Source organism: Leucopleurus acutus (assembly GCF_964270905.1).
Source record: "Leucopleurus acutus genome assembly, chromosome: 8".
Taxonomy (NCBI): domain Eukaryota; kingdom Metazoa; phylum Chordata; class Mammalia; order Artiodactyla; family Delphinidae; genus Leucopleurus; species Leucopleurus acutus.
This window is the reverse complement of record NC_139151.1, coordinates 5,185,409-5,329,587: the sequence shown is the minus strand read 5'-3', so window position 1 is coordinate 5,329,587 and position 144,179 is coordinate 5,185,409. Positions and strand designations below refer to the sequence as shown.

General features: G+C 44.2%; 1 protein-coding gene and 1 pseudogene across 6 annotated transcripts; one reads left to right on the top strand and one right to left on the bottom strand.

Moving 5' to 3' along the window:
* Positions 1-58,162: 58,162 nt before the first annotated feature.
* APLP2 (amyloid beta precursor like protein 2) lies at positions 58,163-130,548 on the top strand. 5 transcript variants are annotated; one of them, XM_082845524.1, is made up of 18 exons: positions 58,163-58,316; positions 94,284-94,457; positions 95,292-95,415; positions 107,219-107,331; positions 108,328-108,539; positions 108,917-109,107; positions 110,210-110,377; positions 113,745-113,875; positions 114,721-114,795; positions 116,126-116,284; positions 116,971-117,099; positions 120,279-120,378; positions 121,853-122,005; positions 123,852-123,887; positions 126,630-126,715; positions 127,451-127,525; positions 127,848-128,003; positions 129,025-130,546. In XM_082845524.1, the coding sequence occupies exons 1-18, from the start codon at positions 58,212-58,214 to the stop codon at positions 129,124-129,126; spliced, it is 2,289 nt and encodes a 762-aa protein (XP_082701650.1). In that variant the 5' UTR covers positions 58,163-58,211; the 3' UTR covers positions 129,127-130,546. The 5 variants fall into 5 exon arrangements, with proteins under 5 accessions (XP_082701650.1, XP_082701648.1, XP_082701651.1 ...); XM_082845522.1 differs by lacking the exon at positions 123,852-123,887 and having other exon boundaries at positions 129,025-129,130; positions 129,709-130,541; XM_082845525.1 differs by lacking the exon at positions 110,210-110,377 and having other exon boundaries at positions 129,025-130,548.
* On the bottom strand, positions 73,833-74,822 carry LOC309965310 (mitochondrial carrier homolog 2-like; annotated as a pseudogene). The gene has a single exon. The product of its transcript is annotated as a mitochondrial carrier homolog 2-like (transcript).
* Positions 130,549-144,179: the final 13,631 nt, after the last annotated feature.

The window sequence follows — 144,179 nt, the reverse complement described above, 5'->3', positions numbered from 1 at the left end:
AGGCCCGCGTACCGCAAAAAAAAAAAAAAAAAAGAAAGTTATTCATAGACCTTTATTGCTCAAAGTCACCTTCTAAAAAAGAGATTATTTTTTGTTACTAAGCAAAAATGTAGCAAGAATCCTTACACCTTTCTTCAAAATATGCAACTTACCAGCTTCTCTAATATGTTTGTGGTGTGAATGTCTTAGAATTCGGAAAAGGCTTTGTGGTTGTTAGTTCAGGTGGTCCTCCTTGCCAACCAGATTACTCTCATGCGCATTTGATTTTCCAGCTTCCCTTCACCACATGATAACAAGCAAATCCATTCCGTGCACTTACCAGGAATATTGGAAATAAGCTTTGTATGCAAATACGGATTAATGGGGAACATCTGAAGACTGAGAGATTAATACAAATGACTCATCAAATAATATGGAGCATCCATGTTTTCTGACTACGGATAATGGATGACATAGCTCTGAGCACAATCCTTCCAGCTCCCTTTCTCAACAGTAGCATTTATTCGCAAGAGAACTGGCAAGGGTACAAATACAATCTCTGGCCCGGGTGCACCTGTACACAGAAAGCTATCTGGTCCACATATCACAAGCTCTTTGTTGAATTAGCAATTGCAGTAACTAAATAGGAGACTTGCAGGTGGGTCTTCTGGGGCCCTGAAAGCCTTTCTTACAGAGGGTTCTGGGTGGTAACTATGACTCGACAATCACAAATCCAGGTTAGGATAAAATACTAGATAATGTTAAGAGGCATAATCTCAAGTACTAAGCTGTTTCCTCAACAAATTCAAGCGCTTTAAAATGTTTTAACTGGAAAAAAAAAGAATATTAAAATTGCTTAGAAGAAATTATTCTAGGGCACAATTTTTATAATTTAACATTTTGGATATAATACAAGAGAAGACAGTGTAACTACTCGTTCACGCTACCTCAACTCCTGAAATAGGCACAGCCTTTTGTTCAAACAGCCTGGACCATGGCTCTGCCCCAGGACTACGAAGCAAAGTGACACTGGTTTGAAGTAATTCCCTTTGTATCCAATTCAGTCCCCCTGTGAACAGGTAATATGGGCCTCATCTTCTGTTCATTTTCAAATTCTCATTCCTCAACCTCAGCCCCTTGTTTGCAAAGTTAAATATGAAACACAGAATGGTCAAAAATAAACATTTAATTAACAAGATGGTGAGCCCAGACAGATGACATAGTGAGGCAGTTACTGCCTTCATAAAAACTCTATATTAATGGCATATAATTAACATTATAATCTAATTTCAACCTCCTCCATCTTAATAAAACTACTATAAAAGGCCAGCATCCACCACTGGCCTGGTATTCAGAGGTGTCTTCTACAAGCCAGGGCGTTTCTTACAGTGTTTTCTCAGTACAGAGTAGTGGGAAAATTCTGGATGTGAGACAAGTAAAATTTCTTTATCTTGACAACTGGAATAATAACACCTGATTTACCTAACTCAGGCTCACTGTTAAGAGAGTGGGATGTTCGTTACAGTATACTACAATGGTATAGAGTGTATTCCAAATGTTAGTAACTATTTAACTCATGATGCTAAGTATTAGATCATGAAGGTATCTTATCCAGAAAAGTCTTCTTTCCAAGTAAAAGACAATTTAATATATTTTAATTGTTAAACATTCATTGGGGAATAAATATGTCTTAACTGTAGGCAAGAGTTCTCACAACTAATGTATTTCACTAGATAACATGTGTATTTCAACTTTAAACGGATAGAATTTTAAAACTATGTGATTAGCACTTTCTCCCATAAAGAGAGACATTCCATTCCTGTTTAGAAAGCTCAGCCGTATCTACGCTTTGCAAACACTTACCAGACCACTTCCTTCAGATATAGGCTACACATCAAATGAGTTAAGACCACAAAATCAGGGTTTTTTTGTTTATTTATTTATTTTTGGCAGCATTGGGTCTTCGTTGCTGTGCGGGCTTTCTCTAGTTGCGGCGAGCGGGGGCTGCTCTTCCTTGCGGTGCACGGGCTTCTCATTGCAGTGGCTTCTCTTGTTGCGGAGCACAGGCTCTAGGCGTGTGGGCTTCAACAGTTGTGGCACACGGGCTCAGTAGTTGTGGCTCGCGGGTTCTAGAGCGCAGGCTCAGTAGTTGTGGCGCATGGGCTTAGCTGCTCCGCGGCATGTGGGATCTTCCCGGACCAGGGATCAAACCCATGTCCCCTGCATTGGCAGGCGGATTCTTAACCACTGTGCCACCAGGGAAGTCCAAGACCACAGAATTAGAATCCCCTAACAGGTGCAGCTCTTTATTTTAAAAATCAGCATATTCATAGTTCAACTGATTGAAAACATACTGTGGAAATTCAATGTTACTTAAGCAAACAACTACTGGCATAGTAATAATTATGGTTATTGCCATTTACTGAGTTCCCATCATAAGCCAGGCATTGTGGCTTATTAAATACTCAATTCCACTTAATCCTCACAACAACCAAAAATTATTACTTGGGCTTCCCTGGTGGCGCAGTGGTTGAGAGTCCGCCTGCCGATGCAGGGGACGTGGGTTCGTGCCCCAGTCCGGGAAGATCCCACATGCCGCGGAGCGGGTGGGCCCGTGAGCCATGGCCGCTGAGCCTGCGCGTCCGGAGCCTGTGCTCCGCAACGGGAGAGGCCACAATAGCGTGAGGCCCGCGTACCGCAAAAAAAAATTATTACTTGTCCAAGGCCATAGCGCTGATAAGTGGCATTTGAACCCAGATCCCTTTCACTACAGAGCTTAGACATCTTTTCCCTTCTCTGCTGCACAGCTTTCCTCCCAGCAAAGCTGCCAGAACCCAAGCATGGCAGCACTGTGCTGTCTCCTCGGACTCCCACCAGATGATGCAATCAGTAGGCTAGGCTGAGATCTCAAAGGAACCAGGGGAGGTTGTAATTTACCAAACCCGCAGACAGTTTTAATTGAGCAAATTAGTCAACAGCCAGAGTTAAGGTAACTACAAAGCTATAGTGAAGGGCACCCACTATAAAAATTGAAATGATAATTTTTAAAAACACAACAGTATTTATTATATGCCTATTCTGTGCCCAGCATTGTTTTAGGAAATGAGGAACACACTAGATATTATTATTTTTTTCCCCAGCAGAGAGGGGAAAAAATATAAATAATTTATTTACCTTTGTGCCAAAATAAAGCTACCTGTGTATAGAACATAACAGCCCTCAAATATGAACTGAATCAACTCATATCAGGAAAATTAATTACCCCAAATATTCTTCCTGGTTCTCTCATGTGTATCAACTTCTCTAACAGTGGAGTCGCTGGGCTTTGGTGTCTGCTTGTCTTTGACTTTCTAGGTAATGCCAAACGGTTTTCCTAAGTAGTCATACCAGTTTCTATTCCTACCAGCCACGTATGACTGTTCTATTGCTCAAAAGCTTTGGGACTTGGTATTGCCAACTTTCAGTCAGGTACACGTTTGCCAACTTGAATTTAGGCTCAAAGTAACACGGCACTGTGGTTGTAATTTGCATTTCCTTGATTATTAACAAGGCTGAACACCTTCTCGTATGTTTATTAGACATCTGGATCTCTCTTTTTCTGAAGTGCCTGTTCTAGACTTTAGCCCATTTTTCCGTTAGTGCAGGTAACATCTTAAATAAAAAACATCTTAAAAGAAAAAAAACCCTTTCGAGACTGAGGTCATGAACATATTCTCCTATGTCAACTTCTAAAAGTTGTACTGTTTGGCCTTTTATTTGCCATGCTTCCTGGGTCATAAATCAAGTGTCTGAATGTGTGTGAGACTGTTTCCGGACTCCTCGGGGTGTTCAGTTGGTCTACTGCTCTAACCCGGTGCCAGGATCACACTGTCTTAATTATTTAGCTCTTGATCTCTGGAACAGAAGGGTTTCCAACTTCTTTTTCTTTTTCAGGAGTGTCTTGCCTTTTCTTGGCCCTTGGCAAAAATTTCATCAGCTTGTCCAGTTTTTATCAATTTGCTGGGATTACATTAAATCCATAAGTCAGTTTCCAAAGAATCAATGCCTTACAATATTGAATCTTCCAATACTCAAACCAGTGTCACTCCATTTATTTAGAGTTTATTTGGAGTCACTCAATAAAGTTTCAGAATTTTTTCTGTAAAGGTCTTATACATATTTTGTTAGAATTAAAATATTTCTCCTACAGTTTATAACTGTTGAAAAACCACAAATCAGAAAAAAATGTATGATTTTTAAATGATGTAGAAAAAGCTATGCGGGCCTCTCACTGTTGTGGCCTCTCCCGTTGCGGAGCAAGGCTCCGGACGCGCAGGCTCAGCGGCCATGGCTCACGGGCCCAGCCGCTCCGCGGTATGTGGGATCCTCCCGGACCGGGGCACGAACCCGCGTCCCCTGCACCGGCAGGCGGACTCTCAACCACTGCGCCACCAGGGAAGCCCAAAAGATATAATTTTTTGATGAGATTCCTAAGGTTTGGGAAAAGTATATATAAATATGAATATCAACTTTCTTAAAATTTTTAAATGAAACGAAGTTCATCAAAGCACAATTACTGGGCTTCCCTGGTGGCGCAGTGGTTAAGAATCCCCTGCCAACGCGGGAGACACGGGTTTGAGTCCTGGTCCGGGAAGATCCCACATGCCGCGGAGCAACTAAGCCCGTGCGCCACAACTACTGAGCCTGTGCCCTAGAGCCTTCGAGCCACAGCTACTGAAGCCCGCGCGCCTAGAGCCCGTGATCCGCAACAGTAGAAGCCACCGCAATGAGAAGCCCACGCACAGCAACGAAGACTCGACGCATCCATAAATAAATTAATTAATTTTTTAAAAAAGCACAATTACTGCTCCATAATTTAGTTTTAATTCTAGAACTATTGTTTTGTGGTTATGTCATATCTCACTTCAGAGGGTTTAACATACTTGAGAAAACTTGTATGTCACATAAACAAGTCCTAAACATCTATTAGTCCTTATATTTATCAAATTATGAAGTACTGGAAATCCAGAATACTTTTTTTTTTTTTTGGCCGTGCTACACGGCTTGTGGGATCTTAGCGCCCCGATCAGGGATTGAACCCAGGCCCTCGATAGTGAGAGCACCGAGTCCTAACCACTGGACCGCCAGGGAATTCCCCAGAATCCCAGAATATTTTCAGTTCATCAACTTCAAGAGAAAAAGAATAAAAGAGAAGATGAATAAATGATGAGTAAGAGGCTGAAATCTCATAAATATACATACCACTGCCTGGGACAGAGGACCCAGACACCCTGCTCCCGCCACCCACATCATTCACTAAACTGCCTCCTTTTTCTCATTTGTAAAGTAGTTAAAACACCGTCTGTCACTGTCGCACAGTAAGGATTAAATGTAAACAGGTGTCTTAGAAAGGACACTTCAAAGTCAGTGAAACACAAAGCAATAATTAGTCAAAGGATTATAGTCTTCCTCTATCAGAAGAACATGATGATAAGGTTGCCTATAATCATGGTTTGTGGCAAGACTGAAAATAACCCCTAGCGGATTGGCCTCAAAATCTTCAAGCAATGCCAACAAAATGGTGAGATTTGCATCCAAAAATAAGAATTTTGAAGAAAAGGGAGGAAAATTCCAGAGCTCACTTTAATGTCTTATGTTAATTGTATTCACTCCTTTATTCCTCCAAACATTTTAGAGCCCAGTAAGTAAAAGGCACTTTTGTACTGCCTTCTATATGAGGGGACTATAAAATATCCAAAGCTTCTAGGAATTTACAATATGTTTAGGAAGCAAGAAATAAGCACAAATAGTTGCTATGCGATACTAATTAAGCACTCAATAAATGTTACAATGATTACAAAGCAGTACAAAAGTCCTGTAGGGCACTCAGAGACAAGAGGGATCCCTTTCAGGTAAGATGTTCGCCTCCCTCCCCACCTCGGCTTTCACCTGGCTCCAGGGCAGGGCAGACCGACACCTGTTTGTCTGTATGGCCTGTGAACTAAGAATGGTTTTACATTTTTAAATGGTTGAAAAGACAAAAGAAGAATATTTTGTGACACATGGAAATTATATTACTTCAAATTTCAAGGTCCTTAAATAAAGTTTAATTGGAACATGGCCATGCTTTCACACCAGGGGTGGAGAGTAGTTGCTTCAGAGACCGTCTGGCCCACAAAGCTGAAAATGTTTACTATCTGGGTTTTGGTTTGTTTGTTTTTTGTTTGGGGTTTTTTTTGGGGGGGGCGGGCCTTGAAGTGCAGCATGCGGGATCTTAGTTCCCTGACCAGGGATCAAACCCGTGCCCCCTGCATTGGGAGTGCTGAGTCTTAACCACTGGACCGTCAGGGAAGTCCCTATTATCTGGTTCTTTACCAAAAAAAGTTTACTGACCACTGCTCTAGAAGGATGGATGGGATTTTCGTGGGCAGAACTGGGGAAGGAGGGAGAAGTGGGCAGAAAGGAACAAACATTCCATTTGAGAAATGAAGGTGTGAAAACATGAAGGAAAACCCCAGAATTGCAGGGACAGTGAGAAGACTAGTTTGGCTGAAGTAGAATATCCAAAATCAGTATACAGTTACTGAGCCATTTTTACCTCTGTGGACAGTGGTAACAGGCATTCTCACACGGAGTCTTTGAGGTTGGTACTATTATTATCCCCATTAATAATTAAGGAACTAGATTAATAATTTGATAAAGAAACTAAGGCTTACAGAAGTTAACTAATGGGCCCAAGATCACAGCCAGCCAATAAAGCTGGGCTCTAAATCTAGGTTCCTTTGCCCCCAGAGCCCATGCTGTTAAATTTGACACCGTATCAAACCCCCATACAGGGTAGTAAAAAGAGACACATCCACAAAGGTACGTAAGGGCAAAACAGTCAATGTTTTCAAATATAGGTATAAAAAGAATATGATTTTATCTGTAGGTTACGATTTTTTGTGCTTAAAAGGATAGCTGTCCCATGAGCTGGTCCAAAGTGTTCCACACTTAGAAGCAAACTATTGTGGCCTTTTTTTTAATCACAGGAGAAAAAAAAATTATGAGCTTGATTTTTTCAATTTCAAGTTTCTCCCAGAAATATTTCTTAAATCTCTGAAAAAACAGTATATTGTAAAAATCAGTGAGTAAGTAGCAGACCAAGCTGGGGAAAATTCAGCTGATTATACTTAGCCCAGCTTCTTTGTTTTTTGTCTGTTTGTTTTGTTTTGTTTTTTGTGGTACGCGGGCCTCTCACTGTTGCGGCCTCTCCCGTCGCGGAGCACAGGTTCTGGACGCGCAGGCTCAGCGGCCATGGCTCACGGGCCCAGCCGCTCCTCGGCATGTGGGATCTTCCCGGACCGGGGCACGAACCCGCGTCCCCTGCATCGGCAGGCGGACTCTCAACCACTGCGCCACCAGGGAAATCCTCAACTTTTTTTTTTTTTAATGGATTATGTGCTTAACAGATGGCATTTCATTATTTTAAGTTCAAATGATTAATTGAATATATTTATTCAGTAACAGTTAACTCAATTACCTGGAAATGGTTTTGAGATTAAGGTATTCTTCAAAAGAATAATAATGCTTCTGTGAGAGCTATCATAAGCACTAAAAGAAATCAGCCACATCTATTGGCTGAAACTATAGAAACAAAAAGATAAGACACTGTATGATGACTCACTGCCACTTGGGAGCACTCCCCCACCATGAGACTAAGCCTAAGGTGGCTGTTCAGTGAACAAATCAGGCAGCCACGCATGCAACCCATATACATAATTTCAAATCTTCTAGCAGCCACATTGTTAAAAGTAGAAACAGGCAAAATTAATTGCAGTAATGGATTTTATTTAACATGGGATATGCGACATATCATTTCAACATGTAATCAATATTTTAGATATAGAAATATTTCATTTTTTTTCATACCAAATCTCAAAATCTGGCATGCATTTCACACTCACAGCACTAGCCATTTTTCAAGTGCTTCACTGCCATATGTGGCTACTGGTAACCATACCGGACAGCACAGATCTGAGGGACAGCGGGAAACAGGCCAGACCGTGAGAGCCAGACCGTGAGAGTGAAGGATGTGGGTAAAAAAAGCGAGCATTTAGCTCCAATGTTCTGATGCTGAAATAAATGAGTTCAACTAATAAATGGATAACAAACAATAATAGACTATTTTCCCAATAGCAATCTGTATGTTTTGAGTTCTTAAAGCGTTGTACATTACTGATTTTATAATTTTATAATGAGTGTTTTCACCACATTTTTAACTAGTCTTGCTATAATTGTGACTTGGTATAATCTATAGCCTCCCACCTCCCTCTCCGTTTCCTCAACCCCAATTCTTTAAAATATTTCAAAATTATCCAAAAAGAACCTACTTTCAGCTGCTTTCCACAACCTGAACCTTGAAAATCTACACAGGTCTAGGCAACTGGAAGCCCAAAGCCCCTGACGGACTTTGGAAAGGGAGTGGAAGTAATGTTTCAGTCCTAATAGTTAAATATCAGTGTCACAGTAGGGCTGCAAGGAAATAAACTGGAAAGGCACCAGGTCCACATAAGTCCTGAACTAGGCTTATAACTTTGAGAATAAAAAAAGGAAGGAGGCCAGACACCTTTTAGCAGTAATTCATGTAAACAGTATAAGGCCAGAGAGGGAGAGAAAGGCTTCAACAGAGAATGACCAATATAATAAAGTCAGAAAAAGCTCCCCCCTCACCTTCCTGCCCCTACCCAGTACCCCTGGAGAATCCAGTGGGACCATTTTGCAAAGATTTGGTTATAGTAAAACACTTCCTTTTTCTTAACTCGCTGGCCCCTTCTAGACACGAGACCAAATGCTCATTTGCTAATCTATTAAAGCACCTATGATAAAGTTAAACAATACATTTATTGTTTAACCAATAAATTCTGCTTGTGAAAACCACACAAAAGGCTGGGCAGGGTGTGTCTACACTCTCTGGGACAGAGGTGGGTGGGGGAAGACTGTGTATTTTAGTGGCAATAGGTCAAAGTACATCAACATTCTATTTTAAAACAAACTCTGGCTAAACAATTCCAACATTGCAATGACAGGGTGTTTAACAGTTTATCATTTGCACCAAACGAAATTATGCAGTTACCATGTGTTCACCAGTGCTTAAAATTATTAAGGAAACCAAAATTACAGTTCAGTATTTCTCAACTCTTGGAACAGTTCTGCTTGTTACTCAGAAACCTACCCTATTAGGTTACCTATGATAAATTTAAACAGTAATCAATAAATTCTGCTTGTGAAAAACAGAATGAATCAAATTTCATAATTCCTTTAGTTCAGAGGATTTCATGATGCCCCCTTCAAGTAATGGGGAAAACTACTGAAAATGGAAAATCATCAGTGACGTCATTAGGTACCTATTTACATTAAAAAAACAAAAAAACAAAAAACCTAGATGTGAAAACCACATATCATGTGCCAAGTTTGTAAAAATGTTTATATGCACACACAAAAAAGATTTGAAGCATACCAAAATATCAGTAGAAATTATCTCTGGTAATTGTACTTCAGCTAATTTTTACTTTTTATACTGTTCTATATTTTCTACGTCTTCTACAATGATCATGTACTACTGTTAAAACTAGAAGAAAAAAATAAATTCAGACAAGTGGCAATTGAGGCAGTGCCAACCAATTTAGGATTACACTGGATTGATACACTATCCCTTATACCATGATAAACTCTTATTAAAAAGCACTGAGGGCCCTTGAAGACGTGGGCTTTGCCTTATCTATAATACATGCTCGATTATATTCACATATACAGTACACTATACAGTATCATATTCACATATACAGTACACTAACGCGTGGTGGAGCACGCCGCAAAACAGGAGAAAACTAAAAATGGCTTATTTAGAAAAAGACAGCGGTTTAGCGCCCTCGCAAAACAAAAGAGCAGAGCCAAGAGTGGGGCTTAAGGAATAAAGTGAGGAAGAGCCACAGGTGGGAAAAAAGTCTCGCTCCAAAATTTTTAAATACGCATCTATCACTAAATTGTTCTCTTTAAAACGGTTCACTTTGTCAATTTCACTTCATTTAAAAAGTAAACGCAGGGGGCTTCCCTGGTGGCGCAGTGGTTGAGAGTCCACCTGCCGATGCAGGGGACACGGGTTCGTGCCCCGGTGCGGGAGGATCCCACATGCAGCGGGGCGGCTGGGCCGGTGAGCCATGGCCGATGGTCCTGCGCGTCCGGAGCCTGTGCTCCGCAACGGGAGAGGCCACAACAGTGAGAGGCCCGCGTACCGCAAAAGTAAACCCAGAAGTCACTTTGTAAACATATCAGATTGCATCAGCACTGCTTGAAGCATGGCTTTGCCCCCACCAATTTTTCTTTTTTTTTTTTTTTAATTTTGCTTTTTCAATTCTAGAGCATCATATAAGTACGGTTCCTCAAGCTGCTGCGGTGCTGGGGGGTGGGGTGGATGGAAGGATACCAAAAGCACGCAATGTACCTTCCTGCCCTCAAAGAGCTTCCAGCAAAAGGTGGAGAGAAACAAAGGAGCGGGTCTGAGGCAGAGGCCGCAGAGCGTCACGAGTGATTTTGTTTTTAATGAACGTTAAGTGCTTTTGAGTTTAAAGAACTTTTGGGGACGATTAGCCAGGCAAGATTTGAACGGCCTTCGGCGCAGATGGCACAGGGCCGCGCTGGGCGCGACTCCTCACACGCCGAACCTCGACTGCAGACCCCAAACCAGCCCGCTTTGAGCTTAGACCTACACAAACACAGACTGAAAATGGATCGAAACCCAACCAATCCGCCAAGCAAGGCTAAGCACGTACGCACGCACTATTCCAAAGCGCTGCGTACACTTTACTTAGTGTAGGACCTAATACGTGGTCACGGGCTAAAGTGCTTAAGGAAAGCTGACCCTCGGCTGGCAACCGTGCACCACCAACCCGCTCCCCAAAGGCCTCGGGCTCGCGCCTCTGCACTCGACCCAGAGCGCAAGTGGACCTCGGCCTGCGCCCTGCCCACGGAGGACACCATGCACCACGACTGACCCAAACGGGCCACCCCCACGTCCTCCGAGCGGGGCCTCGCCGGGTCCCGGGACGCCAACTTGTGCGTAAGGGACAGGGAACCAGCAATCAATGGCAGGACAGTGGCGCGGCCTCCCAAAACAAAGCAGGGCGCCTAGTCCACGGAGCCCGGGGTCCCCGAGCTCCGGGCCCTGTCGCCGCCCCCGCGCCCGCCGGCCAACACGGCCCGCCGCACCCCGAGCGCCCGCCCAACAGCCGCCGCAGGAGCGCGCAGGGCGCCCAACTGCCGTCCCGGCCCAACCAACGCGGGCAGGGGAGGAGAGGTGCGCGCGGCCGGCGGAGCGTGCGAGCCGCTCGGGGGTCGCAGGGGGTAAGCTGCGCGCAGGGAAGGCAGGGCGAAGAGGCGCCGGAGCCATGGCTGAACGCAGCACCAGGAGGGGCTCCTTCAGGGATTTTGCCCCTTTCCCCTTGGAAGGTGCAGATGGTTTGACCCCCCACCCCGAGTGAGGTGCCTCGTCCCAGCCCCGACTGGACTGTACCATCGGGCGGTGCCGCCGGGATTTCTCCCCCACCACCACCATCAAGTCCTCCCCCCCACCCGGGTCCGCGGTCGGTTGGCCCCGGCCGGGCTCTGAGACGCGGAAAGAGCTTGGCGCCATTTTGGGTGGGACTAAGCAAAGACGAAACACCCTCCCAGTCGATGGGGTACTCTGGACGCTGGCTTATCCGGTTCCCTTAATCCTTTAGGTACTTACACGATGTTGGGTGAGGGGAGCTGGAAGATCAGCGGGTCCCCGATCCTCTCTCCCTAGGGGTGATGGAAATCAAACCCCCCCCGCCACCTCCAGGTGGTTCTTCCCGCCGCAGAGTGGGAGCTGCATAAAAGGCGGGGCCTCATTAGCATAACCTGCCTGGCAACCTGATCTCGGCGTTATGTGATTGGTTGAACTCTGTAAACTCCATGCCTCGCCTAAAGAGGAGTAACGCTGGGGCGAACTGACAGGCCCAGATTTAAGACTCATGACGAAGATCCTGAGACGCTTATTCAGTCAGCGGAGAAGCTAAAAGGAGATTTACACAGTGGCCCAATGACGGAAGGCCTCTTTATTTCGTGCTCTGCTGTTCGTTTCAAGTCCAATCAAAGAGCGGGTCTCAGGCACCGCTCGCCTGCGTTTGTGCTCTAAGCCAATCAGAGAAGCCGACTCTTCGGTTTCAGGGTCAAGACCTCTCGGAGGGACCGGCGGCGGCGGCGGCGGCGGCGGCGGCAGGTCGTGAGCCTTCCAGCCTCGGTGCCCGAGGTTGGGAGGAGGAGGTGCTCGTCGGGTGCTGCACGCCGCCCGAGGGCCCGCGTCCTGAGAGCTGCTCCCCAGGACGCGGCGGGCCGAGGGCGCGCGGGCTTGGAGGCGGCTCGGGCCCCGGCAGCGGGCCGGCTTGCGGAGCGCCCAGCCGAGCCCACGCCGCGCGCGGAAGCCCTGCGCCTCGGAGCCGACCCCGGCGTCTGACCTCAGCCCGGCAGAAGCCCGGAGTGCGGCGCTGCGTCTCTCCTCTCCCCTTTACCATGCTGAAAGGAAGTGATTTTCACAAACGTGAAGATGTTTTTCAACCCTGGTTAACCAAGGGCTTAACTCACTCTTTTCTTAACCTCAGGCTTCCACATCGTACCATCCCTTAAAATTGCCTTCGCAAAGCAGCCCAGTGCAGAGAGATGAGCTCGGGCTTTGCAGCAAGATGCCACCTGTAGTTCCCCGCCCCTAATATGAATGGCAACTAGATCTTGAAGAGACCTTGAGCCTTTGGACCTTCAGGGAGCCGTAATCCTGTCCATGACATCTAACTTGCTACGTTATTTTGAAGATAAAGTGGGATTTACGTGTAAAATACTTAGCATACTAGATCTTAAACGGATAAAAGTATCAATGACGATAAAATATACAAAATTGCTTAACTATTGGCTAACCAAGAAAGTACCACTAAGCAAAAGACCTAAGAATAGAAAACACGGGGCGGTGGGCGAGCGGAGGATGTAAAATTCATTCAACAATATCCTATTTACTGTTTATTTTTAAAACTGGAAACAAAATCTGGGAAATTTTGGGAAAACATTGTTTTTAGAATTTCAGGACTGTTGAGTACCTTATAAGCAACTTGATGACTAACCCATGTCTTGTTCCTCCACAGACTCCTGTGCAGGCTGTCAGTAAACACTTGCTGAATTTAATTGAAAAGAAAGCACATTTGGGGTCTGATGAGGCAGACCTTAACATTTATAGTGAGAGATGCTATTAACTCTTAGCTGGATATAAAGACACATGAAAGTCAGTTGCCTTAGGAAAGATGATATTGGTTAGGAGAGTCACTGGAATGTTCTCTTTTGGTGCTGTGAGTAGACAAACAATGCCAGAAGTGGACAGGTCCACGGCCCCTAGAGAGAATTTCCCCCATTTTGAGATTTAACATTATTACATCCTCTCTGAAGGATTGGGATCATCACAACTGAAGTCTGACCAGAAATGACCGCGAGGAACACAAAAGGGGAAATTGTCATGAGGCATGGGGCTGTCTGGACTGGAGGGCCCAAGTTGGCCTCACGGACTTGGAGAAATTGTCTAAAACTTTACTGGCCACGCAGCTATGCAGGATCTTAGTTCCCCCACCAGGGACTGAACCCGTGTGTCCCCTGCAGTGGAAGGGCTGAAAGCGCAGAGTCCTAACCACTGGACCGCCAGGGAATTCCGTAGACCTAAAACTTTAGAGTGCATAAATGTTACAGGTAGACACCACCTCAGAGATTTTGTTATTCAGAAGGTTTGGAATGAGCCTCAGTAATCTGCCTTTTATATAAATGTTTCAGTTAATTATTAAATTTGCACACAGTAGAATTCTCTCCAGTATACAAGTATTGAATATGTACTGTCTACCAGTCACTGTTCTAAACAATGAGGATGGAATGGGGAACCAAAACAAAAAAAGCCCCTGCTCTCATGGAGCTTAAGTTCTAGTGGAGGCAACAGAAGAAAATTGATAAATAAATGAGATGATTTCAGGTAATGATAAGTGCTATGAAGAAAATAAAGCAGAAAAATGCAAAGGGGAGGAGAATGCTGGCAATTTAAATAAAGGTGTCAAAGAAATCCTTTCTGAGATGCTAACATTTGAGCTGAGACTTGATTGATGAAAAAAGCCCACCGTGCTAAGATCTTGGAGAACATTCCAGTCTGAGACCAGCAGATGTAAAGGCATGAGGGGGAAAAAAAAAAAAGCATGCACCTATTCATTCATTCTTCCATAGAATAAATATTCATTGAATGCTTATGATACGCCAGGCACTGTCCTAGGTGCTTTGAGATTGGTCAATTAACATTATAGACAAAAGGAAAAACACAACACATAAAAATCCCTGCCTTTATGGAGAGCTTTCACTCTAACACACTGAAAAACCTAAGAAAGCCTGAGTTGCTAGGACACAGGGCAAGAAATACAGTGGTTCAAGAAAACTTGGGGAAACAGGCAAGAGTCAGATCATATATTGCTTTGAGGGCTAGAGAATGGGAGTTGTTATTGTATTTTAAGTACAACTTAAGGTAGAGGTTTTAAGCAAAGGTATGATACAGTGTTTTGTTTTGTTTTTAAAGATAACTCAGGCTGCCCTAGGAAGCTTATCATGTTGGCTGAGGGGATGAGAAACGGGAGACAAGGAGGATAGTAAGGGTCCGCTGCAATATGGTCTAAGCAAGAAATGATGGTGATCTTGACTAAAACAGGAGAAGTGTAAATGGGGGAAATGTATGGATACCAAATATATTTTTGAGGTAAAGCCAAAGAACTTGCAAATGAATAAGAGGATGGGTGAGAGTTGGCATTTCTAGTGATGACAAGAGAGTGATCAAGACCGATGCATAAAGTTGAGACTCGAGTGACCTAGTAAATGTGGATGGCTTACCTGAGGAGACCTGGTTAGAAAATTAAGAGTTCTATTATAGTCATGTCAATTTTGAAATATCTTTTAGAAATACACTTGGACATACTGCAGAAGCAGTTGGAATTCAAGGAGAGATCTGGGCTGCAATACAATTTTAGAATTCATCAGATTATACATTGTATTTCTTTTTTTTCTTTTTATTGGAGCATAGTTGATTTACAATGTTGTGTTAGTTTCAGGTGTACAGCAAAGTGACTCAGTTATACATATACATATATCCACTCTTTTAGATTCGATTCCCATATATGTCATTACAGAGTATTGAGTAGAGTTCCCTGTGCTGTACAGTAGGTTCCTATTAGTTATCTATTTTATATATAGTAGTGTATATATAAATCCCCCAATCTCCCAATGTATCCCTCCCCCCTATAAACTATATTTCTTTTTTTTTTAATTAATTTTTTTTTGACTGTGTTGGGTCTTCGTTGCTGCACGTGGGCTTTCTCTATTTGCAGCGAGCGGGGGCTACTCTTTGTTGCGGTGCGTGGGCTTCTTATTGCAGTGGCTTCTCTTTGTTGCAGAGCACAGGCTCTAGGCACGCAGCTGCAGTAGTTGTGGCACATGGGTTCAGTAGTTGTGGCTCGTGGGCTCTAGAGTGCAGCCTCAGTAGTTGTGACGCACGGGCTTAGTTGCTCCATGGCATGTGGGATCTTCCCGGACCAGGGCTCGAAACTGTGTCCCCTGCATTGGCAGGCAGATTCTTAACCACTGCACCACAAGGGAAGTCCCTGAATTGTATTTCAATACATAGGATTACATGAAGTCTAATTAGATGAGATCATCTAATGAGGATGAGATGAAGGAGAGAGTGTTTATAGAGAAGACAAGAGGGTCCCTCATTAAGCTCTTGGGAGCTGCTGAGTTTAGAGATGAGAGACAGGAGAGGAACCAACCAAAGAGACCATGAAGGCCAGTAAAACAGAACAGAGGAGGGTGGTGTCTGAGAAGCCAAGGGAAGAGAGTGCTTGAAGAAGGCTGCAGTCATCAGCTGCAGCTAATGATGTTGAGAGGTAAAGAAAGATAAAGACAGATAACCTGTGGGCCTGGAAAGATGGAGGGGGAAGTACCTGGTTATTTGTCAATAGCAGCTTCAGGAGAGAGTTAGGAAACTTAAGAATTGTCTGAAGAAAGAGTGGGAGGTGAAGAGTGATATCTGTTGCCAATAGTATAGCAGATAAGATAGGCCAATAAAAACAACTAAAATGTTGTACATGCTTTCCATAAAACACTTTTTTTTAATGCATCACAGAGCTGGCAACAGAGTGAGGACTCTACAAAGGTTAAAACCAAAGTCCATGAGTAAAAAGGGAAAAGCTCATCATTACAGAAGAAAACAAACTAAAAAGAGAAAAAGGAATGCTGGGAAAAGAAGAGAGATCATTTGGCAGGAACCATAACAACTATTAAATTTTTTCAAGCAAGAATGATCAATGGAGGATAAACCTTAATGGATGAAAATTTGATGGTTTGATATCAACGTGGTCTTGAAATAGCTCTACAAAAGATACTTATCAACTACAATGGAAAAAATAATAACTTTACAGTGGAGAAGGTTGGCAGATACCATCATTGTGATCAAAGTTACTGTACTCAGGGATAGGACCCCGAGACCGAGTGCCTCTGCATGTGATGCCCTGGGAAGGACACGACTTCTGCAATATGGCTACCAGAAGCTCTTAACTCTATGGGCAAACCCAAACTGAGGGATATTCTACAAAATAACTGGCCTATACTCACCTTTAAAATGTTAATGCCATGGGCTTTCCTGGTGCCACATCTGGCAGCTGTGACTGTGACCTTATTTAGAAATAGGGCCTTTGCAGATATGATGAGTTAAGATGAGGTCACACTAGATGGATATGTTGGGCCCTAACCCAATGACTGGTATCCTTAAAAGAAGAGAAAATATGGAATTCCCTGGTGGTCCAGTGGTTAGGACTCTGTGCTTTCACTGCTGAGGGCGTGGGTTCAGTCCCTCGTCGGGGAACTAAGATCCCGAAAGCCGCGTGGTGCGCGGCCAGAAAAAAAAAATGAAGAGAAAATAGAGATACAGACACACAGGGGAAGATATATGAAGATGGGGCAGAAATGGTGCATCTACAAGGCAAGGAAAACCAAAGATTGCCAGCAACCACCAAGGGCTCGAAGAGAAGGATTCTTCCCTAGAACCTTCAGAGGGACCATTGCCCCACCAACACCTTCATCTCAGACATCTAGCCTCCAGAACTGTGAGAGAATGAATTTCTATTATTTTAAGCCAGCTAGTTTGTGGTACTTTGTTATGACAGCCACAGGAAACTAAGACAACATTATAAAGTAAGGAAGAAACTATAAGGGCACAGGATCGTGTATGTGTAGGGCATCTCCATGTGGATGGCTGAGATTATGAGCATTTATGACATAGGAACAGTTTAAGGCTGTTTTTGTTTGTTTTTGCTGAGAAGGTTGGCTCTTTAAAATTTATCTTACGGAGCTGTAGTTGATTTATAATGTGTTGTACAGCAAAGTGATTCAGTTAGACGTATATATACATTCTTTAAAAAAAATTTATCTTCTTAATTGAAGTATAGTTGATTTATAATATTGTGTTAGTTTCAGGTGTACAGCACAGTGATTCAGATATATATATAGATACAGATATAGATATAGATATATAGATATATAGATATATATGTATAGTCCTTTTCAGATTCTTTTCCCTTATAGGTTATTACAAAATATTGAGGGACTTCCCTGGTGGTGCAGTGGTTGAGTCCGCCTGCCAGTGCAGGGGACACGGGTTCGAGCCCTGGTCCGGGAAGATCCCACATGCCATGGAGCAACTAAGCCCGTGCGCCACAACTACCGAAGCCTGCGCGCCTAGAGCCCGTGCTCTGCAACAAGAGAAGCCACCGCAATGAGAAGCCCGTTCACCACAACGAAGAGCATCCCCCCCTTACTGCTACTAGAGAAAGCCCATGGGCAGCAAAGAAGACCCAACGCAACCAAAAATATATATATATTGAGTATAGTTCCCTGTGCTATACAGTAGTTCCTTGTTGGTTGTATGTTTTTTAAGATGTAAAAGGAAAAAGCCAAGGAATTGAGCAGATAATTATATTAAAATATGATTTTATATAAAATCGGACACACTTAATTATGGAGTGGAAAATACAAGCAGGTTTTTATCCCTGGCATTCCAGTGGTTAGGACTCCGCGTTTCTACTGCAGGGGGCCGAGGTTCGATCCCTGGTCGGGGAACTAAGATCTCTCAAGCCGCGCGGTGCAGTCAAAAAAAAAAAATCAGCTTTTTAAGAAAAATAGATAAGATGGCTGCAGAAGGACTAGCTGTTATGGGGTATCTGCTTTTGTTTGTGTCCCAGACTCCCAGAGACCTTAAGTCACAAGAGTGGATATACCATCTTCAGTTCAAACAGCTAGAGCCACAGATGTTGGAGAAAGAACAGCAAAGGAGGTGATGTCCAGCGGAAGTTAATAAGCAGCGAGAAAAGCAGCAGGAAGACCCTGAGTCAAACTGCATCTTTCTCCGTGAAATACAGTCAAGGAAAAAGAAAATGTATGAAATTGAAAAGTACTTCCTTAAAGAAAAAAAAGGAAAAGAAAAGTACTTCCCATCAAACATTTTTCCTTCAAGAAAACATTTTTATGAATATGGCTCAGTCTGAAAAATTTGGACCATAACTTAGATTTCAGTATGAGGGAATCTGTGTAAGCAAGAACGATTATGAATATAACGAGTTTGCTATGGTTCCTCCTATGTGTAGCGATCTCATCTGGGGTAATCATTGTGAGAAGAGTCTTCTCTCAGAAATATGATGTCATCAGATACCTGAGAATTAATACTGAAGAGAAACTGTAGCATTTAAGGAATGTTGGAAAGCCTCTAGCCAAAGCAAATCTCCTTAAGCGTAAAAATATTCATACTGGAGGAAAAACTCATGAATATATTTAGTGTAGAAAAGCCTTTAGCCTGAAGCAATACCTCAGAGATCATGAGAATATGCGTCCTGGAGACTGTGCATTCAAGCATGTGCTGACTGGACTCAAGTGTTCTTTCTCTCTCTCTCTTTCAAGTGTTCTCTCTTTTTTTAAAAAATAGATTTATTTTATTTATTTAATTATTGGCTGCGTAGTGTCTTCCATGGCTGTGCGCGGGCTTTCTCTAGTTGCCGAGAGCTTCTCATTGCAGTGGCTTCTCTTGTTGCGGAGCACAGGCTCCAGGCATGCAGGCTTCAGTAGTTGTGGCACGCGGGCTTCAGCAGTTGTGGCGCACGGGCTTAGTTGCTCCGTAGCATGTGGGATCTTCCCGGACCAGGGCTGGAACCCGTGTCCCCTGCATTGGCAGGTGGATGCTTAACCAGTGCGCCACCAGGAGAGTCCCTCAAGTGTTCTCTTGAATCTCGTCCCTCACTCTACATTTCTGAATCCATACAAGGAGAAATCATATAAAAGTGATAAAGGTGGAAAAGACTTCAGCTGTCATAGAAAAAGCTCACACGCATCATTATAAGGAGAAGGAAAGCTTGTACTCACATGTCATTTCTCATTAGAAATCTAAGAAGGCATGCTGGAGGGACACCGTGCATCTAAAGAAAGAGGGCACCTCCCGCTCCAATAGCAAATCACACCTCACAGAGCATGAGAATATCCATACTGGAAAGAGCCTCCTGAGTATAATCAATGTGGAAATGTCTTTACCTAGAGGCAATGCCTCATTACGGATCAAAACATTCATACTAGAAAGAAACTCCCTGAATGTAATGAATGTGGGAAATCTGCAGACAAAGGGGAAAACCTCAGTATTCACCAAATCCATGCAAGAGAGAAATCTTATCAATGTAGTAGGTATGAGAAAAGTCATATTTAGAAGTCAAGCCTTATTAGATGCTAGCGAGGTCTTACTGGAGATAAACCCTATGCACGGGAGGAAGGTGAGAACGTATTCAATGGCAAGTGAAAATCCTCATTTGAGAGATGCCCTATAAATAGAGTAAATGGGCAAAGCCCTTCACGCAGAAACCACGCTTCATTAAATATTACAACATCCGTATAGATGAGACACACTATGAATGTATTAAGGGTGGAAAAGCCTCTGGAATCCCACTGCTTATTGTATGTGAAGAACCCATCCAGGTAATAAACATGAATGTAAAATGTGTGGAGAAGCCTCCTCTATGCATGAGAACCAATGCTGAATGGAATGTCCATTAACAGGTGAATGGGTAAATGTATTGTGGTATATCTGCACGATGGAGTGCTATCCAGCAATAAAAAGAAATAAACTATTGGGCTTCCCTGGTGGCGCAGTGGTCAAGACTCCATCTGCCAATGCAGGGGACACGGGTTCGAGCCCTGGTCCAGGAAGATCCCACATGCCACGGAACAACTAAACCCGTGCGCCACAACTAGCCACAACTACTGAGCCCACGTGCTACAACTACTGAAGCCCGTGCGCCTAGAGCTCGTGCTCCGCAACAAGAGAAGCCACCGCAATGAGAAGCCCGCACATGGCAACAAAGAATAGCCCCCACTCGCCTCAACTAGAGAAAGCCCGTGCACAGTGACCAAGACCCAACGCAACCAAAAATAAATAAATTTATATAAAAAAAGAAATAAACTATTGATACATACCATCATGTAAATTCATCTCAAAATAATTATGCTGAGTAAAATAAGCCAGACCAAAAAAAAGAGAGAGAGAGAGAGAGAGAGAACATACTTCATGATTCCATTTATATAAAATTCTAGACAAAGTCAGACTAACGTGTAGTGATAGGAAGCAGATCTGATTGCCTGTGCGGTTGGGAGGAGGGAGAGGGATCACAAAGGTTCAGAAGGAAACTTTTGAAGGTGAGTATGTTCACTTTCTTGACTATGGTGATGGCTTCTTGGATGTGTACATTTTTCAAAGCTGATTAAGGTGCTCACTTTAAACATGTGCAGTTTAATGTCACTTATACCTCAGTAAGGCTGTTCGGATTGTTTTGGGGATTTCTGACAGTTATAGTCAGTCAAGAAATTTTTTTTAATTGGTTATGAATTTGAAAAGGAGAATTTAATCTCCATTTGTTTATAATATGATTAGGATTTACCAAAGTCTCTTAGGTTTTTTGGGTAAACATAATATAAACAAAAAATACTAAAAGACTTAAATATAACAATGAAACAATAAAAATCTTCTAAGACAATCTAATTCATTAAATGTGCCATCTCTTCTAGGAACATTGGCAACCTTCTTCACCAAGACCGGAAACCAAGGAGCTGTAATGGGGGAAAACATCTATAATAGAGACAATAGGCATATTTTAGTTGCATGTAAATAAAAACTTTGGCTATATATACCACAAACAAAATCAATAAACAATATATTAAAATTTTTGCTATACAGAGCACAAAAAGAAATATCTTATAAATTTGTAAGAAAAGGCAAACAACCCAAAAGTAAAATAGACAAGGTGTACTAAAATTTCAAGGCAGACGAGCAAATCCAAATGTCCAAAACTATATAAAACATACTCAAACTTTAAGCATCAGGCAAATGGAAATTAATTATTAGATATTACTTTATTTTCTAAAATATTTATTTATTTGGCTGCGCAGGGTCTTAGTTGTGATGTGCGGGATCTTCGTTGCGGCATGTATGCGGGATCTAGTTCCCTGGGTTAGGGTAATGTGGGCAGGGCATGGGGGGGAGAAGGGGAGGAGAATACCAAGCAAAAAAAGCAAAAATACCAAAAAACAACAACAAAAAAACCCCTACAACATTAAAAACATAAAATCCAGGATATCATAGCATCATATTTGTGGATTTATATAAAATAATCTATGTGTATAAAAATATATAAAGACATAAACACCAAAATACAAATTTAGCAAGTATTCAATAGATAAAAGAGTACTCATTGCTAGTTTTTTAAAATATAATCAAAGAGAACTGCTCTCCTTAAATATCTGTTTTAAAACACAAACATGGGCTTCCCTGGTGGCGCAGTGGTTGAGAGTCCGCCTGCGATGCAGGGGACGCGGGTTCGTGCCCCGGCCCGGGAGGATCCCACATGCCTGGAGTGGCTGGGCCTGTGAGCCATGGCCACAGAGCCTGTGCGTCTGGAGCCTGTGCTCCGCAACGGGAGAGGCCACAACGGTGAGAGGCCCATGTACCGCAAAAAAAAAAAAACCCACAAACAGTATCTGTATTAGTTTTCTAGGAGCAAATTACCATAAACTGGATGGCTTGAAACAATAGACATCTATTCTCTCACAGTTCTGGAGGCTAGAGGTTCAAAGACAAGGTACTGGCAAGGTCATGTTCATTCTGAAGGGCCTGGGGAAGAATCCTTTCTTGCTCTATCCCAGCTTCTGCTGGTGGCTGACAATCCTTGGCTTTCCTTGGCCTGTAGTGTCATCACTCCAGTTTCTGCCTCTGCCATCACATGGCTGTCTTCCCTCTGTCTGCATGTGTGTGTCTCCAAATCTCCTTCGCCTGAGAGGATCACTGGATTTAGGGCTCACCTTAACTTGATTACATCAGCAAATAAGGTCAATATTCACAGGTACCAAAAGTTAGGACTTTAACATACCTTTTCGGGGGACACAATTCAACCCACTATAGTATACAACTTATGATAATCAACTAAAACATTTCTATTAAAAGGAGAGACCAACAATGCCACACTTATTGCAAGTATTTAACACTGCCCTGGAAGCTCAAACCACTGCAATAACACAGAAAACAAAAACGAGATAATTATTCGAAAGGAGGAAGAAAGTCATCATTATGGGCAGAAATCCAGAGCATATGTGTTGATATACAATTGGGTCTATAAGAGAGTTTGAAATGGTGACCACACACACAATAATTAAATACAAATGAGTAGTTTTCATTAACAGTAACAAGAATCATAGGAAGCACCACAGAAAAATACGTAGGTATGGAAAGCCTGCTACGCGCTTAGCTTTGTCCTTTAAGAAGTGAGAAGTGCGAGATGGCTCAGTTATTCAGCAGGATTTTCTGGATCCCAGGGCGAGGTTTCTGCTCCAGGCATGCTTGACCTGCTTTACCATGTTGCCTGTGCTCTGCCCCTTGCCAAGGTTACTTTTTTTTTTTTTTTTTTTTACGGTACGCGGGCCTCTCACCGCTGTGGCCTCTCCCGCCACGGAGCACAGGCTCCGGACGCGCAGGCTGAGCGGCCATGGCTCACGGGCCCAGCCGCTCCGCGGCATGTGGGATCCTCCCAGACCGGGGCACGAACCCATGTCCCCTGCACCGGCAGGCGGACCCCCAACCACTGCGCCACCAGGGAAGCCCTGTCAAGTTTACTTTTGATCCTCTCTGCACTTCTCCCTCACGACAGGAAATACAGCTGGGAGATCTACAGTTCTCCTTTCTCTGATCCCTCCTGTTTGGTTCCCAAGTGGTTTGTAGGTAGCAGCCCTGAAGCCCCCTCTGTGCTTTCACTTGTGGCTAAACCACTGGAGTTGCTGCCTTGCTGGTTGTTTATGAGAGAAGGTTACTTTCTAGGCAGAAGCCAAAGAGCTGTATTAAATGTAGACCGTTTTAAACAAAGCTGTGGTCTTTTGCCAACTTTTTCCTCCTGTTCATGATTTGGCTTCCCCTCTAGCTGAACGATCATGGGAGAAAATGACAGAAGGACATGACCGTGGATAGAAGAGAAAGACAACTGCAGATTCTGATGGGAAAAGTAGTATTGGGGAGCAAAATGAAAAAAGAAACAAACAAAAAAACCACCACCACCACCAAGTTCACTAGAGTAAGCTAAGAAGATGTGAATGACCAGTTTTCGAAAAGCTCCCAGAAAACACTGAAGAAAATACTTTCTAAGAATTTTCACAATGAAACATTCAGAGCAACCTTTTTGGTTTACTTAAAGCTTAATTTAAAAAAATAAATGCTGGGCAATTTCTATTTTGAGTTAAGCCCTTCTTTCTGTACCGCTTCAGCTGCTGTGCCTTTCATGTGGATAGCACCTTTTGATCTAAGTGAGATTGCAAATATATTGGCCAACCAAACAGTTAACTAGGGTTAGTCTTCTGCTGAGTGGGAGAAAGGAAATGGAAAATTTTTTAGAAAACAAAATCCTAAGCCAAATATAGCAAAGATTAAGATCCACAGAAACATTGTTCTGAATATTGATGGGTAATCCATGAATAATCCTCAGAAATAGATATTGCTGATGTAAATCAGATGAAAAACATTGGGGTGGATTTTTTCCAGCACATATGGCGACAAAGAAGAGTAGAGCAGCGTTACTGTTACCAGGGCCATGAATGCATAATTTTAAAGACTGAGAGGAAGCAAAGTGAGTCCCATTGGTTAGAGAAATAATCCTCTGTAAGTGAGGACAACGTTTCCCTATTAAAAATAGGAGACTGTAAGAAATGAGGGAAAAACTCCATTGTTTTTAATGCCAACCATGATGTGTGGATTTTAAGTTGTTTAAGCTTTTTGCTCCTTCTCAGTAAATATTAACAAGAGACAGGTCCTGCATAGATTTAAATTTAAGTAAGACCTTTCCTGCTCCTTCCCAGTGTTTTTTATTTACTCTACTCCTGTGGTCATGGAATGTAAATATTCTCTTAACTTCTCTTTCTTATCGTATTAAAATAACCACCCGAGAGCTTGAGAATTAAGCAGGATTCTTTCCCCTCAAGGCTGCTTTCAAATTCTAGGCTGGCATCAAATTTCTTTTCATTTCGGTCCAGACAAAATCAAGTTATTTTTTACGTTTAAAATTTTTGATTTCCTCACCAGGAAGAAACATGAATCACTAGTACCTACAAATGCAGTCACTGCTGGTGACTAGGTTTCTAGAAAAAATACTTTTTAGTTTTGTTTGTTTGTTCACACAAAAGTGACACACATGGAAGCGTCTCAACTATTCAGATTGTGTTCATGCCCTAGTTAATCAGCCCACTCACATGTCAGTTGTTGGAAAGTGTTCCTCCAGGTTAGAAAAGGAAAATAAGACCCTGGCTTTTAGCCTTGAGACTATGAATCCCTCTAAAAATTTTTAGACAAAGTACCGTGTTCAACTTCTTATGTGCATTTCTTCTGAGAGGAGATTTCATAGTTTCCAGCACATTCCAGGGAGTCCAGGATCCCACAAATACCAATAATCACTCCTTTATAACAGTTACTGAAAACCAAGGGGCTTTTATAGTGCATTCCATACACTTTCTTAATTGGTTACATCAGTGCTTTCCAAATTTTAATTCACATACAGATCGTGTAGGGATCCTGTATAAAATGCAGATTGTAATTCGGAAGTTCTGGGGTAGGCTCTGAGACTCTGCATTTCTAACAGATGCTGTTACCGCTGGTCCATGGACCACACTAAAAGTAACAGCAAAAAATACGACACACCCAAAGAGTACCCTATGGAGAGCTCAGAAAATTTCACCCATTAAGATGATTCTAATACTGTGTTTATCAATATACCCTAATGTCTGACGAAGACAGGAGAGTAAACACTTACAGCATTGACTTTTGCCATACTTGGAATAAAGAATATATTCACGAGATGATGAAAAGTAACACCCTCCCCACTATTGAGAGGTCTGAATCTGATTTCGTGGTGTCATACCGCATGGGAGCTCTCTGATTGAATTCCCTATTTTTGGGTTTCTTCCATCGCCCCAGTCCATAGAATTGGTTCACAGAGTTTCATAAGATGCTGTCAGCTCTCCCAGTGCAGACATAGATGTAAACTGATGGTGCTCCTTTTAAAAAAAAGTCATTGTTTTGTTACCTTCAAGACTGAAATATTACCCTCTCTTTTTTTTCATCCTCAGGCATATAAAGCCTTGTTACAAACAAGTTTAGAAATAAGCAAAACAAATACATTTTATTATTCCAGTGGGGACAGGATTAACGCTTTCTCATACATTCACCTTACTTTTCTTCTCCTCTGCGTCTTATGATTGACTCACCCAACGATTATCCAATTACCTATCTGGAAGTTTTACCAATGCCTGAAACTTAACACTGGAAATTTAACAAGTCCTCTATCTTATTCATATGTATCTTCCATGACCCAAACAACTTGTGATCAAAACCAAAAGATTTTGTTTGACTCTATGTCAAGCTCCATACTTAATCACTTACCAAATCCTATTAAAATCATCCTCTCTCTTGTTTCCTAAAACAATATCGAGGATTTCAAATGGGAAAGAAAATGAAGAAATATACCAGTTTTTTTCCCTCCAGCCCTAACTAAAAACTGCAGCCTCCTCTCTGAGATCTGAGGGGGAAAGACAGCAGCAAAGAGGAAGAGAAGGCGCCAGAGAAGGAAAAGGGGGCAAAAAGTGTGTTCCAATCTTTTACATACCATCTTAAGTGGAGAGCAGGACAAAAGCCATTTTAAAAATAGTGCTGTGGGGCTTCCCTGGTGGCGCAGTTGTTGGGAGTCCGCCTGCCGATGCAGGGGACGTGGGTTCGTGCCCTGGTCCGGGAGGATCCCACGTGCCGCGGAGCGGCTGGGCCCGCGAGCCGTGGCCACTGAGCCTGCGCGTCCGGAGCCTGTGCTCCGCAACGGGAGAGACCACAACAGAGAGAGGCCCGCGTACCGTAAAAAAAAAAAAAAAAAAAAAAAAAAGTGCTGTGTAATGTAAATGGTTAATAACTTGGGCTCTGCTGTCAGACCTACTTCCAACACTGTTTCTAAGCATTCTTACACCTCACTTTCCTCATCTATAATATGAGGATAACCTTGAGGGTTGTTTTCCAAATTATCCATCCTCCTTCTTCCTTATTAACAAAATTTTATTTAGTGATCTCACAGCCTCCTTTGCAGCTAGAGGTAACGATAAGACATAGTTCTGACCAAAAAGATGCTGATGGAGGTCCTTGAGAAGAGATAATCATTGTCCTTTCTCTCTGGGAGGCAGATGCAATGTCTGGAGAAGTGTCAGTGATCCTATGACCATGAAAATGAAAGACATATGCTGAGAAGAGTGAAGAAAGAAGATAGGCTTCTTAGTGATGTCATTGAGTAACACATAAAACTGGACTGGGCTCTTTATTAAATGGAAGAAAAAAAAGAGTGGGTATATGTATATGATTCACTTTGCCGTACACCTGAAACTAACACAACATTGTAAATCAACTATACGCCAATAAAATTTTTTTAAAATAAAACAAATTTTTTAAAATGGAAGAAGAAAAATAACCAACTTGACTTCTTAAACTCTTGTAAAAGTGTTCTCTATTATATGTAACACAATCCTAACTGATACACTATTTCACAGAGTTATTGAGAATATTATTAAGTGTGATAATGAATATAAAAATGGTTCACACAGGGTGTTGCACATAGTAAGCATACAATAAATGTTAGTAGCTATTTTTGGCATTCTATTTATTATTAGTATTATCGATATTATTATTATCCCCCATGGCTTCTTCATTCTTCCCCATCTCTAGCACAAATTTTTTTCCATTCTACTTTATTTCCACACCGTCAGCCAAATCAAGACACTCATTATGTTGCATCTGGATAATAACCAACCCACCAAGTGTTTTAGTTGTATCTTGAAAGATAAATTATTTTCAATAGGCAGAGAGAAGGGATGAGGGCCTTATTGGTGAGGGAGACAATGGTGTCAACACAGGTGGTGAGGTTGGGAAGCAGTGGATAGCAGAAACTCCATGCATTTCTGGAGGATTAATGTGGGATCAGGTAGAAAGAGAGGTTGGAGCCAGATTGTCAAGGGTTTTCTATGACTGGCAAAGAGCAGACCAAGGAATTTGTAGTATATTTTCCTGTGAAAATTTTAGGGCACTGTTTGGTTTGGTTTTGACATAGGAACTAATATAATTAAAGAAATGAGAAGAGTTCATTCTTTTGCTTACTTGGCTGGCGTTTAGTTTGCTCAATTATCACATGAGGAAGTTAAAACAGATGCTCTCAAAGACCTGTGAATATTCTAGAAGTCTGAGATTCATTGGAAACTTCGAGAATATTCTAATATCTAAGCTTGAGTTCAGAGCCTCCATTTCAATGTTAGCCCTGACTTATTCATTTATTCTTTCTTGCAACGAAGTTAATTTATGTTGCACATTGAGGCTGAGGACATTCGCTGCTACCTCAAATCTCACTGGAAGCCAACTTCAATTATCCATAACCATCAGAAAAATCTTCTTCATAAATTTCAAGAATCTCTAGCAGCAACCCTTGGTCCACCCAGCTTTCACACCCCTCTGTCAACTAACTTCAGTACCAGTGAACTCCATCTCTGCCCTCCCCATCCTTTTACAGTTCACATGTGATTCTAGATCCCAAGGTAAGTGGAATATTAACTTATAAATCAAATGCAATATAATAGTGCAAATGGTTTACTGCCTAATAAATATATTGTGCTTGTTTTTAAAAATAAGTTTACTATTTTTAAGTTATAGTACAATGCCAATCATAAAAGAAAATAGATGAAATATTTTTTAAAAGGAAGTAATAATACCACCATCCAAAGGAAAAGGTGTTAACTTTGGGGGGGGTCTTGCTTTGCCAGATTTTTTGTGGCTTTTACATAGTTGTCATTATTTTTAATTTATACATTGTGATTTTATAGCAATGTTTTCCATGTTATTATATTGGCTTTATATGTAACTTTTTGATAGTTACATAATATTTTAAATTGATCATGAAATATTTCATACCAAAAGATATAAGGAATAATAGAATGAAAATCCATGTAGCCTCACAGAGCGTAAGAAATAAACCATTGAGGATAAAGAAGATGTGGTATATACATATACAATGAAAAAGCCATGAAAAAGAATGAAGTAATGCCCTTTGCAGCAACATGGAGGCAACTAGAGATTATCATACTGAGTGAAGTAAGTCAGGGGCTTCCCTGGTGGTGCAGTGGTTAAGAAACCACCTGCCAATGCAGGGGACGTGGGTTCAAGCCCTGGTCCGGGAAGATCCCACATGCTGCAGAGCAACTAAGCCCGTGCACCACAACTACTGAGCCTGCACTCTAGAGCCTGCGAGCCACAACTACTGAGCCCACACGCCACAACTACTGAAGCCCACACACCTACAGCCCATGCTCCACAACAAGAGAAGCCACCTCAATGAGAAGCATGCGCACCGCAATGAAGGGTAGCCCCCACTCGTCACAACTAGAGAGAGCCTGCGCACAGCAACAAAGACCCATCGCAGCCAAAAATTTTAAAAAATAACAAAACTGGTGTGTTAATTAAAAAAAAAGTGAAGTAAGTCAGAAAGAGAAAGACAAATACCATATGATATCACTTATATGTGGAATCTAAAATATGACAAAAATGAACCTATCTGCAAAACAGAAACAGAATCAGGGACATAGAGAATAGACTCGTGTTTATCAAGGGGAGGAGGTTGGGGGAAGGATGGATTGGGAGTTTGGGATTAGCAGATGCAAACTTGTATATATAGAATGGATAAACAACAAGGTCCTACTGTATAGCACAGGGAACTACAGTCAATATCCCGTGATAAACCATAATGGAAAAGAGTATGAAAAAGAATGTATATATATGTATAACTGAGTCACTTTGCTGTACAGCAGTTAATTAACACAACATTAAATAAATCAACTGTACTTCAATAAATAAATAAATAGAAACAAACCATTGAACAACAATACAATATCTGATGACCTGTTATTGGAAAGAAAGGACAACATAAGGCAATGGACTATTACCATTAAAATGCTGAAACAAAACAAGTAGGAGGCAGTCATTTAAAAGTAAGTCTAAGAAACTGAGGACAAGATGCTTTTTTTTTTTTGTGGTACGCGGGGTCCTCACTGTTGTGGCCTCTCCCGTTGCAGAGCACAGGCTCCGGACGCGCAGGCTCAGCGGCCATGACTCACAGGCCTAACCGCTCCGCGACGTGTGGGATCCTCCCGGACCGGGGCACGAACCCGCGTGCCCTGTATCAGCACGCGGACTCTCAAGCACTAGCGCCACCAGGGAAGCCCCTCAAGATACTTTCTTGAGGATAAAATCTCTCCCACAACATGATAATAACATGGTAACAACAGTCACTTCTATCAAAGGCAGAATAAAAAACAACAGGGGACTCATTTTTCACTGAAGGCCCTTCTGTATCTTTCATACTGACTTCTGAATACCAGTCAGCTATTCAAAAACACTAAATAGGGCTTCCCTGGTGGCGCACTGGTTGAGAGTCCGCCTGTCGATGCAGGAGACACGGGTTCTGTGCCCCGGTCTGGAAAGATCCCACATGCCGCGGAGCGGCTGGGCCCGTGAGCCATGGCCGCTGAGCCTAAGCGTCCGGAGCCTGTGCTCCGCAACGGGAGAGGCCACAACAGTGAGAGGCCCGCGTACCACAAATAAAAACACTAAATGTTTTTAAAGCCTAAATAATAAAAAAATATTACCTCTTCTATCGGTTATAAAACCTATGTCCCGGGCTTCCCTGGTGGTGCAGTGGTTGAGAGTCCGCCTGCCGATGCGGGGAACGCGGATTCGTGCCCCGGTCCGGGAAGATCCCACATGCCGCGGAGCGGCTGGGCCCGTTAGCCATGGCCACTGGGCCTGCGCGTCCGGAGCCTGTGCTCCGCAACAGGAGAGGCCACAACAGTGAGAGGCCCGCATACCGCAAAACAAACAAACAAAAACAAAAAACAACAAAAAAACCCTACGTCCCTTTTAATTTGCTATTTCATGCCTAACGATATGGTCAAGAGTTATAAAAATATACATTCGTAAATCTAGAAGAAATGAACATGAGTACCCAAAAGAGAAGTCAACGAAGTCAGTAAAACTGAGGAGAAAAAACCAATACAAGAAAAAACAAGACTGAGCTTCAGAATAAGGAGTGCTTCCATCTGTTATATAAAACTGTTATATAAAAACTATGTTCCTTATGAATTTGCTTTTTCATTCCTAATGAAATGACCCCAAATTAAAATATATCTTGTTAAATCTAGAAGTAGTGAAAAGAAGCACCCCACAGATAAGTGGAGTCCGCAAAACGGAGGGGGTAACATATGGCTAAAAACCAGGTCAAGCTTCATGATAGTGAGAGGTGGTCCAGAAGTGGGGAGGAAAAAGCTCAATCTGTATTTAATTTTCACAAAGACTTCCATTTACAGGGTGCTTGACAGACTCAGAAAACACTTACGATTTCATATCTAAAAGCCACAGTTTAATTCCCTGTACAATTTTCCCAGAGAAGCAGCTTAGCATAATACTTGATAGCACAGCTTTGAGTTGGCCTAAATCACTTCGAATCCTGGTTCTGTCACTTATTAGCTACGCACACTTGGATAAATGCTTCAATTTCCTCATCCAGAAAATGGGAAAAATAATAGTACCTATCTGATATAGTTCTTGTAAAGATCAAATGAGGTAACACAGTACTAAATTGCTTAGGACAGTATATGACACGTAGTAAACAGTCAATAAATGTTTATGTGTGTTTATAAATGTGACAGAATTTTACTTAAGCCTTACCAGTGTTAATATAAACTTTGTTGCTTAGAAACTAATTTGTGAAAAGTATCTTCAATGATTTTTATTATTCATTTGCATTTGATTAAACTCGATAAGTATACGCTATTGGAATAATGTACAAAAGTTTTTTAGTTTTAGAATGACTACAACCTGCTGCTCTGGAAAAAGGAAGATCCCTTGTTACACAGTGCCATGTATACACTCCTCTAGGAATTTTCTCAAATGTAAATAAATGCAAAGTGTTTAAAGAAAGGAAAATTAAAAGTGGAGGGGACTCCCTGGCAGTCCAGTGGTTAGGACTCCACGTTTCCACTGCAGGGAGCACGAATTCGATCACTGGTTGGGGAACTAAGATCCCGCAGAGCTGCTAGGCACAGCCAAAAAAAAAAAAAAAAAGTGGAATTCTATGATTTGTGAATTATATTCCAATAAAGCTGTTGTCAAATTTGCTACACATTTTCCCTAGGTTTTTTGGAGTCCGTGGTTTAGTTTTTAAATAATGTCTATCAGTATAGAATTAAAGGGTTTAATACTTGATTCTATTATAATGTCAATTTGCTTATGTGAGTGGTCACACATAATAGATAGGATATTTTGATGGTAAAATCATTAATATATCATTAAATTTACAAATGTATATACTAATCTGAAATTGGCTAAATTTTAAGATTCTCTTGGTGGTCTTAAATTATCCATTTCCTAGAACAGCATTTAGGGTACTGCTGACCCCAATGTGGTTTGTAAAGCATGTACCATCTTTAGTATCTTATGGAGAACTTTCATTTATGTTTTCTTTCCCTTATTTACTTATTTTTGTTTTCCTAAGAAAATAATTAGCAGTTCAAGTTTAAATGACCATTAAATCCTTTCAAATTCCATTTCACTAAACCGTCTAATGTTAGGAAGCTTAGCACCCTTGCTATTTCTTTGCGAATTTCTTCCACTTTGAGAGGTGGGCACTTCTGCGATTTTAAAATAAAAATTTGGTCTTAAAAAATTTTAAGACACAGAGAAAGACTAATATTATATAATATCACTTATATGTGGAGTCTAAAAAATAATACAAAACAGAAACAGACTCACAAACATAGAAAACAAACTCAAGGTTACCAAAGGGAGGGATAAATTAGGAGTTTGGGATCAACAGATACATACGACTATATATAAAATAAACAACAAGGGTTTACTGTTGTATAGCACAGGGAACATACATTCAATATCTTGTAATAACCTATAATGGAAAAGAACTGGAAAAAATATGTATATATAAATATCACTGAATCACTTTTCTGTACACCTGAAACTAACACAATATTGTAAATCAACTAAACTTCAATTTAAAAAAGTTTAAGACACAGGTTGAAAGAATCAGTGGTTTCACTCTGAAGGGAAGAAGAAATAGTGACATTTATTTACCATTCTTATACCTCCTCTGTTATGAAGAAAGAATTCCTAGGAATTAATAGAAGTCTCCTTTGAAGGCTTACAGAATTAATAGAGCTCTTAACAGGCCAAAACAGCTATCATCTACTGCACAGTATTTATTGAGCACTGCTTTATGTCCAGGCCTACTGCAGGTGCTGGGAGATATAAGGAGAGTGACTAAGAGGTGCTTTCAGGTAAGGCAGAGAAGGAAAGAGAATAGTGAGAAGTCCACCTGCAGGTACCGGAGCCAGGATACAAATGGTCTTTTATAACCTCCTAAAGAATATGGATTTTTTTCCCGCAGCAGTTGACAACCTTACAATATATTTTTTTCTTTTCTTTTGGCCATACCAGGGGGCATCTTTAAATGCACTGCCATGCATGGTGCTACCTTTGCCATATTTGCAACTCCATGAATCTAATCAAATGAAAAAAGTCACTATTTCTCTTTGAATAAAAAGATGTGTTTTAAAAGATAATACAGGAGACAGCATGGAAAATGGGCTGCACAGAGGAGATATGGATGGGGGGTGACCATTGGGAGACAGATTGCAATAGTCCAGGTGAGATAAGATGAAAGTCTGATATTACAAGACATCCCGCTCAGCACTGCAGGGAACAGAAGCTGAGCAAGACACGGCCCTGCCTCGAAGGATGACTGAAGAAGAATGCCGAACTCCACGCTCATTTACCCCAACATGAGGCTCCTGGAGCCAGTGATGTAGAAAGCTATGAATGAGAGAAGATGGACTTTTACTAAAATCCTGCTGAAGGTAGAGATTATAGAAAGCAATAATTCTTGCTTGATCTGTTCATTTGGACTATGTTGTCTCCCTTGTCTTTAGGTAATCAATTTCTACACCCTGCTGTTTGTGTTTTGACCAACCATAGAAAACAAGGTACCTGGGAACAATGCAGTCAGCAGTTGCCTGGACTTGTTATCGGATGCGATTTCAGTAACTAACTACTTGCTGACTCAGAGACAAGAGGAAAGCAAAAATCTCTCCCAGTTCTGTGGACAGCCAAGTGATTACAAGACTGTCAAAGTTCACAGGGATGGACACCCAACTTGCTCATTTGCTGTGTCATCCGGTAAGCAGGACCGAAGTTCCATCCTAAATGGAAAGAACTACGCGAGCCATGTAAATCATTTTCAGGGCTAGGTGTCCAGGACCAGGTGGCAAAAAAACCAGACACCTTTCCTGCCCCGAGGCCCCATTACTCACCTGAGTAGCTCCATAGAGGGAGCCAAGAGCAAAGCTACTGCAGCACCTCCCCCATCTCTGTTGGAGAAAACAGACACCCAGCACAGAGCCTAGTCCCACAGTAGAAAAAGGATGGGATGTGGAATCAGATATGGCTGAATGCTGGCTTTGTCAAGGCTGTGTGACTTCCTGCAAGTCAGTTAAGCTCTTTCAGCCTCAGATTTCCCACCTATAAAATAGTGCTTACGATATGACCACACCTATCTCTGCAAAATAATATATTCACAACACCTGGCACTCTCCTACTTTGTTGGGAGGAATGTAAAATGGTGCCGCCTCTTTGGAAAACAGTGTAGCAGCTTCTTAAAAAGTTAAACATCAATTTACCATACAGCCCAGCGATCCTACTCCTAGGCATCTACCCAAGAGAAATGAAAACATATGTCCACACAAAGACTGATGTGTGAATGTTCATAGCAACATTATTCATGAGTGAACCACAAAAACATTATGCTAAGTGAAAGAAGCCAGATGAAACGGATCACATATATTATGAGTCCGTTTACATGAGGAAAGGCAAACCCAGAAAAGACAAATCTACAGAGACTTCCAGCAGGTTAGAGCTGCCAAGGGCTGAGGGAGCGGGGAGGGGAAGAGACTGCAAATGGGAAGGAGGGATCTTTCTGGGGTGATGGAAATGCTCTGAAATTGGATTGTGGGGATGCATGCACAACTCTGTAAATTTACTAAAAGTCACTGAACACACACTAAAAAATGGTGGAATTTTATGATATCGAAATATCTCAGTCAGACCTCAATAAAGCTGTTTTTAGAAACCCACCAGACATGTAGTAGATACTCAATACTATAGCAAATCACTAACATTTAATAAGCATTTACTGGTAAGCAACTTTAAACACATTATGTGCCATAGCTCAATTTAACTCATGTATTTCTAAGGCGTATTTCTTAGTTTCAGTCTTTCAAATACCACTTTCATTATTTTTTCCATATTCACTTCCCATCAACACCAATTATCAACCAAATATTGTTCTTTAAACAAAATTACTTACATAAAACTTAGAGAAATTCATTGAAAAATAAAACACTATATCCCTATGGTAAATGCAAAATCAGTATCATTTGTCCTAAATAAAAGGTACTGTGAAAATAAACACAAGGAAAGCCAAACGATCTTAGTTTGTAGACACATGTTGTTACCTAAGGAAGGCTTGCTCTCTCTGCTTGAAAAAGGAGACTGAAAAAGTTAGCCAGGTGATTCACACCAGCACAAACAGAGAATTTCGCTCTGATGTAATCAGAACCCGAGACTGGGATCCCAGGCTGAGAACAAAGAAGGTTTTCTTGTGTCCCCACCGTCAATAGAGTTGAAAACAATTGAGGCCAGATACCTTCTTAGGTTATCAGAGGCGGAGGTGGCTGAGTCTCAGAAAGAGCAGATGCCTGGATAGAGGGGCGGGGAGAGGTTGAGGACCTTCAGTCCTGACTCCTGACTTGGTCAGGAATTCTGCCTCCCCTGAGGCAGGAAGGGGCCTGAGAGAATCACTCTCAGGGACCACAGAATAGTAAGGAAGGAGGTGGCGTCCATCCACTGGAGGTCGGAACCGGTCTTGACCTGGAGCTGCGACCCCAGCAAGGAGTGTGGAGACAGAGGCTTCGGAGGAGCCTTGGTGCTCGCCTCCCAAGCCCCACGCCCACAGAGTGGAAAGGACATGGAATGGGAGCTGAGGGACAGTTGAGGCGGTCGAGCCAGAGTGACCCCGCGATGCCGGGGAGCTACGCAGGGCCTACTGAAGAATGCGTCCTCACACTAGTGGGAGAATCAGAATTTAAGACGCCCAGAACAAGGGGACCTCAACAGCCAACAATGTCAGCCAGAGAGGCAACTGAGCCAAAGAGGATCCCACATCGTTTAGGGAGGAGACTTTTTCCCCTCTTCCTTCTTTCCCAAAATCATGGGAGAAAGCGATTTCACTGAGCATGGCAGAAGGGAAAAAAGAAAACATTTCAGGTTTGTACCTCACTTGATTCAGATTGTTCAATAAACTGGGTAGAGGAGGATTAAAACAACTTAAAAAGATCTCACTTTCACACTCTGCCATCCAACTGCTGCCTAGACTGTGACATCTAAAATCATCTCTGGTTCCTCCTACCGTTTAGAAAACACTGCTCAAGGGAAGGTGAAGAGATGCCTTCAACCCCACCTGCAATCCAACTGGGAGGCTGAAAACGTGATAGAATGATACCTGAACAGCTTCTCCACCCACTCTTTATCAACCTTGGTCTGTCTTTTCCAAGCTATGGAGTCCATAAAATTTAGTAACATTACATCCTTGACCAAAGTGACTGTTTTTCTCTCAATTTCCTCCCCCTCTTTCTATTTCTCGCACTTGTTCTATTTTCCTTCCCTCTTACTGACTTCCAGTTCTTGAGTTTCCTTGGTCAGCAAGGGAGAATTACTCTCCACTGGTGGGTCTTATGGTCAAATGAGAACCAGGGCACCATGGGAGGCAAAACGTTGGGGAACAAAAACTCCTGCCTGCAGTGGGCAGGGTTTGAGTTCAGGTTCTGCCTTATTGTCTATATTAGTTCACATTCTGAGCATCAGTGCACAAGGGTTTTCTTTTCCCCACATCCTCACTAACATTTGTTATTTCTTGTGTTTTTGATGACTGCCATTCTGACAGGTTCACACCTGTATCTCATTGTGTTTTTTATTTGCATTTCCCTGTTAAGTGGTATTGAGCATCTTTTCATGTACCCGTTGGCCATTTGTATGTCTTCTTTGGAAAACACTGTGAGTTTTTTAAAAAGTAAAGTAGTGCTATGTGCTGTTCATGAATACATACATATGAAGGGAAAGAACTTCAAATGTGCGGGAAAACACATTAAACTCATGCTAATGGGGAGAAAGGGGCCATGAGACTGGGGAAGGGTACCCAGGGGCTGAAAGAAATAGTCAAGGCAAATATAACAAATTAGGAACAACCGTTCAATCTGGGTGGTAGGCACATGAATGTTTACTATACTGTATTACTCTCTGTGCTTTTGTCTTCTGAAAAAATATTTTTCTTAAAAAATGTTTCTGCTCAGTGTTGAAAATCTGGAGAAAACAGAAAAGGGTAAACCCAATAACAATAATAAAAACCCAACGTTCATGGGTATATGTACCTCCCATCTTTTTTATTCATTTATGCATACAAATGCACTTAAACACAATTGGGTCGTTCTGCTTTGTGGTACCTAAGTTGCATGCTGGCAGCTGGGTTGGATGGCCTAGTTGTCAAAGAGCAGGCCTTACGAAAATGAAACATTCCCTCCACCCTTTTATTATTGAAGCTTCAAACACCGGCCTGGTGTTTGTTTTTCATTTATATTTTACTGTGTTACATGATGCCAAATTCATCTGCCAATTCACTCCATTCAGTTTTTTCTAAAAAGTAAAATCGTTTTTGGTGTTGTATAGATACCAAATGTTCAGGTGATCAGCTAAAGTTCTTTATTATCTACTTGGTTTAGAACTGTTTATGTGTCTTCCTTCTACCCCGGTAATATCAGTAGATGAGGGTATGTTTTTTTCTCTTCACCCTTTCACTTTTCAACCACCTACTTCTTTGAGTTTGAACCAAACTCAGGAGTTGGTTAAGGTTTGAATACTCAACCAGTCAGGAAATCTGGATTTGGTCTCTAACAGCTAAAAAAGTCACCTCAAAGTCTAAAACTGCACTGTCCAGTATAAGTAGCCACTAGGCATATGTGGCTCTTTAAGTTTAAATTTATTAAAACCGAATAAAATTTAAAATTCAGTTCCTCCATTACAGGAGGCACATGTCCAAGTGCTCAGTATTCACATGTGGCTGGTGGCTTCCATGCTGGACAGCCCAGGTCTAGAACATGTCCGTACCTCAGAAAGAACTGTTGGACGGTGCTGGTCTAGATCATGTGCCAGCAATTATGTCATTTCCTGCACTTTCCAAATGCCCCATCTTCATCTTCCTAACTTTGAAAAGCTTCTGCAGGTGCAACTGGGGATGAGGAAACTGTGGGTAAGCCGTGAATGCTGAAGTCAAAACTAGCTAATTAGAGTCCTCTTCACTCTTCCCTAGGGACCACTATTTCTCGTAAGCTACTCGGGCTTCTGTCCTGCCCTCCATCTTTGAGTTGTTATAAGATTTTCAGATAAAGATCTTACCAAGAGACAGAGGTAGATCCACGCACCCAAGGCTCCTTATTATGTTTATTTATGAAAGAAAGTTTGAGGGTTTGAGGCAAATGTAATCGGTAATCCAGTTTTGTCCTTAGACAAACTTCTAGTCACTGCTTCCTTCTTGGAAGGTAGACTAACAGTCAACTAATGAAGTGTGGAGAGCAGGAAATTGGCTAATTTGCATCCAGTGACTCCATAAGGTCAATAAGTGGTCGCAGCTCAGAACGGCTCTTATTTTTGTAGAGGACATGCTCTACGGACAAATAAGGTGACAAGATAAAGTAGCACCTGTAAATCTTTGAACCGAGGAAAAATAGTTAGCAAATGAAATTTCTCGTGAATACACCTTTCCTAAACGTATGAGGTGAGTTTTTCTTCAAATTCTCTCCATTGTTTCTGTGTACCTAGTGCACCGTGATTTACCTTTCCTTTGTTTTTTCCTCCCTCTGTACTTTTCCATTTGGCTTTTACAGAAGTATGCTCTACTGCTATCCTAGAATGAGTCTATATACCACGTAACCCTTAAATCACCACATTTCATTAGAACACCTACAGAGTATTTATTATTTCAATTAATAAATGTATATCTTTTCCGATAATTGTCTTGGGGCATGAGTACCAAGTGAAAAACACTCAGAAAATTATGCAGAACTATAAAAGCCTTCAGCCAATGACAAATGTACTCTTTAGGCATTACGCCATTTAAAATGATTCCAAAGCAGCTTTCACAAAATACTGTCTTATGGAGAAGCCAGCTGAAAAAAGATAAATGTTGGTACAGAAACTCTGAAGGAAGCCAAACTAGGGGCTTCACCAGGGCTGGAGTGGGGAAGAACTTAGGTAAACAAGTGTCCTCCACCATGAGGCCTCTGTGGTTTCCAGGTCCCTCTTCTCTAGATGGAATTTGGGACCTGTGAGTAGGTGTACCCCACCAGATCACAAATTGCTCCAGCACTGCAGAGGGCAAGAGGCAGTCACTAGGAGACCAAATCTCAAACCACTTAGGTCTTTACAGACGTGGTCAACACTTACAATTCTCCTTAGAAGCAAACAGGCAACTTGTTCAGACTCTCCAAGGTGAGTTCAGTCTCATACTTGGAGAGTTTCAGAGGGAAAGGAATACGTCTGATGAGTTTTAAGTCTGTGAATCTTTTCCTGAATTGCTAGGCAAATATTAGCCCTGTGCGCTGTCGCCACTGTCTTCCCTTCAGCTCACTAGAGGCTAGTCATGACTCCCAGCTCCCTGCCTTTGCCTTTTCTGCAGCAATAATGAGCTTGGAAAGAGACTCTGAGAGGCCTCCTTGATTTTATTTATTTATTTCATTTAAAAAATTTTTTAACATCTTTATTGGAATATAATTGCTTTACAATGGTGTGTTAGTTTCTGCTTTATAACAAAGTGAATCAGCTATACATATATATATCTCTTCCCTCTTGCATCTCCCTTCCTCCCACCCTCCCTATCCTACCCGGCCTCCTTGATTTTAATCAGCCACACAGAGTAACTCATTACAAACAATCTCACTTCACGTTGTGCATATTTTTCAGGGCAATGCCCAGACCCCCAGTCTAAGTATAGTCACGTGCTTACGGAAAACACATATTCCCAGGCTCCACCCAAGACCCAATTGCTCAGAATCTTGGGAGAGGTGTCAGGAATGCGCATTCTAATCAGCTCTCTTCCATGATTCTTTCACTAAAAGGAAAGATTGAATGGATGGAAGATAAGAAGGGTTTCTATGCCTTTTTCTATAAAGAAACAAGATGAGTCAGAAATTCAGCTAAATCTCTGAACCAGAACACAGAAAAATTAATAATTGAGAAATAACTCTGGGCAAAAAGCAGAAGAATTTTAAAGCTGTAAGTACTTCCAAGGAGTCCAGGGACTTGGCAAGGCCTTGGCCATCGTCTTTCCCTCATTTCTCAAGCCAGTTCCAGTTTCAGATATCCTGTCATGTTGGTTGAGACCACCAGCAAGTGGTCACTTCTCTTTATTTCCATTTCTCATTTGTAAAATGAGAAATAGCAATTTCTGTCTTGTACACCACACAACGTTTTTGTAACGATGGATCCAATGAGATAACATAAGTGAAAGCAGTTTGCAAACTACAGAGTGCTTTACAAACGTTATGAGGTCCAGGGAATAGAGAACTGTATTATTCTTTCATTGACTAATTGTTCGTCATTTTGGAAAAAAATCAGTTACTGATTCAATCTTCTGTTCTGTGAATTAGGGTCATGCCTTTGCATCATGAGTGAACTGTATTATGGCACAATCAATTCATTCATTGTTTGTCTTTGCAATTAAGTTAACATGTGGTAATTTACACTGATTATGGAGATACTCAGATAAGGTGCGTTACTTAGGGCTCTTTGTAAATGTAGACAAAATTTAAATCCTCATCTCTCTCACCAATCTTCATTTTGTATCTTTTCTTCTTTGCCGTTCATTTAAAGTTATCTATTTAGTTTTAAAGTAAGTAATACATATGTAAAAATCAAAATTCAAAAGGTATAAAAGTCTCTTTACACGTACATCTCACATCCATCTAATTTTTGCTTACCCTTGGAAAGCAATTACTGTCATTGTTTTTTTTTTAAATTTTATTGAAGTATAGTTGATTTATAACGTGTTAATTTCTGCTGTACAGCAAAGTAACTCAGTTATACATATATATTTATTCTTTTTCATATTCTTTTCCATTATGGTTTATCATACCATATTGAATATAGTTCCCTGTGCTATACAGTAGGACCTTGTTGTTTATCCATCCTGTATATGATAGTTTGCATGTGCTAATCCCAAACTCCCTGTCACTGATTTCTTGTATACACTTCCAGAGATTATTTTTATGCATACACAAATAGATATAAATATATATCATCTCTCCTTTTACTTTTCAGCATGATGACAGCATACTCCACACACTGCTCTGTGCTTTGCTTGCTTCACTTAACAGTACATCTTGGAGATCTTTCCCTAACACAAAATAGTTTCCTCAATCTTTTTTTTTTTAAATAAATTTATTTATTTGTTTTTGGCTGTGTTGGGTCTTCATTGCTGCACACAGGCTTTCTCTAGTTGTGGCGAGCAGGGGGCTGCTCTTCGTTGCGGTGCGCGGGTTTCTCATTGCGGTGGCTTCTCTCGTTGTGGAGCACGGGCTCTAGGCGCCCGGGCTTCAGTAGTTGCGGCTCGTGGACTCAGCAGTTGTGGCTTACGGGCTCTAGAGCACAGGGTCAGTAGCTGCGGTGCACAGGCTCAGTTGCTCCACAGCATGTGGGATCCTCCCGGACCAGGGATCGAACCCGTGTCCCCTGCATTGGCAGGCGGACTCTCAACCACTGCGCCACAAGGGAAGCCCTCCTCAATCTTTTTTACATCTACAGTAAATTTCATTGTATAGCTGAGCTATAATTCATCTACCCAGTCTCATAATGATGAACTTTTAGGTAGATTCCAATCTTTTGTCATAAATAATGCTATAGTGAATACACTTGAACATTCATTATTTTCCATTTGTGTATTTCTGGAAGCTGAATTCCATATGCCTTCTTTTCTAGCCTCTGAATGTTTTGGTTGACTTTTTGGGACTCTTCCCAAGTTGTGCACAATCTTCTTCAATTAGGAAAACCAAAACTGAACACAATACTCTAAGAAGAATCTTCCTAGTGCTGAACATAGCAAGACTGCTTTTCTCTCTTTTGTTCTTGCAAATCAGATCTGCCACAATTGCAAGTCAGTTTTTAAAAATGGCCTAACAACTGTTTGAAAGAATCAAGTTTATTAAAATAATGACTAACATTGCTGAAGAATATTAAATATCTAAGCACCGTGATTTCCAGTTATTTGGCCATTTGTCCTTACACGTTTTCTTCCTCTCTAACACATCTTCTTTGTTTTGCTTTCTATCTTAATGGAAGGGTTTGTTAAGGTCAAGACTGCTCAATACACAGCAATGAAAGCAATTAAGAACAAGGTGTAGGATGGGAAAATAGTATTTTAACTGTCAAGTATGTATCGTGGTTAACTGCTCTGATTTCAAATGTTTCATCTCATCGGATCATATGCCTTAGCTTTAGAATATATAACCACCACACAAATATAGAACATCTTTGGACCAGGAATTTGGTAACTATAGCCTGTTAATGTTTCAGGTGTCAGCAACGCCTTAAGAAGTTCCAGTTTTCTGTATTGTCGCTTAATGTTCAATGGTTCAAAGTGGCTTATTAGCAGGCAGAAATAGCCACTAAGCCTGGAGGAGTGGGATAGGGAGGGTGGGAGGGAGGGAGACGCAAGAGGGAAGAGATTTGGGAACATATGTATATGTAAAACTGATTCACTTTGTTATAAAGCAGAAACTAACACACCATTGTAAAGCAATTATACCCCAATAAAGATGTTAAAAAAAAAACCCTCAAAAAAAAAAAAAAGAAATAGGCACTAACTAAGGAAGTTTTGAGGTATTTACTAAGCATACAGGAGCCAAATTGCACTGTATTCTTTTTTTCTTTTTTTAAAGAAGATGTTGGGGGTAGGAGTTTATTAATTAATTTATTTATTTTTTCTGTGTTGGGTCTTCGTTTCTGTGCGAGGGCTTTCTCTAGTTGTGGCAAGCGGGGGCCACCCTTCATCGCGGTGCGCAGGCCTGTCACTGTCGTGGCCTCTCTTGTTGCGGAGCACAGGCTCCAGACGCGCAGGCTCAGTAGTTGTGCCTCATGGGCCTAGTTGCTCCGCGGCATGTGGGATCCTCCCAGACCAGGGCTCGAACCTGTGTCCCCAGCATTAGCAGGCAGATTCTCAACCAGTGCGCCACGAGGGAAGCCCACTGTATTCATTTTTGATAAGAAGTGGAACTTAAATAATGGAAAGCCACAAACAATCCCCAAAGTTCACTTCAATTAATTGCCTCACCACGATTTTCTGCCTCGCTTTTTTTTCTTTTCTTTCCTCACTCCCTAATCTCCTTTTGCCAGAATTTCTCAAGAGCGGTTAAATTGACTTCAAAAAAATGTCCTTGCATTTCCTCAAAGGAATGGCACAAAAGGGGTTAGCAGGTTGAGGAGCTAAGAGGTCACAGATAACACAAAACGTAGATGATGGTTGAGAGTTGACTTTGGTTTTCGTCAATCACCTCTGAACTCAAATTAGAATTGACTTATAGCTGAGTGATAGAAAACAGCCGAACGCAGGATTGAACACCCCACATTTCTTTTTAAAGAACTAAGCAGGGCTTCCCTGGTGGCACAGTGTTAAAAGCATCCACCTGCCAATGCAGGGAACATGGTTTCAAGCCCTGGTCGGGGAAGATCCCACATGCCGTGGAGCAACTAAGCCCGTGTGCCACAACTGCTGAGCCTGCACTCTAGAGCCCATGAGCCACGACTACTGAGCCTGCGTGCTACAACTACTGAAGCCTGCGTGCCTAGAGCCCGTGCTCTGCAACAAGAGAAGCCACAGCAATGAGAAGCCCGCGCACCCCAACGAAGAGTAGCCCCCGCTCGTGGCAACTAGAGAAAGCCTGTGTGCAGCAACAAAGACCCAATGCAGCCAAAAATAAATAAATAAAATAATTAAAAAAAAATAGAACTAAGCAAAATGGCAGGATGAAGAATGAGAAAGCCATTCTTTCCCTTTTCTCAAAGGTAAGAATCCTGAGGCTGATTTGCACCCTTTGTCACTGTAAATTCAACCTCATAGATACTGAAAGCTTCAACATTAATCTATCTAGGGCAGCAACCAAGAGTAAAAGATATAATAAACAACCATTACAAGAATAACTTCTCTTTCAAGGATAGGTTATTGCCCCATACAACAGTCTTTACAACTTGAAACTGTTACAAACTTTCTCTTTGAGGATGTTAACTCAATCTTGTGATGTTCAAGTATCACTTATCCTCACCAAATATGTCAGTTGATACAGTTGCCTTATCGTTTATCTGGACTGTTCTCTGAGCACTTCAGTGTAAATAATTTCTATCAGATCTGAAAGGTTGCATCCATAGTCAGATCTCAACGATCTGAATAACAGTTATGCATTTTAAATTATTTATATCAAGTATTCAATTCCGTCTGCCTCTCACAGGCTCTTCATTTAGGGGCAACCTCTTATTCTTCAGTTTCACCCATATATATATATATATATATTTTTTTTTTTTTTTTTTTTTTTTTTTTTTTCCTGCGGTACGCGGGCCTCTCACTGCTGTGGCCTCTCCCGTTGCGGAGCACAGGCTCTGGACGCGCAGGCTCAGCGGCCATGGCTCATGGGCCCAGCCGCTCCGCGGCACGTGGGATCTTCCCGGACCGGGGCACGAACCCGTGTCCCCTGCATCGGCAGGCGGACTCTCAACCACTGCACCACCAGAGAAGCCCACCCTTAGATATATTTTTTTCGTATGCATCTCAAAGGAAAATCTTTTTTTCCTCACCTAACCACAATACCACTGTCACATCTAACAAATTTAACAAAACTTCTCAAAGTGAGTCTTGATTTCATAATATTTTACCGTGGCTATGTAATTTAGTGTGTGAATACCAGCCAAGTACAGGTGATACAACCCCGGTTTTCTCAAAAGAGCTGTAAAGCTGGGTGTTCCAAGATGAGCAACAGCTGAGGCCATGATGGTGGGTTAGTCACCTCACCGCACCTCATCTGGTCTGCAACCCATTCCCAAAAAAGGAGCGAGACCTAGAGAGACCTACTGGAGTATACCTGGAAACAATTCAAGTCTTCAGCGGCTCTACCTTGTAAAATGTAACGAGGGATTTAAAAGCTGATTTAGACTATGTTTTTGGACGGCTGGTTGCTGAACCCTTTTTATCTCAAAATAGTACAGAGATCATCAAAAGTCCCTGTAGGGCAGGCGTCCAGGAGCTGATTTGAATGCTGCTGACTGTGCTTTTAAGGAGGTGTGCCAGCAAATGCGATCAGGAACAACTTCTCATAAAAAGTCAGTAGAGGCAGAGCCACATGAAGACATGTCCAGAATTTGGATACCAGGTCACCTTTTGAGAATAAAACTACTGAGAGCACATACTTATTTCAAGTAGCCGTTTGCAGAAGGACTAGTGCTGTGGGTGAAAACATTGGAAGCAACTCATTTCCAACAAGCGGACAGTTAAATATTTGGTGGCATTTGAGCGGTATGAGTCTAGTCTAGTATTTAAGACAGACAGTTCTGGAAAGAGGCAGACATGAGTTGCAATCCTGCTGTTTCCATCTGTTTTCTATGTAACCCGGAACAAATTATCTAGTCTCTCTAAGCCTCGAGCTGTTGTGAGTACTAAACTAAAAATTAAATGCAGTAATTTTCAGTTTCTCATATACCTTGATATTGGAAAGGAGGTTCTCCAAGCAGTGAGCATGAGTGATCTGGTCCCCTGAAAACAGTAATGCCATTTGATGGCAAACAGTAATGTCAATTGATGTATTATCTTCTAGTTCTACATGGCAGTCTCTCTCTCTCTCTCTTTTTTTAAATTTTGGCCACACCGCATGGCATGTGGGATCCTAGTTCCCTCCCACCCAAGGATCCAGTCCATGCCCCCCACAGTGAAAGTGTGGAGTCTTAACCACTGGACCACCAGGGGAGTCCCTGGCAATCTCTTTTGAGTTTGGTTATCTAAGATAGTACTTGAAGGGTTCTGATAAAATTTCTGACCTGCAAAACAGTGGACTACCATATGGGCCAGAAATTCTACTTTTTTTTTTTAATAAACAAGTTTTTTTTTAAAATAAATTTATTTATTTATTTTTGGCTGTGTTGGGTCTTCGTTGCTGTGCGCAGGGGCTTTTTCTAGTTGCCGCGAGTGGGGGCTACTCTTTGTTGCGGTGCGTGGGCTTCTCATTGCGGTGGCTTCTCTTGATGCAGAGCACAGGCCCTAGGTGCACAGGCTTCAGTAGTTGTGGCACACGGGCTCAGTAGTTTTGGCTCATGGGCTTCGTTGCTCCGTGGCATGTGGGATCTTCCCGGACCAGGGCATGAACCTGTTTCCCCTTCATTGGCAGATGGATTCTTAACAACTACGCCACCAGGGAAACCCAGAAATTCTACTTTTAAGTATATACCCAAGAGAAATAAAAACATAGGTCCACACAAAAACTTGTGCACAAATATCCATAAAAGTATTATTCATAATAGTCTAAAAGTGGAAACAACTTAACTATCTATCAACTGAGGAATGAATAACTGAAATGTGGTCTATCCATATAATGGAATACTACATGGATAGTATAATATATATGGATAATATAATGGAACGTTATCTAGGAAGAAATGAAGCACTGATACATGCTGCAACATGGTTAGCTTAAGCTTGAAAACACGATGCTTAGAGAAAGAAGCCGGTCACAAAAGACCACATATTTTATTTTATTTTTAAAAAATTTTATTGAAATGTAGTTGATTTACAATGTTGTGTTAATTTCTGCTGTACAGCAAAGTGATTCAGATATATATATACATATATATATATATATATATATATACACACACATTCTTTTCCATATTCTTTTCCATTATAGTTTATCACAGGATATTGAATATAGTTCCCTGTGCTATACGGTAGGACCTTGTTGTTTATCCATCCTATAAATAATAGTTTGCATCTGCTAATCCCAAACTCCCAGTCCATCCCTCCCCTCCCCCCTCCCGCTTGGCAACCACAAGTCTGATCTCTATGTCTGTGAGTCTGTTTCTGTTTCATAGATATGTTCATTTGTGTCGTATTTTAGATTCCATATATAAGTGATATCACATGATATTTGTAAAAGACCACATATTTTATGATTCCACTTACATGAAATGTCTAGAAAAGGCAAATCTATAGATACAGAAAGTAAACCAATGGTTGCCTAAGGCTGGGAGGAGGAAGGGCGGGCAGGAAACAGGGAGTGACTACTAATAGGTACAGTGATCCTTCTGGGTATAATGAAAATGCTCTAAAATTGATTATGGTGATAAGTGCACAATTCTGTGAATTTCCTAAAAACTATTGAATTGTACACTTTAAATGGGCACATTGAATGGTATGTGAACTACAACTCAAAGCTTTTATATAAAAAACGGAACAAAACAACAACAAACATAAAACCAGAAATAGACCTTGGGGTCCCACCAAGGCCCTCTTACCCTGTGAGGCTCCGCCGATGAAGGTGACTGGCCTCACTCTCTGACATTTCTTAATTGAAACAACAAGCAAATATTGTCAATATAAGACAAAGAAAAAAACATGACATATAGCTTGTTCTACATATTACCTTCAATTCAGAGGGTTTTCAGGTGATTTAAAGCTGAGGGGTTTCATAGACTACATTATCAACATCTATTCAATGATGCACAGAATAACAAATAGGGAACCAAAATAAGGATCCCAGGAAGGACAGCTGGGAAGGAGGAAAGATGAAATTTGTAGCTAACTTGGCAGTAAGATCCAACCTAAACTGAATGTTGAGAAATAAAGTAATCGATATTGTCTATTTCCTACTCAGTATCCTTTCCCCTATTTCCCTTCCTATTTGATTTTCATTCTGTTAACACCCCTCCCCCATCTCCCCCCACTTCCAATTCCTTGGCCATCCTGGTTGACTTAAGACACTCAGCACATTTTAATTTTGCCCCTCTTCCCACCCCCCCACCCCCCCACCCCCCCAGTTATTGAGTCAGGAGTGGGTATGTGACCTAAGTTGTCCAACCAGAGAATCTCAGGACTCTCGTTTGGAAGCCTGAGGCAGAAGCTGTCTTTTCTCCTGGACAATTTCCTGAGCAGATGTAGGACAGGATCAAAAACTATCACAGACGCCTCACCGTTAGCCTGTGGATGAAGCTGACGGACTAGGAGGACCGGGAGAATCACAGAGACGTGAGCTGCAGTCCTGATTGGAACCATGCCCCATCTCTATGTTTTCACCTCTAAATTTTTCCAGTTACATAAGCCAATAAATACTATTTTTGTTTAAGCTGTATTAAGTAGACATTTCTATTATTTACAGCCAAAAACGTAAAAATGGGATAATTCTAATAAATTCTACACTCATGCCTAGACTTAATATTTATTAAGATGTTTGGAACAATGCCTGGCATGTAGTAAGTGCTATGTAAGTGTTAGTTATAGTTATTATTATTGACAGAAGTCTTAGTATTATAAAACAAAGGAAATAATAATGACTAACCTATCTACTTAACAAAACATTGTTAATAAGACAATGGAAAACAAAAGAAAAGGGCATCATTCCTCCCTCCATTGTAAAAGTAATACCTATCCATTATAGAACATTTGAAAAACACAGAAATATATTAAGAAGAATTTTAAAATCATTTATAATCCCACTCTCTAGAAAAAAGTAATATTTTGGTTCATTTTCTCCCAGTCTATTTTAAACATGTAATTGAAATTATTCTACATATACAACTTCGCATTCTCTTCTTTAAAAAATTGACCCTATCTCATAAGCATTTTTCCGTCATTTATTCTCATTTTGGATTATTTTCCTAGGATGGAGTCCTAGAAATGAATTGTCCTAGAAATGAAAGTGAGACTTGCAGGGTTCTTTTGAACATGAAATGAGATAATGGATACAAGAGGCATTTGAAAATTGAAAGCACTGTACAAGTATGAGCTGCTCTTGTAATATCATTAGCTCTTCCCCTAAACTTGCTCCTCCCCCTGAATTCTCTATCTTGCTGAATTGCAGTAGCATGATCACCACCACCATAAACAGCCAGCCACAGTTACCTGCTGTCTTGTATCAAGAACTTATCATGTGCTGTGCACTGAGCTAAACAGGTAAGCACTTTATCCATTATTCCATTTAATCTTTGTCGGATCCCTGCTAAAAAGGTGATAGTATCCTATTCTGCAAAGAGAATTCCGAGCTCTGATGGAATTAAATAATTTAAGGTCACACAACCGGAAACTGTAGAGCAGGGATTCGAACCCTAAAATTCATCTGTGTAAAGTCCCTGCTTTAACCACTTGCTATCTGCTATTAGGCCCTTTTCCCCAGTGTGCATTTCTTCTGTATCCCACAAGTCATTGAGTGGGGCACTTTCTGATCCCTGTGGCACTCTCCTCTGCATTTCTACTTCTTCTGCCCTAGTTTGGGCTCTCATTGTGTCTTCCCTGGATGATTTCAATAGTCTCCTGATGTGAGGAATCTGACAAAGTGATCTTCCTAAAATGCAAATCTCACCATCAGTTAGTGGTTCCCCAGATCTGTCAAGAGAGAGTTCAAAATCTTTAGTGAGTACCCTTATTTCTTGTGATCCCTCTTCTCCTGTTGCTCCCCTGTGGGGTCATGCCTCTTTATGCTTCCCTGTCCACACCCAGACCAATGCCTTGGCTAGCCATAGCTGCCTTCTTTGTCGAGATGACTCCTATCTTTTCAAACTCAGTTAAAGCATCGTCTTTGGGAAGTTTTCCCTGTTATCATCACACTCTTTGACATTGAACAGACAGCCTTTATTTATTAAGCAACTTGAGAACAAGAAGCCTATCTTGTTTCACCTTATATCCCAAGTAAAGTATTGATTGACACATGGTATGCTGTAGGTGCTGAATAAATATCCACCAAATGAATTTTTATGTGACTTTGGTATTGATATCTCATCAGGAAATGTTAGGGTGTATTAATGAAATGCATGTTGTCCAGAAAAACAACATTATGCTGTCTATAGGATGTGAAATATGGTCCTCAGTTTTGGAGTCTACATTTTTAGAGGCTGATTAGTAAATTGGAATTGATAGAGAGGTGTAAAGAAGGTACAAAGGTCTGGTAACAATGTTGCATGTAAAATGGTTACAGAAATGAGTCTGTTTACATTAAAGAAAAGACTTTGGAGTGGGGGGCAGAATGGGAGATAAGAGCCATCTTCACATACATGATGAAGATTAGCCGAATAAAGACAAATTTTTTTTTTTCTTTTCCTTTTTTTTTTTTTTGCGGTACGCGGGCCTCTCACCGCTGTGGCCTCTCCCGTTGCGGAGCACAGGCTACGGACGCACAGGCTCAGCGGCCATGGCTCACGGGCCCAGCCGCTCCACGGCATGTGGGATCTTCCCGGACCGGGACACGAACCCATGTCCCCTGCATCGGCAGGTGGACTCTCAACCACTGCGCCACCAGGGAAGCCCTCCTTTTTTTAAAAGTTAATTTTTATTGGAGTATTGTTTGCTTTACAATGTTGTGTTAGTTTCTGCTGTACGGCAGTGAATCAGCTATACGTATACATATATCCCCTCTTTTTTGGATTTCCTTCCCGTTTAGGTCATCACAGAGCACTGAGTAGAGTTCCCTGTGCTATACAGAAGGTTCTCATTAGTTATCTATTTTATACATAGTGGTGTATATATGTCAATCCCAATCTACCAATTTATCCCACCCTCCCTTCCCCGCTTGGTATCCATACGTTTGTTCTCTACATGTGTCTCTATTTCTGCTTTGCAAATAAGCTCATCTGTACCATTTTTCTAGATTCCGCATGTAAGCGATATTATATATTTGTTTTTCTCTTTCTGACTTACTCTGTATGAAAGTCTCTAGGTCCATCCACAAGACAAAATTTCTAATCATAGAACTATGAGTTTCTCCATCCTTCTGTTATAGCCATTATGAAAGGACTTCTGTACAGGGTAGAAAAATGCCCCAAATATGTTCAAACTCTTTGACTTGGGGCTTCCCAAGCTGAGTAATTTCACATCAGCTTGTCTGAAAAGCAAGTACCATGTAGAAATCACCAACAGTAAGAACTTAGAGTGCAAGCAGTTTCCAGCGCTGAGGTTTTTATCATCATTTTATATTTTCCACACCGAAGGCAGAGGAAATCATTCAAAGAAGCACCAAACAAGAACAGTAAAAAATGTGGCAACGTTATGGGCAGCTGAGAAAATAGCCATAGCATAGGGGCAGAACAGCCCAAATACAAGGAATGGGATGGCTCCTTTCAAATGAAGACTCAGGGACAACAAGAAATAAAGGAAGGTAAATAGGCAGGGCCACATGCAATAACAACTCCTCCAAAAGTGATTTGCAGCCAGAGGCAGCTTTTCTGCAGAGTTAATTAAGCTCTTCGGCCACTCCTTTGCCCTGGGCTCCCCTGAGGCCTCTGCAGGTACTCTGAAAATCTTAACGTTTGTCTTAACGAGGACACCCAAGACTGTATAAGTTTTAGACCTTACAGAACTTGTTTGCTTCAAACCTGTCAACCAGTTGACCAGCAAAACAAAGCGTAGCATATGTGTAGTGTGTTTAAAGTTATTTTTCAAGCATTGTATTTCAGCCACACCTACATACCCAGATTGTAATCAGTTACACCAATATTATCTTTGAAAACAAAAAATATTTACATGAAGACTCCAGTGCCAGATTCTTTCTTATGTCTAGACCCTGCTCTGGCATTATCGAATTTGGGTGCCCTGTACTGATTTTAAGTACTTGATATTTTTGTCTATTTGACTCGTTTGAAAACCAGATCCTGTTTTAATTTAGACCAGTAGGAGGTATAAGAAAGTCTTTATAAGTTAAAATATTTAAATCTTAATTACCTACTCATGTGGTGAAGGTGAAAATCATGCAAGGTTAAACCTGTTCTGCTTCTCATAGAGCGTCCCTCTGAGAAGTGACGCCACCTGTTCAACATCAGTGGCAGAGGGAACATGGAAGCCTTCTAAGCAGGAGAGAAATAGGAGACAGCTAGGGAACTTTCTAGTTCCTCTTGAGTTACATTCTGTAGAGTGGCTTCTCTGTTTACGAATAGAAGTGTGATTTTAGAGAATATCACAAAGCTACCTTAAAATGCAAGCAGAAAGAATGGCCAGCCATTGATACATTTTCCATGTATCCATGGAGGGACTTATGAGACGAATGTTTTCTGATACCTGCTAGGGAGTTGGTTAGCATGATGTGAGCAGACGACCTTAAGTTTCTGAGTCACACAAACCAAGATTCAATTTCCTTCTCTGCTGGTTACTGGTTTTGGTTGTGGGCAAGTTATTTCACCTCTCTGAGCCTTGGTTTCCTCATCTGCAAAATAAGGATGATACTCATCTTACAAATCTGAATGGTCTCTCTTGCACTGTCAATTTCTCCCCTTCCCCAGTGGCTTCTTGGGTTTTTTTTGTTTGTTTGTTTTTTATTTTGACTGCACTGCCTGGCTTGTGAGATCCCAGTTCCCCATCCAGGGATTGAACCCGGGCCACGGCAGTGAAAGTGCGGAATCTTAACTACTAGACCACCAGGCAACTCCTCTTCCCCCCCCCCGCCCCCCCGCACAGTGGCTTCTTATCAATGGCAAACAGCAACAAAAACAACAACAAGACTCTCTACCTGTACCCCACAAGAGCTGCTCCACTAGCTCGCTCTTTCAGCAGGAAACATCTTGGAGGATATGACTGTGCTTGTTAGCTCTGCCTTACCAGCCACTTAAACCTTTACTTCCTACAGGTAGCCTTACAACTTACAAAGAAATGACCAGTGACCAGGTTCTATTATCTCCAAGTTCAGTGATGCTTTCTTAGTCTTCATCTTACTTGGTCTTTTCTAGCTTTTGACTCTATGCTGTGATGATAAATATAGGTTAAACAGAAAAATAATATATCATTCTGGGTTTCTTTCTACCTCTCTTGTTGCTGTCCCCATTGGCTGTCTTATGGTCCTAACCACTTTGGGGTAGGTAAATTCCTGAATTCTAATTCTAGTTCCAAACTCTCTCTGAGCTCTTTCCCAAGTAATGACTGTGTATCTCATGCTGGAGAGGTTGTTGGCATTTCATCAACTCCACTCCCCTGTCCCCATTATCTTTTCCCTATTTCTGCCAATGGCATTGTCCTTACCCTATTCTCCCAGGCACCGTGTTTGGACACATGAAGTTCCTTTTATTCCTCCTCCTTTCCAGTCCCACTGCATCTCTCTTCGTTCTGCCCACAATCACTCTTCCCCTCATATCACAATAGGCTCCTACTTGGCCTCCTTGCCTCTAGACTCTGGTTCATACCTCGTATGGCTGTCACACTCAATTTGCCTAAAGCCAACTCTAATTATATCTTTTTTCCAAAGATTTCTATGGCTCCCCAGTATCTTTTAGGTAAACTGACCAACCATCTTACCTTTGCTATTTATTACAAACCCTGTCCTCCAAAGAAATGAAATACTCACATGTTCTCTTACATGCCTTGTGTTTTTCCAACGCCATGCCTTTGCTTGCATTGTTCCTTCCATGCTTTTTGTCCTCTCCTGGACATCCTTTGTATATTCACAGGAACTCTCAGATATAATCTCTTCTATGATCCTTGCCTGCTGTCCTCAGCCAGATGTAACCAACTTCTTCCCCCAATTTATTCCTTAAAAAGCACAGATATTTCTCTTGGGCCATTTATGACTTTCCACTTAGTAGTATACTTATGCATGCACAAGTTTTATCCTCTCTGCCAGAGTGTAAAGCTCATTTAGTTATGTGTTCCTTCAGCAAATATTTTTTTGAATGTCTATTAAGTGCAACCACTCTGTAAAGGTACAGAAGTGAACCAAACACGACTCCTCCCCTCAAGGGACTCATGATGTAATTAAGGAGACAATAAAGAAAATAGATCACTGGGCTTCCCTGGTGGCGCAGTGGTTGAGAGTCCGCCTGCCGATGCAGGGGACACGGGTTCGTGCCCCGGTCCGGGAAGATCCCACGTCCCGCGGAGCAGCTGGGCCCATGAGCCATGGCCGCTGAGCCTGCGCGTCCAGAGCCTGTGCTCCGCACACGGGAGAGGCCACAACAGTGAGAGGCCCGCGTTCCGGAAAAAAAAAAAAAAAGAAAGAAAGAAAATAAATCACTAACGTTTAGTTTACAAACAGTGTGTCAGAGTTATGTACAGAATGTTCTGGGGGAACACAAAGGAGGTGTATCAGCTCAGCCTTGGAGGAGAAGAGGGAGAGCAGAAAACTTCCATGAGCAGGTGATACTGGAACCAAGTCTTAAGTGCTGAGTCAGTCATGGATGATGTGGTGGGTTTGGCGGTGAGAGGATACATTCTGGGTATGGTATATTTAAAGGCTACCAGTTATAAGCCAAGGCCAAGCTTATAACCAGTTCATATTCATGTCCCATACTACATTGTTCCAACACCTGCATTAGAACAGGACCATTCCATTATAAAGTATTCACCATTCTGATTTGTGATGAGAAAAATGCAATGTAGTGAGTTGTCAAAAATTTACATTGTGTCTGTCTTTTAAATTGTAAAATGATGACCATTCTTACTTTTTGTTGTTGTTAAATGTTCTTTCTTTAATGAAACAGTGGTGACAACACACAGTTGTGTCAATGTTTTGTTTAGAAAACTAAAACACTGGTAATTTTTTTATTTTTTAATTGACGTATAGTTGATTTACAATGTTGTGTTAGTTTCTGCTGTACAGCAAAGTGATTCAGTTATACATATGTATACATTCATTTTATGGTTTGTCATAGGCTACTGAATATAGTTCCCTGTGCTGTACAGTAGGACCTTGTTGTTTATCCATTCTACATATAATAGTTTGCATCTGCTAATCCCAGATTCTTAATCCATCCTTCCCCCACCCTCCCTCCCCCTTGGCAACCATAAGTCTGTTGTCTATGTCTGGAAACACTGGTAACTTTAAATGCTGCTCCAGTTTTAAAAATTTTGTTTTACTGACCCATGATTTTCAAGAATCAAGCTCTCAGAAGTATTAGTGGATTAGAATTCCCTGGACAGCTTTAAAAAAAATGTATATTGAATTCCTTATGTCACCTTAGTCTTAGTGATTCAAAACTTCCAAGGTAGGAGCTTAAGAATTTGCCTTTTTATAAAACTTCTTAGTTGATTTTGAAAAGCATCCTGATTTGGGAGCAGCTGCTGTACCTGGATTTAACTCACCTGAATAAGTGTCAAATGGATGAGTGGGTGCTGCTCATATAAGGATACATTTAGGGACATAAACTACTTTTTTTCCCCAACAATGAAATGCACACATCTTAAGTGTACGTGAAAGATAACTCTTTTACGAGAAAGTCTGATTCTTAAGAAGAGAGGAGAAACAGGAGGTTATTTTAGGCCTTTTCCTTTTGTGAACAAAGGGTAATGAAGTGAAAGCATAGTACTCTTCAAATGACTTGGTCACTGACGTGAACATGTTTAGGATGAAAAATCATTGTCTGAGAACTGCAAGACTAAGTATGCTCCTGTGAGTGTCACTTAATAAAAAGAAAGTAACATTTTAAAGTCAAGAACATTGATGAATAGGGTAACAAACTTTTATTAATGATCCTTCAGTGACCTGAAAATGCAAATAAACGTCTTTCAGGACCTATTTTATTAAAACATATTAAGGTTTTAATTTAATTTAATTAATTTATTTATTTCATGTGGGATCTTAGTTTCCTGACCAGGATCAAACCCATGCTCCCTGCATTGAAAGCATGGAGTCTTAACCACTGAGCCACCAGGGAAGTCCCCAGGACATAAATAATTTTAGATAGAAAACCCCCAGGTCATTTTTCTACATTTCCTTGCCCTATTCCATGATATTAGAGTTCAGCCTTGCATACACAGTCCCAAAAGCATGAATATTGGGGCACTGCTCTGAACCTAGGGAATTTCACTTGCTTTTCTCTTAGCATTTAGATTCATAGAAATTTAGACGTCCCTGAGTTGAGTCCCTGATTTTGTGGGCAAGGAAACAGGTCCCAGAGGGTCTGTAGGACACATCCAAGGCTCCACAACAGAATTAGGACTTTCACAGTCACTTGGTACTGTTTCGTGCATATTTTCACAGAAAATTGCACTTCATGCTTTTCTCTATTGTACATTCATTTTTCATTGAATCACACAAATTGGTAAAGTAAGACAGGTTTTTAATATTTACATTTGTCAGGGGAGGAAAGATAGTCCACATGATGAAGGACTTGCCCATAGTTATACAGCTATGCCAGTCAGCTCCAGCTGCCATAACAAAATACCACAGACTGGGTGGTTTAAACAACAGGACTTTCTTTCTGACAATTCTGGAGGCTGAGAAGTCCAGGAGCACGGTGCTGGCCAGCTTGGTTTCCCAATGATGAGGGCTCTCTTCCTGGCCTTCTCTCTGCGTCCTCGTGTGGATGGGGGTGGGTGGATGGTGGAAACAAGCTCTCTGGTCTCTTCTTATAAGGGCACTAATTCCCTCTTGAGGGCCCCCACCCTCATGACCTCATCTAATCCTAATTACCTCCCAAAGGCCCCATCTCCAAATACCATCATATTGGGGGTCAGGGCTTCAACAGATGTGAATGTTGGAGAGGATACACTTCAGTCCACAGCAACCGCTGAACTAGGACCAGAACCCAGCAGAACTGGTTTCAGTGACGCTGCACAAACATGTGTTGGGGTGTCCGGGGTGAGGGGCCCTTCAGTATTACATACCCATGCCTTGTCAGTGGCAGGAGAGCTTTGGAAATAACTAGGGCAGCAAGCGCCAGAGTGGGGAATAGCGCTCCGGGTATTCAGAAGCAGATGATTTTACCTCCAAGCGAGCAGAGGAAAATGAAAAGGTTTTCAGCAGGTAAATATTGGAGCGAGGACAGTGCAGGCATCGGGAGAGCTCTGCAGTGGAAAGGTGCGGGCTGTCTCTGGGGAATGGGGTAGAGCCTGTTCAACCACAGGAATGGGCACGTCACGCAGTGGGGCTGGAAAAGCCAGCGTTCTCCTCGTTGCCGCACTCTGTGTGTACTCCGTGGACGCTGTGTCTCCGTTTTTACTGTCTGTTTCCTGGGGTAGAGACCCTGCTCTTTATTCATCTGGAAACTAGCAAGGACTATGGAGAGGGTGGTCCATAAATCTCAAGGCTATTGAAAGGAAACAAAGCCGGAGGCGCCCCAGCCGCGGCGAGGCCGTGCCAGCTGTGAACCAGGGCAGCAGAATGTTTCCCGACTGAAAGTGGAAACGCAGCAGAGCAAGAAGGCAGAGAGAAGCAGGTCTCTTGCTAGTGATCTTAAACTGGAGAAAAAAAGAAAAATGATCTTTTCCTAAAATACACGAGGAAGGGGACCTGGGCTTTGAGGTCAATGTTTTCCTTGCACTACTGGTCTCCAGTGGGAGGAAGCTATCCCGGGCTCTAGGGGCCACTGGTAAGGAACAGGACGGATGAGGCCTAAGAAACAGAGGTCAAAAGCGTGGAAACACGGCCGGGCGGAGCGGCGAGGAAAGGGCGAAGCCGGCTCCGGGCTGGCAGCGCGCTGGGAAGGGGCGCGCCCTGCGCGGGGTCGAAGCAGAGGAAAGCTGCCTCATGGCAGCCCTTCCTCTGCCCGGGGGGAGGGCCTTCTGCAAACCTGGCTGGACTCGGAACAATTCATCCTGTTTTTTTTTTTTATCCTGTTTTTAATAAAATCATTTTCAGAACCCCAAAGAGGGCGGTACCCAGAGGAATCTGGAAAATACCCCGCAGGGGCGGGGAGTGGGGCGTGTCCGTATCAGGCCGCTGCAGGCAAACAGACGGTCGCATTGCGGGCAGACAACCGTGCACGGTTCCAGAGGCCGAAGCGCGCCCCCGCCCGGGCCGAGCTGCGGGCCCCCACCCACCCTGCGCACACCCCCGCGTACACCCCCGCGTCTCTGGGCCTCGGGGTCCCGGCGGGGGCGGGGCGTCAGCGGCTGGGGGCGGGGCCTGGCGGGGGAGCACGGCTGCGGCGGCGGGAGGTGCGGGCCCTTCCGTCCCCTGGTTGGATCTGGGCTGAACAAGGGGAGGTGTCTTGCGGCGGTTCTGCGGGCCGGCATTGGGCGCTGGATATGGAGGGCGTGGTTTCGTGAAGTCAGTTCCGGTCTGTGTAAATCCCCCGGGGCGGCGGCGAACGGGCTTCAGATGCTTCTGGGTCGCGGTGGGGACAGCTGCCGAGTCCTAGTGTGTGAGCTTGAGCGCCGAGCGCTAGAGCGACCCGGCGAGGGATGGCGGCCACCGGGACCGCGGCCGCCGCGGCCACGGGCAAACTCCTGGTCCTGCTGCTGCTCGGGCTCACGGCACCCGCCGCGGCTCTGGCCGGCTACATTGAGGTGGGCACCGGGCGAGAGCCCGAGCCCTTTTTCCTGCGCCCGCGAGGGAGCGCGGCCTGCTGGCGGGCGGGCCGTGGGGTTCGGGCCGGGCGGGGAGCGCGTCGCGTGGGGGCGGTGGGGGTGGTCCGGCGCTGCAGCGGGTCTGGCGCGCCTCCCCCGCCCCCCCCCCCCGCTTGGCGCAGCGCTTAGCGCTGGAGGTCGGGCTGCCTCCGACGCCGCAGAGGCCAAATGAAAGGCATCGGGGTTGCGGGGGGCGGCGGGCAGCCTCGGCCGCCCCAGCCCCCATCCCGCCCGCGGCGGCGCCACATTCTCTGGGGACCCCGCGCGGCCCAGACGCCCACCCCGCCCTCCCCCGGGACCACGCGAGCCTCTGCCGTGCGCCCCGGGGCGGCCCGCAGCCCGAGACCCGGTGCGGCTGGGCTCGCTCCGGGGGCGGCTGTGCAGACCCTGGCCCCGGGCTGGGGCGGGCAGCGCGTTCCACGCGGGGGGCCGGAGCTTCCCACCGGGGAGCGGCGGATGCGGCCTTTGTTTTGTGAGGTGGGCCGAGCCGCGGGGATGCGGGCGTCCCGGCTCGGCGCCGGGGGATTGCTGCGGTGCGGGGCGAGCGCCTCTTGGGCTGCACCGGAGAAGCTCCGCACCCCGCAGCGGGTGTGCCCTCTCCTGCCTGTGTGCCTCCCGCTCCAGATCCTGCGCGCTGGCATCGGGCCTTCGGGAGGAATTGTTAAATATAGCCGTTTGCCTGAGTCCAATAAACAAGGGGAAACCCTTCTCTGCTGCCGGTGTTGCTCCCTTTTGTGGTGGGTTTCAGCGAGCAGGGACGCGGTACCCGTGAATACGTTGTAAAAACTCTTGTCTAATCGTACTTTTTTGGTGTAAGTAGTTTTTCTGCACCTGATAACCCCGTGCCATCTCTGTGCCGGGAGGATGTTCCAGCGCCTGGGCTCCTGGGTGATTCGCTGGGGTCGGGCCGCGGGGACAGGGGGTTTGCTGAGGTCCGTGGGTCCTGCAGGGTGGCCTGGACGTGGCCGCTTCCCAGAAACCTTTCTGTTCCTGAGGGAGACGTGGGACTTTAATTTTACTTGCCTTCTCGAAATAGTGCTTGAACTGTCGGACTGGAATGTTTCGGGTGTGTAGTTTATTTCCCCTCTTCGCTATTTTAAAAATTACAATGGATTTCTGCGTGGTTGGCTAATTTCAGAGAGAAGTGAGACTGGATTTGATTACCTAGGCATTGACTGAGAAGTTTCTAATAAAAACCCACAGTTAGAACGTGTTCTTCTGCAGAACGTGTAAATATTTCCACGATTGGAATAAATCTGATCAAGAACGAACCTCCGGTGGAACGGCTTAAAACGTTTGTATTCATCCTGCTTAAAGCTTTGATTCTTGGGGGGCCGGGGGGGGGGAGAAGTTTTAAGTAGAAATAGTTAATGTTTATAATACGCATGCTTTTAGATTAGGATTATTTTCGTTACCACACAGTGGTTAGTTGGATTTATATCTGTGGTCCCCAATATGGTGTCGCAGGGAAGCAAACTAGATCATTGGGATGGGAGGGGAAGGAAGAAGATTTTGTATGGAACATAGAATTTAACTCTTAGGTCAGGACGTCAAAAACCATTGTTCACACTTTTACCTCACTTCCCAGAGGTATGAGTAACTTCAGGCACTAGTGAATTCACAAAGAAGGGTCCATCAATTTTAAAGTACATCTTCCTTTCAGTTTAAATGGAATATTAATACTTGATGCCTGCAGAGAAAGAGAAATGAACAATATCAGAATTAGCTGTTGTGGATTAAATTTGATTATTACCCACATCATTGTTCAATCGGAAAGTCTGGCTAGACAGAAAGTAGGCATTAGACATTTCCCGAAAATGGTTTTTGAATGCTGTGTTATGAAACTTCTCTTCTTTGGAACTGTTTTCGCCCATACTTGCTAAGTTACCTTTCAGATGGTTTTTCCCTTTTGTCCAGAGAGGCAGCATTTCCTTCATATGTATATAATTTGATTTAGTTTATTTGCTTTCAGGCAAAGGACTGCCTAAGCCTTGATGTAGATGAGAATGGCCTAAATCAGGATTCGCTTTGGGATGGTCCTTATTGAGATGAGCCAAAAGGATTCTAGCCAAATCCCTGATCAAATTGCTTGGCACAGAATTATTGATTGGCCAGTCTTGAGTGTTGCTTGGTGTTGACTGAATTAATCTCTTACACCTGTTTAAAAGAAAAAAAGTCTCTGTACTCAGGGTCACTTCCTCTGTTAAATCTGAGACAAGTTCAGTCGTGGGCCTGCTCCCATGTGGGATTCTCAGATGGTATTTGTGCTGAAATTCTGCACTCTGTACAGTGGACCTTGAGGCTTCTGAGAGCCAGTTCATTCCACCACATTTTTAAAATGGGCCCTTTGATAGTCAATTTTCAGGAAACTCAATGTATGATGTCTGAGGCAGAGGACCAAGAAGCTTTGTGCTGATATTTCTGATTGGTGGTGGAGGGGATGTCACATAATGACCTGGACAGATACCAATGCCTCTGATAGGAACATCAGCCTGTTAACCTCATAACCATGTAAAAATCGTTTGATAAATGTGATGAGCTGAGTTTTGGCAAATCAGGCCCTCCTCTCGCAGGCTTTTGTTTCATCCTCTAAAGCTGGGCTGTCCCACAGTGTAGCCACTTGCAGTGTGGCTATTGTGATTGAGAAATGAACTTTCCATTTTATTTAATTTTAGCTAATTTATATTTAAAAACAAATACTCTATTCGGTGATTGGAAAACATTTATCTGTGTTTGAAACAACTTGGTATGAGTCTGCTTTTTAAACTATTTGATACATTTTATGAAATCTAAAGGCAGATCCAGTATTTCTTGTGAAAATTTAGCATCTGAATTGAGGTGTACTGTAGGTGTAAAATGCACACCAAATTTTGAAGACTTAGTATGAAAAAACTTGTAAAATAACTCATTTATAATTTTCATATTGATTGTATTGAAATGATAATATTTTACACATCGGCTAAGTAAAATATATTAAAATTCGTTTCACCTGTTTCTTCTAATTTTAATGTGTCTTCTAGAAAATACAACATATGTAACTCATATCTACTGGACAATACTAATTTAATTTCTTGCTTAAGGTTGGTGCTGCGTGAGTGTTTTTATGAGCACAATTTTTAAATACGTTGCTATTTTTTCCCCCAATAAAGTCTTGCTTAAAGTTGGTCCAGTATGATCTTAAGAACAATTTTGAATATTTTTCTGTTACTTTTTTCCATTAGAATTTTTATTTAGAAATAACTTCAAGCTTACAAAAAATTATAAAAATTGTACAAACAGCTCTTATACGCTTTACCCAGATTCATCAATTTAACATTTCTCCTATTCAGCATTTGCTTTTTCATTCATTTTGTTATTACGTATTTTTTGCTGAACCGTTTTGAGAGCAGGTTGCATACATCATGTCCATCTACCCCTTAAAACTTCAGTGAGTATTTCCTAAGAACCGAGGAAGTTGTCCTACATAAGCTTAGTACAGTTATCAGCTTAAAGAAATTTAACTTTGATACAATACTTTGATCAAGTCTGCTGTCTGTATTCCATTTTGCCAGTTGAACCAATAATGTCCTTCATAACATTTGAAAACATGTTTTTTGTTTGTTAAAGAGCTTTAGAATTCTTGCAATAATATGTGAAGGGTTAATTTTTTTCCAAATATAAAAATCATATTTTTAACTTATCTGATATTGTTTCAACTCTGGAAAATCAAAACTTAAAAACCTTTCAGGATTCCTTAATTATATTTCTCTTACTGAATTCTTGGGCTTTTGCATTTTTTTTTAAATAAGAAAAATTATATAGGGAGTGCATATTCATTGTAAAAATTTTAAATGCATTTGAACAATAAGAAATGAAAAATAATCTGAGATTGTGTTGTCCAGGGAAATCTCACTGTAAACGTTTTGGTGTGGTGTGTATCCTCCTAGAGCTCTCAGGTACATACATTTTATCAAAGTGACACATAAATTGCCTATTGAAGCTGGTACCTAACAATTAGTATTTTGAATTGTTCTAAAATGAACTACTGAAAGAAAATAGTTTTCTGTGTGATAAAAGTAGGGATAAGTTTTTGTACAGTAACTGTAAAGTCTGTGGAGGGAGGCCATTTGAGAATTCAAAATCACCCATAATCCAATTTTCATGAGTTGTTTTTTTAGTGAGATAAACTAGATTACCTTGACTCTTAATTAAATTTCATACAGTGTACCTTGATTTATGTCCTAGGATGGAAAGTGAACCATGTAGGCGCATTCAAATAGAAACAAGTTCCAGTCCTTTGTATCAAGTACAACTAATAACTACTTTATTGCTGAGAGAAATTTTCTTACATAAGCATCATAAGGCTTTTTTTAATGAAACTTTTTGAAACATAACTATAATCTATTTTTAAAATACAACTTTTCATTTGTTATTCATCCCACTAGTGTTTGTTGAACACTGCTACCAGGTTCTGTGTTAGATGCTGAACAGTGCAGTAATAAAAGCAACTGTGCGTGGGGCCTTTTCCTCTGCAGTGCACTTGCGTGATGTGATTTCCAGGCCCTATCCCCAGAGATTCTCATTGAGGATATCTGGGATTCTCATTGTCACAGGCTCCCCAGGGGATTTTTATGTGCAGGTAGAGAAAAACAAACTCCAGTAAACAAAAAGCCAACAGAACTCATTTGGGGACATTATCTTATGTAAGCCCCCAAAAGTCTGGTGAAGTAGGTATTCGTATCCATACCTAAAATGGGAGTCGGGTGAGGCGGAGGGTTCAAGGCGGTGCAGCAGGGCCAGGGTGAAAATTGGTCTGTCGTATTCTGAGTCTGTCGTGTGCTCTTCTATATCAGGGTGTTTTGGTTGCAGATTTCTTTTTACTCTGGTCTACCTGTTTTCTCCACTATCAAAAAACCTGATGTGAATATTTTCTTTAAAAGAAACTAATTTCATAGATGTTGTAATATTATCATGAATCAATATATGGCAAACTGCTAACAGTGGTTATCTTTGAAGGATGTAATTACAGGGGACTTGGCCTTTTTACATTTTCCATAGGTTTTAAAAAACGTCTAATGCTTTTTAATATAACATGCAAGTTCTCTCTTTTTTTTTTGGCTGCGTTGGGTCTTTGTTGCTGCGCGCGGGCTTCCTCTAGTTGCGGCGAGCGGGGGCTACTCTTCTTTGCGGTGCGCGGGCATCTCATTGCGGTGGCTTCTCTTGTTGTGGAGCACGGGCTCTAGGCACACGGGCTTCAATAGTTGTGGCAAGTGGACTCAGTAGTTGTGGCTTGCGGGCTCTAGAGCGCAGGCTCAGTAGTTGTGGCGCACGGGGCTTAGTTGCTCCGCGGCATGTGGGATCTTCCCGCACCAGGGCTGGAACCCGTGTCCCCTGCATTGGTAGGCGGATTCTTAACCACTGCGCCACTAGGGAAGTCCCTATCTTTGTATTCTGATAACAGATTTTAAGGAAAGAAACGGTGACCACTTGTGGGGAATCTTACCAAAATCAGTGTATGGGATTATTTGGAAGAGAAAAGGTTACTGGCACCAGATTTATTATCATTGGCCTAGTTGATAGACAAACTATTAGGCAGAGGCTGGCACAGTAACCAATATGACTGGAATAAGATTGTGGTCCAGAAAAAAGTCAATCAGCATTTGGAGTGGGGCACCTGTGGTGTGGGTTAATTGAACAGCTCAGCACAACCTTTCTACTCTGCCTTCCTCAGCCTCACGCCTCCTGTGGCTGCAGAATGGCTGTTGCAGTTTCAGAGCACGTGCTTTGATTTGATAACGTCCAGGGGATTGTGGGGCTTTCTCAGAGCACATCAGCACAAGACCCCTCAAGTCTTACTGTACAGAATTATATCAGGTGCTTCCAGCCACACCAGTCATGGGTGGGGAGGGGATGGTGGTGCTGTGATAGGCTTAGACTGCACACTGGGTTCTGTTGGAAAAGCGGGCTGTGGATGTTGGGTAGATAGCAACCCAACGTCTGCTACCAGGTCATTATCTGTTTGGGAGGTTATATAGCTAAGCTGGCTGGAAAGAAAAAGAATGAATCTATTCTTACCTAAATGATCTGTGAGTTAAAGGTTTGCCGGTGAAATCGAGACCTCAAGGGAACCTCTCAGGTGATTTATCAGGATCTCGGCACGTCCTTTTGCGGGATATCGCCGTCCAGAACAGAAAGGCAGGAATGGAGAAGTATGTGAAAATTTGTAAGGGAGGTAATTAGCCTAGAGAAGAAGAAGACATGGGATTTAGTGTTGGTGAAGAATGTAAGCATTGTCAGATTTTTATATATTGGCTCTGGAAGGCTAAATAGATGACTTACCTAGGCTGAAGCAGAATTTTTACCTGGAGAAATGAGCCAGTAAGAGTGTGAAGAGTATAGGACCCTTTAATTATGAATATGACCAACATAGTATAGTAAATATATAAAAGATACTCATATCCACCACCCAGTTTTGTTAAATTTTAGCACTTTCTGTATTTGCTCTACCCTGGTTTTTTTTTTTTTTTTTTTAAAAACTAAAACATCATCTGTAGAGAAATAAAACATTGTTAGGCCTCCTTTGAACTTTCCCCCATTCCATTAACCTTCCTTTCCAGAAGTAACTCTTACCTTGAGTTGGCAATTCAGCATTCCCACTCATGTTTTCGAGTTGAGAGAGACCCCTTTCATCTCTCTGGATTCCAAAGAAACTTACCCAGGCTCTTAGAGTTGTAATAAATATTTGTCAGTGCAGAGTGCTAGTTGTTCGAGCATATTAGGGTGATTTTAGAAGGTAACAATGCTAAGATATTTGAACTGAAAGTAAGGGTAGCCCTGTGCTCACGAAGGTGCCAAGCACTCAAGGCAACATTGCAGCCCGCTCCACCCACATCTCAAGCCTGGAATTTTTTGAGCTTTTAAACATTTAAATACACAAAGGAAAAAAAGTTATAGCTCAGTGTATTTTCGTAAAACATACTCGTGTGACCACTGCCAAGGTCAAGAAATAGAACATTCCCGTCCCCCACTTCCCCGTCCCCCTCCCTCTCCCCCAACTATTATCCCAACTTCTATGGTGATTATGTCTTGCTTTTCTTTTTTATAGTTTTACCACCCAAGCGTTCATCCCTAAACACTGTAGTTTAGTTTTTCCTGTTTTCTCGCTTTATAGAAATGGAATCTTTCAGTATATATTGAGTATCTGGCTTCTTTCACTGAGCATGATTTTGAGGGTCATTTGGATTGATGAGCATAGCTGTGGTTCGCTTGTTTCCACAGCTGTATAGTATTCCAACGTATGAAGAAACCACAATTTGTTCTACTGTTGATGGACATTTGGAATGTTTCTGGTTTGAGGCTATTGAGATAATACTGTCCTCTCTGCTGCTTGCCTTTTTACACTATTCCTAATGATGTCTTTAGAGGAAGTTCTTAAGTTTAATGTCTAATTTGTCAGTTTTATTTCTTTAAATTATGGTAGGGGCATTTTGTGTCCCACGTGAGACGTTTTCCCCACCCTGAGGACATAGTTATTCTCCTGTTGCCTACTAGGGGCCTTTTGTTTTGCCTGTAACATTTGGAGCTACAGTTTACCTGGAACTGATTGTTGTGTAGATATGAAGTATTGGTCTTTTTATTATTCTTTTTTTTTCCGTATGGCTATCCAACTTGCACCATTTATTGTAAAGGTCTCCTTTCCCTTCTGTTCTCCCATGCCACCTTTGTTGTTAATTAATATCTCTGTATGGGTGAGTCTATTTCTGGGCTCTCCTAATCCATTGATCTCTTCTCTATCCCTGTACCAAGTCCACTCTGTCTTAATGACTGTACTTTATAATAAGGTTTTTTTGTTTTTTAAATAATTTTATTTATTTATATTTTTTGGCTGCGTTGGGTCTTTGTTGTGTGCGGGCTTTCTCTAGTTGTGGCGAGCTGGGGCTACTCTTTGTTGCAGTGCGCAGGCTTCTCATTGCGGTGGCTTCTCTTGTGGAGCACAGGCTCTAGGAGCGCGGGCTTCAGTAGTTATGGCGCGCGGGCTCAGTAGTTGTGGCTCTCAGGCTCTAGAGTGCAGGCTCAGTAGTTGTGGTGCACGGGGTTAGTTGCTCCGTGGCATGTGGGATCTTCCCGGACCAGGGCTTGAACCCATGTCCTGGAATTGGCAGGCGAATTCTTAACCACTGTGCCATCAGGGAAGTCCCTAGAACAAGGTTTTATAACTACTAGAGCAAGCCCTTCTGCCTTGGTTGTCTTCGGTAATGTCTTGACTATTCTTTAACCCTTTTCTTTCCATTTACATTTGCCACATTTAGCCAAAAACACTTGTTGGAATTTAGATTCGATTGCATTGAGTCTGTAGTTGAATTGGGAAAAATAGACATTTTTCCAATACTGAGTCTTCCAACCCAGAAACATGGCATATACCTTTATTTAGGTCCTCTCTAATTACTCTCAGTGTTTATAGCTTTTTTCATAGAGATCTGGTACATCTTATGTTAGATTTATCTATATAGATATTTGATGTTTTTAAATGCTATTGTAAATGGCATCTTAAAGTTGTCATTTTGTTGTGGTTGTTGAAATGAAGTTGATATTTTCAAATTGATCATGTATTCAGCGGTCTTGCTAAGCTTGTGTACTAATTCTAATAATTTATCTGTAATTTTGAAAATTTCTGAGTATATTCTGTGAATTGTGACAGTTTTATTTCTTTCCTTTTATTTTAAAAAAACGAGGTATAATTGAATATAACATTGTGTAAGTTTACGGTGTACAGTGTTCTGATTTGATGCATTTTTATATTGCAGTATGTTTACCATTGTACCATTGCTGCTAATACCTCTATCAAACATAATTATAATTTCTTTTTGGTGGTGAGAGCTATTAAGATCTAGTCTTTTAGCAACTTTGAAGTTTATAAAACAGTATGTTGACTGTAATCACTGTGCTGAATGTTAGATCTCCAGAGTTTATCTCCTGTTTACAAATTTGTACCATTAAACGACATGCAAGTTTTGATATATAATATTTGCATTATCATTCAAGTAAAAAAATAGATTTTTCCGTTGTGATTTAATTTTTTTACCCAGGTAATTTAGAAGTACACTTCTTAATTTCCAAATATGTGGAGATTATCTGCTTGTCTTTTTGCTGTTTATTTCTGAGTTAACTGCATTGTGGTCAGAGAATTAGTCTGTATGATTTCAGGTTTTTGAAATTTATTGAGACTTGCTTTATGACCTAGTTTATGATAGAATTTTTGTTGTGTGCCTAGAGAAAATGTTTATTCTGTAGTTGTTACTTCCAGTGTTTTATATGTATTCTGATCATGCTGTTTTCATGTTGTTCAGATCTTTATTCTTATGATTTTTTAAATCTTCTTTTTTTCTTTTATTGAGAAAGGTATGTTAAAAATCTCCCACTGATTTTGGGAAAGTTGTTTTTCTCCTTGTTATTCTGACAAGTTTTGCCTTGCTTATTTTGAGGCTGTCATTAGGTGCATACAGATTTAAAATTGCTATCTATTCCTCAAGAATTGGACTTCTCAGAGTTATAGTTTCCCTTGTTATCTCCAGTAAGGTTTTTGCCTTTATCAGTACTTTGTCTACTGTTTCCATCTTTGTGTTTTAGATGTGTTTATGGTTGATTTTTCTTTTGTTTACTTAGGAGACAGTGTTTGTCTTTTACTGAAATATTTAGTCCATTTACATTTAATGTGATTGCTAAAGTATTTGGGTTTTCATCTACCTTCTTATTTAGTGTTTTTTGTTTGCTCTGCTGGTTCTTATGTTTCTTTTTTTCTTTTTTTTTTCAAATTGAAGTGTAATTGACACACAACATTATATTAGTTTCAGGTGCACAACATAATGATTTGATATTTGTATGTGTTGTGAAATGATCACCACAGTAAGACTAGTTAACATCCATCACCACAGATAGTTATATGTTTTCATGTGTGTGTGATGAGAACTTTTTTTTTTTTTGCGGTACACGGGCCTCTCACTGTTGTGGCCTCTCCCGTTGTGGGGCACAGGCTCTGGATGCGCAGGCTCAGTGGCTATGGCTCATGGGCCCAGCCGCTCTGCGGCATGTGGGATCTTCCTGGACCGGGGCACAAACCCGCGTCCCCTGCATCGGCAGGCGGACTCTCAACCACTGCGTCACCAGGGAAGCCCGAGAACTTTTAAGATTAACTCCCTTAGCAACTTTAAAATATACAATACAGTGTTATTAATTATAGTCACCATGCTGTACATTACATCCCCAGGACTTATTTATATTATAACTAGAAGTTTGTACCTTTTGACCATCTTCACATATTTTGCCCGCCCTCCACTCCTCAACCCCCACCTCCCACCTCTGACAATGAGTGATCTTTTCTCTATATCTACAAGTTCAGTGCTTTTAGAGTCCACATATAAGTGAGATTATACAGTATTTATCTTCCTCCATCTGACTTATTTCACTTAGTGTAATCCCCTCAAGGGGATTATGTTGTTGTTGCAAATGGTAGGATATCCTTTTTCATAGCTAAATAATATTTGTGTGTGTGTGTACACCATTTATTTTTATTCATTCACTTATCAATGAACATTTAGGTTGCTATGTTTATTCCCTTATTTAACTCCTTTGGAGGTGGTTATTATTTTACTTCTCTCTCCTATTACTTTGGAACATATTTGTATAATCTTTTGTTTTCCCTTTAGTGGTTACTTTAGACATTTCAATATCTTTCACGTAATCAGTGTCTTATATTAATTGGTATTTTTGCCCTCCTCCTGCTCAGTAGAAGGTTATTAGAACACTTTAACTCTACTTAATCCCTCTCAGCATTTTTGCCATTGTTGTTATGTATGTTAATTTCATTTAAACCCCAGAAGACCTCATACAAGCCATGTTTTATACAGTCAAATGAATTTAGATCAGTGATTATGAACTTTGGAGGCACACTGATATCATCTGGGGGAACATTTACAGAACACAGATTGTCTGCACTCCAATTCAGACAGATTTCATCAGGGTCTCTTGAGGGAGGGTGTCAAGCATTAGTGTTTCTTAAAAACTCCTCCGGTGCTCGCTTCGGCAGCACATATACTAAAATTGGAACGATACAGAGAAGATTAGCATGGCCCCTGCGCAAGGATGACACGCAAATTCGTGAAGCGTTCCATATTTTTGTACAGCTACTATGGAGAACAGTATGGAGGTTCCTTAAAAAACTAAAAATAGAACTACCATATGACCCAGCAATCCCACTACTGGGCATATACCCTGAGAAAACCATAATTCAAAAAGAGTCATGTACCAAAATATTCATTGCAGCTCTATTTACAATAGCCAGGAGATGGAAACAACCTAAGTGTCCATCATCAGATGAATGGATAAAGAAGATGTAGCACATATATACAATGGAATATTACTCAGCCATAAAAAGAAACGAAATTGAGTTATTTGTAGTGAGGTGGATGGACCTAGAGTCTGTCATACAGAGTGAAGTAAGTCAGAAGGAGAAAGACAAATACCGTATGCTAACACATATATATGGAATATAAGGAAAAAAATGTCATGAAGAACCTAGGGGTAAGACGGGAATAAAGACACAGAACTACTAGAGAATGGACTTGAGGATATGGGGAAGGGGATATGGGGAGGATATGTGACAAAGTGAGAGAGTGGCATGGACATATATACACTACCAAACATAAAATAGATAGCTAGTGGGAAGCAGCCGCATAGCACAGGGAGATCAGCTCAGTGCTTTGTGACCACCTAGAGGGGTGGGACAGGGAGGGTGGGAGGGAGGGAGACACAAGAGGGAGGAGATATGGGAACATATGTATATGTATAACTGATTCACTTTGTTATAAAGCAGAAACTAACACACCATTGTAAAGCAATTATACTCCAATAAAGATGTAAAAAAAAAAAACCAAAAAACTCCTCCGGTGATTCAAAGATGCAGTGAGTTTGAAAGCCTCTGATTTAGATTTACATATTCTCTTTGTTATTCTTCCTGCCTTTTGTATCTCTGACCTTCATTTTGGGATAATATTTTTTCTTCCAAAACACACTTTAGAATTTTCTTAAGGTTGGCTGGTGATATATATTCTTTCACCAAATACCTGTTTTAGTGTCTTTCTTCAAGATAGCTTCATCGGGAATAGAATTTCTTTCATCATTTTAAAGATCTTATTCTTAATTCTATTCCTGGTCAGTATCTTGGTGTTCAATATTATCAATAGCTTATTGGAATTAACTGTCAGATTGTTGTTCCTTTGAAGATAATGTGTCCCTTATCTCTGACTACTTAGTAGATTTTCTCTTTGAATCTGATTTTCAGCAATTTTACTATGTACCTAGGTTTGGATTTTTAAAAAATGTATAGTCCCTTGCCATCCTTGGGGGATTGGTTCCAGGACACCCCTACCCCCAATACCAAAATCTGTGATGCTTAAGTCTGTTATATGAAATGGTTCTAGTATTTGCATGTAACCGTCAAATATCCTCCTGTATACTTGCAGTCATCTCTAGATTACTTAAAATACCTAATGCAATGTAAATGCTATGTAAATAGTTATAAATATAATGTAAATGCTATGTAAATAGTTGTAAATATAATGTAAATGCTATGTAAATAGTTGGCCTGTAGCAAATTCGAGTTTTGCTATTATGAATTTTCTGAATTTTTTTTCCCCTGAGTAGTTTCAGTGCATGGATACACAATCTGAGGATATGGAAGGTTGACTGTCTTCGGCTTGTAGAGCTCCTTGAATCTGTGGTTTGATGTCTTTCATCAGTTTTAGACAGTTATCAGCCATTATCTAAGTATTTAAGTATTTAAATATTGCTTCTGCCTATTTCTCTTTTCTCTAGGACTCCAAAAACAAACATCGTAGACACTGTTACTCTTTCCTGTGTGTTTTTCCATGCCTCATTTGATCGCTTTTCTTTTGACCCATCTTTTGGCTTACTAATGATTTCTCCAGCTATATCTAGTCTACCATGAAGTCCCATCCATTGAGTTCTTAATTTTAGTTGTTATGGTTTTCAGTTTTATAATTTAAAATAGTTTTTTTTAATTGTTCCTAGATCAGAGATGAAATTCTCAGTTTTTGTCTTTTGTGTCTTTGAACATGAAAAGTATACTTGGAGTCTCTGTCTGGTAATTCCTATGTTTGGGGTCCCTGTGGATCTTTTCCTGTTGTCTGTTTCTGCTGGTTATTTATTCATTTTATTTTGTTTCCTTGTTTGTCAAGTTATTTTTGATTGTGAGCCATACGTTTTATTTTCACAAATGCTTATAGATTAATTTAAGGCCTAGGCTAATGTTATGCTCCAGAGAATGTTTGATTTGCTTCTACCTAGAGTTTGAACTAGAGATCCAGGATCTCTCATTTCACCGATTGAGAGGATTGGAAGTTGAGCTGCAGTCTCTGTGAAGTCCTGTCAATTCTGGATTACCCTTCTAGGTTCAGCCTGCCTTGGGGTATCAACTCCAAACCACTAGTGTATTTCCAAGTATGTTTCCTTTCTTCTCTCCCTCCTGCCCCTGGACTCCAGTCCCTTTCCCATTGGTCCTTACAGGCTGTTAAAAGCACTGCTCAGCTACTCCCTTTAGGATCTTTCATCATCCCCAGAGGAAAAAAGCCCTGTGAGCTATATTCATCTCCTTGGACTTTCATCCTCCTCTGGTTACTGACCTAGGAAATCTTCCCTGTCTTTTTAGGTCCCTACTGCCTTTAACTAAGTGCTTTTTAAAAAGTATTTACTTATGTGGCTGCGCTGAGTCTTAGTTGCCGCACGTGGGATCTTTGTTGCCGAGTGTGGGATCTTCATTGTGACACGTGGGATCTTTATTTGCAGCACGTGGGATCTAGTTCCCTGACCAGGGATCGAACCCAGGCCCCCTGCATTGGGAGCGCAGAGTCTTAACCACTGGACCACTAGGGAAGTCTCTAACTAAGTGCTTTTGAAAAATATTTTATGTTGCTTTTCTAGCTGTCCTCATCAGGAGGGTTGGTCTGAATTACCTAGTTGACCATAACTGGAAATTAATTCCCTTGAAATTAGATATCTACTGGGAGTTTATAGAGAGAACCTGTGTTATTTTAGGTAGTTGGGGAAGAAGAATAGACAAGCAGGAATAAAATGGCAGATTCTGGTGGTGGTTGGAGTGATAATAACAGTGATAGTTATATTTATGGTGCAATTAGTATGTATAATGTTTCACATGTACTCACTGAAACCTTTGAACTACCTTCTGAGACACATACTATGGTTATCCCTGTTTTACAGACATAGGAACCAAGGTGTGGACAGATAAAGTAACTTGACCTAGGTCACAATCAGTAAGTGATGAATTGGCTCTCAAGTTTGTGCTAACTGGTAGAACAGATGGCCTGGTCAGAGGCCTGGAGAAGCGATATCTCAGGTCAGCATGGGGCCACTAAAGGTTTATGGAGAAGTTACCAAACAGTCAACATTTAGGCAAAAATTTGCAGTACGTGATTCTTAGTAATCAGAAAGTAAAGAGAAAACTCTTCTGAGGTTGTTTTTCCATCTTTCTCCACTACCAAACCACTATCAGGTCATGGAACTTAGATTTACAGTCATTGTACGTTATGACTTGAGTGCGTATCATCTCAGGAACCTATTTGCTACTTCTTACAGCCTTTCATTAAAAAAGACAGATTCTAAATTGATTTTTTACAGATGATTATTATGGTGACTCTTAGCGTGTATCCTGTGTTAAGGAAAAAATATATGGTCATCGTGAAAAATCTAGAAAACACAGGTAAAGCTAAAAAACAAACAAAACAGAACAAAAAAACAAAGAAATTAACTGTAATTTACCATCCAGGTAAGTAACTTTAAAATTTTCCCAGTCTGTGTTCTGGACATCTTTGTTTTTTGAAAGAATGGATTCCCCCTTATATGTTTATAAGCTGTTTTCCTGCCTTTTGACATATTGAATAACTTTCCAAGCCGTTAAAATATTTTACAGCATCACTTTTAATTGAATCACCGTTCATGGTTTGGGGCATTTGAACTCCCTGCATTTTTTTTTTTTTTTTTTTTTTTTTTTTTTTACTATTTATTTGGTTGTGCCAGGTCTTAGTTGCAGCAGGTGGGCTCCGTAGATGCAGCTCACCAGCTCCTTAGTTGCAGTAAGCATGTGGCATCTAGTTCCCTGAACAGGGATCAAACCCAGGCCCCCTGCATTGGGAGTGCGGAGTCTTATCCACTGCGCCACCAGGGAAGTCCCAACTCCCTGCATTTTTAAATATGCAATTTCCACCACTTTTAGTTGCCTTTCATACTCTGAATTTGGAGTACTTAAGCTGATGCACAAATATTTTGAGTTATTGAATGAGAATGCTGCCTGCCAGCCAGTGGTTGGATGTTTGCAGCAGTATTGGAACCATAATTTGAATATTTTATTGCGTTTTGCCCTTATTTTATTGTTGAGAAGCACATCGTTTGATGGAGTTGGTGCTTATTTGGTGCTTTCTAGATCTAGAGTCTTTGAACTTAGGTGAACACACAGTGGGCTCAGTTATGTAGAAAGAACTAAGGAATATTTATAAAATGATAGAATTAAGGTTTTTTCCCCATTTTCCCAAGATTAAATGATTATTAAAAAAGTCCACCACACTGTATAGAAATCAACATTCTCTCCCATAATTTTGTGCATCTGGGACTGTAGATATGTCACTGTCCCTGCCCCACATCTTCAAATTAACATTCTTAAGTCACAACAATAAGTCTTCTCATAGGGGACCTTCTGGGAAAGCAAGCTGTTTCCTCCGCTCATATTTCCCTCTTTGGAGCATGCACCAGCAGTCTATCCAAGAAGAATATACTGGGGAGTAGGGAGGGCATCCACCAGCAAGCCCACGGTTGTTGACAGCCATAAGATTAGAGACAAGCACAAAGGGATATGTCAACATACTGGCAAAAAATCCTGTGACAGCTTGGGAATAACTCTTCATTTCATTCATGGTGGAAACCCCACCTTCCAGTGCATAAGTATTGACAAGGTAGGCCAGTGAGTTACAGAGCCACAAAGAAATGCTGTCACCTAGGAGGTGAGGAAAAAGACCAGCAAAAAATCCTAGGATGGCTTCTTCCCACTAGATAGTTGCTAGGAAGTCACAAAGTCCACAGTACTTGGATTCTCTGCCAATGAATTGTAGCACAGATCTCAGAGTGATCACGTGGAAGGGATGTATGATGAGAGTAGCAGCAGAATGAGCCATCACCTCTCAAGTTGTCTCCTTGATAACTCGGTCAAAGGAAGATGAAACTTCTTTCTGTACATTTCCAGATCCTGACTCCTCAGCCTTGTCACACTCCTGGTAATGCTGTAAAACTTTACCATGGACCACAGTTCCAAGGACCCCTGAACACAGTCTTGGAGTTAAGCCTGTGAACAACCCACGCTTCCCACTGATGCTCGCAATGTGCTGAGCATAATGGGAGGACCAGGAAGCTGATAAAATTGCTGCCCCAAAAATATTTCATTCTTTTGTTGGAGGAGGAGGCTCATATCCCACCTGGATGAGCACCTTCATGTACATGAGTGGCTGGGACAGGATGGTGAGACCAGAGCCCGGGAGCACCTGACTGGCTGCGTCCGCCATGATGGCACCCATGGACGGACAGACAGATGGAACCACCAAGTGACGAAGCTGGTCCCGGATCACGTGCCAGGGCCGCTGGCTTCACTGGCCCGCCCGCGGTGTGCCTAGAATTAAGTTTTTAAGGATAATTTTTTCCTAAAACACTGGAAGTAGTTGAGATTTGTATAAATTATTAGCTTTCTAGTGACAGAACCGCCCCCCCCCCCGCAAATAACATGCATATCTTTGAACTTGCCCATCTTTTCAGGGTTTTATGTAAAAATAAGAGTCTTCTAATTCTGTCATTTATTTGTTTATAATTTACATTTCTAATTTTTCTTTAATGCAAACAGTATGCAGTAGATATCTCTTTTTTATCCTTTTAGCTGTAGGATATCTCAGATTGACATTTAAAAGAACCTTTGGATATAACTTGTTCCAGAGTTGAAGACTTTCCCTGGTAACTGGTTCATTTGAAGTTCTTCATGGTCATCATTATTGGCAGACATTTATTAAATTACTGTATGCAGGGCACTGCACAGAACACATAGCACACAGCTGAGGGCAGCACATATTGGGTTGGCCAAAAAGTTCATTTGGTTTTTTCCGTAAGATGGCTCTAGTAGCACTTAGTTGTCTTTAACTTCATTTGAAACAGTTTTGTTAGATTGTATTGTAACAGCTGTCATATGAGTATGCCTTTTTTTTTTTTTTTTTTTTGCGCTACGCGGGCCTCTCACTGTTGTGGCCTCTCCCGTTGCAGAGCACAGGCTCTGGACGCGCAGGCTCAGCGGCCATGGCTCACGGGCCTAGCCACCATGCGGCATGTGGGATCCTCCCGGACCGGGGCACGAACCCATGTCCCTTGCATCGGCAGGTGGACTCTAAACCACTGCGCCACCAGGGAAGCCCATGAGTATGCATTTTTAAAAAATTATCAAAATTTGTGAATGTTTGTGTAGCCATTTTAATATAGAAGATGGAAGAAAAAACATTTTCAGCATATTATGCTTTATTATTTCAAGAAAAGTAAAAACAACTGAAATGCACAAAAAGATTTGTGCGGTGTATGGAGAAGGTGCTTTGACTGATGGAAGGTGTCAAAAGTGGTTTGTGAAGTTTCGTGCTGGAGATTTCTCGCTGGACGATTCTCCACGGTCGGGTAGACCAGTTGAAGTTGATAGCGATCAACTAGAGACATTAATTGAGAACAGTCAGTGTTATACCACTCGGGAGATAGCTGACATACTCAAAATATCCAAATCGAGCGTTGAAAATCATTTGCACCAGCTTGGTTATGTGCATCGCTTTGATGTTTGGGTTCCACGTAAGTTGAGAGAAAAAAGCCTCTTGACAGTATTTCCGCATACGATTCTGTACTTAAACATAATGAAAATGTTCGGTTTTTAAAACAAACTGTGATGGGTGATGAAAAGTGATACTGTACAATAACGTAGAACGGACGAGATCGTGGGGCAAGTGAAATGAGCCACCACCAAGCACACCAAAGGCCAGTCTTCAGCCAAAGAAGGTGATGTTATGTATATGTGGTGGGATTGGAAGGGAGTCCTCTATTATGAGCTCCTTCCGGAAAACCAAACGATTCATTCCAACCAGTACTGCTCCCAGTTAGACCCACTGAAAGTAGCACTCGACCAAAAGCATCCGGAATTAGTCAACAGAAAACACATAATCTTTCATCAGGATAACGCAAGACTGCATGTTTCTTTGATGACCAGGCAAAAACTATTACAGCTTCGCTGGGATGTTCTGATTCATCTGCCGTATTCACCGGACATTACACCTTTGGATTTCCATTTATTTCAGTCTTTACAAAATTCTCTTAATGGAAAACATTTCAATTCCCTGGAAGACTAAAAGGCATCTGGGACAGTTCTTTGCTCAAAAAGATAAAACGTTTTGCCGTATGGACACCAAGGGGGGAAAGCTGGCAGGGTGGGGGGGCTGGTGGTGGTGGTGTGATGAATTGGGAGATTGGGATGGACATATATACACTAATGTATAAAATAGGTAACTAATAACCTGCCGTGTAAAAAAAAATACATCAAAAAAAGATTAAAAGTTTTGGGAAGATGAAATTAGGAAGTTGCCTGAAAAATGGCAGAAGGTAGTGGAATAAAATGGTGAATATATGCCACGGAGCAACTAAGCCCGTGCGCCACAACTACTGAGCCCACGTGCTGCAACCACTGAAGCCCACGTGCCTAGATCCCATGCTCCGCAACAAGAGAAGCCACCACAATGAGAAGCCCACGCACTGCAACGAAGAGTAGCCCCCGCTCACCGCAACTAGAGAAAAGCCCATGCGGCAACGAAGACCCAATGCAGCCAAAAATAAATTTAAAAAAAAACTGGTGAATATGTTTTTCAGTAAAGTTCTTGGTGAAATGAGAAATGTCTTATTTTTACTTAAACACCCAAGGAACTTTTTGGCCAAGCCAACTTTTTGGCTTCTTTTGTTTATCATCCTAAGATGATAAACAAAAGAAGCATTTTAGGTGGTTGGAAAAATGACAATCAACACTTCTCCACTCTTTTAAAAATAGATTATTTTAATGTAGCTTATCTTTTTTAAAGAACCTATTTATAGGGTTTACTTCCAGGTATTTTTACATTGTCAGCCATTAAGTTCCTGCTTTCAGTTCTTTTGGGTATGTACTGGAAAGTGGAATCGCTGGATCATATGGTAATTCTATGTTTAACTTTTTGAGAACTGCCAACCTCTTTTCCACAGTGGCTGCACCATTTTACATTCCCACCGTCAGTGGCAAGGGTTCCAGTTTCCACACATCTTGGCCAACACTTGTTTCCTTTATTTTTATTTTTTTGGCTATGGCAGCAGCAGGCCCCCTTTATTTGTCAGATTCTTGTCTCCCCAAGGGAGGCTGAGTGTGGGTTTTCATTTTGTCTTATACCCCTGTCTGTTCTCTGTCATCTAGAGGCACAGAGTTTTCAATGCTTGTTGAAAAGCGGAGAAAGTTGGCTTGAAATCACCTCTTGCAGTAACAATTTATTACTCATTTTCAAGAGAATTGCAAACCACATTTCATAGCAGAACCTTCGCTGATTGGCTGGTTGACTAGCAGAGCCTTCGCTGATTGGCTGGTTCACTCTGCCACGCCACTCCCCCTTTTGAAGAGGATTTCTGCTTAATGCTGTATGAATGTTTTTCCTTATAGCAACTCTTTTTTCCTTCCCTCTCTGTCCCCCTCTCTCTCCCTCCCCCTCCGTGTCTCTCTCTCTCTCTGTCTCTCATAGCAACTCTTTAAGAAAAATGATTACTGGAGGCTTGATTAGCTGCCTCAGGATCTACATTAATAAAATATCCTGCTGGGCTGTTGTTTTGAAAGATTAATCTTGTGAATTGATACAAGTCATTGAGACTCAGTGTTGGTTCGTGTTGTTTTTAAACAATGGAAATAGTAGTCAGGACAGATTAAAATCAGATTAAAATGTTTTAAGTATTGATTTTGAAAGATTAAATACAAAGCACATCAAAGCTGATGAGCTCCCAGCCAAGCTGAGCCATTACGTGTGTGTGGGTGTGTGATGAGTGAAGAAGCAGACTTGTCACAGGATGGCGGGAGTTAAGGCAGATTATAAATCCAGCACCAGTCCCTGGACGATTGGATCCTCACTAAAATATCCCCATGGTGATCTGATACTAGGCGAGCAGCATCGATGCCTGTCTCTGAAAAGCTATAGAAAATAAAATAGAACATAGACTCTGAGTCAATTTGAGGTAATGATGTTTGTTTCAGTTAACATTAAGAAGGTAATGTTTTAGCTGTACCACTTCTAGCATCCTTTTTACTTGGTAATTTGTGAAGATAAATTTCTTTTGGATATCACATCAGTATTTGGAACATTTTGGAGTTTTATGGGAGAAAATGTTTAGAAGAGAGCAAAGAGACAAGTGATCAGAGAGGTAACATATCCTATACAAATATAGGGCCTCGATTACATCATTTTATACCAGCATAGGTAGGGTTCATTGTTGGCCAAGTAAAATATTATCATGTTAAATATTACTGAGACTAAGGTGTGGCTTTTGTGATGTTATGTGAGGGTTACTATTAGTCTTATGTACGTTTGGAAATATTTGAAACCCGTTTTTTCCATAGGGCCAAAGAATTCACTTTAACCTAATATGAACACTTGTTTTCATCCTGGTATCAGGCCAGGAGTTGCAAAAATTCTTCCATTGAGCTGCTTAATAGCTGTTCCCAAGGAAGGTGAAGGAGAATCATTCTAATAGGCCAGCACAGACTGCCCAAATTCGGCTTGGGTACTAAGTTACCGGATAGTATTATACTTAAATAGCTGCTTGGCCTGCCAGTTTTTGAAAGCTTCAAGGTGAGCTAGTTCTGATGACTTTGTAAGACTGCTACTGCTATAGAGTTTGGGAATATTTCCTTTTATATTAGGATTATTCTGTTCACGTGGTGTCTCCCTTACCAGCCCGAGCCTCCATGTGGGTGAGAACTTGTGACTCTTCAATTTGTTGTCTCTGGAGCCTGCTCTAATAAGGCCCTTGCAAATGTGTATTGACTCAAGGTCCTGTGTGATGTGAGTACCATATCATATATACTCTATCTGTTCTGGCCTTTTTTTTTTTTTTGGTCTTTGGAAGACCTTTGGGTTTTGTTCTGTGGTTGTCAGAAGCCTAAGAGAGTGTCTTTTTGTTTTTGTTTCTGTTTTGTCTGTTTGTTAATGTCTCAATCAGGCTTCTTTTACTATTTGTAGGCTCTAAAGAGTTGGGGGATGGAGGCGGGTTGTCATCCTCCCCCACCCTCCAGCAGTTGGATAAAATAAGAACTTGGGCTCTTGGCACTGTTTTACCCACTTACATAACCCATACCAAATCCTTTTTAAGAAGAAATGTCTCGAGGTCCTTTTTCCTGTCTAATTCCCGTTCATTATTTTACTTGTAACCACTTGCCTCTTTTGCACGAGCCTGGCCTCTTTAGAGAAGCTTTTTTCTCTTTAGAGAAGCTTACCCATTTAGCCATCCAAGGACCCCATTCCTGCAAATGCCAGAAACTCTTGCTAGCCTTCATAACGGAAGAAAGGGAACTGCAGTTAAACGGAATCTACAGGTAAATGAAAAAAAGTCGTTCGGTCGTGTCTTCCCCTAGCACAGTGTTAGCTGAACACTTAACACAGCGCTGTCCAATAGAAAAAGGCGAGCCACATATGAAATGTAACTTTTTCTAGTTGACATTTTTTTAAAAAGCAAAAATAGTGCTCATGGTGAAATGAGCTTTAACAATATAGTCTATTTAACTCAGTATATCTGAGATAATTATCATTTCAACACGTATAATTTCCTGGATGAATGCAGAGCCTTCCTAAGTGGCCTCCTTGTCTCCACCTAATCTTGCCGAATCACACCCTCTCACCTTCTAAAATATGCCTAGCAGGGTCATTCTGGTGCTGGCACTGGAGCAGAGCCCCAGCCCAGTTTCCTTGGGGAAGGGGTTCTGGAGACTTAGCCACCCACTCCCCGCAGCCCCGCGCCTACCCCTGCCGCAGCGCTTCTCAGATGCCAGCGCCGTCTCCACTTCCTTACGTCTTGTGCATAATGTAAGTGCTACACTGTAGGTCTGGGCTTCCCTGGGTCTGGATCCTGCCTCTAAGACGGTGAGCTCCGCAGATACTTAGACTGAGTCTTATTCGCTTACCCAGCGTATTCATTTGCTAGGCTGGCCGTGGCAAAGTACTACAGACTGCGTGGCTTAAGCAGTTGAAATTTATTGTCTCACTGTTCCTGGAGGCTGGAAGTTTAAGATCTACGTGCTGCTGGGTCACGCTCCCTCTGAAGGTCTGAGGGAGGATCTGTCCCAAGCTTCTCTTAGCTTCTGATAGTTCTTGGCTTTGGGCAGCATAACTCCCATCTTCACACGGCATTCTCCCTGTGTGTGTGTGTTGTCTCTTCACATTTTTCCTTCTTTCATAGGGGTGCCATTCAGGTGGGGTTAGGGGCCACCCCACTCTAGTGTGACCTGATCTTAATTACTGATATCTACAACAACCTTATTTCTAAATAAGGTCGCATTTGGAGGTGATAGAGGTTAGGACTTCAACATATGAATTTAAGGGGGGCATAGTTCAGCTCATAACACCCAGTGACTAGCATATTGACTGTAACGTAACTGTAAAATGATCAAATGAAATAATCTGAGGAAAGGATCAGAATTTTATTTTCTTAAAGGCATTGTGTTTAAATAATCAAGATAGAAGCTCTCAATTTTATTAATACTTCTCATCTCTAGTTTTCAAATATATTCATAATTAGTGGCTTTTGAATTGTTGCACCTCAAGAGATGCAGGTGGAGGGACTTCCATGACGGTTCAGTGGCCAGGACTCCACGCTCCCAATGCAGGGGGCCCAGGTTCCATCCCTGGTCGGGGAACTAGATCCCACGTGCCGCAACGAAGAGTTTGCCTGCTGCAACTAAGACCCGGTGCAGCCAAATAAATAAATATTTTTTAAAAAGAGAGAGATGCAGGTGCAGGGTTCTAGCTCTAACTCTGTCCTGGTGAGAGAATGAATAGACCAACAAGGACAGAGAACAGGAGAGAAGAAAAGTGCAGACTGTGCAGACTTGATGATGGACCTAGTGACTGAACCAGCAGACCAGAGAAGCTGGAACCTAAATGCAGGGACACCAGCTAAAAGCAAGCTGATTTGCAGAGCAGACCTTGAATGAGGGATGGAAGCATCAGGGTGAGGCTAATGGCAGGGAGGGGTTGAAACTAAACATGAGTAATCAGGCCCTGAATAACGCACCTCACCCCACCTCGCTGCACCTCAGGAGAAGACTTCAGGTTCCTCGGGACTCCAGGCCCAGCAGAACATGAGGCACTGAGAGGGGAAAGGCTCCCTTCCTAGGCCCCGCAGACCCGCAGCAGCCAGGCTGGGGGGCCGCAGTCAGGGAGGGAGCTGAAGGATTCCTCTCTGGACAAGTTCTGTCCATGTGCAGCAGGGTCCCTTTCCTAAACACTGAGTTAGATGACTTAGGGTCACCAGCCACTTCAGGAACACCTTGAACAAGAACAACACAGATGGGGGAACAGCAGCTTAAAGACCATGCAGGGAGCAGGCAGGTAACTTCAGTAGGCTCTTGATATTTACCTCAGAGAGGAGAGGTTGTTTCCTCTGTGAGGTAAGAGTTTGCAATAAAAAAGGCTTTCCAAGAACAAGGAAGAGTTCTTGGTGGTTAGAAATGTGATACCAGACATTTAAAAGTCTGGTTAGAAATCGTTCTGAAAGGGAACAAAAAGAATCTAGAAAGGAAGAGGTAAGAAAGGAAGAAGATCAATGTAGGAGGTAAGATGCGGCTGATAAGAATTTCAGAAAGAGGAGAGGAAACCCAGGACTGAGTGTTTCCGCGATGATGTGGCCCACTGAGCGCTCAGGCAAGTGAATGACAAAAACTCAGACCCAGGCCTATTAGAATTGAATCTCAGGATACCGAAGATTGGTAAGATTTTACTTCCATGTAGGAAAAAACCAGACCTGCACAAAGAACGAGGGATCAAATTGGCTTTAGAGGTACCAGCAGCAGTGCTGGAAGCTAGGTGGCCCTAGCTCCACATCTTAACCTGTGAGGGAAATTTGTGTCCAGGTTACAGTTTAGTGCTTGTCCAAATTGCCAACAAAGTGTGTGCGTAAGATAAAAAGTTTCATGTGTGAAAGTTTCCGGGAGGCTGTGGGAAGCGGTGAGCCACTGACACAGGCGGTTAAGTCAAGAAGGAGCAGAGGGCTTCCCTGGTGGCGCAGTAGTTGAGAGTTCGCCTGCCGATGCAGGGGACACGGGTTTGTGCCCCGGTCCGGGAAGATCCCGCATGCCACGGAGCGGCTGGGCCCGTGAGCCATGGCCGCTGAGCCTGTGCGTCTGGAGCCTGTGCTCCACAACGAAGGAGCAGAGTACTGAGTTGGGAACAGGAGAAAAGGGGGAAGCAGTTTTCAGAACGGTTGTGATCAGTCCCAGGAGTGGCAGCTGTGCTCAGGCCTGGAGAGTCATCAGCGCAGTTGAAGCAGGAAGACGGTGCCTTGTCTTCAAGAAAAGGGATCAGAGCCATCTCTGCAGATCTTCCTGGCAGGCTGACTGCCAGCGGTCAGTACAGGCAAGTAAAGGAAGAGATGGCCTTGCAGAGGCCGAGGGGGGAAAATAGATGCCTTTTAATGTCATAATCATGTAAATAGGAGTATTGATTTGACCAGCGGAGCAAGGAGAAGAAGGTGGGTGAACGTAGGGTCTGGTGGTTTAAGAGTTCAATCCTTTTGACTAGAAAGTCGATCGATGATGTCCGGACTGAAAAGGTATGGAAGTGGTGAGGCATAAATAGTGGGAGAAAAGGCTGGAAGGGCCGCCTTGGGGTGGAGGACTCCGCTAGGAGCCTGGTGTTGGGTGGCTTTTCAGGCTGGGCACGTGGACTCAAGTGGCAAAAGATAAAAAATGGAAACTTGCCATACTGCCTGAGTCGTTTTCATTTTACTTGTCATTCATTACAGATGTACTTACGCGAAGGCTAGCACAGCGTTGATCATTTAGAAATCGCTGCTGAGTGGTATCTGCTTAATTCTTACTAGTTTAACTAAATGTGTTGGAGAGAAAACAAGAGCACAGCCTTCAGTCAGACAGTCACTTCCTTGGGTGTGAATGATTACCTACTAGGTAGTTGGTGCTGTTTCCAGGTGCCGAGATTAGAAAACCCGGAGCCCCACCCCACCCCCGCCCCCAAGCACAGCCTCACCCCCTGCCAACCTGCATCCTGTTGGAGGGAGATGGACAGTGCAGGTGAATGAGCAGGTGAATTCCCATTGCTGGAGGGGAAAACAAAACACCGGCAGGGGGTGGCCTGTCCTTGGGAAGGGCCCCCAGAGATGCACATTCGAGCTGGGTCCTGAAAGGTGAGACGTGACAGTTCAGGGAAGAGCAGGGGCAGAAGTTCGAGGTGCAGAGCCTTGAGGTAGGAGAGACCCTGGCTTGTGCCCAGGAGGGTGGTGTCCATCGCCAGATGGGTTGATGGAGGGAGTGGGGAGGAAGCAGGGGTCGTCAGAAGTTGGAATCCCTTGGAACATGAGAGTGACTGATGTGTTCTGACTTGAGATGATTCAAAATGCTGTGGTCGGAGTGGGTCTCGGAGGGCAGGGTGGACATAGCTCCCCAGGGGCCCAGAGTTATGCAGTGCACACGTTCACATCCTTTTTATTCTTTTTACTTGGGCGTAGCTTTTCCTGCTCTCCTTTATGCATTTATTTAGTAGTTAGGTGGCTGGTACCCAGGAAGGCTAATTAATGGCAGAGACAGCAAGCAGTAAGCACGCTGACTAGCAGCTCATACTCGCTTTATTACTTTATTTTTTTAAATTGCTGTTAATGACAATAATGTGCATGGGCATGGTCCCAGACAGGAAGAATTGTTGTCTGCAGGCAGATCTGGTGCGAGCTGATAATACGGTATTTACTTTTACATTTAAATGCTGCGTAAATCATGGCAAAGATGCCTTTCTGACTTGATTTGAACTTGGAGAGGGTGGAGCTCTTTCATATTTGTGTTATTTTCATAGCGTTTTGATGGACATTAGAAGTTAAAGTGATTTGTTACATCAAGATTGATGTGTGAATATTGCTTGACCTAGTAAACAGTGAAATGTTTAGCAGAATAGCATATGGAAATTGCCGATTTTGTATTTTTAAATGTGCATTTCCTCTCCCTGCCCTGTGAATGTCATCCTGGCAAATTGTCTTATTTTCTGTTTATAAGGAAAGAAAGATATGGGTTATTCACGGAGGAATTTCTGCCCTTTCTTGCCATTCAGCGTCACAGAACCTTAGAAATAAAGTGCTAACTCTTTGGTTTTCATGGAATAGTAAAGCTAAGAAAAACATTTTAGATAGATAAAGTTGTCAGTTCTTAATATTATGGAAGGAGCATTTTTAAAAAACAGACTACCCATTTATTACTGCTGCCATCCTATGAAAAACATTTTAAAGCAAAGGTAAAAAAGAGAACCTTAGAATTCAGGACAGTCACTTCTCAAGAGAGGGCAGGGCTTCCCTGGTGGCGCAGTGGTTGAGAGTCCGCCTGCCAATGCAGGGGACGGGTTCGTGCACCGGTCTGGGAGGATCCCACATGACGCGGAGCGGGTGGGCCCGTGAACCATGACCACTGAGCCTGCGCGTCCAGAGCCTGTGCTCCGCAACAGGAGAGGCCACAGCAGTGAGAGGCCCACGTACCGCAAAAAAAAAAAAAAGGACAGTTTGCAGCTCAGCACCTTCGGCATTCGTGTGCGCACGTGCTCTCCAGACCTTTCTTACTTGCCTAAGGTCTGTTGTTACAGACCTTCCAGGCAAGTAAGGTGTCAGGGAACCCCTGCTTTAAATTTAAAACGCCAGTAAAAACTGTCCTAAATATTAAAACATGGATGTTTGCAGCTGCATGGATTTTTCTTATCTTTTCCCAGATAGTGTATTAAAGGAGAAAAGATCCAGTGAAATCAGTTCACATGTCTGACATTGGCTGTTGATGTTTGTGGTTGTAACATCTTGAAGTCAGAGCATTTCAGCCAAAGCTGACATGTTAGATAGTTTCCCAACTTAACCTTGGTAAAAATCACTAAGTTGAGTGTTTATTTTAGTGAAATATTTCTATCTGAAGAATAGAATTTTTTTAAAAGAGGTGTGATTTGTTGTTTCAAGTGCATGAAATATGCCCCCAAATTACCTAATTTTTAATGACTGACTTAATGCCTTTAAAATAAACGAAATATTATAGAGCATCAAATCAGCCAGAAGTAAGCTTATAACTTCTGAGAATATTGCCAGGTGTGTGCTTGGATATTCAACAGAAAATTCCCCGTCATTTGTAGTATTTCTGTCATCTGTGAGTCAACAAGAATGACTTAGAATGAACATATTTAATGACTAATATTTAATCATTTGTACTTCTGGGTGTTTGTGACTTGAAATCATTTCAGCCTTTTAAGGTTTAGGAAACATGCCTACACACCCCCCGCCAACCCTGCCTAGGCTGTTTGTTTGGCAGGCTCTTGGTTGCTGCCTGAGTAATACTGGCCAATGAGTGCCGAGGGGAAGACCAGGTTCACACCATGGAGATCCTCTGATGTTAATATTCATACTCCATCCTCCTGGCTTTCTGACCTTTGCAGGTAGCAGCCTTCAAAGCATGACCTATTACTGCTTTTGTTTGGAATCATGCAGATTTTTATTCAGTGAGGAAGCTGTCTTTGTTTGCAAACCACATTTCTTATGCATCAGGAGCTTTAGGAAAGTAGACTTCTGTCTGCCGTAGTGTGAGCCAAAGCTAATATTGTGGGGGTCATTTATTGTAATACCTAAGGGTAATGCCATATTTATGTTGCCCAAAAGTGAAAACTGGGATCAGGAGAGAAACTAAATAACCTCCATGAGGCTACTTAGCTTGTAAGTCAAGGGAATATCCCTCAAGAAAACAGATTTAGAGAAATAACATAGTGCTTTTTTTTTAATTTATTTTTTTAATTTATTTATTTTTGGCTGTGTTGGGTCTTCGTTGCTGCGCGCGGGCTTTCTCTAGTTGCAGCGAGCGGGGTCTACTCTTTGTTGCGATGCGCGGGCTTCTCATTGCAGTGGCTTCTCTCATTGTAGAGCACGGGCTCTAGGCGTGCGGGCTCAGTAGTTGTGGCTTACGGAGCTCTAGAGCACAGGTTCAGTAGTTGTGGCACACGAGCTTAGTTGCTCTGCGGCATGTGGGATCTTCCCGGACCAGGGATCGAACCCATGTCCCCTGCATTGGCAGGCGGATTCTCAACCACTGCGCCACAGGGGATGCCCACGTAGTGCTTTTTTGATCACAGCAGTGTCTCTATAGAAAACACAGGTTCATTTTGACCTCACTTGCATTTGGCTGGAAGCTGGACCAGGGCTAGGAAGCCAGCAACCCCCCAGTGATTTTCTTTTAAATGGTAAGGCAGTATTAAATTGTCATATAAACATTTGGTGACTGAATTCCCTCAAAATAAAATGTGGAGTGTGAATGCAGCCCTCTTCAGGTGTGTCCAGATTTCAGAGGTAGAGGAGGAATGTGCAGCCTTCACCCCATTTCACGGGTTTGGGGAGGATGACTGGTCACGTGGTGTGCCCATGGCTTAAGCCCTGGTTCTTGTAGCCAGAGAAAATGACATCATCAGGAGTCAGCCGATGCTAACGATGCCAACATTCAGATCGGGTGTTGTGCTTAGTGCTTACGTGCATTCTCTTAATTTAATCCCACAACAGGCCCGAGAGGAATAGTATGTCAGTAGCCCTGTTTTACAGATAAAGAAATTTAAAGCCTGATACTAATAGCTATCAACACTTGAAGAACTCCTATGTAACAAGCACTGTTTCAAGCACTTTTCATGTGTTAAACTCACTTAAACCTCAAAACAGCACTATAGTGTGTAGTTACTATTGTCCTTATTTTATAGACAGGAGACCGAGGTCCAGAGAGGTTAGGGAACCTGCCAAACGTGGCACAGCCTGTCAGTGGTGGGGCTGGAACACAGTCACGGTTTGCCATCTCGTACAGCCTGTGCCCTTCACCATCACATCACGTACTTCCTCCAGGGTCAGGAGTGGAGAGAGCAGAAGGTGATGGCTGGCCAAGCCATGTCCCTAGGACCTCTGTTCCTGAGGAGGTCAGTTTAGTGGAATTCCCATTACAGGCAATTGGAAAGAAACACAGGAACCTGTAAAGAACTTGTTCACTTGAGAATTTTAGATCCATAAACACTGTTCTGCCTTTTTTTTTTTATACTTGAAAGTGTTTTATGTATTTCAGTAACTTCCTTGATAAAAGACTCTTAGCTCTCATCTTAGAGACACGTACAGAAAGGCAGACCTCTCTTAAATCTTGGTGCTTGGATCCTTACCAGTATAATCCAGTTGGACAGATTACCACGTTCCTATAAAAAGCCTTGGAGACAGTCTAAACTATTTTCAGTCTTGGAAATGATACATCATTTATACTTTAATATTTACAGCTCTAATAAAAGCAGGGATTATTTGTATAAATTACTGCCTATGAAAATGATACCTAACAGCTGGCATACATCAGTGGAAGAATAATGACCTTTTACATTCAGAGTTTTTCCGCCTAACCCTAATTCACAAGCTTCTAATTAGAATTAAGTTCAAATGTTAACAACAACAACAAAAAAAAGCCAAGGATTTTCAGTTGGCGTAATGTAAACTGTCACTTTTAAGAACAGGTTTCTGAGTTTGCTGTTCAGGCTGGAAAATGCTTAACAAGAATCCTGATATTTTATTAAATAGTGTGTTGAAATGTTTGAAGTTTGGAGGTTTTTTTTTTTTTTTTTGGCTGCAGTGGGTCTTCGTTGCTGCGCGCGGGATTTCTCTGGTTGCGGTGAGCAGGGGCTACTCTTCGTGGCAGTGCGCGGGGCTTCTCATTGTGGTGGCTTCTTTTGTTACGGAGCATGGTCTCTAGGCGCACGGGCTTCAGTAGATGCAGCATGCGGGCTCAGTAGTTGCAGCTCACGGGCCCCCAAGCACGCAAGCTTCAGTAGTTGCGGTGCATGGACTCAATAGTTGTGGCTCACAGGCCCTAGAGCGCAGGCTCAGTAGTTGTGGTGCGTGGGCTTAGTTGCTTCGCGGCATGTGGGATCTTCCCGGACCAGGGCTCAAACCCGTGTTCCCTGCATCGGCGGGCGGATTCTTAACCACTGCGCCACCAGGGAAGTCCTTGGAGCTTTTTTAAATTGAAAGCTTCACGCTGTACTGCTGAGGAAGAGGCACTAGGGACCTCAAACTACAGTCACCCTTTGGACAGTAACAGAAGTGGAGTTTCTCATACGTGAGGTTCTGGGCAGAATTGTAATAGCCCTCCCATTGGAGAGAAATCAAATGTAATGTATATACGCATGGGGTTTTACTACCTTAGGGTATGTTCAGAATAAATAGTTACGTTTTTCAGGTATTGGGCCTGCTCTGATCATACTTGCTCGTTGCCCTACCAAAGAGCGTGTCTTCTCTTTGCAGATTGAAACCATGGAGTCACAGTCGAAATTCAGGCAAGCGATGAATAGGATTTAAAAAAATCAAAACTGTTTTATTTTGAACTAATTTTAGAGTTTTAAAAAGTTGCAAAAATAGTAGAGGGAGTTCCCCTGTATCCTTAGACTGCGCTTCTCTTAGTATTAACATCTGACATAACCCTTGTGCATTTATCAAAACTGGGAGGTTGACATTGGTACAGCAGTGTTAACTGATGCACAGGCCTTATTCAGATACTGCTCCAGTTTTCCCACCAGTGTCCTTTTCCTGTTCCAGGATCGTGTCTGGGCTCCCACGTTGCATCTTTTTTCCCCATAGCCTCCAGTCTGAGACAGTCCCTCGGTGTGTCTTTCCTCATCTGTCCTCTTACACGAATTATGGCTGGTGAGGTTGACGGCAGCGTCTCCACTGTGAAGTAGTTTGGCTTCCCTTTTGTAGTTAATATATTGGGGCGATAACCTTGAAACTGTGGATTTTTTCAACTTTGTTTGATTAAGTAAATCTTAGGTGCAGGTTTGTGGACACAGACCTAAGTCATTTTAATTTAGGAATCATGAAGTACCATTCAGAACTTAAACAAACAAATGAATACAGGATCTTCACATCCATGAATAGATTGTCATTTCACTGACATATTCATTTAAAAAAGGAGGGTCAGGGCTTCCCTGGTGGCGCAGTGGTTGAGAGTCCGCCTGCCGATGCAGGGGACACGGGTTCGTGCCCCGGTCCGGGAAGATCCCACATGCCGCGGAGCAGCTGGGCCCGTGAGCCATGGCCGCTGAGCCTGCGCGTCCGGAGCCTGTGCTCCGCAACGGAAGAGGCCACAGCAGTGAGCGGCCCGCGTACTGCAAAAATAAATAAATAAATAGATAGATAGATAGATAGATAGATAGATAGATAGATCTTTGAGAAGAGTCTGTGTCTTGATGTCACTCCTGTGCCGGTGGTTAGTAGGTGGTACACGTACAGTGCTCTAACGGGAGCTGGAGCTGTGCTGCCCTGCTTCTCGGGGGTACATGGACCACAGGAGCACTTCCTGTTGCAGGAAACAGACTCCCTCAGGAATAAAATAAAGCCCTCCTCTTTGGAGGACGCTCCCTCCATGGCAGGCACTTTCACAGAGCCTGGAGCCAAGTTGGAATCTGGGGCAGTAGCTGTAGTGAGGAAGGAAGTAATGGATTACCTGTTTGCTCTGGATTGGGAGGCTTTGTGAGGGGAGGTGGGGCTGAGGTGGGCCCAGGAGTTGCTTCTCTTGAGGTGATGATTAAAGGCCCTGTTTGAAGTTCCGTTCAGATTTATGTTTGTTTCTATTTATTTATTGCGTTAAAGCCATTTCAGGTTTTCAACCAAGTTACTAGAAGCACTTTTTACCAAGTTGAATTTCCATCCTTGAGTAGCTGAGTCAAATTAATAAAATGGAATTTCTTAATAAGAATGAATTATTAAGTTAAATGGAAGTGCTGAACTAGGAAAGCAGTTGATGCAATTTGTTTTCAAAGCCTTAAAAATGCTACAGTGTTCATAGATCAAGGGCTGGCCGCGGTGCCCAAGCGGGGGCGTTAATTTTCTTTCCTAGAGGATTTCAGGTTCACAGGATATCGGAAGTGCTGACTTGGCAACGAAATCCCATTTGTAACATGTTAGGTTAGGAAACAGATTGATTTATATGTTGATGTAATGGGTCAAGGCACAGTGTGTGCCTCCGAAAATGGAGAGCACGTTAAATAAGAGCATTTTCAAAGGAAAGAAGCACAAACATTACAGGAAAAAGCGATCCTGTTATACGCTGGGTAAGGTTGGGGTATGTTTGGTTAGTTGATCCCTAGATGTGGTCCGCAGAGGCTTTTTATATTCCAGATGATACCTTCCTGAGAGTCTCTGATGGCCACAAGGATTAATCTTTCTGAACTCAGAAATGAATCACGGCAGCATATGAGCTGTCTGGACTGATTCCAGTTACCCTCCTTTTCCTTGGTGGGAACTGATGTGAGGAGCTGTGGCTGCCAAGCTGCCTCTTCCTGCTGCTTTAACCTCTGGTATTTTAGATCCTCTTTAGGGAAGGCACTGTTGACCATCTCTGCAGAAAGATCAAATGCACTTACCACCGATGTATTGACCTCAGTGGTTGACCCGTAAACTGAGCATTCATACAGTTGGAACTCTTGTGGCCTTTCAGCAAACAGCCATAGCGAGCCACACGTGGACTGTCTTCTTCAATGTTTTTTTTTTTTTTTATTTTGCGGTACGCGGGCCTCTCCCTGCTGTGGCCTCTGCCGTTGCAGAGCATAGGCTCCGGACGCGCAGGCTCAGCGGTCATGGCTCACGGGCCCAGCCGCTCCACGGCATGTGGGATCTTCCCGGACTGGGGCACGAACCCGTGTCCCCTGCATCGGCAGGCGGACTCTCAACCACTGCGCCACCAGGAAAGCCCTGTCTTCTTCAATGTGATGAGCGACTGCTTGCACAGTTTTGACTGTGGCCTGGGTGAGCTCATGTAATTGACTGATGCTGTTTCTTACCTGTATTCATTTTTGGAACTAAAGAGGCAAATGCCTCCCTCCCCCGCCTCTGTACTTCTGAAAGATTAGATACCACCCTGACATCCTATTTAATGTTAAAATATACCAGTCCGTAGAGAGAATTTAGAAAGGATTGCTCAGCGTCTTTCACGTTTAACTGTGGTAGTTCATTTATAGCAGGTTTAGGAAATACTTTCCTTCTAACCTGTAGATTTGGCTTTCTTGCTTAACATATTTATCATGTCTTCCTGGATTTTCTTTGTTCGTTTCTGTCTGAGCTTTTGAAGAGTAGGAAGGAAGGAATTTGCTGGAACACTAGTTTCGGTGCACAGAGCATCCCTGGGGTTTGCTTGCCTTTATTTCTGTATGTACCACTTAATGTACTGTGTGCCCATTTCCCTCCGTATCATAACCCAAGTTTCTAGCCTTAATCCTTAGATATGCCTCCCAGAAGAAGAATGGCCAGTAGAAGAGGCATTTTTGTGCACACCTCCAGCTCAGTACGAATATTCATACACGATAGATAGTACCTAGCAATCATTTTCTTCCTTTTGCACTGAATTAAGTGCCTTTGTCATGTGCATCTTTATACCTTTTAACGATCTGTTTGAATTAAACGCCATTAAGGTACTACCTATACCTTCTTTCCACAGATACCTTTAAATGTTTTTTCTTTCTTTGGGGGAGACAGGACTTCACACCAGTCTATAGCTTCACGTGCAGTTATTGTGAACACACAGGATCTGTGTCTTCTACTTTAATAGATGATTATTCATCACAGTGGGATGACAGTCTATTATACTTAATAAAGTTGCTGACTGTTCTCCTCGTTGGATTTAACTGAGGTGTTTTTCAACCCTGATTGATCTTGGCGACATTTTAGATCCAGATTAGCTTTCTCCCAGCTATCCAGCAAGTGTTCGTGCTTCCTTCTCTTGCGCTACTGGAAAGCAGGCTAATTTTAATAAGCTCCTAAGCAAAACGTGTAGGTGGTAAATTTGTCCTAGAAGATCGGGATGTATTTCAGAATCAAACGTAGGCTCCTAATTGGAAGGACCATTCATGTCTGTGTAACCAGTCCATCAGCACAAATGCAGGAGCCTTGCCTGGAAAGCACACAGTTTTCCATATATTTTAAAAGTCAGGGAATTCCCTGGCGGTCCAGTGGTTAGGACTCTGTGCTTTCACTGCCAAAGGCATGGGTTTGATCCCCAGTCAGGGAACTAAGATCCCACAAGCTGCAGGGTGTGGCAAAAAAAAAAAAGCCATATCTACTTTTTCTTGTTAATAGGAAAACCATTTAATACCAATGCTCTTTGCTCTTTTTGAAAAGATCGTAATAGGCCAGATAGTCTAACCCGACCCCTCAAGTTTTAACGTTTTAAAAAGATGTTTAATTTTTGTTTTGAAAGAACTTACCCAGTAGGAGAGACCACAGAACTTTATTGTGAATGTAACCATCAATATTGGCATATCTTTAGATGCAGGGATGCCTGTGTTTTTTCTGGTGCACGAGACTTTGTAAGAGCCTCACTGTCATCGTACGTAAATGTTTTTTCTCACCTGTAATTTGTGAGCTATTGATGGCTACGGATAGTTGATTTTTTTCCTAACACGAGATAAAATTGTTCATGAAATCGCTTTTAGTGTTCTCTTTCCACGCACGACGCCATTGCTCACTGAGTTATGCAAGCCATGCTGCCTCTTGGTCACCCCCCAGCCATCGTCACCCAGTCTTGCCTGCACTGCTGTCTGCCGGTGCTGCCTTACCCAAGTACTGTCATCTCTCCAGCTCCCTGAGCCATCCCCCTGCCTACAGAGAACATCAGAGCTGCATTTGAAAAATATTAACTCTGTACTTAGAACCCTCAGCACTCCATCCTTTCTTGGTCTACAGACCACCCAGTCTTGACCATGTGTGCCACCCACCCTTCCCTTGGACCCTCCACAGACTCACAGTCTACATTCTCCCCCAACGGGGATGGCCAAAGCCACTCCAGTGTCACAGCCCTTGGACCCTCCACAGACTCACGGTCTGCATTCTCCCCCAATGGGGATGGCCAAAGCCACTCCAGTGTCACAGTTCAGGAGGCTTCCCCATCACCTCCTACCCAAGCCTAAGTCACATTCCCTTTTTGTTTTGTATGCTCCTTCAGCTCTATGTTCTTTTCCTTCGTAAGACATCTGGGAATCTTTCTGTGTGAGAATTGACTCTTGAACTAGACCATAAACCCCAAGAGGGCAGGGGCCGTAACCTTTTGCTCAGCCTTGTGTCCTGAGCATTTAGCACGTTGCTGTGCAAAAATAGTAGTTGCTCAGTAAAATGTTGTCATGTAAGTGAATTGAGTAAAATTGCTGGAACTTTCGCCATTCTATACTTTTGTGTTTTGGTGTATTAAGGAATGGAAAGTGGGTTTGCTTGTATTAGAGGGGACTGCAGGTGGATTATGGGTTCCCAAGTCAGAAGTATCTAGATGGGGAGTGGTGGTTACAGTTCCCATGCACATTTCTCTCTGATTATATATGTCCAAAGGTCATTTTTTATTCTGGCTTAGTTCCTGGGAAAAGGATTTGTTTATGAAGAAAAAACAGTAAGTAATGAAGATTTTTTAAAAGGTCAGTTCTACTGTCACAAACCGCTAAGTGACTCTCCCTCCGTGCCACCTCTTGGGAGTGAACCTGGAATTTATTTTCCCTTCGATAGGCCCTCGCAGCCAATGCTGGAACAGGGTTTGCTGTTGCTGAGCCTCAGATTGCAATGTTTTGTGGAAAGCTAAATATGCACGTGAACATTCAGACTGGGAAATGGGAACCTGACCCAACAGGCACTCAGAGCTGCTTCGGAACAAAGGAAGAAGTTCTCCGGTACTGTCAGGAGGTAAGCATGCTGCCAGAAACTTAAACGTTTCTGGGTCACGTTTGAACCTGTTTGCTTTAGAAATAGGTGCTCTGTCATTCTGCTGTTTTGACCTAAGACCGAGCTGGTAATGATGGGGGCAGCAGGCCTCTGTTCTGAGTGTGCCCTTGGCCTGGGTGTGCTGTGAGCTCTCTGTCCTTTCTGGACGGAATACTGCAGAAGCTTGGTGGGGCCTTAGAAGTGCAGCCTGGTTCCCTTGGCTTCCCACGTGTTATGGGAAGTTGTGAAACAAGCCCAGTGTCACGTGTGTGCTTGTGTTTTGCACTTGCTGGTAGAAGCCACCAGTATCATAAGGGATTATCTCATGTCTGATTCAACAGACTTGTTGGGTCAACGCTTGACGTAGAAAAGCGTATGAGATGTTTTAATTTCTTACCAAAACTAGCCTTTGGGGTCAGGGTTGGAATATTATTCTATAATTTCATTAATACACACTTCCATAGACTTGCCTCTTAAATGTTTTAGTTCTTGAACTCAGCTATTTGCACACACCCTACAAGTGGACTTGATACCTAATAGACTTGTTTGGGGCTGAACACTTGCTGCTTGTGTAGGTCTTTTTTCAAAGAGAATGTGTTAGAAGTGGTCCAAAATCTACCTGTCAAAAGAAAGCTAACAGTTGCAGTATCTCTTTGCTTGATTACTTCCGTTGGAACCAGGCAGCAGAGGGGACTTCAGATTTATGTAGGACGATGGGGAAGCTGAGCGCGCAGACACGCGTCCTGGCTCACCAGCGAGTGTTCGTCTTTTACGAACAAAGTCAGTCTACTGTGTGTGTCTCCTCTTCCCTTGCAGATGTATCCAGAACTACAGATCACAAATGTGATGGAGGCAAACCAGCCGGTCAGCGTGGACAACTGGTGCCGGAGGGACAAGAAGCAGTGCAAGACCCACATCGTGATCCCCTTCAAGTGTCTCGGTGAGCGTCCGGGAGCACCTCTGGGTTCCTTCTCAGGAATGCGGGTCCCCGGTGTTACATTTCATCTCCTCCTGGCTCACAGTGAGATGTCGCCATCTGTCAGGAAGCCAAGGGCTGCAGGAACTTATTGGGGGACGGTCTTTTGAATACTCACGGCTTTCTGGTGTCGATCAGTGACTTGTCTTTGATGGTCACTAACTCCACCTCTCCCATCATGGGCGTCCTCTGTTTTTTCAGGACGAGCCTCTTCCACACCCCTGAGTGAGCGTGCTGCGCTCAGAGTGGTCCAGCTTCGTTCACACCGAGAGTTTGAAATTACTGTTGATAGTCCTGGGATCAGTAGTACCGAAACAGCCGAGGGGTGGTCTTTCGTTCCCCTTTCTTTGCCCTACACACATTTTGCACGCACCGAAATCCTGTATTGTTAGCCAGACCAAACCTGTGGCAGTTTTCAGAAGCCGAGAAGTGAGTCGTAGCTGCCTGTAGACAGTCAGGGATGCGTCGGCCAGGCCCTGTGCCACCTGCCTTACTGAAGGGTCAGCTGATAAGGGTGTTTATGACTGTGTTTCTGTTAGCAGTCAGACCTAACTCAAGTGCAGCCATAACATTTTATTACCCAGAAGTAGAGTCGCTGCTCCAAATGCCCTTTTAGTGAATGTGCTCATCCTGACCACTGAGCACTGACACATCTGAGTTACGTTCGCGCGTCTGTTGCCTGGCTGACTCAGGAACAGATTTGGTCGTAGAAACTTAAAAGGGCGAAACAATCAATTTTAGATGATCCGCGATAGGACTGACATAGATAGAGCACTAACATAGCCTGGCTAGCTCTGCGGATGTATTTAATTTTAACCACTAACTTAACCTGTTCCCCTCCCTCCTTCATTAAAATCTTTCTGGGACTTCCCTGGTGGTGCAGTGGTTAAGAATCCGCCTGCCAATGCAGGGGACACGGGTTCGAGCCCTGGTCTGGGAAGATCCCACATGCCGCGGAGCAACTAAGTCCGTGCGCCACAACTGCTGAGTCTGTGCTCTAGAGCCCACGAGCCACAACTACTGAAGCCTGTGGGCCTGGAGCCCATGCTCCGCAACAAGAGAAGCCACTGCAATGAGAAGCCTGCGCACCACAACGAAGAGTAGCCCCCGCTCACCATAACTAGAGAAAGGCCGCGCGCAGCAACGAAGACCCAGTGCAGCCAAAAATAAACAAATAAATTTATTTAAAAACAAGAACAACAAAAAAAACCTTTCCTAACATGGAACTCATTGCTTTCTCATTCTCACAGGTAGCAAAGTAACAGGAAGAGGCAGCAGCTGAATAACAGTATTTACCGTAGCAGTTACTTTGTTTTAAAAGTATTGAGTACGGGGGAAAAGAGGACAAGTGTGTGCTTAACACCATTTACTTAAAACTGAGCCCCATGCAGTAGTGTGAGGCTTGTGAATGGCTTTGTGTGGTGTGGTTTAAAGATGTTCTTTCATTCCCTTTGGCTGTAAGAAGTCTCTGAGTATAAGGTTTCATTCATTCTCTGTAAAATTCTCAAACTTAAGAGAGTACCCTTGAATATTCGTACACGATAGATAGTACCTAGCAATCATTTTCTTCCTTTTGCACTGTCATTACCAGAGGCTTTGTGGCCTGATCTTCCCCATCCTGCATATTCTTTGTCACTTGTTGGCTCCACTACCCACCCAGGACTCTGAGCTGGAGATCTGGGAGACCTGTACCTCCCCATACCCAGCCAGCTCTCAAGGCAGCCTGATTTTTACCTCTTAAGAATGGCTTATAACCATGGTTCCCAAACTGTGCACAAAGGCACCCCAGGGCACTAGAGATATTTTTGATTTTCAGGGAAAGCATGTCAGACATTGTGAGCTAGCTGGAGGCGTTCACAGTTTCAGCATCAGCTCATCCCATTCCTTTCGATGACCTCATGTCTTTGTGGGGCTGCTTCTTAGTGGTTTCTGTGAGGAGAAGCCAGCATTGCACCAGAATTGCTGAAGAAATGGGGGTGGTGGTGCTGAGTTTACTGCCGTGCAGGAGAAGCTGTGCAGTGCCCAGCAGGCACAAGGTGTCAGACACAGGTGCTTTTCACTAAGTTGTCACCCTGACAACTTTTCGGCACGCTTTTGGCCTGGGGGGTGCTGTGAAAAAATTCTTGGGACACCCAGAGTACCGTGACTGGGGAAACTTTGGGAACCTCCGGCTGGTCCGTCCGAGTCCCCTGCTCTACCTCAGTCTTTTATCATTTGCTGCCTGGACTGTGAGAACCGCTTCTGCGCGTTTCTCAGTTCTGTTCAGTCCATTGCCCTCCCTGATCCAAAATGAAGACTGAACTGTCTCTCCTGCACATAAAACCCTTCAGTAGCTCTAGCTCTTCTTCACCTAAGACCAGGTGTAAGCGCCCTTAGCACAGTTTGGAAACTGCATGGTGTGGCCCTCGCTTAGCTCTGCTCTGTGCCCCCAACCCCTGCTTCGTCCTCCCCGCCCCTGCTCCGTCCTCCCCGCCCCTGCTCTGTCCTCCCCGCCCCTGCTCCGTCCTCCCCGCCCCTGCTCCATCCTCCCCAGCTCCGTCCTTCCCAGCTCCGTCCTCCCCGCCCCTTCTCTGTCCTCCCTGCCCCTGCTCCATCCTCCCCACCCCTGCTCCATGCTCCCACCACAACACGTCCACCTCGTGGCTCCTGCCACGTGCAGTCCAGCTCCCACTGGAGTGACTTTATGTACTCACTTTGCTTGGCGAGTTCTCCTTTTCACACTCATCTCAGGGACACCTCCTTTAAAGGAAGCCTTTCCTGCTGCTCTAATTTCTGTCTTGACGTCCAGGTTTCTCAGCTCCTCTTTGTTGCCGCCCGTGCCCCATCACCCTGCACGATGCCGGTCTGTTGATGTGTCTTTCTCCAGCTACACTCTGAGCACCTTGGGAGGAGGGTCACGGCTTTAGTCTTCTCTGTCCCTGCAGTCAAGACGGTGCCTGGAACTAGGATGCTGTCTGTTGATTACAAGACCACTACCATAGCTGGTGCACAGCAAAAATGTTCTTTTCTAAATGTTAGTTTGAGTTTTTCAGTGCCAGAGAACCAGACGATGCATGATATTGTCATTAACTAGATGCATAAAACAATTTGACCATAAACCATTCAATACCTTCTTTGCATTGTGGTCACTGAATAATGCATAATACAGTCTTCAGTGTTACTGAAGTTATTGTGTTTACACAATTCAGACAGTTATTGTGTTTACAGCAGCATCCATTTGGACAACTTCTTAACCAGGAAGGAGAGCTACCTGTTGGTATTTTTAAATAAATAAAACAGTTGCCTGAGCCTAAGCTAGTAGGGGACCAGGTGACTGGAGTTTAAGGGAGGTTAGGAAAAAAGTACTGCCAATTCCTTGTAATCATTTGAGAAGCAGAAGATTGTAATGTCTCTCTGTCCCCGTCCCCACCCCTTTAGAGTCCCCAGGCACTGGTTAATTATCAGCACCACTTTCTTTTTACCATAGGCTCCTTAGAAAGCCTTTTGGTTCTAGTCTTTCAGGGTTACTTTTGCCTTTTTAACTTAAAAATAATACGGGACTTCCCTGGCGGTCTGGTGGCTAAGATGCCGCGCTTCCATTGCAGGGGGCATGGGTTCGATCCCTGGTCAGGAAACTAAGATCCCGCATGCCATGCGGCATGGCCAAAAATAGGAAAAAAAAACTTAAAAATAATAACAGTTTTAAAATAATTTCAAGTTTACAGAATGGTTGCAAAAATAGTACAAAGAGCTTCCATTAAATCCTTTCCTCAGATTTTCCAACTGTTAACATTTGATTAATACGGTAAAATTAATCTTACCACTTGTATCTCCCCGCAGGTTTTGTTTTTGTTTTAAATCATTTAAGTTGTAGACATGGTATCCTTTTATCCCTTAATACTTCCATGTATATTTTTTATAAACAAGGACATTCTGCTGTGTAACTATAGCACAGCCGTCAGAATCAGGAAATTATCATTGATATAATATCTAATCTACAGACACTGTTCACGTTTCGCCTGTTGTTCCAACAACACCAGGATCTAGTTCATTGTTTCAGTGTTGGCATTTAGTTCTCTCTGTAGCCTTTCCTTGTCTTTCATTTTTTGTTTGTTTTTTGATTTTTGTTTTTGTTTTTTTTTTTTTTTTTGGCGGTACGCGGGCCTCTCACCGCTGTGGCCTCTCCCGTCGCGGAGCACAGGCTCCGGACGCGCAGGCGCAGCGGCCATGGCTCCCGGGCCCAGCCGCTCCGCGGCACGTGGGATCCTCCCGGACCGGGGCATGAGCCCGCGTCCCCTGCACCGGCAGGCGGACTCCCAGCCACCGCGCCACCAGGGAGGCCGCTCCTTGTCTTTCTTAACTTTGGTGTGCGGCGTGCAGGCCAGTGGCTTTGTAGAATGCGGTTTGGGTCTGTCTCGGGATCCTTTTGATTGGTGTGTTTTTGAGGGCACTGTCATAGAAGTTTTCTTCTCTCCGAATCCTCTTAGGAATTGCATGATGTCACTTTGTTTCATGACCGGTGATAAATTTTATCAGCTGGCTAAGATGGTGTCTGCATTCATTTATTCATTTCATTATGGACTCACCGTCCAGATTTGTCCCGTGGGTCCCCCTTCATGCTGACTCCTGTGTCTTTTCGCTATGTCCCTATTATTCTTTGAAAGCTTCCTTACTTTCTGGTACAAAAAGATGCTCCAGGCTCATCCTGTGTCCCTGCCCCACCCCTGGAGTCAGCCATTTCTCCAAGAAGAAGTGGTTTTCTTTAGTGGGGGATGGTGTTTAGGAACCAAAATCTGGGTATTAGGTGTACTTACTGCCATTATGTTATTGCTTCTAGGCCCACTCAGCAGACAGACCTGTGAAATACATTTATATACACATATTCATGCACATATAAATCTATATTTCTATACATGTGGATATTCAAAGCAGTGAGCTCATATCGATACCTCCAATCCCATTATCCTCAGTATATTTATTTATTTGCTCAGTATTCCCTGTAAATAATCAGTCTCTCTGCTCCTTAAAAACAGATTTGTTGAGCTATATTTCACATACTCTATAATTCACCCATTTTAAAGTGTACTGTTGAATGGTTTATAGTATATTCACTGAGTTACACAACCGTACACAATTTTTTTAACATACAAACTACTAAAAATTAATCCAGTAAAAAGCAAGCATCCTATATATTTGATTCACCAGAAATAACCACAGTGAGTCCTTTTATACATGTTAAGGTGAACACCACGTGTTGCAGTAAAGAGATGGCCATAGTGTGATTAGCTTCAGCCCTGAAACCCCCTTTAAGGTATTACTGCCCAGCAAACCCAAAGCACAGGCAGGACAAAGGGCAGGAGATGGGAAAACAGGCTCTATCTAATTGGTTGGGTACCCATATTAATTGATTTGGTTGTTCAGGGGCGTTATGGATGTTCTCAGACACTGTTTTGGTTTGCCATTGTTTTGCTAGCTTTAGGGGAAGGACTTGTCTTGATTAGCACTCTTGAAGGCTGTTTGAGAATGAATTTTGGTAACGGGTAGTGTTGGCATCAGGCCTGGTGTCTCGCTGTCTGTAGACATCTGTGCACCTGTCACTCAGTTCTGCCCTATTTTGAGAGCATGCTTGACCACCCACCAGTGTGACTCTTTTCACTGATATTCGGTATATTTGGTGAGAAGTCATACTTCAACCTTGCCTCTCAAAATGAATCTTACATCTTACGTTATTACGAATTGCCTGTTTATCCATAAGATTTTATCTAAATAATTAGGATGATCTGAGTGGGATAGAGTTGGTGAACTGTGAAGAAGCAAAGCTGCTGGTATTTGGGGGGAAGGAGTTAGTCATCTCTGACATTTATATATAGACTGGCTCCTGCATCAAAAGAAGAGAGCTTTGTGAGCCCATGACTGTTTCTGTTGTTGCTAATTTCTGGAAGGAGATTTGGATGGGAATATTACTGTGGTGAAGACTGACAGGAATGGTCTTGTTCTCAGAAGCTTTGAGGTGGGGCCCGGAGTGAGCTTGGAGCTTACTTGTCCACTGCAGGTGTCTGTCCGCAAGCCGTCTTCCGCCTTTGAATTCCTGACAGCCCGTCAGCAGTTCACCCTGTTGCCACTGTGGGCCCTTGTGCAAGGTGTATGTTTCTGTTCATGACAATCGTTCAGGCTCTTTAACTTCTCAGAGCCCTATTTGCCTCCAGGGCATCTGCTAAGGGTGGCTAGCAGACCTCTCAAAAACTCACGTTGGGTGGCCAGGTTAGTCCTCTTGGCTTTCTCCCATTACAGCAGGCCTCCGCCCCGCTGCTTACAGCTTCCAAGGGCCCCGTAGATGACATGGTCTTCCTGTTTGCAACCAGAGAGTACTTTGTTTTTTGGCTGCACTGTGTGGCTTGTGGGATTTTATTTCCCTGACCATGGATGGAACCTGGGCCCTCGGCAGTGAGAGCACAGAGTCCTAACCACTGGACCGCCAGGGAAGTCCCAACCGCAGAGTACTTTTGCAGTAGGTTTATTTATACATATGAGTGTTGGTATCGAGGGGCTTCCCCAAGTGGGTGAGCAGCCGTTGTTAACTTTGAAAGGAATTTTATCAACTCTGAAAAAGCTCTAAGACCTGATGGCTGCCATGACCCTGCTGGTGGGAGGTGGTAGGAAAGAAAAACAGTATCACAGGGAATGAGTGGAGACTGAAGATAAATCATAAATGCAGCTTAAATGAAAGCCTATAGTTCAGATTTTGCTAAATTGCCGTGTTCATTGACGAACTTATTGCCTTGAATAGCAAAAACAATATAGGTTTCCAGTGACTTAGGGAATTGTGGGCACTGTCTATTGTACTTCAGCGGGTTAAATTGAGAATTGTTACAACCTTAGATAAACTTTTAAAGTGAGACCAAACCATCTTCAGTGTTTTTCTGTAAAACAGAGTAATACTGATTTGCGTAGGTCAGTCTTTTTCCTAGAAGTTTCTGATAATTATTTGTATCAAAGGCAAAAAGTAGCAGTGAAATGACAGAACTGATGCTGGGATTGAAATGTGTTCCTCTTTTAATTTACATGTTTAAAAAGTTTTTGTTTTTGTTTTAAATAAAACAAATTGGGAAAAAGGAAAGCAAAAACAATCCTTTCCAGTTTCTGCACTCCATTAACCATATTAACATTTTGGTGTATAGACAAGACATTTTTCCTTTGGATACGCATGGAAATGTGTGTGCTTTTAAATGCTTTTTTTTTTTTTTTTCCTAATTGGATCATGCTAAATATGCTTTCCTGTTTAGTGCTTTTTTAAAAAGTTGACATTTATTGAACATCTATTATGTACCACTCTTAGGGCTGCATACATCTTTTGAGTCTGTCTTTTTAAACAGATTTAGCCTTAAGGAGTTAACCAGGCTTAAGGAGAGGTTAGGGATATCGGGTGTGTTTAGTCCTTTGCTTATTTGTTTAATGATTGTTAAAATTGTTAAACTGTCATGGAAATGGAAATGTTTCCATGTTATATACAGATATTTAACCATGTTTCTTATAACCCCATGGTATTCCATTAAGTATCATTATTTAACTAATTCCCTATTGAGGAACATTTAGGTTGGTTCCGTTTTTGGTTTTTTTTTAAAAATAAATTTATTTATTTTAATTTTGGCTGTGTTGAGTCTTCGTTGCTGCAAGCATCCTTTCTCTAGTTGTGGTGAGCGGGCTTCTCATTGTGGTGGCTTCTCTTGTTGCAGAGCATGGGCTCTAGACGCACAGGCTTCAGTAGTTGTGGTTCACGGGCTCTAGAGCGCAGACTCAGTAGTTGTAGCGCACGGGCTTAGTTGCTTCGCGGCATGTGGGATCTCCCCGGACCAGGGCTTGAATCCATGTCCCCTGCATTGGCAGACGGATTCTTAACCACTGCACCACCAGGGAAGCCCTAGTACTGGTTTTTTGATATTAACAATTCTGTAATGAATATCTTTGTTCACTTTCTTAATTACTTCCTAAGAGTACGGTTTTAGAATTGGAATTGTTGAATCAAGGAGTGCTATTCCGTTTTAAATCAGTGGCGTTAGTTCTTTTCTGGTTTTCAGAGGTCAGATCAATTTAATCATGATTCCATAGCAGAAGATTGATGGCGTTTAATCTTACAGTTTAGCATGGAGTTAATTATTAAATTTCTTGCATTAAAATTTTAAACTTAATTTCATTTTGAGATATTTCAAGCATACTGAAAAAATAAAACATAATATGATAGTCACTCATGTACGCACTGTCCTGATTTAAGTTCTTCCCCATTTTGCCATATTTGCTTTTTTGGGGGGCTGCGTTGGGTCTTTGTTGCTGCTGCGTGCGGGCTTGCCATATTTGCTTAATCTCCATCTTATTTTTTAATTAAGGGATTAAATGTCCCAGAGTCCCATCCTTACATCCCTTCCCTCCCTCCCTCCCTACCCTTGGAGGTCACTGCTACCCCACTGTCAGGGTGTATCATTCCCATGCCTGTTTTTATACTTTTGCTGCATACGAATGTGTCTATAAACAATTTGTTTTTGTGTTTTAAAACTGACATTAATGGTGTCATACTGCACTTGACCTTTTATAACTTGCTTTTTTTACTTTATATCATTTTGGGGTTTATCTAAGGTGTAATATAAGCAGATTTAGTTAATGCATTTTTAACTAAGATGAAACGATATGTCGTACTCCACTATATTTTTAAAACCCAGTTTGGTTATTGTTTCTATAGAATATATATAGTAGTGAAATTGCCGTCTAAACTTTTTCTCTGATGTTGCAGTTGTACATATAAAATTGAGGTTTTACAAATTAAAGGATATGAACTGTTGCCTAACTGTAGATTTCTTGATAACCGTGGTTGTATAGTTTGCTTTGTATAAAACTAGTTACTCGGGACTTGAAACTAACAGCATTAACATCAGTAATTAGAGCTAATACTTAAATAATTCTTAGTGTTTACTATGTACCAGATTCTGCTCTAAGCTTTTCGCGTGTTGTACATATTACATCTGGCCTCACAGCAGCAAGATAAAGAAACTGAGGCATAGAAAGTTTGAGTAACTCGCCCAAGACCTCTCTGCTAGCAGCAGTGGTGCTGAGATTAAACACTGGCATTTAGCCCTGTACACACCGCCTCTGAAGTGTACTTTTTGTTCCTTTTTTGTCATAAATTAACAAACATAGGGAGTTCCCTGGTGGCCTAGTGGTTAGGATTATGGGCTTTCACTGCCGAGGCCCGGGTTCAATCCCTGGTTGGGGAACTGAGATCCCTTAAGCCAGGAGGTGCGGACAAAACAAAAAGAAAAAAAATATATATATATATATAAAGATTGCTTAGTCCATACAGTCACCATCCACAGTGTGAGCTGGTGGTTGGATGCCAGAATTTCAGTGATTTGTACTTAGACTGAGTATCGGGGTGCTTCTCCTGATGGAGGCGAATCCTAGTTTACCCCTGGGCTTTGCTTTTTAAGCTTCGATTTTAAGACTGGTTGATGGGTAAAGCTTGTTTCTATCTCCCTTTGGGGCCCTCGAGGGCAGCACCGTGTCTAACTAACCATTGTGCTCCTGCATTAGTGTCAAATTGAGCTATCTGGTCCCCGAAGTCCCCGTGCTAATGGCAGAGTGAAACCTCACTGCCCCGCGGAAGGCTGTTTTGATGTGCGGTGGCTGCCTGTGATGGCGGGAGCACATCTCCCCCTCACAGCAGATCAGGGGCTGCCCTTTGCCTCCGCATGGGCAGCGGAAGGACAGACTTCTCAGGCCCAGAGACCGAGGCCTGAGCTGCAATGAGGCTGGGGAGCGGGTCTGCATATAGACTTGCCGCTAGTTCAAGTCTCAAGACCTTTTTTTTTTCTTTTTTTTTTTCCGCTGTGCCACTTGGCTTGGGGGATCTTAGTTCCCCGACCAGGGATTGAACCCAGGCCCCAGCAGTGAGAGCGCCGAGTCCTAACCACTGGACTGCCAGGGAATTCCCCCTAAGACCTTTCTTAGGCCAGATTACTTTCTTATTAGACTTTCCTTTTCCTTTTTTTTTTTTTTTAAACCTCAGAGGTTAGCCTGCCTGTTTCCTTTTCCTCCCCCTACCTATTGCATCTCTCCTGAGCTAAGTACCACCTTGGTTTTCTTGCACTCGGTAGAGCACGTTGGTGATGCATCAGAAGTGCCTGGGATGCTTGTTCAGTGCAGGTCACTGAGTCCCAAATTAGACCTACTGAACCAGGTTCTCTGGGTGATGAGCCAGTGATTACATTTTTAGCTTTTTATTGTGGAAGTTACAAACATATCCAAACACAGAGAAGATTATCGCATTAGCCCTCATGTGCTGTGTAACGTTCATGAACCACTCACCCTGTCTGTGGCCAATCCGACCTGCCCCTCGTTATTTGGAAACAAGTCACAGATACCGTTTTTATTTTCCTGTAAATACTTCAGCATGTATTTCTAAGACATAAGGACTCTATTTTCTAAGCAGCTATGTGTATTTTTCCCCCAGCTTTTTATTTTTGAAAGGTTTCAGACCTATAAAAAATGCAGTAGCCCTATACAGTACTCTATACCTGTTACCTGGGTTTCCCAGTTTTGCCTTATCCATCTCACTGTGTGTGTTGTGTGTGTCTTACTTACTTTTCATTGTTAGGCCATCTGACAGTGAGTTGGGACGTTAAGAGAGTTCACCTCCAAGTAGTTTTCAGCTTTTTTTCCTTAAGAGCGAGGGCATTCTCCTGTATGACTGTGATACAGCGATCACACATGGGACAATTGTCCTAAATGTTCAAATAACGTCCTTTACAGCTTCCTTTTAAAAAGGACCATACATTGTATTTAATCTAGGCAGTTCCTCAGCTTTTTCTTTTGAACCTTTTATTTATTTTATTTTATATTACTTTATTTTTTTGGCGGCATGCGGGATCTTAGGTCCCTGACTAGGGATTGAACCCGTGCCCCCTGCACTGGAAGTGCAGTCTTAACCACGGGACCACAGGGAGGTCCCTGAATATTTTATGACAATAATATCTTTTAAGAGTCTAGGTCATTTGTTTAGCACTATCTCTGAATTTGAGTCTGTCATATTGTTTTGTATGATTAGAGTCAAATGACATATTTTGGCAGAAAGACTGTGTAGGTGATCTGTTCTTAGAACATCACTTAAGTCAGCTTGTCCAGTTAAAGTAGTGTCCGCCAGCCCTTCCCACTGCAAAGACATGTGTTCCCCTTCGTAATTAACCCTCCACTGATGATTTGTACCTGCATCAGTTATCGCAGTGGTGGTTTGTCTTAGAGCTAGGTGTCTGTAGGTCCACAAAGGGCTAAAGTAAGATTCACCTGTTCTTTAGGAGAACACCCAGTCTTAGTTTCCTGGGCGTTTTGTTATTAGAACTGATGTGGGCAGAAATAGAAGTAAGAGGCTAGGAATGTTGTCCGTGTGAAGCCAGAGGTGGTGGGGAGTAGCTGTGTGTGTTTGAGGTCATGCACGGGAGTTCTCTTCCCGTTTCCCCCGTAGGGTGCCGTAGCCCTGCTCCAGAAGTTACGGGATTGAGGTCAGGAAGGCGTGAGGAAGTCCTGGGCTTTGCGGTTGTAACAGAGTGTTGAGCTCTTGTGGCTGCTGGCCTGGAGCTGAAACGTCCAGTTGGCTTTGGAAGATGAGGTATACATCAGCTTATATGCATTAGAGACTGCTCCTGTCTGCCCGTGACTGTGTGACCGTCACGGTAACCTGCAGTCAGGGTTGTTTTCACCTTGAATCATGATCAGAATTGCTTCTGACAAAGCTTCTCTTTTCCAGTGGGCGAGTTTGTAAGTGACGTTCTGCTAGTTCCAGAAAAGTGCCAGTTTTTCCACAAGGAGCGGATGGAAGTGTGCGAGAATCATCAGCACTGGCACACTGTGGTTAAAGAGGTAAAGGAGTGGGTGGGAAAAGTCGGGCGTTGTTTTTTAGGAAAGTAGTATTTTTTCTCGACACCTTACCATAATTTTTTTTTCTTTTGCGGTACGCGGGCCTCTCACTGCTGCGGCCTCTCCCGTTGCGGAGCACAGGCTCCGGGCGCGCAGGCCCAGCGGCCATGGCTCATGGGCCCAGCCGCTCCACAGCATGTGGAATCCTCCCGGACCGGGGCACGAACCCGTGTCCCCCGCATTGGCAGGCGGACTCCCAACCACTGCGCCACCAGGGAAGCCCCTTACCATAATTTAAATTAATTTTCTTTCCCTTTATCTCATCAAAGTTTACAATTACTTGTACCTTTTAAATTAAAACTATTTGGGAGAAGAACAGATATTTTTGTAAGGAAGTACAGTATTAACAGTTCAGCCCCTGAAGTCAGGGACAGGAAAAAGATGGTTAAGTAAGGATTCTGTCGGCAGGGCCCCCAGCAAGGCCACCCAAACCCTAAGGCGTGTGTGGAAATAGCCAGTTATAGGACATCTGTGTCTGGACATGCATGCTGTCAGGTTTAGATATCATTTCATTCTTCCTGTGGGGAGAATGACCCTTTCTTAGCTTGTCCTCTGAGTTAAGTTGGTTTTCCAGCCAGTTGCCTTTCTTTTGTCTAGTTCTGACGTAATTCTGAATTCCTCACCCATTAGGAAGGTATGTTACCATTGACCACCATTCACCCACGTCGATAATTACTAGAAGAAACTCCCTTTCCTTAATTTTATTCCAACTTTGGGCTTTCATTGGTTTTAGCCCAGATGATGTTTCCCCCTTGCAAATTAAGCAAAATTTGTAAATCTTAAAATAGTAGGGTGGCAACTTTTTGGCCAAAAATGGATGTGTCCGTGAGAAAGGCTCACGTTGTGATTCGGTAAGGGTTTCTTCTGGGTAAAGCTGGGGATCGGGGGTCTTTGGCCACACTTGCTGTGTTCTGATGTTGGTGTGTGGGTTTCCCTCAGGCCTGCCTGACTCAGGGAATGACCTTGTACAGCTATGGCATGCTGCTCCCCTGTGGGGTGGACCAGTTCCACGGCACCGAGTACGTGTGCTGCCCTCAGACAAAGGTTGTTGAATCTGCTGTGTCAAAAGAAGAGGAGGAGGGCGATGAAGAGGACGATGAAGAGGACGATGAAGAGGACGATGAAGAGGAAGACTACGATATTTATAAAAGGTAACCTCCTGCCCGGAGCCTGCAGATGTGGCCATGGCTGCTGGTCCCTGGCTTCCGGGCGAAGCGGGCATTGCCCGTTCCTGCCAGAGCTGGGCCGGCACATCTCACTTAGGCCGTGGCTGAGCCCAGGCACGCCAGTGGCCTTCAGCTGCGTGTCACCCCGGCCACATGCCTTTCTGCAGGTTAGCCCAGCCCCTGCTGCCTGGCGGTCCCCTTCCGCTGAGGCGGCCGGGCTGAGGGCTTTAGCGGCACGGCTCACCATGGGCTGAGCTTATTTCCTGCCTGTGTCTTTGTGTTTCAGAACAGGGAAGGGACTCATTGTTGCGCTCTGTGCATAGCAACTGGTATTAACCTTCCTTTTTTATTGTGACCTCTAGTGAATTTCCTACCGAAGCAGATTTGGAAGACTTCACAGAAGCAGCTGTGGACGAGGGTGAGGAGGAAGTGGTGGAAGATCGCAATTACTACTACGACGCCTTCAAGGGAGACGGCCGCCATGAGGAGAGCCCGACTCAGTCCAGCCGCCATGGGACCGCTGCAGAGAAGGAGATCTCTTACGGCGTCAGAGGTAACCCCACGGAGAGCCGTGGCTGTGAAGTCCACCTGGTGGTTATTTACTTAGAATTTGTTAATATTCTCTAATGTGCCTAGAAACTGCTTTCCTCACAGGTAAGTCAGGAGGGTGGCTTCGTGCCCCGAAGGTGAGGTCAGCTCTGGGCACTGCAGGTCTGGCGGTTGACAGATTTTAATCAGGAAACTAAGCTTCGCATTGTAAGGACTTAACTAGAGAGTCAGAGAGACCACGTGGTCTGCCCTCGGGCAGGATTCTTCCACATCCAGCGGGAAATGTTCTCTCCTGAGGGGGCTCCCCTTCCTCAGTAACTGCTGAAGCCCCAACCTTTTGGAGTGGAAGTCACTTCCTTGGTTCCCTTCCGGAGTGTGTTCCCATCTGTAGGCTGCCCTGTTTGTCCATCAGAAAGAGGTTTGCAGCTGGGAGGGTGGAATTTGATGACCTACCGGGTAAGGGATCAGGGCCAGCAGTGTTTTCATTTCACCATTAAAAAAAAAAAAAAAGTTGCGACAGTTCTAGACCATTTTATGTGCAGCCTCCTGCTGATAGTATATTCGAAACCAATTAAGATCTGAAGAATTATTCAGGATTCAACCAGGAGCAGATGACTTAATGAGTCCAGAAGTTTGTGATTCACCCTGGAGAACATAAAACGTACACTTGTCCTTTCCAGGGGCCTAAGTAGCGTTTACGATGGTTACCGCCACGGAAACAGCCTCTGCACCTGCACTCTCTCCTTCTGCCCTTGACACCCCCAAGACGGCCAAACCAGGCAGCTGTCCCCACTTCACAGATCAGAAACGTGAGGCTCCTCCATGTCAGCCCTGCCCCTCTCTAGACTCTAGACAGTGCAGAATGCACCAGTCCATACTCTCAGGGCCTAAGGGTCTCTCTTGCATCAGGAAGGAAAACGACCACATCCTCAGGGTTGGCTGCAGGAGTTGGCAACTTCGTTGGCCTGGGCGCCAGGTGCTGCCCCATCTTGGCCTTCGCTGATGTTAAGTGTCGCCTGGTCCTTCTCCCCTTGCTGGTCTGTAGCTCTGTGAACCCCTGGAGCTGCTGCCCGGCCCCTGCTGACATTCTGACCGTTTCCACACAGCTGTCTGCTCCCAGGAGGCGCTGACGGGGCCCTGCCGGGCCGTGATGCCCCGGTGGTACTTCGACCTCTCCAAGGGGAAGTGCGTGCGCTTTATATATGGCGGCTGCGGCGGCAACAGGAACAATTTTGAGTCTGAGGAGTATTGTATGGCTGTGTGTAAAGTGATGAGTAAGTCCCGCCGCCCTGGCTGTGCAGCTCCATCCCGTCCAGCGTTCTGTCCCCTGGTGTCCTCGTGACCGCGTCTGTGTGGTGCTCCCTGCCCACTCGGTGTTCGCTGTTGGTCGTCTGCTCTTCTCTCTGTGCTTTCTAGATCTAGCTTTGCTTTCCTGTCGGCAGTTGTCAGCTCAGTTTTCCGTGTCCTGTGCTCGCCGTGGGCCCGTGGAGGTGGAGGTGGTGGTGGTGGTGGTGGTGGAGGAGGTGATGGTGGAGGTGGTGGAGGTGATGGTGATGGTGGTGGTGGAGGTGATGATGGTGGAGGAGGTGATGTGATGGTGATGGTGGAAGTGATGGTGGTGGAGGTGATGGTGATGGTGGAGGTGGTGGAGGTGATGGTGATGGTGGAGGTGGTGGTGGAGGTGATGGTGATGGTGGAGGTGGTGGAGGAGGTGATGGTGATGGAGGTGATGGTGGTGGAGGAGGTGATGATGGTGATGGTGGAGGTGGTGGAGGAGGTGATGGTGGTGGAGGTGATGGTGGTGATGGTGGAGGTGATGGTGGTGTGGTGACAGCGGTGATAATGGCAGCAGTGATGGCGGAGGAGGTGGCGCTCCCTCCCTGCCACAGAGGGGAGCCAGGGGCCTGCCCTTTCTCATCCGGAGCCTCCGTGTTGGTTGGGTTGGAAAGGCGGCCCTGCCCTCCTCTGTCCGAGGCTGAAACGCACGAAGGACTAGCAGACGGGTCGTGAGTTCTGCACATCTTGTGTCCAGGCTTTTCTCTCTCACTCTTGTCTTGAGCGGCCCTGTGCCGACCCCCCATGATGCACACTAGCTAAGGGGGTCACCCGCTCTCCAAAGAAGTGACAACAAGGACACTTGAGGGAGCCGAGAACATTGGAACATCTTGCTGTATGCACTCCAGGGAGCGTGCTCTGCAGCCAATGGTGGTGACTCTGTTTCCCCAGTGTTCTGGCAGCGCTGGATCAGGGCTAGCTTTAGGAGTTTTAGTTTATGCGTTCTTTGGTCACAAAGAAATTCAGCGTTCAGCTGAGTCAGGTTTACTTCGCTGTCGGTAGGTTCCCTTTTCCTGTTTAAGACCCTCTTTCTCGTCTGGAGCACTTCTGACCCGTGTGTAGGAAAACCCTCTGGCTAGGCAGACCCTTCTTCATTCTGATTCTAGAGTAATGAGCTGTGCTGCCATTCCTGGTATTTGCCCTAAAGATTTGTGGCTGTAGCTTCTGACGGTTTTTTGTTCATATGCCATCTTGTTCCCTCTTTCCTTCCCCAACCAAAAGATTATTTAAATCTTAATAAATCATATTAAATCATATTAAATCTTAATATAATATGATATTTAAATCTTAATATGATACTTTTAGTGCTTCCACTCCAGCTGCTGCTTGGTGAACTTTTTATTTGAAATGATTGAAAAGATGAGAAGACAAATGAGCCCTTAGGGAACGTTGGTGGCAGAAACTTTTTTATTTAGGAAAGATGGAGACAGAAATTATTGTGATACTTCCTGCTTTGTAAAACTTCTTAAACTAAGGGGCAACAAAACGCTGATTGGGGTCAAAGCCTGAGGAATCTGGGTCGTTAAAGGTCTCGCTGCATATGGAGGTGCAGTCTTTACCCAGAGGATCAGGTGGACGGTGTCGTAAGATACTGGGGACTGGCAGATGGCTGGAGCGTGAACAGTTGCGAAGCCTGCAAGGTCGTGCTTCCCTACAGGCCATGTGCTTGGGGCCCGGCTGGAGGGCTTCGGAGCCTAGAAGCATCACTGCTCCTGTGGGCAAGTTTGCTTCCCTCCTTGAAGGGGCCTGAGGCCTGCGCACTTCCGGCTTCCTGAGCTGGTCGCTTGCACACAGACAGAGGGATGTGGTTCTAGGTTCGAGCCCATCCCATCGTGTCTTCAGAACCAAACCTCCAGGCCTGCTGCCCCTTTGCCCTCTCTTTCCGAAGTGGGGCGGGGGTGGGGTGGGGCGGAGGCAGCTTGCGCTTGCTTGTATTACCTTCATCCGGCCCGGGGATATGAACCAAAGGCTCTGTCTCCAACACGTAAGCCTTTAAGCTGCGGACACGAGCCGCCAATGGCGACGTGTTTGTTGGCACCAGTGGACTTCAGTGCTTCGAAATTCTCCTGGCTGAGCTTTTGAGTATTGTGGGGAATGTGGTTTCTGAAGCTAGCTGTATATGTTCTGATTTAGTTAGAGTCTGGAAATCGGCCGTTGAGATCCTGTTTAAATTAACGTAGGAGGCAGACGTTCTCGACAAGACTTAAGCCATAGCTTCTAGGGTTAAAACTCAGTAAAAGAGGGTGAATGAAGACACCCCGACTTAAGGACTGTGGAGTGGCTGACTTACTTGTGGTCACACCCATCGGTTACACAGCTGGTCTCATGTTAAAATTACGCAGTTCTGGAAACTGGGAGAATTTGTTTTTGAATTAAAATTCCTTGAACTTGGCCTTTGCTCTCCAAGTGGCTCTCAAGTGTGTCCCGATGGAGCAAGTTGTGTAAGCAGGTTGCCTGACATTCCTCCTTGGCCTGGGAAATCCCCAGTGAGTTGGGGTAATGAGAGTTTCCACAGGTATTTCTTAAGAGGTAGACCTGTCATCTCAACCCTTCCTGGGTTAGGATAAGCTCCTTTGTGCAGATGCACGTCTGCCTGGGGCTGGTAGGAACTCAGGAACTTAGACTAGTGCGGAGTGTTTGTTCTAACGGGTTTGTTCCCTGGGTGGTGGCCTGGTGGGGCCAGTGAGTGCCATGGATAGAAAAGCCCAAAGCATCTTCACACTCGTGGTAAGCCCTTGTCCAATACATTGCCCCTGCTGTGGGGCTGGGGCTGAAAGACCTCCAGTGGAACTGAAAACTAAGCAGCTGGAGCTGGAGCATTTGGACTTTCTCTGCCCAGTCTGTGTGCAAAGAACATTCAGTTGAATCAGTTGCCCCAAGTGAGTTGTGACCTAAAAATAGCCAGAGAAAAAGAGGAGACCTGAGCCCTGCAGTGCCTTTGCACGTCTGACTTCAGCCCTGTCTCTGGTCAGATGCTCTCAATAGGGTAGTTCTTGTTTAGGTTTTAAGGTTTCAAAAACTGCGGGAAGGTATAGAAGTGGTTTCCTTTTCTGCCCCTGAAGTACTAAATAGATGCCTTACTGGTCCTGAAGCACGGGGGGAGTGCGGACAGGCCTGGTGGCTGGATACTGGGTAAGGAAGATGGAGTGGAGTCCCAGCAGACGGGCGCACCCTGCCCTTGAGCGCGGTGCTGGCTGGACACGCCGGTCCCGTCTGCAGGCCCAGCCAGGCTTTGCTCCCTGAGCATCGTGCGACTTCAGCGTGGGGCTGGCCCCTGGAGAGAACCCTCTGGTCCCTTTGTTTCAGTTCCCCCAACTCCACTGCCGACCAATGATGTCGACGTGTATTTCGAGACCTCAGCAGATGACAACGAGCACGCGCGCTTCCAGAAGGCCAAGGAGCAGCTGGAAATCCGGCACCGAAACCGGATGGACAGGGTAAACCTCGGCCTGTCAGGCATCAGCTGACTTGGGGTTCGTGGCTGAAGCAGAGGGATGCCACCTCCCCAGGTTGTTGCGCTAATAACCGAGTTAGGACAGGTGAGGTGTGAGAGTGTAGGCAGGCCTGCCTTCGGGGCGGAGCTAGTCCCCTCCCTCTGTCCATGATAATGGAATTATCCTCTGAGTGCTTATCTGTTCCAGACTCTGCTGGGGAGCGCTTCCTGTAAACATTATGTGCTGCTGCTTTTTCTTTGCCATGAACTAGCTTTTTAAATTTTTTTATTTTGAAGAAGGAAACTTTATATCAATACTGTAAGTAGAAAGCTAGTATCATTTACCATTAGAACAAGGTAACTAGAAAAAGATATTGGATCAAAGCAAACAGTGTTAAAACATTCCAGCTGGATACTGTGGCCTGCATAGTTTCAGGGATGCTTTCTTTTCCTTCAAGGAGTTATAAGTGCCAGAGCAACAGAGCACCAGAGTGTAACTTTCTCCTAGACTTACTTGGAAAGGTTGAAAAAAAAAATTGAAAAGGGAATTTTTTGCTAGGTCTGGGAACCACCTAAAATCCCACACATCCCCTGTGGTGGGCTTGTATGCTGGGAAATGCTTGTTACTCTGTTTTAACCACATCAGTTCTGAGAAGTCGGTACGAGAGCTGACGCCCTGCATCTTCTGAGGCAGCAGTTCTGGGACAAACCCTGAGCTCACGAGTTTGTGGGATGTGATTTCCTTGTGCACTTTTCCACATTACATTCAGGGCTTGGCAGTATTTTTAGAAAATGCGGGAATTGTTTCAGAGATTATTCTGGTTATAGTGGCTTTGACCTTTGCTCCAGGTGAAGAAGGAATGGGAAGAGGCTGAACTTCAAGCCAAGAACCTCCCCAAAGCAGAGAGGCAGACTCTCATTCAGGTGAGACGTGTCCTCCAGAGAGGGGCTCCCAGGCTGACCCTTTGGAGTATGGTTGGAGCCGGAGTCCCCACAAGTTAGAGTTTGACACCCCCTTTTGGTTGAGCGCTTATGTTACGAGGAAATTTTCACTGGCCTGCTTTGTTTTTCACCTACCAACTGGCGTTCTCTAGAATTGCTCACCTACGGTGGAGGGAAACCGAAGCTCGGAGCAGAGCACACCTCACTCATGCCTGGAAGTGACCTTAGCTTGGCTGTGTTTACTCTGCTTTCCCGGCAAAAGTCCTCGGGCATCTTCCTTCGTAGGCTGTGCCTTGTTTTCCGGCACTACTGCAGTACCGAATGCTTTTTTTTTGGCAGACTTATTGAAAAGTCAAAAGGCAGAAAATAAATCTCTCTATCAGTTTATCTTAACTTTGGATTTAAGAATGTAATCAGACTCACAGCAGCTGCCTCCCTTTGACTAGAGGAGGTTGTTGACAGGAATTTACAGGATTGATTTGGGATTCATAGAACTAGTTACATCTTAAATCAGCTTGTGTTTATGTTTAGCTGAAGCCTCTCTTCTCATGATGTTGCTATTTTATCGGCTCACCTTTGCTTTTTTATCAGTAACCTAGAAAATCCGCGAATGTTAATTTCCACACAGCCAGTGCACCCCGTGCAGGGAGCTTTAGCTCGGCAGCCTTCAACCTGCCTGCAGACCTGGCCAGGCACCCCGCAGGGAGCTCGCCCTTCAGGACTTGGTGTGAATGGCTCGGCCTCACCTGCCGCAGGACAGGACTGTGGTCTGGGGGCGCCTTGCTGCAGTGTGGGAAGGACGGCCTTCCTTTCCTCACGGTGCACACGGAGAGCCCAGGCCTGGGCTTGCGTGCCAGGGATTTCAGTTAGGGAGGTGCTGAGGGTCCCGTCCCATGCCCAGACATACATGCTGGCGTTAGATGGGGAAGTACAGTCGGCCCTTGAACCACAGGGGTTTGAATCGCGTGGGTCCCCCTACATGCAGATTGTTCTCAACGGTAAAGGCCACAGCACCGCACACGGGCGGTTGGCTGAAGCCGTGGGTGCGGAACCGCGTGTACAGAGGCCCGACTGTAAGTCACACTGGGATCTTGGACCGCGGGGAGGATCGGTGCCCTTAACCCCTGCGATGTTCAAGGGTCACCTGTAAGTGTCCAGACGGAAGTCAGAGGAGGTGTTTTACGACCTCACCCCGCTCCACACGACTCTGTGCCGGGGCGCTGGGCGCGGAGAGGCACAGAGTGGGGTCTGACACCGTGAGTAGATGCCCGCAGGTGCGTTGACTCGATGTGGTTCCTGCTTTATGGTTTAGCACTTCCAAGCCATGGTGAAGGCCCTGGAGAAGGAAGCGGCCAGCGAGAAGCAGCAGCTGGTGGAGACGCACCTGGCACGGGTGGAGGCCATGCTGAACGACCGCCGCCGGGTGGCGCTGGAGAACTACCTGGCGGCCCTGCAGTCCGACCCTCCACGGGTGAGAATCGCTGAAGTAGCATGTGTAGAACCGGTGTGAGCCCACATTGCGCTTGAGGGCCCGTGGGCCGCCTGTGGTGTGGACACGGCTTCCACTGGAAAAGCAGAACATCAGGGTGTTGGTTGGTAGTTCCCCAGTTATTGCATTTTTATAGTAGCCTTACTTTCAAAGAATAAAAACACGTCTTCCATGGACAAAGGCTTTTGAACCAGTTCTATTCCAAATAAGATGATAAGTTAATTTATATCGCAGCTCTTATCTGCCAGTGGTGTCAAACTTTATCCCTTAGCTCTAACTTGCCTTGTTCTGGGGGACGGAGAGGATCGAAAAGGAGGGTATTTGTAGCCTCCTTAAGCAAGTAAAGTCTTCTGGGTGACACAGGTCACCCTGTGCTTGTAGTTATGGTGGCAGGCGCCGAGCTCAGGAAAGGGGACAGACAGACAGAAGACGGTGGGCCAGCGACTTTGGAAAATGCTGTCTGTTGAGGAGCCACTATAACTGTGTAGCTTTTGCTACTTAGAAGGGTAGCTTCTTGTTACTTGGTAACCGAAAGCTCTTAAAGGTACAGCTTTCATTCCTGGGCCTCGCTGAGGCTGACTTTCTTAGTGAGTTTTTCAAGCTTCATTTTCCTGCCTGTTTTCAGTTCCCTAGTCTCTGGACGTGAAAACCACTGTTCTCTCTTGTAGCCCCATCGCATTCTCCAAGCCTTGCGGCGCTACGTCCGGGCTGAGAACAAAGATCGCCTCCACACCGTCCGTCATTACCAGCACGTGCTGGCTGTCGACCCCGAAAAGGCGGCCCAGATGAAGTCCCAGGTACGCCAGACAGAGGAGAGGCCGCTCTGGCCGGTGGTCGGGCAGCACCGATGGCCGCGCTTACTGTTTCTAGTCCTCAGGAAATGATTTTGGATTTCCAAAGACAGTAGGTACAAGAGTTGGTTTTTGCAAAGGTACTATTTAAAAAATATCTTTTCCATACTTTTTAATATTAAGTATGCCTTACTTAAACTGTTCTTGAAGGTTTAGGAATGCATGATTATATTGAAGAGATCATTTTTATATCAGTTTATTTCTAGCTGAGGGTCCCACCAGAATTAATATTTGAAATCTCTTTCTAGGCAAGCACATCTTAAAGATTGGTCTCTTTTGTACAGTATAGTTTTTGTGTTTAGACACTTTACATCCCTGGGTTTTGTCCCCTGCTGCGTCCTACTGGTCTTTGCAGTCATCTATAGAGGTTTGTTTCTGGACCTACTTTTCTAATTTTTGTTTTGACCATGTATTAACTTGAGTTTTACTGTCTTGTATTCATAGAAATGAACTTGCCTCCAAGACCGCTAGCTTCCTTTAAAACAGTCCGCCTATTAGTTTTCCTAGAGGGCCTTGTGATGCCATAACTGATCTTACTCTATTTCCTCCCGTATTTGAAACCCAGCCCTGTGCTGCTTTGTGGGGACGCAGCGTGCACAGGCTGGGAACCTGTCCCCTCCTGCCTCCTGTTGCTCCTGTGGTGTGATTGTAAGGGAACTTCCCAGAAGCCCTGGGGGGCTCCCCTACGGCCCCATCTGCTGCCCAGTTCTGCTCCAGCATCTCACCACACATAGTTGAATCCTGTGTGCCCTTGAGCAGCTTACAGTTGTGTGAAATTAATTATGTTAACTGTGAAGATGCAGAAGAATTGTCCTTAAACATACGGAGCCCACATTAGCAGCTGGGTGTTCAGGGAATGAAAGAACTCAGTGTCCTAAAGAGTGGGAAGGGCATGGGTCTGGGGACCCCTGGGGCCTCTGCTGGGGGCCTGGAGCTAAGGCTCTGTTTGAAGCTGGATGGAGTAGAAGAGAAAGAGGGAAGGCCAGCGGACCTCGGGTAGCTTCCGGGAAGCTCAGGTGGGAAAAGCTTACATCCTGACAGGGGTTAGAATTTTTTAGGTCTACCCGATTTTTTTTTTTTTTTAAACGTAGGTCTTCCCTGGCGGTCTAGTGATTAAGACTTCACGCTTCCAGTGCAGGAGGCACAGGTTCAATCCCGGTCGAGGAACTGAGATCCCACAGGCCGCGTGGCATGGCCAAAAAAAAATTTAATAAAGTTAAAATTTAAAAATATAATCTTTTTTCAATTTTTTTTTTTTTGTAGAAAATCTAGACTATTATGTAGTACTTTATAGAAAAACAGCCTGTTTTGTATGGTGAGAATAGAAGGAAAAGTGAGACCTTGATCAGTGTGTTCAGTTAACCTGTGAGCCAGGATCAGGGTACCACCTGAGTGCCCTGGGAGGCGGAGCAGCTTTACTGTGTGATGTTTACTGTCTGCTCGGAGCCCTTGATTCTGGGGCAGCACGGCCGCTGGATTACACTAGCTTTTGGCCTGTTTCCTGTCCTGTTATGTAAACTCTTGAAAACCCCAAATATGTTGAGCCTCTTAGAACGTGTGCACTCGATTTGAGGTGTGAGTGATGTGCTGCTGCCTCCTGCCCCACGCTGCAGCTCCAGGCGGCTCTCCAAAGACCCTGGCGCCCAGCATCCCACCCTGTGGTCTTGTCCTCTTGGGTGTAGGAACCGTCCTCTGCCAGGCTCCTTAATTCCTCTGACATATGGCAGTGTCACCACTGCTGAGACTGGGGAGCTCACCGTTCCGTTTCTACTTGTATTTTTTCTCCAAAGCACTCACTCTGGTGCTTTCCCATCAATTTACTTGATTGAAAGAACGGCAAGTATTAAATTAAATTGCTTTCATCTTTGCTTTTATAGGTCAGAGAGACATCGATCTACAATAAAAGCATCTTTCCATTTAACTTTTTTTCATTTTGACCCTTCATGTTAATGGCTTCAAGCCCACATAATTAATCCATTGGCTCAGAGCGCCCTCTTTAGGAAGAGCTCAGTGGCTGCAGGTGTAGCCCAGTGGGATTAGCCTTCCTGAGGAGCTTGTGTGATGTACAGCCACGTGCTTCACAGTGTCATTGGGGTGGATGTAGTCCAAATCTCCTTTCATTTCCACCCTGAAAACCTCTCAAATTCAGTGACAAAAAAATATTTTTTAATTAAATTCAGTGACCACTTTAATGACTTTTTTTCTTTTTTTTTTTGGATGAACAACCTTGGAACTTCTGCATTCAGAAAAGGCAGTGAGCTATGTAAGACAGATGGTAGATATGCCTTCCTTATCACCCCATAAAAATCAGGTTTATTTATACTTCAGTGTACAGTCTTTTTGTTTTTTAGTTTTTTTTTTTTTGAGGTATGCGGGCCTCTCCCTGCTGTGGCCTCTCCCGTTGCGGAGCACAGGCCCCGGACGCGCAGGCTCAGCGGCCACGGCTCACGGGCCCAGCCGCTCCGTGGCATGTGGGATCCTCCCGCACCGGGGCACGGACCCGCGTCCGCTGCATCGGCAGGCGGACTCTCAACCACTGCACCACCAGGGAAGCCCCAGTGTGCAGTTTTGAAGGAATAGCTAATTTAGTTAAGTAGGAATAAACCAGTTCTGATGCTCACTGTGATAATCATTTCAGGCAACTGCTTCACTAAGCAAAATCCATGAATGGTCTCACCCCTCAAATCTACGTTTTAACCAGTGATTTCATTCCCTTGTTACCTCTTCTTGTCTGACCAGTGGTAAAGATTGACCAACTCATTTCCTCTTTCACTCAGAAGGACCTTACTGAGTGTCTGGCATTGTACAAATTTGGGTTCTTTTTTTATAGTACAGTTAGCAAGTGCTCCTGTGAAAACCAATCAATACTTGGCTAAGGAAATTTTTAAAAATTTTCCCTTAACTAACTTGGAGCGCTCTCTGGATAAATCCTGAGATCACCGAGAGGTAATACACACATTCTTGCACTACGGTGGCCAGTAAACACGGGGAGGATTCATACTGCCCCCCTGACCAGCTGCTTTGCTGGACTCTGTAGAGAACATAGGTCTTTGCAGAGGAGTGTGGGTGTCAGGCTGGCCCGGCTATTCTGGTGACAAGGCCTCCCCCCCATCCTGTGCTTGCAGGTGATGACACATCTCCACGTGATTGAAGAAAGAAGGAACCAGAGCCTTTCTCTGCTCTACAAAGTACCTTACGTGGCCCAAGAAATCCAAGAGGAAATTGGTGGGTGCTGACTGTTCGCATCAAGGTCAGGCAGGGTTGTGCTCAGGAGTGATGGCGGTGCCAGATGAGAGAATCAGGACAAGCGAGGCCACGAAGCTGGGCATTAGCGTGCCACGGGCTCAGAAGTCTGGGGCTCACGTGGCAGGGTCAAGCCCTGGCTGGGAGCCACAGAGCCTTGAGTTTCATTGACCTTCGCTCTGTTACCGGAAGAAAAATCTAGGGTGTGAATTTGCAAGGGACTGAGCGAGTCTCCCGTTACCCTTTCCCCCTTAATTGCTGGCGTATTTTAAGACATCTGTTTATTCACGTTCTCACTTCTTCTCCCTCTTCTGGTCTTTCTCTTCTTCATTTATCCAACAAACGTTCGTTGTGTCTACTGTGTGGCACAGAGTAAAATGTGCACCAGTAGACAGACCTCCTGGAGCCCACATTTTAGGAGGAGGGAACGGGGGATGGGTGCTGTGCCAGAGGTGAAACTGGGGTGGGACGGGGAGGGTGCCTGGTGGTCAGGCTCCCTTGGGGGAAACCTGAGATCCGAATGATAAGGAGGCGCCCTCCACACAGCAACCCCGGGGGGAAACACTGAGCACAGGAAGCGACCCCTGCAGAGCCTGGCGTTTGAATAGAGAGATTTTAGCAAAGTCAAGGAGTTTGGATTTTATTCTGGGATAATTGAAAGCCCTTCGAGGGTTTTAAACCAGCAGGTGGCCAGGTCTGGGATATGTCTTTTTAAAATGTGAACTTTAAAAAACAATTACTAGACTGCTATGTTGAGAGTTGATGAAAATTGGAAACCACCCAGGAAGCAATTGTAAAAATCCAGGAGAGAGGGGATGGCGGAGTGCGCAGAGACGGGAATGGAGGAGATGGCGATATGAGTGGTCCTGAGGGTATGTTTCAGAGGAAGGGCGAACGGGATGCGCTGATGGGCTGGACAGGGCACGGGGTTGGGAGAAAGAAAAGCACTGGCTCTGCGCTTTTTCCCTGTGAGCTGCTGAGTGGGTGGTGAGGCTACGTTTTGCTCAGGTGCTGCATTCTCTTTACCTGTTAAAGTAGAAATTGTCCTCAGACATTAAGTAGAGGTGTGCAGTAGGCTACCAGGTGGATGAGCCAGAGGCCGGGGATGCAGGTGCAAAATACAGGTTTGGGAGTCACGATCCGTGGATGGTATTTAAAACTGTGCCGTAGGAGGAAACCACTTACCCGGAGGGAGTTGATCGAGGAGAGAGGGGGGCCCAGGATGCAGCCATGGGGTTCCCAGCACCAAGGTTCTGCAGTCAGCAGGGTCAGGGAGCACACCCTCAGGAGAGAGGAGGGGGTCGTGCGTGGCCTGTGTTGCGAGCTGGTGAGACGCCCCTTTAGGCAGAGCTCACATCCCACCCTTAATGACACGAATTAGCCCCATGCAGGCTATCCTGTGCCTAGAAACCAGATCCTTCTGAAAAGCTGGCTCCTGCGTGTCTGTCTTTGTCAGATGAGCTGCTTCAAGAACAGCGAGCAGACATGGACCAGTTCACCGCCTCCATCTCAGAGACCCCCGTGGACGTGCGGGTGAGCTCGGAGGAGAGCGACGAGGTCCTGCCGTTCCACCCCCTCCATCCCTTCCCGTCCCTGCCCGAGAACGAAGGTGCGTGTGCGGTAACAGCCCAGCTTGGCAGCGGGGCCAGGGGGCGGGGAAGAATGCAGTTAGAAAATTGAAGTCAGATCTGGGACGGGCTCGTGCTGGGGAGACTGTGTTCCTGGTGCAGGTCGAGCAGGGGAGGGGCCGGGATTCACCGAGCACCTGCCGCGTGCAGGCACCGAGTGGGGAGCCTTCGGTAACGTCGGGAGGTTTGTGATGTTTCTCCCATTTTATGGACAGTTTGCCTAAAGCCCACTGTTTGTCCTGGTCCCATCAGCTGCCTCAGTGTGTGAGGCCTTCCACGTGGAATCCCCTTTGCAGCTTAAATAGCACTTTCGTGTTCTAGGCTGTCATTATCTTTTCCTAACAGTCTCGGGAGGTAGGTGACGGGGGGCTGCAGAGGTGAGCTGACCCACTCGAGTGCGAGGCGGGCTGAGAAGCTGTCCCTCTGCCTCCTCCTGTGCAGGCGTGCGTTCTTCCGTTCCCTGCCGGTTCTCAAGGTCTGTAGGGATCTCTCAGAGCTGTGGGTCTGGGGACTTCCCTGGTGGCACAGTGGTTAAGAATCTGCCTGCCAGTGCAGGGGACACAGGTTTGAGCCCTGGTCCGGGAAGATCCCACATGCCGCGGAGCAACTAAGCCCGTGCGCCACAACTACTGAGCCTGCGCTCTAGAGCCCGCGAGCCACAACTACTGAGCCCATGCCCTGCAACTACTGAAGCCCGCGCACCTAGAGCCCCTGCTCTGCAACAAGAGAAGCCACCGCAATGAGAAGCCCGCGCACCGCAAAGAAGAGTAGCCCCCGCTCGCCGCAACTAGAGAAATCCTGCGCGCAGCAACAAAGACCCAACGCAGCCAAAAATAAATTTAAAAAAAAGCTGTGGGTCTGCACGAGAAATAGACAGGCTACTGAGCCCAGGCCCTGAGGTCAGGGTGTGGAATCAGTTTCTGTTTTATTTGCGGACTGCCGTTGTGGCTGTTGGTGGTGTTGATAGAAGTAGCGGCCACCGCTGTAGAGTACGCCAGCCTTGGCTAAGCGCTGTGCGTGGATGCTCTCGTTTATACTGTTATCCTCACAGTAACCCTCTGAGGTAGGGACTGGGTGTGTTCCCCATTTGGGGATCCAAGGTTTAAAGAGGTTAAGTGTCTGCCCAGGTCACGTAGCTTGTAGGTAGAGAGTAAGGATTTGAGCCTGAGTTGATGCGGTCCTGAGTCCTAGGCAGATCCCGGTGGTGCTGCTACGGAGGCCCGAGGAAGGGGGCGTCCGGCTTGGCCTCCAGACCCTAACACAAGTGCCTTCCTTCCAAACCAGCTCTCTCAGAGGTACCGACTCAGTACAGTTGACCCTCTGATAGTAAAAGAGGATCTGAGGAGGGAGCCAGATACATCGCGAGGCGCCCGCTCACTCCCTAAGCCTGCTCTTTCAGACCCCACCCACGGGGCCGCAGGGTGGCCCTTACCTCCTCAGCTTGTTGGCATGGGGGCGCGTCTCGCTTGGACATTTGTGAACTGGGACCTTGTCTCCTTCTCAGAAAACCACAACCAGTGCTGACTTGGGTTTTTGTTGTTTTCTAAGAAAAATAACTTGGGGCTAAGCTAAATAATTTGGGAATCTCACAGAAGTTCCCCCAAAAGACCCAAGACCGCCTACCTCCTCTCCCTTCCTTGCAGTCATGTGCTGTAGCTCTTAACGCCGTTTGCTTGTGGGGCAGCTCAGGCCCAGTTTGTAAGGAAGAGTATGCTTTTGTTCACGTTATAGAGAAAGTCAAGTCAAAGGTAGGAATTTTGAAAGAAGGGATTTTTTTCTTAATCTCCTCTTGTGCTGTTTTGTTTTTGTTGCTTTCCTTTCTGCTAGACACTCAGCCGGAAGTGTATCACCCAATGAAAACAGGTTGGTTTTGTCAAAGATGTACCCCCTAAGACCTTCATTCCTTTCACTTGCCCGGAAGTCTCACGCTCCGTTCCATTCCACCACCTGATGCTTTCCGCCTCATGCCTTCAGACATGGCTGTGGGAGGACCAGAGGAGCCTGACTTCCGGCACCCAGAACCCGGTGTCCGTGGGTTTGCTTACCCGGTGGCCGTCCTGAGCTGCCCTTCTGGATGTCCAGAGAGTACAGAGGCATACAGAGTAACCAACGTAGAGCCTTCATAAATCCTTTTAAGCTGGGTAGACCTTAAAAGTATACCCAGCTTAAACAGGTTGGTTGCAAATTCCTAGGACAAATGAAAACATGCTTATGGTCGGGTGGAGAGCCATTTTATGTTACCTCTTTTTCTCTGCTGCTCCCACATACATCTTTTCCCTTTCTTCTTAGCTGTCCTCTGCCTTTTGTCCATGCCCGAGTGTCTGTTTCCAGCTGTCTCATGTCCCCCGAGATGTAGCGTCCCTCAGAACATAGTAGAAGCTGATGGATGAAACGGGTTGAGACAAGTGAACTCTTGCTGTAACGAGTCTCCACTTTTCAGATGAAGTTAGCTGCGTGTGAGCACAGGCTGAAGGCTTGCACACTTGATCTCGTTTAACCCACTGAACACACTGGAGGTAGGGTTATTAGCTCTCTTTGCTAGATAAGGCAGTTGGAGCAGCCTCAGAGTTCAGTCATGAGCTTAGGAAGTGGAGGAACCAGAATCTGAACTCAGCTTCCTCTGTCTTCAGAGCCCGTGGTATTCCTGTTTCACAGACTGCGGTATAGTTGCCACATTTCCGGGGGCGGGGGAGCGGGGACCAGTCCATCCTCCAGGGTCATCGTGAACAAGGGCACACGTTCTCGGACTGACCGGGCTGCCTCTGCCCGGCTGAGGGTTTGGCAGTGGTGTGTGTGCTGCTTCTCAGAACACAGGGTTGTGAGCTGCCTGCACAAGTCACTCGTGTGCACGTGCTTTGTTTTATTCTCCTTGGATACGCCTCTTCATCGCTGTGTGGACGTTCCTCTGGGCAACACATCTTGGATATGTTTAGGTGAAGTTGAATTTTCTAAAAGTTTAACTTGTCCTTATGCTTCAACTGTTATTCGTTGGAATAGTTTAAACATTAACTTTTGGTCTGTTAAATTCCCTTGTTTATTCATTCTATAAAACCAAAGTGCTTTTGGTCGGCGTTAAAGCAGCATGAGGGTTGTACCACCAAGAACAGTGTTAGGAGAGTCTGAGCACGGGTAGTAGGACTTTAAATTCGTTGGCTCAGTGCCACATTACTTTTGAAATAGGATCCTGCCCTGTGACCTTTGAAATTCTGAGGTGGAGGAGAGAGAGAGATGGAAAGAGTGCAGAGTTAGAATTTATTCGGCTTGGTCGTGAGCATCCTGCCTAGAGAGAGTCCCTTCCTCAAATAGCGGAAATGCAGTGTTGCTGTTTCATTGGCATTTTGAGACTACAAAAGCCGGCCCTGGTTTAACTCACCCTAGAATCAGGTTGTGAAGCTCTTCTTTAAAATGAAAGCTCTGGAGAAAAGGCTGCCTCCTTTCTGGCTGCATTCTAATGAGTTAAGTGTTAGCTGGCCTGGGGGTGCAGCAGCTGCAGTGCGGTTACTAGCGGCTCTGGGTCCAGCACGAGTCTGGCCGTGAGCCGGAGAGCCTTGCTGTGGCTGGGCCTCTGGCAGCCTGGGACAGCAGTGCTTTGCAAATACTCGTGTCGGCATCTTACTCACTTACGGGTGGTCACCGTAGAATGCCGAGTATGCCGCCAGGTTGATCTATTTATAAAAGGTTCAAATCACAGGCGTCTAGGTAGCACTGTATATAATATTATTAACGAGACACTGGTAGGAGAGCTAGAAGTCACATGCTTTGGGGCTAAAAATAGAGAAGATTGCGCCTCACTTTTCCTCTCCCTGGGTTTGTGCCGCGCCTTTGAGCGCTGTCATCAGGAGTGCCGCGCACAGGTGATGCCGGCCCAGGCAATGTCTGACCTTGACAAGAGACTGTTGCCATTCTTGCCCTGTTTATGGAAAGGTACCATCCACCTCCGTGTTAGAATTCCCCCCATGTAGGGAATGCTTCCTTCCTGATCATTCTGGTCTGATAAGCCCCGGGAGGGTAACATCCTAGTGAGAGACACAGAAGAAAATCAATAATTACAAACAGTGCCTCTGAGTACTATGACCTGGGAATGTCTCCCCAAAAGAGCTGCAGCTTGAAAAACAAATAGGAAGGATATAAGGTCAGGGAGGGTATTTCAGGCAGAAAGAATTGCCTGTGGCGTAAAAGATGGTGCTTGAGGCAGGCATGCAGGTTCGCTGCTGGTGTGACAGTTCTTCCACTCAGAGGAAGTGTCAAAGGAGTGAGTTGAGGGGTAGTGGGTGCTTGGTGATATCACAGGGTGGGTCACGAGTTTTTTGATGCTGGAATGCCTTTGGATCCAGCTTCTGTGTATAGTACAAAAAGTATTCTCTCCTGAAGGCTTGCAAAGTGAGCACAACACTCTCTCCTCCTCCATGACACCCATTGGTCCTGCGTCACTCACCCCTGTGGAGCGCAGCGCATCCTCCCAAATGGGAACAAGTAGCATATGGAGAAAGGGGAGGGGGCATCTGGTGAGGGCTCCCTGGCCCTCAGGAGGGAGTTTGCTGCTTCTCTGAGGTTGGCGTGAGGTCAGCCTATCCCAGGAAACTCAGGTGTGCTCTCTCCACGCAGGATCTGCACTGGGAGAGCAGGAAGGAGGACTGATCGGGGCCGAGGAGAAAGTGATTAACAGTAAGAAGAAAGTGGATGAAAATATGGTGAGCCGTTTCTCCCTGCTCTGTGCCCGTGTTAACTCTGAGAATAATTAGAGTGAGTCGCATTGTTTTAGATGCTTCCCAGATGGACCTCCACGTGTCCGTTTCCATAGGCTAGCAGATGGGCAGGCTCTGACTGCTGCCACAGATGCACTGTATTGTTCAGAGTCTGGGTGTGAATAAAGAATTATTTTTCAGCAGTAGCTCATCTCTTGCTATACAGTGGAAAATATATTTGCAACTAAAGGTATGAATAAAATATGAGAGGCCATTTCAAATGAGTAGAGATTTAATAACTTGAAAATGGAACAGAGTTGAATTTGGTTCTTACACTGCCTGAGGTTTATACCACCTATTAATTATTCATCTAGCATTTTTATCACTTACATTTCTGGATTATCTTTAACTGAATTGGATATTTAAACGTGGCTGCGTGGTAATCTGTGCTGAAATACCTCCACAAGGGTTACCTAAAGGAAAACGCAGGTGACAACCCTTAAAAGACCAACTGCTGTACAGTAGTTTTGCGCCCACACCTGCTCCTTTGTTCAGGGGTTTGGTGAGCGGACTTAGGTGAATGGCGCAGAGCTGATGGGTGAGTGGGTGTCCATCAGGCGTCTGCTTCCCTCCACCAAATGGTAAATGGAGGGCACGAGAAGCAGTTACACTTAACACACTAAATTTGCCCTCCCTCCCAGTTGGTGACATTCTCCCCCCACCCCCCTGCCTCCGTTTCAGGTCATTGACGAGACCCTGGACGTGAAGGAAATGATTCTCAACGCCGAGAGAGTTGGAGGCCTCGAGGAGGGGCCGGTATGTGTCCTGCTCCAAAACCTGATGGCAGGTCCCACACCAGCCTCGGCCGTTTTCTCTCCCTCCTGGGAGCACCTTGCACTATCTTAAGCTATCAAAGGTCCCTCGTCCCCCATTTCCCCTGTGCTTTCGGATAAGAAAGCTCAAGTTCGAATCTCCATGGAGATTGCAAAAGGTGGGGACTCCCCCCACCTGGACGGCGACCTGGACGGCTGGGTCCGGGTGCCCCCTTGGGTTTTTGGAGGCACGACCGGAGGCTCACAGCCTCCCCCGCTGCTTGTCGTCTCTCACACCTTGTCGCACGTCTGCTTCGTTACGTTAGGAATCCGTGGGGCCCCTGCGGGAGGACTTCAGTCTGAGCAGCAGTGCCCTCATCGGTCTGCTGGTCATTGCGGTGGCCATCGCCACGGTCATCGTCATCAGCCTGGTGATGCTGAGGAAGAGGCAGTACGGCACCATCAGCCATGGGATCGTGGAGGTGAGCCGTCGGGGGGCTTGCGGCATTCGAGCGTCTTGTCAGGGGCTGCGCGTCAGTGAGACGACTCCCTGGATTGTTAGGTCACGTCTCGGAAGTCAGCTTTGGCTGAGTCAAGCTGATCCCGTCACAAGAGCTGCTGCCAACTCTTAACGTTAATTTGGGCTTCGACCGTGAATGCGAGGAAAGCACAGGAGCATTTTATGCTGCACAGTGTGAACACTGTTTTCTCAGATTGTTTCCTTAGTGTTTCCTTTTTTTTCAGGTGCGTTATAGATGTTTGAGAATGAAGGACTGCTGATACTGTTTCTTTCTTTCTTTGTTATTAGTTTGCTTTTTTTTGACGTGTTTTATAAGGAGAAAACCAGGTATATGACAGTTCAGGCAGCAATGGCAATGTAGTGAATTGATTCTTAAAAATATGAAATAGGAATAGCACTCTTCTTTTTCAATGGGGAGAAAAGCAACAGGAAGTTCGGAAAGAGCCAGACAAGGCTGTTTCTCTTCCATCTTCTCATTTGTGATTAGAACTGCTTACTTACCACTTGTTTTTGGTGAGTGGTGGGAATGTCCACAGTGTCTTGATTCTAGAAAATGAATACAATAAAGAATAGAATCTGCTGGGGGAAATGAATGCACATGCGTGTGTCTTAGTTATCCGGCTTCACCTCCTGCTGCACACTGGCCTAGTTGTGGTGTTCCAGGGCTGGAGGGGACCCGAGGTCATCTGGTCCTTCTCCTTGGCCCTCGCTGAGGCTGTCCCGCAGAGAAGCGGCAGAGCTGAGACTTGTCACTGTGGTGCTGGGAGATTCAGCTCACTGTTTTCTCCAGTGTGGACTCCAGCTTTCAGCAAGCAGCCTAGCCTCTCTGACCCTCTTCTTTTCTCTTTCCTCCTCCTGGGTCCTCACCGCCTGCTCTTGTTTGGTCCACCCCGTGGTCCCCGGGGATCGTACAGCTCAGGTCTGCTGATGCCCTGGGAAGTTCTCTTGGGCTCACGCGATAACCCCCGTCTTTCTTCCTGCAGGTCGACCCAATGCTCACCCCAGAAGAGCGTCACCTGAACAAAATGCAGAATCATGGTTACGAAAACCCAACCTACAAATACCTGGAGCAGATGCAGATTTAAGCAGGTGAAGCACGACACCCGGCTGGAGTGGGGGGGTGAGGCGGGCAGCAGATGTCCAGAGGTTTGGACCCACGACTGACCGACAGCTACTTCCAGAGGATTTCAGCTTACACTCGGACCTCCTGGATCATTAAGACTATAAAGTACTACTGTAGAATCACAATTTCCATTCTTTTTAAATGGGTGAAAAAATGTTAATATAACAATATATGATATATAAACCTTAAGTGAAAAAATTATCTATTACAGATATTTGACTGATGTAGTTTTCTTTTTTAAATTAATCAGGAGTCCCACTTCTATCGTATTGTCTCACACATGCTCTCTGTAGAAACGGAAGATGTTGATTTTCAATGATAGACTGTACGTGCTACATGCAGGCCGTTTGTTCCGGCCGCATTGTGTCAATCAGCTCTTTATGGCTCACTGTCCTGGGTTTTATTTTAAAAAAAGAAGAGGCAGTATTCCTCATTTAAAGCTTTAAATGAGCTTTCAGATAGTTGCTGAGAAACTAACTGAAATAAGGAGCCGTAACTGATCCTTAAAATACATCATGATCCCCCTCTCAAAATTCCTTTGAAGGACCAGTTTCTTGGAAGTCTGGTGCGCCCACCACTGGGTACCTGGGTGTCTCCACACAAGTCCTGTCACCAAGGAGGCGCTCAAAGCAAGCATTTGAGTTCCAGCTTCTTTCAGCGAGCCTCGTGTGTACAGATTAGGGCCACTACTGCGTTCCTTCTGAATCCAGTTCTTCCACAGAAAGTAGCCTGTAGTTTGTACCTGACGTTCTTCCACTGTCCGCCGTTGCGTCACCGTAGCTTCTGACCGCTCGCTTCTCTCCCGAGTAATGTCCAGATGTGCTGTTTTCCTTTTTGGGCATTTCCCACCCCCTCCGAAGGCACTGGTCTCCACCGTCCCCACCGTTCACTGAGAGAAGACAGCAGGAGGAGGTGGCCGGCATCCTGGGGAGGATGCGGGAGGTTTGCTTTTCTCTGGAAGGTGGATGCTCCAGGCTGTACACAGAATGACCTGTAGACCCCATGGAAAGCTTTGAAGATTTTGTTTCCTTCACATGAGTCTTTGTGATGCTTGTATAGTTGATGTTGACGCTCACAGCTGCTTCTTTTCCCTTTTTTTTTTTTAATTCTAAAGGTTCTGGTAACCTGAGGTGTATTTTTTTTCTATTTCCCTGTGACTGTTTTTTTTTCTTCTTCCTCCCCTTTACCCCATCCGTGTCTCTTCCCACTATGCACAGATAAACTTCACCTACAAACTCCTTAATCTGCTCTGTGGAGAATGTACAGAGTTTAAACACATCAATAAATACTTTAACTTCCACCAGGACTCCTTGATTTATTGGCCTGGCATTACTCGCGGTGATGGCTTTAACCCCTCTGCCCTGGACAGTGGTGCTTCCTTCCCTGGAGGGTCTCTCACTGCACGGCAGAGGCAGGCGTTGGTACAGGAAGCTGGACTCTTGGGCTTGAATTCCATTTTTCATTTAAAAAATAAGAGGGAAAGTGCTTCAGCCTCAAAGCTGGTGGTTTTTATTGATCTCAGAGAACTGGTCTTTCATTATTTCTTTAATGATTTCCTCCACTGTGTTTTCTGTTTTCTAAAGTTGTAATTGGCTAAACCTTGGACCTCCCTGATGGCTCCTTTTTCTTTAGTTTTAGTCTATAATCTAGGTGATTGTTCTCCTTACCTTCAGCCTTTCTAGTGAATTTTGTAATTATATTTTTAAATTCCATAAGAGCTGCTTGCTTTATCTTTCTCTTCTTCTTCTTTTTTTTTTTTTTGTCTCCACCGAATGGCATGCGGGATCTTAGTTCCCTGACCGGGGGTCGAACCTGTTCCCCCCACTGCAGTGGAAGTGTGGAGTCCTAACCACTGGACCACTGGGGAAGTCCCTGCTTGCTTTACCTTGATATTTCATATAACATTTCTTCTTTTTATGATGACAAATCCATCTGAGTTTGTACATCAGGAATTTTTAAAGTTTTCTTCCTTCTCTAAATGAACTGTTTCCTTTTGAGCTATCGACGTCCTATAAATTCCTATAAACATGTAGTGATCATTCATTTGATCAAATGTGAGAATGAATTACATGATTAGCTAAAAGAAATAAAATCAGTCCGAAAGTTAAGAATTTGATGCAGCAAAATACCATTAATGTTTATTAATATGAGACTTTTCTTCCTGATTCTGGAAACAGTGAGTGGAGCTTGTGGCTGAGTTTTTAGAGAAAGGTTTGCAGCCTCCATTTCTGAGTTTCTTATATAACCTGCCACTGGTAGGCACTGCTTTTCTCATTGAAGGAGGCTTGTCAACCCCACGCCTGCTTTCAGCACTTTGTGCCTGGGGGTGGTTTTCGCTGGTCATCTAACATCCGGCTACTTGTCTGACTAAATGCAGGGGCTAATCTCAGGAGTCCTCACTCTAGTTTACTGTGATGCTGATTTACAGTATATGATGCAGTTAAGAGTCCCTTGCATATACATGCGTACCTGTGTATAAGTGCACATATATGTACATACAGGGAGTGTGCATTTTATGAGCCTCTGGCGAGGAAGCACCTTGGGACAAACCAGTTGAACAGGCTGGTTCTCTGTAGCAATCAGCACGTCCCCGTCGGCCCCTCCCTCCTGCACTGGCCTCACAACTTGCTGCCAGAAAGGTCGCGAAAAAGACGAAATTTCATTTTTTTGAAGCCAGTTTCCGCCAGTGTTCTAAAGAGTGTTTTCACTTGACCCTCTGCAATACCAGCTGGAAAATGGGGGTCTACGTTCATTATGATTCAGTTCCAAACCTAACAGACCCGCTTTCTGTAGGTTAGTGCCTGCCATCTGCTAGCTGCTTTGTAAACAGCGCCTCATTTCATTGTCTGAACTTCAGAGCATGGCTGTTATCTTACAGAAAGCTGAGGTCCTCCGCCTGGTGAGGGGTGAAGCAGAGACCCAAGCCCAGCTGTCACTGTCCATCCATCCCCTTGCTCCGTGTATGTCAGCCCCGGGAGACAGTGGGCCCAGGAGTCACCTCCTAAGTGGCGCCTGTCAACCAGGACTCACCCAACTGGCCAACTCTTAGGACTGGTGTCCATCACCCACACCGCTGTCAGTGGTGGGCCTCGGAACTGCCTGGGACTGGTGAAATAGCAGTGGGTTCCTTTACCCCAATGGGGTCAGTACAGAGGGAGCTGAGGGCAGATCCGAACATCCTGGCGCTGAGGTTCACCTGTCGCCCTCACCCTGGATTGATGGAGAGTCTATCTCTGTATCTGTAGATCTATAGATGCTATATGCAGATGGTAGTTTTTTAATTTTGAAAGGAAATGTGTGTAAGGCAGGGACTGCAGGGCAGACCTCACCTAGACCAGCTCCACTCTGCTCCCTGGCGGCACCTTCCCCGCACAGGGTCCTGAGAGAAAGTTGCTCAGCCCCTAGTTTCCGCCGGTGGCTCAGCCTTGCCCTCTGGGGAATGTGGCCCTGCCCACCTTGCTCCCCGCGGACTTTGGCGTGAGGTCATCCGACCTCCTCGTCTGCTCTCAGTTACAAATCGGAACCTGGCAGTCGAGGTCTGAGCCAGCCCAGGTGTCCTAGTAATCTCTGGTTTCAGTTGCCATGACGCTGATTCTCTGATTTAGGAGACACACTGGGACGTGATGAGTCCCTAAGTTAATTTGGACAGGCCCCAGGGTCCCCTCCAAAGGAACGCACGGTCTGACGTGGCTTGTCAGAAGTGGACACGGGCAAGATTGATGGAAGGAACCAGAAGGCCCTGTGGCACCCGCCCCCTGCCCCCCCATTTCACAGCTGAAACAGCCACCAGCTCACATGTTCCTCAGCACAGAGCCAAAGTCTGGGACGTGCAGTACTTTTCTGGGACAAAAGGTGAAGTGGTCCTTGTAAAACAGAGTCGGTGCCTTGCCTTGTTACGTAGAATGAATAAGGGGAAAGGGTGTCTGTCCTGCCCTCTGTGGGCACTGGGTCTAGCAGGCCTTCACAATCGCAGGCTGCTGTGCTTTTCCTCAGGGAGTGGCCCAGGTATCCAGGGAAGGGGACAGGACCTACCCAAATAAAAAACGTTTTTCTAGAGTCCTTGAAATGGATGGGGCGTGACTTCTTGAGGAATGTCGAGGAGTTCTCAGGCCAACTTAACCCGGGTCTGGTTGAACTGAAAATGCTGGAGTCGGTGTCTCTTTCTGATGAGAGCACCAACCTCCAAGAGTAAAACCTTTTAAACTTGCGCCCTCTATAGAGAGCCACTTAAAAACTGTGTGCGTGTACTATCGTAAACGGGAATTTGGGAAGCATAAGAAAGATGAAATTTTTTTTCCAAATTTTATTCACTAAAGGTACAAAGCCTGTTGGGTCCAGTGAAATATTACAAGTTTTAGTGCAAGCAAAGTGATTGCTTTCATTCTCTCTCTAACTAAAGTCCATAGTTCTTTCAGATTTCCTTAGTTTTTACCCCGTGTCCCTTTTCTGTCCCGGGATATCACATACTTACGTGTGTCTCTTTAAAATCCTCCCGACTGGAGCTTCCTCAGACTTTCCCTGTTTTTGATGACTTTGAAGGTTTTGAGGCATACTGGTCAGGCATATTGTAGGATATGCTCCTCTACCAGGATGGGTGGGGTGTTCTTCTCATGACAAGACCCTGGGATTGTGTGTTACTGGGGAGGAAGACCACAGCCAAGTGCCGTGCTCATCACAGCATATCAAGGGGACGAGCTGTCTCCATGATTGTCCCTATCCATGTCGTCCTTGATAACCTGCCTGTGGTGTGTTCGTCAGCTTCTCCCCTGTGAAGTTTCTCTCCTCTCCCCTCGCTGGCAGGGCATTGCTATGTGCTTAAGGAGTGGAGAGTTATGTACCCTCACACCTTCTTATTTATTTATTTTTTGCGGTACGCGGGCTTCTCACTGCTGTGGCCTCTCCCGTTGAGGAGCACAGGCTCCGGACGCGCAGGCTCAGCGGCCGTGGCTCACGGGCCCAGCCGCTCCGCGGCGTGTGGGATCTTTCCGGACCGGCGCACGAACCCGTGTCCCCTGCATCGGCAGGCGGACTCTCAACCACTGTGCCACCAGGGAAGCCCCAACACCTTCTTATTTTTAAATTGTGTTCTAACACTTTGCAACACAGCAATTAGAAAGTCAGGTTCTAAGGTCTCCTTGTATTTCATGGCTATCAAAGCTGAAAGAGTTCTTGACTGTGGTGACGGTTTCAGGGGTGTGTAAGTCTGACGTATGTCAAACTTATCAGATTGTACCTTTCTAATATGTGCAGTTTATTGTATGTCAATTATACCTCAATAAAGTTTTTTTTTTCTTTTAAGCCGGAAGAGAAATTGCAAAAACAGGCTGGAATGGGGTAAGTCATCCTTGACTGTGCCTGTTAACAGCACGATACTAAATTTCCTATTCTATCTACCAGTTCTATTTCCGAGCTTAAGTATACAGATAGGTCTTTCAGATGAGGCATCACTTTTGACAGCAGAATTAACTACTAATGAAAACCTTTCCAGACGTTGGTTTTCAAATTTCTCCATAGCATAGGTTTCTTTAGAAAAAACAAGTTGAAAAGGTGTTTTTAGCTTAAAAAACAAACAGGGAACAGCATAACATCATTAAGTTCAACAACTGATTACTTTGTCACAAGATTAATCTCTCTGTGACGTACAAAATGTTTCCTTGGTCACTTCCAATCTTATTTAAAAATACTGTGAAGATTCATATTCTGATTCTAATCAGAATAACTACATTGGTTGGAGACATTTGGTAGCATTTCGTGCACTTATGATTTCCAGCATCAAACTTTATTTGGAACTATTTCATTATTCCAACCAAAGCATCCAATCCATCAGCATTACATTTTCCGAGATTTTTCATACTACATTCTTTCCCATAAAATACAAATAAAATTTAAAAGGCAGCTATCATGTTACAAGTGGGAATTCTGAAGGCAAACTACCTGATTCTTTTCCTAATTTGGCCACCTACTTACTGGCTGGGTGACCTTGAGGAGGTTGTCTAACTGCTCTGTGCCTTAGTTTCTCCGTCTGAAGAAATGGGGGTGGTGATAGCACTTAGGTTGTTGGGTTAGGAGTGAGTGGCCACAGGGAAAGATGCTAGAGCTACAACAGTGCCCAGTGTAGACAAGTGCTCAGTGAATGTGAGCTAGTATTATTTGTTGAAAACATCTTCTCCCAGTACACAGGGCTCAATAAAACAACAGTTTTTGTGTACTTTGTGATTAAAGCAATTGGTAAATATTATACCGTAAACTGAGCTATACTTTCATCCACACCTTCCATAGCCTGATGTGGCTTTTTACTTGTTTCTTCAAAGCTGTCATCTTCCGACAGCACTTGCTGACAGAAGCATGGATTATACTGCTTCCGTGTTGCTTTTGTGTATCATTTCAGCCCTTTTTACTGTGGCAGGACAAGGTGATTCTCCGATGGTTTATGGCTTTTTGTCTTTGGCATTTCATTAAGAACCTCAGGCTGTATGTTTATCATTCCTAAATGAAATTTTGTAAATTACAAGATTGAGTATTGCATGACTTCAAGTGCTGAAAAAATTGTAGTGGCTTGTCTTCACGTGCTGGTCATTTAGTTTTTAAGTGTCATTAAACATGTTGGCCTCATAATATTTGTCAGTGCCGCCAGACCCAACATACACTTAGAGTGAGGAACGTCATTATTAATGTACGTTGTAAATGGACATTATTAATGTGTGATGTTAAGTCCACGGTCTTGATAATTTCATACTTTTGGGGAGTTCCCTAGCGGTTCGGTGGTTGGGACTCCTCACTTTCACTGCCGAGGGCCTGAGTTCAATCCCTGGTGGGGGAACTAGGATCCTGCAAGCCACACGGCCAAATAAAAATGAAACTTTTTTACCAACATCATATCAGAAGATAATATTTTTTACCCGATAATGTGGCCATTGAAGAGTTTGTACTAGGAGTAGAAATGTCAATCTTGTCATTTTCTTGTTCTGTGAAGAGCATACGCTGCAAGAATCTTGTAAACCACATATTTATTTACATTATTTGATTAAAACTTCCTTTCACTTGGTGAATGAACACTGGACTCAGAATGTAAGCAAATGTATCAGGTACTTTGATTTTTAAAAAGCCCATGTTGCAAAGCGGAAATAGAGACACAGACGTAGAGAACAAATGTATGGATACCCAAGGGGGAAAGGGGTGGGGTGGGAGGAATTGGGAGATTGGGATTGACACATACACACTATTGATACTCTGTATAAAATAAAATATGACACATACACTATTGATACTATGTATAAAACTGATGGGAATGTACTGTATAGCAAGGGATCCCTACTTAATGCACTGTGGTGGCCTAAATGGGAGGGAAGTCCAAAAGGAAGGGGATAGATGTACATGTATGGCTGATTCATTCTGCTGTGTAGTAGAAGCTAACACAACATTGTAAAGCAACTAAACTCCAGTAAAAATTAATTTAAAAAATAAATAATAAATTAATTAATTTAAATAAATAAAAGAAAATAATAAATAGGCCCCATGCAGCACCATGGGTCAGGGGGTAGCTACAAATACCAGATGAAAGAAAGGATGAACTTGGATGTGCTGATGATGTGGACAGGCAGAAATTCTCAAAGATGCTCAGCAGAGAAGCAGGTAAGTAGGCCCAGGTAATAAAATACATATCCAGACAGGCTCCGAGACTACCAGCTCAGAGCATCTGCATTTGCACCGTCCGTGGACACCAGGGTGTTTTTGGGGCAGCGCTGTTATGTGGCAGGATTTCCATATTATGTGTCCTGTCTACCCAAGGCAGGAACAGAACTGGACTTCTCAGCTGGCTTGTGGGGAGGGCACAGGTGTCACTTAGAGTCACCAATGAGATGCACTCACAAGGGACTCACTCAAGAGAGAACAAAGAGGGCTTCCCTGGTGGCACAGTGGTTGAGAGTCTGCCTGCTAATGCAGGGGACACAGGTTCGAGCCCTGGTCTGGGAAGATCCCACATGCCGCGGAGCAACTGGGCCCATGAGCCACAACTACTGAGCCTGCGCTTCTGGAGCCTGTGCTCCGCAACAAGAGAGGCCACGACAGTGAGAGGCCTGCGCACCGCGATGAAGAGTGGACCCCGCTTACCACAACTAGAGAAAGCCCTCGCACAGAAACGAAGACCCAACACAGCAAAAATAAATAAAATAAATCAATAAACTCCTACCCCCAACATCTTCTAAAAAAAAAAAAAAAAGAAGGAACAAAGAGACCCCACAGGCCACTCTCTGGTTATAGCGACAACAGAACTTGCAGCTTCCGGGCAGTAGGGTAGCATGACGCGTCCAGGGTCGGTCTCACTGGGCTGAGCTGTAGTGGCGTCTCCCTGGGACAGAAGCAGTGAGGCTTCCCAGGCAGCCCTGTGGTATGGCTGGCCTTGTTCCTGGCTCTGTCTCTTCCCTTCTTGCCTCTCTGGCCCTCCCAGAGATTCTATGAGCTTCCTAAGGATCTTTTAATAATTTCCTCTTTTTTTTTTTGCTCAAATCAGCTAGAGCATTCTGTTGTTTCTGAGCTGGCAAGTTGACAAAAACTCCATTAAGGGCAGATTCGCTGAACTCTAATGAGAAAATTGTGCCTGTTGCCTTCACTCAATAAAGGAGATGGGACTAAAAAACCCAGTGACATGAGAAGGACTCTCAGTGTGGGAAAAGGAAAATACAGATACAAGATGTTACAGTCAGTACTACCCTGGGGTCCTATATTTGAATCAGAAATATCAGTGTGAATTTGTTGGGTATTTTATCTCTTTTAAAAAAATGCCTAGCTTTGTCCTTCAAAAGCCCCAGAAACGGGAGTTCCCTTGTGGCCTAGCGATTAGGATTCTAGGCTTTCACTGCCATGGCCCTGGCCGGGGAACTGAGATCCCACAAGCTGCATGGCACAGACAAAACAGAAAAAAGCCCCGGAAAAAGTGACCAACGCAGTAGTAATAAACATTCCTTGTGCCAGGTGATTGTCTTGAAATGCTGTTTCTCACTAAAAGACAATGGGACTTGTTGAAGAAATGGCTGATTGCATGTGTGGGCAGGGAACGTACAAGGTGAACCTGAAACATCTGACCAGAAAGCAAAGAATGATCAAAGATGAGTAGGATTGGGTCAAAAAAGAGTCAGAACCAGGACTTCCCTGCTGGTCCAGTGGGTAAGAGACTCTGCGCTCCCAGTGCTGGGGGCCCGGGTTCAGTCCTCTGTCGGGGAACAAGATCCCACATGCCATAACTAAGAGCCCACATGTCACAACTAAGAAGTCCACATGCCACAACTAAGAGTCCACATGCCACAGCTAAAAAGATCCGGCACGCTGCAACTAAGACCCAGTGCGGCCAAAATAAATAAATAAATAAATAATTTTTAAAAAAGAGTCAGAACCAACTTGAGGACATCCCTGCTGGTCACAGAGGGGAGAGTTTGAACATCAATAGCATACAAATGGCAATGAACCAAAACATACCAATACATTTAAATCCAAGAATTCATAATAATACAAAAACAAGCAAACAAACACCAGTTGTTCCCTTTGGAAAATGCTAGAAAGCTGACTATTTTGAAAACTACTCAACAGAGGGAGAGACTCAGGCCTTTACTCTTGCCTTCCTGTACAAACATTACTACCGGGTAACCACATAGATGAGAAATTTCTCTCTATAGAAGTATTCCAGCATGTAAATAAACAAGGGATGATAAATTGAAATGTTACCGTTCACATTTCCTGAATTTAGAATCTAAGCCTGGAACTAGGAAAACAAAACGAGACAGCCAGACATAGGCCTCACGTTGAAAAACACACCACCACCTATGAAGCATCTTCCCTCCAAAAAACAATCAAACGTTCATCTCGTTAAGCCTCTAAATACAACAATTTGTAGGCAATACAGAGCACAAGGGAACTCACTAAAGAGACAACAGTTTGAAGATACAGTCCACAAAATCCTCACTGTGGGAAGTCTACAGGACAAATGGTCTGATTTCTTCAGTAAATAAATTGTAAAGGAAGAACAACTGTAAAGGAAGATAAAAGGGAACCTCTAGATTAAAAGAGACCTAAAAGACATGTTGGAAACAAAACAGACAAACAAAAAGCAGGCCAAAGCTAAACAATGATGTGCAGAGATTCAGGCCTGGATGATCAAAACCATGTAAGAAAAATGAACAAGTAATCCCCTCCCCAGGGCCCGGGTTCGATCCCTGGTCAGGGAACTGGGGTTGTTTGGGGACAGGCACATGGAGGGGTCAGGGTTGGGCTGTGTTGACAAAGTTCCAGTGGTGATGACAAGGTGTTGCTTTAGAATAATCCAATAAGCTGTGTATGTACTTTATGCTCTTTTCTATATTTGCGTTGCATTTAACAATAAAAATTTTGAGTGATAATGGAAAACCAGAAAACATTTTCACTTATTCATTTCGTTTTAAAATAATTTAACAAGCATTTCTTGAGTGTGAGCTGGGGAACCAGCAGATACTGATCCTTGCTTTCAGGAACTTTGTGTTTTGAAAGACGGGTGATGCAGTGCCGTGTATCTGTAATCACAGCCGACTGGGGTGGAGCTGAGTGGAAGAAGGCAGGGCTTCAGGAGGTGACGTGTAGTCCGGGGAGGACTAGATGGTGGCTTGCAATAGTGAGATGCAGTAGGAAAACAAGGGGTAGACAGATTCCAAATATATTTTGGGGGTAGAACTGACAGATTTGTTGTTTGTGGGTGGGTGGTATAAAGAAAGTCGGTGATGCCTTTAGAATTGTTTCAATAAATGGATGTTGAAGGTATTATTACTAAGATGGCCAGATCCGAAGTAACATAAAGAAGAGGCACTCATGGCACTAAAACCTGCTGCCCTGCTACAAAAGGAGTGTCTCATATCATCTCCCAGGTTCCTGGAACATCCTCTTTTATCTCATGGAGCTGTGAATGCCTTGCACGTAGAAGGCACTCAGTGCTGTCATTTGAATGCAAAGCACATGCCCTGCATTGACTGCGATTGCAGGCTAGGAGGAGGTGATGCAGGCCAAGACCCTCCCCCTGACACTGTGTCACGTCAGCTTACTGAGTGCACACCACACGTGTGACAGAGGAAGAAGTGTAACCACATGTCCTGACATTAAACCCATGACATGTGAGGTCAGTGATTTTATTCCTAAATTGTAAGTGAAGAAACCCAAGAGCAGGCAGCCTAAAGGATATAGCCAGGTTCTCACACTCCTAGGGGATAAATCCAGACTCAAACTCAGATGTCAGCCTGAGGCCCATGTAGTTTGCTGCAGTGACCAACTCACAGGGCCTCCATCACCATCTTTCTCTTCCCCCACAAACACTCCCACTCCCCGGGTAAGTCCTTCTCTTCTTGACCCCAGGACTCTGTCCCCTGGGGGCCCCTCAGAAGGCCACTCCGACTGCCCCAATGTCCTTGGGGCCAGAGCCGCTTAGTGGACTGACCACAGGCTGAAAGACACTGGCTTCGGCTGGTGACGACATCGGAGGGATTGTGGCCGCGTCAGGCAGACCCAGCAGCTCTGCTGCTCCTCAAGTTGGTGAGAAGCGGAGCAAACCCAGGCGAAGCAGATCACTCCAGGCCTGCGGCAAATCCCACTCCCGAGAGGACCCGTCCGCAGACAAGTGGTGTGGGAGAGGTTTGGAATGGGCGGAGAGCAGGGTGAACCAGTGAGGGAGCCGTCATCCGTGAATGTAGCTTAATCGTCTAGAACAAGATGTGTATACCTGACACCTACTCCCCAGTGGAAGGTAAACATGCACTTTCTAAATACCAGTTGTTTAGCGGTCACGAGGAAATTCTGCCTTCCCCTGCATGACACCCACCCACGTCCCTGGCCTTGAGAGCAATACTGCATCTGCCTGGAATCTTTCCCACATCTCACCCCCCCACACACCCCTTTTCTCTTTCTCTTGGTGAAATCCAAATTCAGCTGAAATGCCACTTCTGTGGAGCTTTCACAGGCATAGTTAATCTCTCCTTCCTCAGTTCTTCCAGAATCTGGTACTCTCCTCCATTAGAGCTTGCACTCGAGGGCGTTTTGATTTTCCTGGTCCACGTAAGAGCTCTCTAAATGTGGTTGCAGGGGAAAATGAGGCCATGTCAGCATTTTACGAAGCTCAGGGGGCTTCCCTGGTGGTCCAGTGGCTATGACTCCACGCTCTCAATGCAGTGGGCCTGGGTTCGATCCCTGGTTGGGGAACTAGATCCCGCACGCATGCCACAACTAAGAGTTCGCATGCCCGCAACTAAGACCCGGTACAGACAAAATATATAAATATTAAAAACAAACAAACAAACAAAAAAAGAAGCTCGGGCTTCTGCTCTTGGGTTTCTTCATTTACAATTTAGGAATAAAATCACTGACCTCACATGTCATAGGTTTAATGTCAGGACATGTGGTTACACTTCTTCCCCTGTCACATGCTTGGTGTGCACTCAGTAAGCTGACGTGACACAATGTCAGGGGGAGGGTCTTGGCCTGCATCACCTCCTCCTAGCCTGCAATCGCAGTCAATGCAGGGCATGTGCTTTGCATTCAAATGACAGCACTGAGTGCCTTCTACGTGCAAGGCATTCACAGCTCCATGAGATAAAAGAGGATGTTCCAGGAACCTGGGAGATATGAGACACTCCTTTTGTAGCAGGGCAGCAGGTTTTAGTGCCATGAATGCCTCTCCTTTATGTTACTTTGGATCCAGCTTACTTTCCATCATCTACACTAATTGAAGGGTATTGTGTCATTGGTGACTGTGGTACCAAGGTAGTACCTACAAAGTTCCGTAGGTGACTTTGTCACAATACGCAGAAAATTATTTTCTGATATCTTCTCTTTAGCTTTGGAATGCTTCGTAGGATGGGAGGGGCAGAGACTTATTTTCTATTTATTCAGGGGATGGTGCCAGTCAGTGTGCTAGGCTCTGAGGACTCAAAGGTGCATAAGACATTGACAGAAATGCAAAGAAAAGGTGATAAATTCCACAGTAGAGGTATAAACAGACCTAGTTCTGGTTTAGAGGGAAGGAAAACCTCATGGAGGAAGTAGGGTATCAATCTGGATAGGCTAGACTTGCTGCAATAACAAACAAACCTCGACTCTCAGTGGCTTAACATCCCAAAAGCTTACTTCTCATCGATGCTACATATCAAATGCACATCAGCAGACGTCTCTGCTCACTGCAGCCACCTAGGGCTGCAGGCTCATAGGGGTCTTGTCTTATCTCAGCACGTGCTTCCAGGATCACCTAGCCAGGGAGAGAAGGCATGGGGATTGCGCATTGCGTCCTCATGCTCCTACCTGGAAGAGGTGTGTATCGTTTGCCATTTGCCATTTCCCTGCCCACAGTTAGCCACAGGGCCACACCTAACTTCAAATTCCAGCCTGTGCCCAGAAGGCAGAGAGCTGGAAATACTCTGGTGAAGAACATGAATGACTAGTGCTGTGCAAGCGGCTTTGTCCCAATGTGCAGAGATGCTTGTGAAGGAGAAGGGCTTCCCAGCGGATGAGAGGCTTTAGGAAAGGTGCAAATGTGGGGAAGTCTGGCTGCAGAAAAGGGGTCCTAGTAGGAGTGCCGGGAGGCAAGTTTGCAAAGGAAGACAGGTCACGCTGTGAGAGCCAGGCAAGGAAGTTGGATTTGATCCAGAAGACGCTGCGGGTTTTACAGGAGCTGTGGTTTAGGATAAGTAACCTGATTGCCTGTGCCGGAGAGGTCAGAGGGTAGCAAACTGGAGGCAGGAGATCCAGTTGCTTATTATTATTATTTTTTCTAAATGCACCACTTTACTTTCCTTTTAAGGCAGCCAGACATTACAAACCTTAAGCACGTGACAGTCACATGATTTCTTCAATAAGCCCTAGAGCTTCCACAACTCTCCTGGGGCCTACAGCCCGAGCAGTCCTGAGGAGTCTAACGGCAATGCTTTCTCCACAGACACACGTTCCTTTGAGGTTTGTTTGTTTGTTTAATACATTTATTTATTTTTATCTGTTTATTTTTGGCTGCTCTGGGTCTTCCTTGCTGCACGTGGGCTTTCTCTAGTTGCGGTGAGCGGGGGCTACTCTTTGTTGCGGTGTGCGGGCTTCTCATTGTGGTGGCTTCTCTTTTTGCGGAGCACTGGCTCTAGGCACGCGGGCTTCAGTAGTTGTGGCGTGTGGGCTCAGTAGTTGTGGTTCGTGGGCTCTAGAGCACAGGTTCAGTAGCTGTGGCACATGGGCTTAGTTGCTCCGCGGCATGTGGGATCTTCCTGGACCAGGGCTCGAACCTGTGTCCCCTGCATTGGCAGGCGGATTCTTAACCACTGCACCACCAGAGAAGCCCTGATGTTTGGGGTGTTGAACACAAGCTCACTGGATCATTTGTCTTCAACACAGTCCATTTCTGTTCCTAAAAGTATTCACTGTACTTTCTTCTCGATGAACATGCTGACACCATCTTGAACAACCTCCTCGTCAGAGTTTCCCTGTCTTCGTATATTCTAGCAGGTAGCAAAGGCCATTACAGCCCTTGGTTTGGACACCAACTTTCACACCTACGTGTTCAGGCTTATCTTTCAGAAGTTGTTCTATCTTGTTTACTGCTGAAGGGATCAGGGTGAGGGTGGCCTGGGTGGGCTGCAGCTCCCTCTGGCTCACAGCATGGACACTGGCCCGGACTAACAAAGCCGACATCCTCGCTGCCCTGGTGCCCCGGTGCCTCTGGCCAGAGCTTGGCCACCTCTCTCCATGGACAGGGTGGGCACATTCTCCATTTGCTTCTTATACTAATCCAGACAAAGGGGGATAAGAGCTTGAAGTGGGGTCTTCTGAATGGGGAGGAAGGAGAGGTGGTACACATCAGCTACTACAGAGAAAGACTTGCTCAGGTCTGGATCGAAGTAGGTATGAGATGCAAGGGGGCTGCAGAGTCAAAGGCGATTCCACGGTTTTGAGCCTAGGAGAACAGTATTATAAATGGAGAAAACAGTGCAAGATGGCAAGTCTTGGAAGGAAGTTCAGGGCTTGCTGATT

What these genes read in the sequence shown, in the direction of transcription:
- APLP2 (XM_082845524.1), top strand. Translation starts at nt 58,212, where the DNA reads ATGGCGGCCACCGGGACCGCGGCCGCCGCGGCCACGGGCAAACTCCTG. An exon ending in CTCTGGCCGGCTACATTGAG is followed by an intron (nt 58,317 to 94,283) that starts GTGGGCACCGGG and finishes TCCCTTCGATAG; the next exon opens with GCCCTCGCAGCCAATGCTGG. An exon ending in GACTACGATATTTATAAAAG is followed by an intron (nt 108,540 to 108,916) that starts GTAACCTCCTGC and finishes TGTGACCTCTAG; the next exon opens with TGAATTTCCTACCGAAGCAG.